At 35.7% G+C, this 128,457-nt stretch overlaps 1 protein-coding gene and 3 long non-coding RNA genes across 4 annotated transcripts; 3 read left to right on the forward strand and 1 right to left on the reverse strand.

The window, feature by feature from the left end:
• Positions 1 to 2,266: 2,266 nt before the first annotated feature.
• On the forward strand, positions 2,267 to 51,155 carry LOC141422602 (uncharacterized). The gene is made up of 3 exons (XR_012447282.1): positions 2,267 to 2,558; positions 45,072 to 45,173; positions 51,032 to 51,155. It is a non-coding gene; the product is annotated as an uncharacterized lncRNA (long non-coding RNA).
• Positions 42,233 to 51,155, reverse strand: LOC141422601 (uncharacterized). The gene is made up of 4 exons (XR_012447281.1): positions 48,347 to 51,155; positions 46,849 to 46,913; positions 45,875 to 45,953; positions 42,233 to 43,283 (listed from the first exon to the last, which is right to left on the reverse strand). It is a non-coding gene; the product is annotated as an uncharacterized lncRNA (long non-coding RNA).
• Positions 51,156 to 51,532: 377 nt separating this feature from the next.
• Itprid2 (ITPR interacting domain containing 2) lies at positions 51,533 to 89,829 on the forward strand. The gene is made up of 18 exons (XM_020183229.2): positions 51,533 to 51,880; positions 52,170 to 52,215; positions 55,556 to 55,605; positions 56,455 to 56,511; positions 58,371 to 58,410; positions 58,496 to 58,591; positions 59,834 to 60,042; positions 60,931 to 61,628; positions 68,070 to 68,142; positions 71,910 to 71,998; positions 73,598 to 74,806; positions 76,564 to 76,641; positions 76,721 to 76,848; positions 77,267 to 77,417; positions 79,956 to 80,021; positions 80,736 to 81,200; positions 88,448 to 88,565; positions 89,652 to 89,829. Exons 1-17 carry the CDS (start codon positions 51,670 to 51,672, stop codon positions 88,550 to 88,552), a joined length of 3,771 nt encoding a protein of 1,256 aa, XP_020038818.2. The 5' UTR covers positions 51,533 to 51,669; the 3' UTR covers positions 88,553 to 88,565; positions 89,652 to 89,829.
• Positions 89,830 to 89,867: 38 nt separating this feature from the next.
• LOC141422603 (uncharacterized) lies at positions 89,868 to 110,318 on the forward strand. The gene is made up of 2 exons (XR_012447283.1): positions 89,868 to 97,018; positions 107,331 to 110,318. It is a non-coding gene; the product is annotated as an uncharacterized lncRNA (long non-coding RNA).
• Positions 110,319 to 128,457: the final 18,139 nt, after the last annotated feature.

Raw genomic sequence — 128,457 nt, forward strand, 5'->3', positions numbered from 1 at the left:
TTACACAGCACTGCTTTCATATTACATCCAACTTTCTGGAAGACACTAGGTTGATGTTTTCCAAAGTATTTGTTACAATTTCCAGAGTTCACACTTGTACACAAATATTATCCTCTTGGATTTTGGAGATTTTACTGGTTAATTTCTCCTGTGCCATAATGTGTTATTTCAAGATAATAGGGCAAATTAAGACTATCAGAATAAAGAGGCACTATACAGTGCCAAGCTAATAAATATCTAGTTGAGTAGCTGAATCTAGTGCCAACTAAAAAGATTGGTTCATTTGGTTTGTTACTAATAATTTTGAATTAATTCCTAGCAGAGAGAGGACATGATATTTTTATGAAGAGAATTAACTGCATCACAGATTAGATTAAAACCTAAGGCTAACCCTGCCTCTAAACTGCAGATGATGAGGTGATGGAGTTTGATTTCCCATTGTGGAAGGACTGGGTTTATAGTGAATACACAAAAGCATGCATTTCCTCTCAAATGTTAGGATTTGCAGCTGCTATTTAAAAATATACCCAAAAGGGTGCCAAAAGCTGAAGTAAATGGTCCACACATTTTAAGAACATGTGACTCTTGTGTTATGTTGTATTGCATATGATAAAATGATTTACAAGCAAAGATATTTGCAGTATTTCTGCCTTTCTATTCCTTTACTTAAATTGCTTGTCAGTGTGTTTAACATGGATGCATTTTTTTTCAGAAAGACAAATTTGTCATTTTAAAAATAGATGCTTTTTCTTTTATTCATGAAAAGACTTACAAAGGTTCTAGAGAGTAGAAGTTATTAGGTGAAAATGAGGATTAATCTATTAAAAAGGGAGAAAAAATAATTTTATATTATGTACCTCAAAGGGCTTCAGTTACATGGCTTTAGATTTTTACACAAGAATTACACAGGTTTTTGGAAATCCTAAATTTGAAAAAGAACAACTTGAAATTTACCAAATTCAGGAATACTAATAACAACATGATAATCACAATGTAACTAAACTCTGAGCACTCACCATCTGCTGGCAATGTTTTAAGAAGCTTTCCATACGGAGTCTTAGTCAATCCGCACAACACCCCTCTGATGTAAATATTATTACCTTCATTTGACAGATAAGGGAACTGAGACACAAAATGTTTAACAAATCTGCCTGAGGTCATAGAGCCAGTGAAGAGTCAGTACTGAGACTAAAGAAACACTTGTAAAATTATCCCAGCCATTTCTACCCTTGGAAAGTGTACACAGCTGTCGAGAGTCTGAGTTGAAGGTGCCAGAAGGTCTACCCAAATACATCACCTTCCACAGTTGACAATACTGCCTTAAGTTCCCACCAACAAAGAAAGTGCTTAGTGCTTTGAAATTGCCTTCAATGGCAATATTTAAAAAATATTACCTAAGAAGAATTGCCCACTAATGACAGCAAGGCAATGTAGATACATTTTTAGGAAATTCAGATGATAAAAGGAGAAAAAGAAGATAAAAGAGCCAACATCAGCATATGCACTTATTCAATCCTGGCAGAGTGAAGGGTAATGAAGACAAAATTCATCCAATTTGGTTTTGTTTGGATGAGGAAATTATCCATCTTAAATTGTCTTTTCATTTGAGATATATAAACCATACTAGATAGTTAATAATTTACCATTGCAAGTGGAAAGATTTTATAATAGCAAAACTATATATAGTTTATATTTTCCTTACACTTACCTTTTTGAACAGATTGTTAAATACAGATCCCATATATGGACCCCTATTGATATATGAAATTTCGAATATGTATGTGAGACTACATGGTACCCTAAGAAGATTGTCCACATTCATCAGATTTTCACAAGTATTATAAATTTCCCCAAACTTTAATGTAGCATAAAATCAACCTAGCATAGCTGCACTTCTTACCTCTCATCTAAACTGGTGCCTGCTGGTTGTAGGTGGTCTTCAACTGCTAAGAGAATATAATATAGAACTGTTTGAACTGTGTATCTTAATGAGAATTTAGGGCTACTTTCAAGCCAATATTTTAGAAAGCAAAATATGGCACTGAAAATGATCAAGACCAGGATAACACTACAAATCCTGGGTTTGCCTTTTCACTATTTGGGTAACATGATATGCAACCAGTGATTAAGGATTAGAACTTTTTACTGAAAAATAAGCAACAAGAATGTGAGATAGTATGTCAATATATGCTCTTTGGAAAGAGGCAACTGGAATGGGAAGACTATTAATTAAAAATGCTTTCCAAAAATGAATAAGCCATCTGACTCTCTTGTTGAGCTATTAGTAGGCTCTTTTCAGTTCTTAAAACATTTTCTTTTACTCTGTGTTGAACAAGAAATGTGGGCCAATTGCGTGAGTTAATTGAAAAGGATTGTTTTCTAGTTGCCAAGAAACGGAGCTTTCTTACATTATGTGGGCCATTATGTGCACGGATCAAGCTTCCTGAATTTTCTTTTAGGGTTTAAGATTATAGGCTGCTAGGATTTATCTGTCCCTTGAGGAAAGGAGCGCAAATCAAGAAGGCTCATAAGGAGGCTGTTCCACTTTGATTTTCCAGGTAGGATTTGGATTTGAAAGTGCTATTTTCTTCCTTGTACTTAGCTTTTCCTAAAGCACTCAAATTCTTTTATGTTGAGTGCATGAGTAGACCCAAAATAACAATTTTACTTGAGAGAGTTTCATGTGAAATCAGGTTGAACTTATTTTCTTCCAGTTGAATATTCTGAGAAAAATGGAAGGTAAAAGGTAGAGATAATACCATTTGACACGGTTACTAGAGTTTGTTTCTTCTTGGTTTTCAGAGTAGTAGACACAAGTAAACCAAGAGGCTGTGAGTGTGTTTTAGAGGTGAAATTATTCCAATGGAAGCAAATGTCATTATTTTTATTTGGAAGAAAGATTTCAAATCTTGTTTGATGGTTTCCACCTGTGAAATGGGGTTCATATTTTATAAACTTTAAAAGATGTCTTGATGTTACATACAAGTATAATTTTATACTTGTCTCTCCCCCCAAATTTTTTTTTCCTTATCTTTTCCTCTCTCTACTAGTTATTTTTTCCTTTCTATCTTTTTGTGACACAGGGGATTGATTCCAGGGTCTGGTGCATGCTAGGCAGGCATTTTACCACTGAGCTATATCCCTTATTTTTTGTGTGTGTCTTTTTGAGACAAGGTTTTGCTATGCATCCCAGGCTGGCTCCCAGGCTCACAAAAACTGTGCTCATTGTAGATGATAATGTATGTGTGTTGGGGTGGGGTAGGGAACAAGGCTTATTAAGGACTGAATTGTCAGGTCAAATCACTCCTGTTAAGGAGTTCAGCTTATGCTGAACTCTGTAATTTTTGTGAATTTAAACTTAACATCACAGAGTTTATGTAGATTGTATGTTTAAAACAAGTGTTGCCAACTTTGCAGGTGAACCTAGTTGAATGCTGTTATCGATCTTTTCTTTCTAAATCATATTTTACTGTCTGTCTTGAGTGCTTCTGGGTTTCCTTTGGAACATATTTCCTTTAAAAGAAGATCATCAAAATGGATGCAAGTCAGGTCAAATATTTGTTGTCTCATTAGGTAAGTTTCCATTTGTTCAGGGTTTGAAGCCACCTGAGTATAAATGCGACTTGCATGTGAATCCTCATTGATGTTGGCAAGAAATTATTGTAGCATGCCTTTACCTGACAATATGATTTGGGGTTTCCACAGATGAACCAAGACTTTGATAAGAAAACTATTACATGGGATAATGTAGATGAACTGATAGTCAAATATGAACATGCAATCAATTCATTCAGTTTTAAAGTCATGAAACTAGAGCCTCCTTTCTTGAATTCCTATACATTTTTGATTAGCTAAAGTAATAACAGTATCAGCAGCTATCACAAATTTATCATACTGTATTTTTTATTTAGGTAGTAGTAAAATCAAAACAGCCCATTTAACTAAATGCATAATTTGTGGTTTTGAATGTTTGCTGTGGACTGTTCCCACTTTTAGTTTTGTTGGAGCTGTGAATTTGTCTCCAGGTTCCATTCTACTTTACATTTCTTTCTTTACCTCGTTAAAAAGTGCTCTTTGCCCTGAAAATATACTTTTGGTTTTATTACTACTACCATGGCACTTAAAATATCTGCTGGTAAATTCTTGCTTAATCTTTTTTTTTTTTTTTTTTTTTTTTTGCAATTGTTAGAGCAAGGTGACATGTGAATATGTGGGACGGGTGGAGTGGAGCAAAAGTTAGAGTAATGCAATACCTTAGAGGCAGAGTTCTCATATCTAGCTAACTGTGATATTAAAAAAAAAAAAAACTACACAGGAAAGATTAATAACACAACAAAAAAAATCTTCATTTCATTTGAGTGGTGTTTTTCTTGTTAAACAAATATTAATTGATACTGATTTGCTTCTCCATGGATTAAGAATTTTGCCAAAAAAGTGAAGTCCATTCAGGTTAGGATGGAAACCAGTCTATAAAAATTTGGTATAACTTTAATTAAGAACAGATTGAATAGCATTTATAGTTTGTAAATCAGTGATTGAAATACTGTAAAATAATAAAGGGTACTTATTGATCTTTGAATCTAATGACTGTGAAATCTTATTATGAGGAACACTAAGGATTCTCAAAAATGTTATGAAAGGGTAGGTGTGTGAAAGTGGGGGGAAAGGTTAAGTTGTGGTTTGAGGAAAATAAATCATATTGTCAAGTAGTCCTTGCTTTTTTGAGTCTGTCACCAAGAACAAAGGTAGCCTAGGAGACTGACAAACCCTTCCTGGAAATCAAGATACATACATTTATAGCATTACTCTAATTTACCATTCAAACTCAGTCAAGTATGAAGTTAATTTGACATATCGCATCTATAGTGAACCCAAGATGATTTTTGATAGTCAATTCTTTTATTGTAGGCACTCAGCTTTTCTTTCATTGTTCTAGAATTATTTCAGGTCCTTACTAACTAGCATATCATTCTTTCTAACACCAACTGATTTTTCTAGTTTTTTGAAAATGGGGATATTTGCTTTATGATATATCTTTTAAATGATTTCAAAATTTTATGAAAATATTCTTATGACTTTTATTGGTAATTTTCCCATAGCATTTGACATGAAATTTATCTAACCTTAGAAATCCAGAATAAAGCACATAGGTTATTGCCTAAATAGAGAAGATATATGCAACTTTTTTCAGTAATTTTAATTGTTTTATTATTTATACCCAATCAGTGCCTATCTTTGTCTATCTCTGATAAGCCATGAGGGGGCATTCCCTTCTTTGCCCCTTAATTTTCTTGTTAAACTTAGATTTTAAACTCTTCTTAACTGCAATGATATGATTTTGAACTACTCTTATATGTTGCTTTTCAGTGTTTCAGTATAAGTATTTCTAAAACCCAAGAGTATGTACTCTTCTCACCTATCTTCTTTTCTTTTGAGTCTGGGCGTATTTTTAAATTGTCACAACAAAGGGGGCAGGGGTAATCCTGGCATTTAGTGAGCAGAAGCTAGAGAAGCTGTATGTTGCACAGACCACTCCCTCACGATGAAGAAGTACCTAACTTCAAATGTCAATAATACGAAATCCTACAGTGTAGATCTCACATATCAAGGCTAAATGGGTGACCACAGGTCAGGACTTTGTTTTGAGAACATCTTGAAATTTAATGTGACTTCATCCTTTTATTTATAACATTGGGCCATGGAATCACACCTATTTTCTAACTGGACTTTCTGGAACCTGCCTATATAGAGAATCATGGTCTGACTGGATTGTCCAGTTCCCTTCACTTGTTTATTACCAGTGCCAAATGACAATGATCACATTATCTTGAAGCTCAGGTCCTGTCCATAATACTAAATAGTGCTTTGTCTGGATGACTTGTAGATCATTTCCCTCTCTGCTTCTACTTGTGAATAAAGAAGGAATCATTAAGGCAAAACAATAATCATCTGCTTAATAACTGTGCTCCCGGATTTCCGTGTCCCAAGTCACTCTTCAAAAATCATTCATTCATTCTACAGATATTTATTGAGAATCTATCATGTACAAATAGGGCATGTTTCCTATGACCATTTTTGGTCCTGTTCTATTATGTGTTGAAAACTAAACATCAACAACAAAAACCAGTGCATTGTACTTGATAGCAGTAGCTTGTTCAGACTTTCTGTGAATATTCATATGAACCCTTTGTTCCTTGGGAACTATCAAAACCCTTGCCTTAATTTCTGAACTTCACTTTTTTCAGATGCTACTCCATTTTCAGTTACAATTTACCAGGTTTCACTTTAGAGAAGACTGACTTTCAAGTAAATTTTGAATTAAGGGGAACCAAATATTTCATGAGTTGTAATAGTGTTAGTAAGAATAGTCAATTTGACTCATATAGAGAAAAATAATCATAAAAGTAAAGATGGAAAATTGTGAGGGAACAGAGGTCAATGATGCTTGAAATTTATTCAATTTGTTATGCCTCAGGGGGGTGGTAATAAAAGAAATGACACAAAACAAAATGGCAAGAAAAACAAAAGATAACAGCAGTAACTTGTCTTTCTAAGCGCAAGCATAACTGAAGAGTTCATTCTTCCCTCTGGTGGATATCTGTGTTTCTGGTGAACTCTCTAGAATTCCTTACTTCTTTTATAGAAGTAAGAATGGATGAGGTTTTGAGTTCTTCCTTGGAGACTGAGAAGCATAAGTGAAGCAAAATATTAAAATTTTAATATTTTAATCTCAGTTTTTCTTTCGATTTTGTTTTGTACTTTCTTCTCTTCCCTGATACTTGTTTTCTTAGTATATGCAGGAATATATGCATTCTCCTCTTAAATGTTCTACTAATGGGTTACAATGTGCAAACATTTTTTGATGTTCTAAAACAAGCTCTCATTTTACTCATTTAGCTCATTCAGATTCATTTATTAGAAACTGATTCTCATAGGGGAGGCTAAAGGAGAATGATGGAGTAGGTGAATTCACCTCTGATATATTGTAAGAAGTTTGATAAATGTCACAATGTACCCCCAGTACAATAATAATAATAAAAAGAAGCTATCTCTTACCATCTCTTCTATTTAGAAACACTGACCTTGCCCAACTAGTTTATTTGTATGAAAAATTCCAAGTAAACAATGTAAATATGGCTATATGAAATTAAGATACTATGTGTTTCCTACAATTTATTGAAAATGAAATAAATTCCTAATTTACAAGAACTTACAACTAGTTTTCTGGTGATGATGTTGAAAAATAAAACAGTTTTATCTTAAAAGTCTTAATGGTACTGACAGAGTGCACTGAAACTGCCTTTGTTATCCAGGCCAAACATGGAACAATCATTTCTCCAAGTTCCAAGTCCAGGCTTTGCCACCTATTAGTGCTCTGAATGTGGGCAGATATTTAGTCTCTTAGAACTTAGACTTTCTCCACTGTGAACTCAGTAAAAGTGGTTATCTCATAATGACATCATGGAAAACCAAATATCATAATAAAGTTTACTGCTTGTCACAGAAATTATTTAATAAAATGATAGTTTTGTTTTGTTTGGGGGTGATGGTGCTACTGGGGTTTGAACTCAGGGCCTTCTGCTTGCTAGCCAAGCAGCTCTACCACTTGAACTATGTCCCAAGCTTTTTTTGCTTCAGTTATTTTTCGGATAGGGTCTCATGGTTTTGCCTGGGGCTAGCCTTATACCTGATCCTCCTACCTATCTGCCCCCCTCCATGTAGCTGGGATGATAGGTGTGTTGTACCAGCCTGGCTTATTTGTTGGGATGGGGCCTGGCTAACTTTTTGTTCAGTCCAGCCTTGAACTATGACCCTCCCAATCTTTGCCTCCTAAGTAGCTGGAATTATAGGCATTTCCCACTATATCAGGCTTCTTCTTTTTTCATAACTTCAGGCCTAATCTGCCATAATTCATTTAATAGAAAAAAATTCAAAAAGAAACTTAAAGATCACTTAATGTTCCACACATTTGATACTTGAATGGTTTATATAATGTTATCTAATCACTAGCTCTAATAAAATAAAAAATGTTATCTCCTAGGGGCAACGGCTATTTGTAAAAATTATGTTAAAGCACATGAAATTGGAGTAGGTTAAAACTGCCCAATATTGGCAAATTTCTTAAGTATTCCTAATATATATAATATAAAAAGTAAATCCTATTCCCAAGACAATTACATATGAGACTGACATGATTTGATAATGCTAAAGTAGAGAGGTACTTAGACTAGCTAGTAAACATTTTAAAAAAGGGACTGGGGATGTAGCTCAGTGGCACAGCACTTGCCCAGCATGTGGGAGGACCTAAGTTCCATCCCATGTTGGAAATAAAAAAAAAGATACTTCTAGAGAGATGGTATAGCCATTAAGAACCTAGAGCAGGGGTCAGCCAACTATAGTCTATGAGTCAAATACAGCCCACTACCTGTATAGCCCATAGGGTAACAATTATATTTGTATTTTTTATATAGCTGGAAAAAGTCAAAATACTTTATGGCACATGGAAGTTACATGAAATTTAAATTTCAGTGCCCATAAATAAAGATTTATTGGAGCATAACCAGACTCTTGCATTATATTGATTAAGTCTGTTTTTATGCAGCAGAGAAACATTGGGTAGCTCAGGCAGTGACTTTATGTCTCATAAGGCCTAAATATTATCTGGTCCTCTGTGGAAAAGGTTCACTGCCCCTTGTCCTAGGGTCAGACTTCTTCCATTCAAATGTCAATGCCACTATTTCTTGGCTGTGTGGTTTGGGCAAGTAGCTTATTTATTCTGAGCCTTAGTTTCCACATTATGAAATGGGCATAATAATGGCATCTATCTCAAAGATAACTAAACCCTCGTAGAAAATCACAAGTTTTCTATAAATGTCACTGTAACTATTAAAAACTATTATATTCTTCTGAGGTGCCATTGCAAATAATATTTAAAAAAGACTATGAGCCCCTCAAAGCTCAAATTGGCTGCAACTGTTGCATCACCATCTCAGGATACAAATTCAAACAGCAGTCATTAGCATTCTTTCTTTGTACTTAATAGTAAAATGTAACCACTTGCTCCTATAAATGATTTTGATATTTACATCTCACTCATACCACATGGTTCATTTCAAGTTAAAAATATTTAAGCTTCTAAATTTACAAATGCTAAGCTGCAAGCAGGGGCTGTTTTCTCCCTGGGACAATGAACATCTGCTGAAACAATTTGTCCAACAGAGCATTTGCCTCTGCTGAATTTTTTTTTCTTTTAAAGAAATGGAAAAAGGATCATTGTTTAACTTCAACTCTTCTCATCTTCTAAACCAAGAAACAGTTTCTCTTGGGACAAGATGTTTCTAGGATTTGGAACAGTAAAGGCCTCAGCTTCTATTTATTCTTTCCTATTTTTGAGTAAGGGTAAGTGGGATTTTACTTACAGTGCCATTTTTTTTTTCTTATTTGAATATTGTTTGAAAGACTACAGGCTTTTCCCCAGAATTTCAAGATTCTTTTTTTTGACTTGTGCTCTGTAGTACTTTGTAAATCTGAGAGAGACTGAGGGCAGTTGGTAGTTACCACACAGCAGCAGTCAGGTTTTAAATCAGAAAAGCTTTTGAGAAGAAGCTCAGATGAATTACTCGTTGTATGCAAAGTCAGACAGGTCTGGAGGGGAGAGGATCCAAAATCTTGAAAATAAAATAAAATCCTTCCAAAGCTAAAATTCAATAGCATCCTAGAGATAATGAGTGGTTAAGTAGAACTACTGATAAACTTCATGTCTCAGACCTATCAGTTAGGGTACTTTTCAGTACTGGTTTCCCCAGGGAAAGTGAAGAGACACTTAAAAGCATTCAACTTTATAATGCATACTTAAGAAGGCAGTGAATAATAACTACTAGAGTTCTCTGGGTAAACTAGTTTGAATTAAAGATGCTTCTTTTGTTTCCTTGCTTTAAACTAGAGCTTCTGGTCCTTGGGGATTTCAAGAGCAATGAGTCATATCTGCAAAGGGGAAGGGAAAGTGTTGTCAAATTTCATGTTGATTCATAAGCATGAAGAGTTCATGATATTTCAATGGGGACAAGAGGGGAAAAGAGGAGAGCTGAGAATCAAATATTTAAGCATTGAAGAGTTTCTATTTGCCATAAAAGACTGAAGAACTTTATTGTTTTTAAACGGAATGGATTCTACCATGTTTAATTTGTCCCTGATTCTTTTCTACTTACTTTTGTGTGTAAAGTGGCTGAATATGTAAAATAAATAAATAAATAAATAAATAAAGCCTAGTTACCAAAGTAAAAAAATATTTTGCTATTTGCTATGTATTTTGCCACTCAGTTAAAAATCCTAAGCATTCTTTGGTACAGTCTCAAGACTTGTGAGATGGAGGGAAATTCCCTCTGTTAACTGTTAAAATCTTCTGGATGACAGTCAAACACTGTAAATCCCTTCACCACTTTTAGCTTCTTTTGGCATCACTTATTTCAAGTATGCCTTTGGAATGTCAGGAAGATGCCAGGTGTTATTTTGAATAGTATATTTTAATATAATATCAAGCTAAATTTGTTTCTAGTGAATTCAGGGGGTGGGGGTAAGGGAAGGTAGAGGCCTTTTTCCTTATAGTTTAGCAAAATGCAAAATTTTAATTAAGTACTAAATGGATCTTTTGGTCTGTCTCTTACCTGTGAAAGTAGATCAGAGAGGAATTTTTATCCTCTGGCTACAGGGAGTAACAGATTTATGTATACAGGGGAGAAATTGAGTAGAAGGGAAATCAGAAACTAGACTTACCTCTTAAATTATCAAATGGCCCAAGGTCAATAAAGTTGTTTTGTCTGGATACTGGCATCTGAGTCCCCTTCATTTAAACATTTTAGAGTAATGACTTTGGTAATACTTTGAAGTAATCTTTCTCTGGTTATTTCCCAAGTTGAATAAATCTATTATTTAAAGTTGTATCTTGACTAGCTACTCTCATTCCCCTAAACAGGCATGTGAAGTTTGTTGTGCTAGCATCAACTGACATAGGGGAAACAAGAACAAGGATAGACATCATGAGATCATCTAATCCATACTAAAATCACTTAAAGTGGATGGCTCCTTAGTTTAAGGTTCCCAAGGGATTTATTATAACTGAAATTGTAGTATGGTTAGGTCCATAACAATAAGAGAGATTTGCTTGCCTTTCTGATCAAGAATCATTGCAGTATCAAACAATGGATGAATTCTTTCCTAAGAAGCTTATGACTAATTCAGGTCTCTACAAACATTCCAGGAACAAGATTCTTTTTGGTTACCAAGATCATAAGTGTGATTTTGGCCAAAGGCTTAAAAACTAAAGCACATATGCTATGTTTCACTTGTTCTGTGGGCCATTTTTCTTTTCATTCCTACTTTTTTTCTATCCTTGTTATATTGAGAAACAACAGGTATGAGTATTTTTAGCTGACTTGCCTGAATTAATCTCTTCCCAGGCTAACATATTTGAACTAATAACAAATGTTTAACAGGAAAAATTCTCCCTGCTGTATATTTTCTAGTTCTTGTCCTATTACTTTTAGATTTGTGACCTTGGGCAAACTCTGGATCTCAGTTTTCTATTCTGTATAAAATAAGAGAATGATTCTAAATGATTACCAGAGCCCCTTTGACCCTGAGAGTCCATAACACAATCTATCACAAAGCAAAACTGAAACAATTCTGTGACCTTTATCATGAACAAAGGGCAGTAGGAGGAAGACATGTCAGGAATTTTTTTCTCATTTCTCCCACTCCTACAACTGCAGCAAATGGATAAAGTCCATGATCCCAACTTTTATTAATTATGTTAATTATCTGGTTAAAATTTCATGCAAAACTTTTGTATTTGAAGGTGAAAGAGAGAAATATTCTGACTTATAATCCTTTATTTTACTTACTTTTGATCAGTTTCAGGCTTGAAATTTGTGTTTTAGAAAACTGAATAACGTGTTAGTTTCTGAAAAAATAAGTTAACTGACATTATTAGTTAACATTACTATTGACCTCTCCCTTCTAATTAATACAATGTAAATTTTTATCTTTTTCTCTCCAATTTTTGGTGATAAATATGCTTACTACTGTAAATGCCTTGGAGTTTTTTGTTGTTTTTGTTTCTAGCACTCCTTTGTGGAAACCCTCCAAAAAAGTTCAAAGTACTCACATTCCAGTGATAAAATATTGATAAAGATTTCCTTTTAGTGAGCCCTTCCATGCACACAGATGAATGTGACTTTGTATTGATTGTTTTTGTCAGTGAAGGGAAGAGAATTTTATTTATAAGCTACCATGGCTATTCTTGAGATTTTTCTCAAATGGCACACATATGCAAAGACTATAGCTATAAGAAAATCATTGAAGAGTTCTTATTATTGCAAAATATCCAATGCTGGTCAGATGTGTTAGCAGACTGAGAATATAAAAAGGAGCTGGTATGTTTCATTTCCTGAATTTTTATGTCTAAAGGCACAAATACTTTGTCTACTTCCCATTTTGTGGAGCTATTATAAAATTTTCTTTCCATCACAAAGTTAGAGATAATGAGTTTTACTTAAAAGTGTATGTGACCCATACAACTTGGGAGACTGAGGCAGGAATCTTACCAGTGTGTGAAAAGCCTTTACATGTATGCAAAGTGCCACTGTATATTTGATTTAATGTAAAAGATCTACATCACCCCTTTTCTATTAGATGATTTTAGGAACCATCCTTTTTGATCATTTAAATAATATTTCAAAGATGAAAAAGCTCTTCATTTTTAACTGTCATCTGTTTAGAACAAGAGGCAGATGATGATCAGTTTGGCTCAACGACACCATTGAGCATTGTTATCCATTACAAATAACTGTGCCTAGCGGATAAAAAAACACAGTAAGAGCCAGTGACCAGTTATAATGCTTATATTCAGACTTTTCTGTCACTACAGAAAAGAATTAAATTAAAAAGTTTCCACAGAATCTATAAGACTCGATTTATGTAATGTTAAAAATGTATATGTATTATAGAACCAAAATCATGTAAATAGTTTTTAAAATAACTTTTGCTGGTAGAAAGTACAACTAGAGGAGACTCCAAACCAGATACCTATGGCTTTCGACTTTTAAAAACCCTTCACTTTCCAGTTTGTTTTCAAGATATATTCTATTAAATATTATTTGAAAATTAAGAGTTTACTGCAAATTTAATTGGTCTCAACAGAGGAAGAAAGCAATCCAGGTTTTCCTTTGCATTCCTTTGGTAACCACAGAGAGAGATAGTCATTTGGTAAATGCAGTAATGTCTCCATGAGCCTGTGAAAATGAGAATGAAGCATGTAACTGTATGAACGATTAACCCATGAGGCTAACTTCCAAGTACATTATTTAGTGTCTAATACTTCAAACAATAAGGAAACAAACTAAAAAAAATTAGATAAGGCATTCTAGTATATTTTTTCTTTAAAAATGTATTTCCCAGACCTTGTACTTATCTCAAATAGAAAAGTACTAGTTTTATATTGGAACGTAGACATTTTCATTAATTCCAAATTCTTAATGAAAAAACCCATAGCTTGCTGAAGCACTAAGAAATTCACAAATGAAAGAATTGCCCAATATTATTTTCTACTCCAAACAACTTCTTGTGTTCTAACACTTAGTTCTTCCACCTCGCTGGTACATTTCACACATGATATGATAATAGCTCTCTTAATAGTTTGAATCATTAGATGTTTGTCCAAGATGAACTACAACCACAAGTAGAAGAGTACTTTCACTTTTGCACAGAAATAAGGAGTGAGGAAACTCAGAAGTTAGGTTTCTAAAAAGAACATTAAAAAGTCTCTCATGTAGCCATGCATTAGCTGTCTGAGTGGTCTTAATTATTTAGCTTACTCAATTTCCCTGAATAAAAATGGTTCTGTTTTTGTCCCTACCCGAGACCTTCCATATTGTCCCATTCCACTCTCCAGAGACTTGAATCTCATAGGGTTGTTCTCCCCACTTCTCTCTTTGTTCTCAGTCCCAACTGCTATTGAATTCTCTCACATCCCTTCTTCTTGAAGCTATCTCCCATTCATTCTGCATGGACCAAATAAGACGCACGTGTGTTTTCATTTATTTCCCTAAAACACAGGCAGTTGGGTTGAAGATTTGGTGTGTATCCTTAGATGTGTGGGCATTATATCAAAGCACAGCAGGACACAGCATCAAACAGAACAGCAGCTGTCCTGGCCACTAGCCATCACTTTTGTTCAGGATCTAGCTTCTGATGACTCGCTGGGCCATCTTCCTTACCTTCTGCTATCACCCACTGCTTTCTTTGGCCTTGGAACATTTGTCTCATCCATCTCTTGTTAAAGCAAAATGCTTTGGCTGTTTTTCAGTACATTTAAACTCACCTCCAAAAAACCAGAACCAACAATGGCCCACCACAACGTTTTTACTGCAAAAGGCAGTTTTTCTATGAGGGATTCTGTAACTTGCTTTTAAGTCATGTGTTCCACTCACATCCCCACACAAGGTTCTGTAGCACAGTCTATATTTGGAAAGCCATTTAGCCAGTAGAGCATTGACTTTTAAAGGGCTCTTGAAAGAAACTTGGGGTTTATGCCCATTTCTCTCTATTGTATTTTATGTCAAAACTCCAAGCCCAGCTGATTCTGCTTGAAACCTCTCTCTTTCCTCTGCACTACAGGTATCCAACTACCATTGTCTTTCTAATAGAAGTATTGCAAACACCTCCTACTCCATTGTTGGGAGATTAAAAACCTTTACCAGCTTCATTTCCAATGGCTGGGAAGTGAAAGGAGGCTGCAAATTAACTGACAATAGACTAATAAGAATTTACTCCCATATGCATGGGGGAGCCGCCCATAAAAAGTGACCTCCTGAACAACTAGAGGTAAGTTTATTAGCTTAATAAGGAGGGAATTTGAAGGTTCAGATGGTAGAAGGTTCTAATGAGGCTTGGTTACACAATTTTTTGGGATGTCCCAGTGCCCAAGACCAGCTGCTTCCCTGATTGGAGACTTTCTAGCAATTTGTGGCAGCTGATGCTCATAAAGCTTTATCTTAGTCAGAAGGGAAGTTTAGATATGCCTTTGTGCCTGTTGGAGCTCATATGTTTTCACTCTGAAGAAATCTGTACACTATTTTGGTGGGCTGGTGATCCCTAGATCATCTTACTACATGGAGTCCTTTTCTCACAAGCTTTAAATCACAGTGTAGTCAGAAACACATGATCATGGAGCCCCCCTTCCTGAAAACACTTCAGTAGCTTTTCGCTGCTAAGGATTAAGATTTATAATCCTAGATTTAGCATTTGCCTACTAAAGCTTAAAGAACAAAAGAGTGAAATTGTATATATGTAGCCTGGATGGCTAGAGTCGATTTACATGGCAGGAGAAGTAAAGCAAAGTGGGTAAATTATAATACACAGAATTGTTAATCTATCATATTTGAGCCTGTTCATTAGGTTTTATTTCTAAAAAAAAAATCAGTGCTTTGGGTAGTGTGCCAAGTAGCAAATCTTTTTCTCTTCCCTTAAATTTTAATTAATATTTCATTCCTTTAAGTCCTAATGAAATGCCTGGCTAAGTTCATTAGTTTATTCTTATGCATGTTAATAAGTTAATATACTATGCATTTGCACATACAGTGTTCAATTTGACTGAGGTCCTTCCTGACTTAGTCCACAGGATGACTATAAAAAGGATTTTCAGACTCTAAAGCAACAAGCTGAGAAGAAAATTTGAGCAATGGGCTTTTCTACTGCTTGTGAGCAGAACTGGCCTTTGTGTAATCTGACCCTCAGAAGACATCATGTTCCCCTGTGTAACCCTAGAGTGTAGCTCAACAGTGAGATTTCCGTATCCGGTTGCAATTCACACTTGAATTGCCCATAAGTTTTTAAAAGCATGATGTTGTTTAAATGTAATTCACATGCTATAAAATCTATGCATGTAAAGCATTCATTTCAGTAGTTTTTCATACATTCACAGAGTTGTGCAAACTATTACCAACATCTAATTTTCATTACTCCCCAAATCCTTATCTCTATCAGATGTCATTCCCTATTTCTGCTTCCACTACCCCAACACCACGTTAGATGACATAGCTTATTTTCTGGATACACAGATTTTCTTATTCTGTGTTTTTCATGTAATATGTGAACTTTTCCACCTCACATAATGCTTTCAAGGTTTGTTCATATTGTGGTATGTATCAAGACTCCACTCATTTTTTATTGCCAAATAATATTCCACATACTTACATTCTACAGGTGCTTACCCATTCATTAAGTGATGGACATTTGAATCATTTTTACCTTTTGGCTAAAATGAATAATTCTTCTGTGGATGTCTGTGTGTAAGTTTTTTGTGTGGATATATGTTTTCAATTCCTTTCAGCAAATACCCAGTTTTAAGGTTGCATGGTAATTCTGTTTAATATTTTGAGGAACTGACAAACTGCTTCAAGTTGTGTTCCAGTTTACATTCCTAAGGCAACACTGGATGGTTCTAGTTCTCTACATCCTCACAAACCTGTGTTTGCCTGGCTGGTGGGCGTGAAGTAATATTTCGATACAGTTTCTATTTGCACTTTCATAACAAACAACGGTGTTAATCGTGTTAATGAGATTATTGGCGGTTTTTATATCTTCTTTGGAGAAATAGCTATTTAAATCCCTTTGCCCATTTTTACTGGGTTGGGTTTTTAAAAATGTCAAGTTATGGAAACAGCCAAGATGCCCCACCACTGACGAATGGATTAAGAAAATGTGGTATCTATACACAATGGAATTTTATGCAGCCATGAAGAAGAACGAAATGTTATCATTTGCTGGTAAATGGATGGAATTGGAGAACATCATTCTGATTGAGGTTAGCCTGGCCCAAAAGACCAAAAATCGTATGTTCTCCCTCATATGTGGACATTAGATCAAGGGCAAACACAACAATGGGATTGGACTTTGAGCACATGATAAAGCGAGAGCACACAAGGGAGGGGTGAGGATAGGTAAGACACCTAAAAAATTAGCTAGCATTTGTTGCCCTTAACGCAGAGAAACTAAAGCAGATACCTTAAAAGCAACTGAGGCCAATAGGAAAAGGGGACCAGGAACTAGAGAAAAGGTTAGATCAAAAAGAATTAACCTAGAAGGTAACACACATGCACAGGAAATCAATGTGAGTCAATGCCCTGTATAGCTATCCTTATCTCAACCAGCAAAAACCCTTGTTCCTTCCTATTATTGCTTATACTCTCTCTACAACAAAATTAGAAATAAGGGCAAAATAGTTTCTGCTGGGTATTGAGGGGGTGGGGGGGAAAGGGAGGGGGTTGAGTGGGTGGTAAGGGAGGGGGTGGGGGCAGGGGGGAGAAATGAACCAAGCCTTGTATGCACATATGAATAATAAAAGAAAAAAAAATGTCTGTAAGAGCTCTTTATGTATTTTGGATACAAGTACCTGGTATTCTAGATACATGACATGCAAATATTTCTCCCAGTCTATAAGCCAGCTTCACTTTTTGGTTGGTGTCATTTAAAAAATTTTTTTTTTATTTTAAAGTCTAATTTATCTGTTTTTGTTGTTGTTGCTCATTCTTTGGAGTCATATCCAAGAAACGATTGCCTTACTCATGATCATGAAGATTTGTTCGTGTTTTCTTCTATAAGTCTTTTATTAGCTTTTAGCTTTAGGTTTGTGGTCCATTTTAAATCAGTTTTTGCATACGTTATGAGATCAGGGGTTAATTTAATTCTTTTACATATAGATATCCAGTTTGTTCCAGTGCATTTATTAAAATTGCATGTGGTTTTAAACCACACACAGGGAGGCTACTAAGTTAGTGCTTATTTTAGCTGTCACTCAGTATCCAAGTTAGCAAATTTAATTCCGAGGGGCTTCAGTTGCTAATATTTGGTTGTACAAATTTGTATACAGTGAACTTCTGTTTTGCTGAATATTTTATAAGTATTATTCTCAATATTGGGCGCATTTTTTATTTCCAAGGAGAGTCCTTTACCATATTTAATGTAAAAGTGGTGAGAACTTCCAAGAGGAATGAATCTTGATCTACAAAGAGCTTAGCAATTCATCCAATTGTGCCTCCACAAATACTTATTGCAAATCTCCTGTGCTCCAGGGATTACTGCTAAGCACACAGTAATGACCAAAATATAGTTCCTGTCCCCGAGGCACATGTTCTGCAGAGAAAAGACAAAGAAGATATACAAGCAAATATATAATAGGTCAAGTATTTATATGTGTTATGAAAAAAAAATAAAAGAAGAGTAAGATGGTCCAGTGTGATGCAGAAAGGGGTCACTATATAGACTATTACAAGGGCTCTTTGATGAAGGTAACACTTAGGCAGAAATGTAAAGGCTGTGGGGAACTATTTATGTAGCTATAGTAAAGCGTATCTCTCTGTGGAGTAGGAAGAGCAAGTGAAGAGACCTAAGATGGAGTGTGGTTGGTTCAGCTCCTTTTCATAATTTATGTTCTCATCTCAATTTTTTCACAGTTTCTTTTCAAAAATGATTTTTTCCATAATGGATTTTACATTGTATCACACCTAAAAAAATACAGTTTAGGTAACATTTCAAAACTCAATAAATTTATAAACAAAAACAGGAAGATGAACATTTTTCTATATTATATTTTGCATCCTTGCAGAAGCAATGTTTCTGCTACTGCAACGTCAATCCAATTCAACAAAAGCGACTGAATGTCTATGATGATATTTCTCATCTGCAGACCACATTTGTGGTTCAGACCTTTTACTAAGGATTCAACAGTGGTTAAGTAATTAAGAATAGTTAGTCAGGCCTCCATGGTTTATGATACCTAGGTTTATAGTCTGACAGTAGAGAGAGTAGTGAACATCGTCACTAGGATGATTTAATTCCAAAGAGTGTCTACTGAGGAATCTGAATGGCTCAGCATCATCAGTTATGACACACTGGGTGTGTGCCCTGTGGTCAGTTTGTCACTTATGCCACATATGGCTCTGGTAGTTTAATGACTCAGTAGAGTTAATGTAAGAAAATCAGATGTTATTGCCATGTACTGCTTTCCTATTTGCTATGAAGTTTCAGTGCATTTGATAGCCATTATTCCTTAAACTGTCATGATTCTACAGGAGGAATACCTGGAAACCATTGCCAAACCTTTCTCTGTTCATCCTTGCCCATGTTTACAATCTCTAATTCAGATTAACTTAGGTAGCTGGCAAATATTTAGTAGCGTGGATATGTGAAGACAAGGTGATACAATATCATTCATATTTAGACATGGTATTTTTCAGAATGCCCCAAACCATCACATTTACCAGGTGTGCAGATACTTGAGCTCTGTACTTTGGCAAATAAAGCAAGCATCCCTTAATTTAATCATTCCAAATAGGACTCATGGCAAGTTAGTCTGTGACTGAGGCATGTACACAGTAAATGAAATAAATGAAAAATTAATAATCACACCTACAATACTAGCATTTAGGAGGATGAGGCAAGAAGATTCTGATTTTGTGGCTGGCCTGGGCTACACAGCAAGACCCTGTATCTAAAATAAAACAAAAAGTAAAGTAAAATAAAATAAAGTGCTAGGAAGCTAAGGCAGAAGGATCATGAATTCCAGGCCACCCTGGGCTACACAGTGAAACCTTGTCTCCAAAAAAATTGAGTTGCAATTATGAAATTCTCTCTTGCCTTTTCACCAAATACATTCAATTCCTATGCACTGATAAATGTAAGATAATCTTTCCTGCCCCTGAACTCACATTAAAACTGTTTTCTCAACTGGGTGTGGTGTTACACACCTATAATCTCAGCTACTTGGAGTCTGGGGCAAAAGGATTGAAAGTTTGAGGTCAGCCTGGGCAATTTAGCAAGACCTTGTCTCAAAATAAAATTAAAAAGTTCTGATGAATATATACTAATAAAAACATTTTTTTAAAAAAGTGCCGATGTGACACCTCAGTGATAGAGTGATCATCTAGTATGTGTGAGACCCTGGGTTTAATCTCCAGTACTGCACAAAACAAAACAAACAAATTATTATGTCTTGTTTAGCATTTCTCATATCTATTTTCCACATTGAATTATGCATTTGTCCCTTGATTGCCTGTAGATGATTCTCTATAAACACTCCCTATGGCTTAGAAGCATTTGGGAGAAAAATATCACTGTGATCCCATGAGGGGTTCAACTTAGTTTCTGTTTAATGACACTTTTGTCATTAAATTAATAAGGCTTTAATTGAAAAAAGATAGAGCATGAGTGGAAGAATAATTTAAAGTGAGCTATTTTTTCCTCCAGTTTTACCTGACCTATGGTCAGAAACAGAATTCATCTTTTAAAACAATCATTGTATTAAGTCCTAGTGGCTATTTCCTTTAAATGCGGCTGAAATGCTGGTCTTTAAAGAGTGTTACCAGCTTAAAGCCATGCCAAGTAAGGAAGGTGGAGTTGTACGGGAACGAGGTTTTGTTTAATCAGGTTGTAAAGTATTTTGCTGAGACATGTTGGGAAAAGCAATCCAAAGTAAAGTGGACTCCATATGAAATCACAGGGTGAAGCATCCTCTTTAATATTTAGAAATTTTTTTCCCTCTTGGAAATTTATATAGCAACAATGCCAGGGAAAACCAGCTGTCTACATAAGTTGTACATACAGGCCTTTCCATAACACAGGATTAGAGAAAAATTACAAATAGAGGTCTACATACAGTACATGTAGTTATAAATCACAGTAAATATCCTTAAATGAAATGTGTTCTATTCTGTATTCACCTACCTTAAAATATATACCTCAGGAAAGTTTCAAATTTAGAATCCTTTGATTGCTTGGAGCCCATTTAAAAGTAGAGATGCTGGGAGAGCCTGTTCCAAAAGCCACAGCCCAGGCATCTTCCTGCCTCTAGCTCCTTCCTGCAAAGGGAAAGGTCTCACGCGTATGCATGTGGCCACTCCTGCCCACATATCCAAGTTCTGTCAAGACCTCCTGCAAACATGGGCATCACTCAGCCCCAGATGGAACAACCCATGCCTGGGGCAGATCCGTGGGAGAAGCTGAATCAGACTCATGGTATTTGAGCAGGGGATTTTGGAGCTCCAGGAAACCACATAAGGCAAAAAAGAGGGCGTGGTACAGGCTCTGGGTGGGCATAGCCCTTTAGTTACAGAATTCTTTGTCCTGTTCAAACGGTTGAAGCCAGAAAAAGGGCAAAAAGATTTCCTCAAGCATGAGGCCCAGAATATATGCCCTTTGTCCTGAGTTGAGAGTTGTACTCTGAGTGTATACACAAGCTTATATGTCAACTATGCTAAGTCAACTGCCTATATATCATTTAAAGATATAAAAAGTTTAATTTATAATCATGTATTGATTATCTTATCTAATGTTATGAATGATCCCCAAATACATACTACAACACATTTGTGCTTGTGTGACTTACAATTAATAGTTTATTGTGACACCTAAATGCTTCACAAAAAATAATGTTGCACTCTAAAATAAAGAGACTGATGCTTTCTCTGAAAGGCCTAGAAAGTTAAGCTTTCCTAATCAACATGCTGAAAGATCAATTTCACTTCACTACTTACTGTACTATGGGGGTGAGGAGCACTATGTTTGCTCAGGATAGCCCAGCAAAGGGCTGACTTGGGGTTGCCCAATTCCAGCTGCTTCACACAGCCTCTGCTTCTGAATGTTCTTACTCTTCCTGTGTGCACTTTGGGAGGGGTTTTCTTAGTGCTTGTTAACACCTTAACCCTGTAAAGCTCCAGATATCTTAGGCAATGGAAAGAGTTGAAACCTAATCTTTATTCTTGAACAAGAGCCACTGAAACTCTAATATATTTACTTTTGTGATAGGGACATTGAGAGAAGGTAATCAGAAAAATGGAGCATATAAAGAAGAAATAATTAATTGTTATGTTTTAGCTAGAGTCTGTACTTTGGAAGTAAAAAAGCCAAAGACTGAAGTACAGGTAATAGGTAAAACCATTAACATAAATATGATTCAGCAAAGTAATTCTTAGTAAAATGAATCATCAAGTGTTTCAGCAGACAAATATGTCAACTACTTAGGTTTAATACTGTATTTAATAGTTTTGGATAAGCTTAAGTAGTGAACTTGTTCTATTGTGATCTGATTGGCCAGAATTTGTAATGAGACAAAATAATTTACATTTTAAGTTTTCTAGTCATTGATTATGTTCCTTATGTTGTTTGTGGCTTTCTTTATTATCTAAGCATCTTTTCAGATATTTTGCTACTCTGTGAAGAAGAAAGTGGGTAATCAGGATGCATCCTATGCAATTAGACAAATGGAGGGAGTGAGCAAGAATGCAAGATCACAGGGGACAAGGATATCTTGCTTGCTTACCATCCATTTTTCAGAACCTAGATCACAGAAAGGCTATAGTAGGGTTTTAGTAACTATTTCCTAGTTAACAAAAGAACACCGTGAATTAATGGAAATAATGGTGTTTTAGTTTGATTAGTGTTCAGTTTGATTGGTGTTTTACACATTGTATGGCATTAAATCTTCTGATTTAGATGAAGAAATAGAGGTTCTGCGAGGTTATATCATTAGCGTACAATAACATAATTTATGAAGTGATGGACATACCTATTCACAGCTATCATGTTATTATTTCCATTCCCTCATAATATTTATATATCTCATTTAAATCTTCTTAGCTCTAGTTGGAGAGTTAAGAGTAAAACAGGTATATGCAGTCAGTAACTTCCTTTCAAAGCCAGCCGCACAGCTCGACATGGAAAAGTCAGTAATCTGTAATCTAAAGTGGCAGTGCCCTGTGCCTTCAGTGGTTCTGATTCCTCTGCTTCAACAACAGGCAGAACTCCCTGTCAGCCTTCTGACCTCCTTCTGGTAGAAGTGTGTGATCAAGGGCCTGTGACAGCCACACAGAGCATGAGGAACACAGTAGGGCAGAAATGAAATGGCTTCACCTGTTCTCCTGAATCTTTCTTTCCAACTCACTGCCTCCTGGACTCTGGGCCTTGGTTTCCCAGAACAGTGGTCCTTGCCAGCTAGCACTTGGTCCTACCTGACTTCCTTGAACTCTGGCCTGAAGAATAATAAGTCTGTGCCCCTCGCAGCCTGTTTCTACCTCCCATAGCCTTCCTGAGGAGCTCTAACTTGGTATCTGCCAGAACCTACCTGGCTAGTTAAGACTCCTATGCAAGTGGTCTTTGCCTAGGTAAACTCATAGCCATTTAAATATTGCAAAATAACTTAGAGATCCCTTGAAAAATGTAGAAAATAAGTTACCTCTTATTCTCAATTATATTCTCTGTTGCTATACTGTAGTATTTATGTGGGTCTGCCCTGTGTTCCCATTGACCTGATAGACGAAATTTCAAAAACATAATGATTACCTAGGCATTGTTTCTTTTTATCTGCAGATATCCACTGTTAGAAAAGGACTGGTGTGTATGTGTGTGTGTGTGTGTGTGTGTGTGTGTGTGTGTGTACGTGTATTGGATCACTGGGGTGTTTTGCTAAGGTGCTGATAAATGTTAGTCTGTGCTGCAATTTCTGAAATGGTCTTATAAAAATGATATTTTAACTATAAATACTGATCAAACCAAACAAACCCACATTAGATACCATTTCTACCATTAGCAGAAAGCATCATTTCATAGAATGATGTAGTGACTATGGTGGTTTAGAGAGTACACTTTAAGAAATTGTCACCCATCTTTAAAAACTAGGGAATTATTTTACTTGTCAAGGACAGAGACAGAGAAGGAGGGAGAGACAGGGCCTATCTAACCAGATATTGAGCTAATATTACCTATATAGTTGTGTGGTAAAATGATGTTCTTAAATGTGAATTTTATTAATCATAAACACCATTTCAAAATTCCTGTGGGAAATGTAATTGAGGTATTTTCTACTCTCTAACCTGAGAAACTGAACAACAGGCAGATAAAATCTGGGAAGTTGGTCAACTGAACCAATTTGCTTAACAACTGATATTAAGCATTTGATTAAAATTTGCTTACCAAACTCAGTTTGGAATAGGAAAAATGTTAATTTGAGAATGTTTCAGATAATAAAGGTAAATTCATGCTGTCACTAGATTGGTTGATATAGAAAAAGGTATATATTTTGTGAATATGCCAGTGCTAAAACTTTTGGCATCTGGGAGTTTTCTGAACTCACTTGGAGGCAGTATGGCGCAGAGTGAGTGGGAGTTAAGTACTCTACTATCTCTGGTTTTACCTTTACCAATAACTAGTTTGGTAAGCTTGGGCAGGTCATTTGGCCTCCTTTGGTCTTACATTTTTTTCTTTTGTAAATAATGGATTGGGCTTTTATTTCTAAGGTCAATTAAAACTATGAAACCATGTGACTTTTCTAGGAGTTTCTTACAAAATACACATTTCATATTTATTTATGTCTGGACCTATCTTAAAGGCATTACTGGACCAGATCCAATCATAGCTTCAGCAAACAATGCAGCCACAGAAAGGCCACTTGCGTCATTTGATTTTATTTTTTCACACTCAACAATACCTGGCAAATAAAGAAAAGTTTCTGGATTGTGATTGGCACAATGATTCTGCATTGAGAATTTAAGTTAACTATATTCATTTCAAGGTGCAAAAAAATGGTGAAGGCTGATCTACATTTACTGTGTTTGTGAGGCAAACCAATGTTATATATTGTGGTTAGGGGACAAATGCCCCAAACTCAATCATTTCAGTCCTTTCCTACTCATTCAGCTTTCCCAGGGAATGCACAACTTGCTAGGCACTGCCTGTCTCTGTCTTTCTCTTAGGTCTGTTACTTTTCCTACCTCAGTCTTTGTGCTCCCTTGCGTCTGTGACATGACCCAGGTTTTGATCTTAGCTCTTGGCTCTCTTCTCCATACCTTAAATTTAGTTACAGTTGAAGACATATGCCTAGATCTTTTGCTCTTCTGTATTGGATGTCACTTCCTTAGAGTTTTCTTAATTATAATAAGTATGTGGACAGTTCCAAAACTTAGTATCTTTATCTTTGATCATTTTTGTGTACTTTAAAACTGTCCATTGACTAAATTCTTATTCATTCAACTTGCTAGACAGAGTACATACTATGAAAGAGCTGCTTTAGGCACAATTTTCAGAGATGGTTTTTTAAGTTTAATTTTTAATGAACTTAGGGTTAGGCTAGTTAGGTCTCACAAGCCACCTTATCATTGTATGAAACTTTATTTTATTTTAATTTTTGCAGTGCTGGGGATCTAACCAGGGATAGAGCACATGCTAAAAAAGTTACTCTACCATTGAACTATATCCTCATCCCCCTGAGGGTGATATTAGAGAGAAGTGGGATGTGACATATCTCAATACTTGCTGGATAATTGGAAAGCAGTCTCAGTTTTGTGTGGGATTAAACTGGGGGTTCTATTTTTAAAAAGTTGAAGACTTTTTTTTATAGTTTAGAAGTTATTTAGGGAAAATAGAATTTAATAGTAAGATTTGGGTTTTTAAAAGAATTTCTTTTTTTGGGGCAATACTGGGGTTTAAACTCAGGGTCTTGTGCTTGCTAGGCAGGTGCTCTACCACCTGAGCCACACTCCCTTCCCTTTTATGCTTTAGTTATTTTTCAGATAGGGTCATGCTTTTCCCTGGGCTGGATTTAGACTAGAATCTTCCTACTTAGTACCTCTCTCTTAGCTGGCTGGCTTGTTTGTTGAAATGGGGTCAAAATAACTCTTTGTCTGGGCTGACCTCAAACCATTTTCCTCTAATTTCTGTCTCCTGAGTAATTAGGATTACAGGTGTGAACCACTCTACCTGGCCTTAGATTATATTTTCAATTCAAAGAAATCTTGCTCTTTTATATAAAGTCTAAGATGCCAATGACTGTCTTTAACAAAATATGTCTGTAATTGAATTATTCTCCTCACCTCTACCAGCCTAATCTGCTTTCCACACTGCCACCCATGCCACCTTTCTCTAAGGTCAGCTAGTCTTAAAAACTCAGCAGAAACCCATGATTCTTCCCTTTTTCTCTTCCCCTGTACTTTCATATCGAGTCAGACAGTGAATCCTATGGATTCACATTATCTTTCAAAAGCATGCCTCTGTCTTCTTTCTGCCCTCAGCAGAGCAAGTGTTTTCACGCGGCATCTGCAGTGTTAACTGCAGCATCAATTCCAGAACTCTCCAAATTCTGACTGAAACTTACTGGCTGAATCTGTAAAGCATCACACACAACAATCTGCATCTGGAAAAAAGAATGGCAGAAGCAAGGGACCTCAGGCTTCTGCCTAAGTGAGTGTGGGGACTCTTAAATGACATTAAGATGCTGTAGAAGTCTATGGAGCTAACATCTTGAATGACAGCATTTAAAATCAAGGTCAGATTAGATTTGAAGAAAGAACCTATGACCCATGAGAAAGGCTAATGGATTAGAGACATTAAAATTGTTTTTGAATCCATACAATTGTACTCTACATTTTCTGAACAGAAAGCAGAGTACTGCCCTGTGAGACTTTCTGAAAGCTAAGACATGAAAACGAAGATTCTCCAATATAAAATCTTTATGTAGAGAACTGGCTTGAACCGTACTGTACTGCACTCGAACTATACAGTAGAGATAATGAGATAAAGTGAAATGCGGTGTGGACTTTATGAGGCATCTGGAGTTACACTGCCTACTGTTCAAATTCTGGCTATGCCCTCATGAGTTGTATATCTTTGCACAAGTTATTTCATCTTTCTGTTTCAGCTTCCTTAATAATAAAATGGATGATAACACTATGTACCTCATAAGATTTTCTGAGATCATGTGTGAAAGGGGCTTAGGAGAGACACCAAGTACATATTTTTAACAACCCTACAAGGTAAACAGTGTTACACCTGTTTTACAGATGGTGAAACCAAGCCAAGAAAGCTTGAGACTCATCCAAAGTAACAAAGCTACTAAGCCATAGCCTTTGCAACTCTCAGATCTTTGCTCTTTCTCTACACCGCCTCATTGCTTTTATATTGCTGCAATATGCTAGTGAACAAAATGCAGGCCCCGCATTCAAGGATAACACTTTACAAGGGGTAGAGGGAGGGAATGAAGAATTCTACACAGGTGCTCCAGGTGCACTACTAGTAAGGCTTTTAGCCCAGCTGTGAAGGCCTGGCTTCCATGGACATTTACGTGGGCTTTGGTAGGGTAGAAAGTGTTCTACACAGAGGAAACAGAAGGCAAAGGACTGAAGGGGATGCTGTGCACACACGGGTGCAAAGGCTGTGAGTGGATGTGGGGCATTGGCATTGCAATAGTCAGCATGGCTCGAATATGGAATTTGAGATGGGGATGAGGCTTGATTTTAAAAGAATAAAGTAGAAGTTCTCTTTGTAGCCATGGAAATACAAACCAAGGAGCAGAAGCAGTACAAATGCATGTACACAATGATGTATATACTGGTGCCAAATAGTGCTATTAGGTGTGCAGGGTGGTGTTCATTGATATTGAGGCACAGGTTAGAAACCTTTTAAATATAATGTATGCCTCAGTCCTGAGGAAGTTAGATGTGTCTATAGGCAGTGTGTTCTTTGCAAGGAAAACAACCTCATTAACAATTGAAAGAAATATCCTCTACTTTCCACTTCCAGGTATTCTTTTCTAAGGAAACTAATTGACATTAGAATTATATGTTCAAATGCCTTTGTTTCTAATGGGAAAGGACCATTCTACCTTCTCATATGTTTTATTACAACTGTTCTCATTGCAGTGGGTCATCTATAAACCAAGTTTCTTAGTGCCCCATAGTAGGGCTGCAGGGAAGTATGTCTTCAGGGTTACTTTATTCCTCAAGAATAGATTGTCTCAACAGAGATTACCAATAGGTTTCAATAGACAGTGTGAATTTCCTATTAAAAACATTTATTAGAAAGCAATTTATATAAAATACAAGCATAGGCATCTCAGCAAACTTTAGGAAAGTAACTTAAAAGACAATTTCGAAATTAGAAATGATACTCCATATGATAACTCCCTATACAGTGTTTGGAAAAGTTATTTGTGTGATGCAGCATGTTGAGTAACCACATACTAATATTAATATTAATATCAGAGTCAGTCCTTGTGATATAGGCTTTAACGCAGTTTAGCCAATGAAATGTGTACGAAGTGCCAGGAAATGTGTTAATCTCTCATACTATATGATATAGCTGTGCAAAACACCCCTCAATTTTATACAGATATAAACATTAAACATCCATGATGAAATATGGTAAGTACTAAAACAGAAATATGCATCTGATCATATCAGGCTTGAGATTCATGAGAAGAATGAATCTTTTCCAGCTAGAAAAGAAAAATGGTTATTAAGTGATTTGGGCTGATTTATTTTCTATAGTAACTAGCAGGGGGAGAGTTGAATCATTTTACATAGGTCAGAACAGCATCTGATTAGCTGTAATTTGTCCAGTATTTGATCCTAATTCAAACAAGTGATAACATTATTGGAACAGTTAATTCCCTTAACTTTTAAAACAATCTTGTCACTTTTATAAGTATTTTAAAAAGCAAATTATGCAACATGCACTTGTTTAGCAATATTTCTTTAGATTGTGTAATATATCATAAAATATTTTAAAAGTGAAGTCACTAGCAAAAGCATGATAGTGTTCCTAAAAACACTTTATATGTTTATCACAATTTATATAAATTAAGATTCTTTCAAAACTCTGAAAGCTACAAAACATATTTCTCTAAAAATGTGAAGTATGTTGATTTAAAGAAGAAAGGTTTGATAGTGAATTTGTGAGCTATTTGTCACTGTGATCTGAATTCTCCTATTTATTATTGATAAATCACAATGTTTAATCTGAGCAATCTGCACACTAAAGTATTTTAAAAGAATGTCTTTTGCCTAGTCAAGGTCAGAGGTCACATTTCCCACTTTACATGGAGAATTTCTTATACTTTTCTGTATAATGTAACTTTAGCTTCAGCTGCTCACAAAGCTATCAGTTTCTCTCAGCTCTTCCAAACAGAGTGCATCCTTTAATTTATTTCTTTTCCCCCAACTTCCTCAATCCCAATAAGCATGTGAAGTGACATGAGTTTTTTTCATAAGTCAGTAGGAAGACAGGACATGAAAATTTATATTTCATTTTAGAAGCTAATACCTCCCTGTTCTTTTGTAGAAGGTGAAAGACTGGTGCTGTCTCCACATTTCAGTATACAATGTGAAAATGTTCCAAATCCATCAATGTTAGCTCCCTTCCTTGCTTGCTTCTTCACTCTCACCTTCAGATGTTTCCTAGCAAAATCATCTTCTCACTGATACCAGACTTTTTTTTTTAAATGTTACTTTCAAATCTGGTTGGTGTTGGTTTTTCTATGGAAAAAAAGGTCAAAACAAAAATGTGACCAGGAGTCTGTCATCACTCTCCAGACAAAAAGGTTCCCCTTGGATTTGTGTCAGATCTCATTTGTTTTTGATGATTTTAAAGTTGGTATGAAAGCACTCGCTCCTGTCAATAAGATGATTATTTACTTAAGCAGTTCGTCAGTATGATCCTCATGAGTCTGCTAGTTTATGGGTATCAGAACAAAAGCTGAGGGCTGGTGGAGTGGCTCAAGAGGTAGAACACGTGTCTAGCAAATGTGAGGCCCTGAGTTCAAACTCCATTGCTGCCAAAAAACAAAATAAAAAAACAAAAACCAAAATCTGAGAATTCAAATACTATGTAAATTTAGTAAATCATCTTGTACAGGGGGCAGGCATGGTGCTGTATGTCTGTAATTCTGGCTACTTGGGAGGTAGAGATAGTGATCTAAGTCCAGTCTAGGCAAAAGTACAAGACCCTACATGAACAAACTAAAAGCCAAAGGACTAGAGGTGTAGCTAAAGTGATAGAGCACTTGCCTAGGAAGTTTGAGGCCCTGAGTTCAATCACCAGGACTGCAAAACAAGCAAAAAAAAAAAAAAAAATCTTGTACAAAAAGTACAACGCAACTATTTACAGAATGAATAAAAATTTACATTGGCTAAATATTCTTAAGTGTTCTCAAATTTTTTATGTAACATTTTAGTAATAAATGAACTGTGGTAAAAATAAATTTTCATTTAGTAAAATAAATTGCATGTATAACTTTTATTTGAAAAGCTATTGCACTAGAAATAACTTTAATAACAAGTATTTCTAAAATTATATATGTGTATACACATATAATACATAAACCTACATACAAATAGGTCAATTGACTCTTCTATTGGAATTTTGATATTATAAACCTATTTTGTAAAATCAGAAATTTTGGTAAAAAGATTAGCATTATCAACAGTGTTTTGATGAAGCTGAATTAACAGCTAAGGAACTTTTTTATTGACAGCTGAGTCAAACTGATCTGATGGGAAAACCAGGAATTCTAAAAAAAATATAGAGGTTGGCAGCTACATTAAAGTACTCTAAGGTTAAGAGCAGAAACAGTTTATTTAACAGGTTGCCTGAGTCAAGAGGAACTTACTGTTTTGATATCGTGCCTGACTTTTTTTTTCCATTTACAAATGAACCAGTGCCCTGTATAAATAGTTTTTAAATATAGCCAAATTCAGATGCCCTAATTTCACCAATGTATTTTATTAACAGGAATGGTAGTACTTTTTAGTGATACTTGCCTGAAACTGGGCTTGTGTATCTCTTCACACATTCTTGAAAGTAAAAACTCGCCAAAACAAATATCTGAATGATATTTATAACAGATTGTTTCTAGTAGGAACACCATGTTACACTGCTTACTTCCTTGAAGTAATACAGATTAGAAGATGTGAATGTTGAATACAAACTTTGCTTCTTTTTTTAAAATGCTACCTCAAAATAGAATTCTCAAAACTGAAATTTACTGTAAAATATAATCCAGAACTCACAATCTAAATAAACCACAATCATTGTTCAAATTGTTAATCCTAGACTTACTTATAAATACAATTTTTCTAAGAAAGTGTCCAAAAATATTGACCCAATATAACAACAGACTATCAGAATAGTCTAGGCATGAATTTTCATCATGAATTTTGAGTGCTCCTTGCATTATGAGGCTCTGAAGTTTATGCATACGGCCTCTAATGAGCAAGTTCATTATTGTGAAGACCGAGGAAAGAGTCGGTCAAGCTTGTAGAGAGAGAGGGTGTCAAGCAAGGCCAGGGTTTCTGCTGTTGCTACAGAGGCCTTAGAATTCTCCAGAGGAGTTGTGGAGAATTCTCCAGAGGAGTTGTGTGGGGCATTCTTCACCCCTCCCTCACCTTACTCACTTTATTCTGTTTAACAAGAGTTTCTCCACTTGCATCTGTTGTTGAAATCTGGTCAAGAATGAATTTGTTATAAAAAAAAAAAATTCACTTTCTAAGTAGCAAAATTTAAAAACCATAGCATTGGGCTGGAGAGATGGCTCAAGGGGTAGGGCACCATCCTAGACCCCAGTGCCCCCAAAAATCACAGTATTAAGATAGGGAATAATCATGGGACTATGCACCATTGTGTCATAGTCCTAATGAAATCTGAAATGATGTTACTATTAGTAGCTAAAATGAGAAAATCCTAGAAATTGCATTCCAAAGTAATGGCATGTTTGTTTTTTTATTACCTTCTTTTATCTTTCTCTCTGTCTCTCTTTTTTTCTTGTACTTTGTCAACTTTAGTGTCTTGAAATTTGAATTGTTCAGGATGAACAATAAATAAACAAAGTGCAGTAGAGAAACTTCTAATGCATTTCAGAATGCAAGGACAGATGGAAGCTATAGAAAAGCCTAAGAATAAATCAGTTAACAAAGTCAGAACAATGGAATGCTAGACTATTCCACTGACAATATAGACAGTAAGAACATCATGTGGACAAACAACTCAGAACATTCTCAAAGAGTAAATCTTGAGGTACTCAAGTAAGAGCAGATAAGAAAGGAGATGGCATTATTAGTGGAGAGAATTAACAGGGATGTTGGGGTAGGAAGAACCTATTTACTGCAGAAAAGGCTTTGTGTCAGTGGGATATAGGCTTGAATTGCTAAAGTGGATTTGTATTGAAGAAAGATTTGGGAGACAAATAGAAGACACTGAATGAAAGCATGCAAAAGCGTCATAGGGCACCCCTGTTGGTACTCAAAGTGCTTTTGGACCAGCAGGCTGGCAGCATGCTCTGAATACTCAAGGGAAATTTCTTTTATTATTGTATTAAATTTCTAGCAGTGGACAGAAAATTAATAGTACACGAAAAGATGGTATATTGCTTTTATAGATTTAAAATTACAAATGCAATAGCAGATACATAGACATTTGATATTGTTTTCATAATTGTGCTGGGAAAAAAAGCTTAGGAAGAACACCAATAACTGAATCCATCTCTTATGACAGATTTATATAATACATATTTAATTATATAATTTATATTATATATGTTAATTATATATAATTTATCTCAATCATATTCACCCCCATCACCCTCATGTCTCCCACATACTCACACTGGTTCCCTTACTCTTTCCAAATAGACCCTTTCTACTTTCATGTGCTTTTTTGTTTCAAACTCTAGATTCTGCATGTAAGTGAAACCATGCATATTTGTCTTTTGGAGTCTGGCTTATTTTGTTTAACATGACGATCTCCAGTTCCATCCATTTTCCTGCAAATGACAGAATTTCATTCTTCTTTATGGCTGAATAAATGTTTGCTGTTTATCACCCTTTTTATGGCAGAATTTTGGAAATATACTAAGAAATTTTGCATATGGTAAATTTAATTGAGAAATGGTATTTGAAATAAAATAGCTTTAGGGTAGCATAGAAATATTATTTGCATATATTAGAAAAATGTATTACTAAAGAATTAGAATTGAGAAAAGAATTTTCCTTAAGAAAATTTGAGTTAAATAAATCCAGGGAAGCATTCTTCTCCATTTATGACTTTTATTTCTGTTTATTGTGTAAGACATGCAGACAAAATTCTACCAGGTATGAATAACTAAGGAATATAAGTAAGTATCAGTGGACTAATTTATTCAAGATTAATTCAAGTTTCTTAATTAATTTAAGATTAATTCAATGAATGGTTCTTAGGGAGAACTTATTCTATGACTATTAATGTTTAAGGTGAAACAAATAAACCAGCAGTTTTTAAAAGTAACAGATGCTGATATAAAGTCTAAAATGGATCTCAAATAAAAATCTATAAAATTCTAAATTTATTTCTTCAGGGTTCAATGACTTAGGCCACCTAGTTATAATGTTAACAACTTCTTCTTCTTCTTCTTCCTTTTACTTCTGTTTATTGTTCTTACTTGTATGTATGTGTGTGGGAGGAATGAGTTTGCGTGCATGTGCCATCATTCTCCTTTCTCAAGTAAGGAAAATTTACCCAACATTAAAGTGTTTTGAGATAAGGTGGTCCCTGAGTTGACTAATTCAGCAGCATAATCACTTCATTGATGTAAGATCTTTGCAAATTTCAACTTGAGCATTCTCAGCATCTAGGGTTGCAATATTAAACACAGAAGACCCACTAAAATGAGTTGTAGATAAACAATGCAAAATTTTTAAAGAACATGCCATGTTGTCTTTTTTTTATCTGAAACTGTAGTGTAACTGGGTTCCTTGCGCTTGTTTCCTAAATCTGAGAACTTTATCTGAAACTCTTCTTAGGCTAGCTTCTCTTGTGATTACATGTGGCTGCCTTGGCTCTTAGTGTCATGGTAGATACCAGTACCCAATGGAATAAAAATGTTTCTGTTAATAAGGTGGAACATTAGTGGTTTGGTAGGTAACCTACAACATAGGTCACGAAGGAAAATCTGACTTTGTTGAAAAACAGTTTCCTCTAATAGTAAGTACTTAGATATATAATAATGTCATTTACCTTGCCTTCTGACTCAGGAACAGAAAGTTGGTCGCCCGTATTTATTCAGAAGCCTCTTTTTTATCTTTAAAAATTCATATTTTGCTTTTAAGACCCTTAACTCTGTTAGCGCTGGGAAAACCTTCCCTATATGACTGCTTCTGAAATAATTTAGAATTTAAAAAATTATTTTTTGGGGGGGCAGTACTGGGGTTTGATCTCAAAGTCATCCACTTGCTAGGCAGGTGCTCTATTTAAGTCATACCCCTAGGCTAAAATATTTTTATTGAATATTCTGAACCCAGAGAGACAATAACTCATTTGCAATTTCTTCTTTTTCCACGTGAATCCCAGGTACATATCAGGTAGTTCTCCATGTTTATGGTAAGTGGTTCTTCCCTCCTCCCCTAAGTTAGTTCACAGAAGTTAGTCATAGTTTAATTTCCTGTGTTCCCTTCCTCCATGCACTTGCCCCACTTTCAAAACGTATCCACATCTTAAGGGCCGTATTTGTGCATTAGTGATAATGGTTTTAAACAGGCTAGATAGGCTAATCTCTGTTAATATTTACTTTGCTAATGTGCTGGCCCTCTGAGGTAATTTAAGGATTAATCATTTCAAAAGTTCAATCTTTAAAAAGCTCCTCAGGAACACTGCCAGTGTAGGTACCTTATTGACAAGGAGCTTTGATTTCCCCATCACACCATGTGGTGTGGCTACAAGAAAGGCTGGCCTATTATGATACTGTCTCGAGGCTGTTTACAATGTCAGTTTGGTCTCATAACTTCTTCCATCTTTCACTTCTTGGTGACCTCATATTGCAATCTACTGGTCTTTGCAGCCATTTTCTCCACCCCATTTCCTGTCTCATCTTGAGTGATTCATACATGACCTCAATCTTTATGAAGATGCCCCACCCAGCACCCTAGACTCATAATTTCTTGACTTTCTCTGCTGCATAGGGCTTTTCCTTTGGACTTCAGTGTTAACTACCAGTGCCACACCCCAGTATCACCTAGTCAACTACAGAAACTCCTTACCTCACATTATTATACTTCAAAATCATATAGTCTGTGTTCCTGCTTCTTTTAACCAAAGCTCTTCCTTGTGTCCATCAGACTAGCTCACTGACTTCACAAGGAATCTAAAATCTTAGGAAAACAGCAAAGGATCACGTCTATGAGCCCCTTCATAAGCCTACTTCCCCCCTTCCCTGCCACTTCCATCTAGTTTGCACTCTATCTCAACAACCAAGCCCTCAACTTCCTTCACTTCTCCAATTTTCATTACACTCATTCTCTGAACTCGTACTCTATGAACCTAAAAATTAGTCTTGAAATTCAACACCTGTATACCTAGACCTGCTAAATAAAGTCATGTAATATCCAAGTGGGTCCTTTGTGTACTTAACAATAAGGAGGCATCATTGTGATGTGGTCAGGAGTATGGAGTGTAGAACTCAGTTGCTGGGTCCTCCATCTACTAGCTGAGTACCCTTGAGAAAACACCATGCCTACTTTTTACCTAATTTTCTTTATCTGCAAAAGGGGATAATAATTGAATGTACCTCTTAGATATGGTATCAGGAATAAGCGAGGTAATATTTGTAAGGTGCTTAGGGAGGAATATAACTTGAATAAATAATTGTTTTACTTCTTTTAGCTTTCTGTTCATATCTGTTAACAGCAATCCCAAATCTTCATTCTTTTTTATTCTTCAAGCAGCTTAGGATCCATCATTTCAGCAGAATGTCTAGTTTAATTCTTAGAGTATATAGGATATTAAGTGTGAACTTCTTTAAATTACGTCACCCTGAAAAGCTCCAGGACATTGGTCTGGCCAATAAATTTTTAGATAAAAAAGCACAGGCAACAAAAGCAAAAATAAACAAATGAGATTACATCAAACTATAAAAGGTTCTTTGCAGCAAAAGAAAATATCAACACAGTAAAAAGACCTCTAGAATGGGAGAATATATTTGCAAACTATGTGTCTGGCTGATAAGAAGTTAATATCCAAAATACATAAGGAGCCCAAACAACTCAACAGCAAGAAAACAAACTGATTTTTAAAATGGGAAAAGGACCTGAACAAACTTTTCTCAAAAGAAAATATACAAATGGCTATCAGGTATATGAAAACTGTTCAGTATCAGTAATCATCAGGGAAATGAAAATTAAAACCACAATGAAATAGCAATTCACACCTGTCAGAATTGCTTTTATTAAAAAGATAAAAGTCAAGAAGAGTTGGGAAGGATGTGGAGAATAGGGAACACTTGTGCATTGTTGGTGGGAATATAAATTACTAAGTCATTACGGAAAATGGGATAGAGGTTTTTCAAAAATTGAAAATAGAACTATTAAATGACCCAGCAAACTCAATCCTGGGTATATATCCAAATGAAATAAAATCAGCATGCTGAAGACATACCTGTACTCCCATGCTCATTGAAGCATTAGTCACAGTACACAAGATATACAGTCAACTTAAGTGTCCATCAGTGGATGAACGGATAAACAAAATGTGATATACACATATACATACAACACAGAGTAGAATACTACTCCATTATAAGAAAGAAATCCTATCATTTGTAACAACTCGGATGAACATGGAGGACATTATGTTGAGTGAAATAAGCAAGGCATAGAAAGACAAATACCACATGATCTCACCATATATGGAATCTAAACAAATTTTAAGAAGTAGAAAGTAGAATGATGGTTACCAGAAGTTGGAGTGATTGGAAGCTAGAGGGTTGAAAGAGATGATAATTAAAGAATAGGAAACTTCAGTGAGATAGGAGGAAAAACTTAAAAGATATATGGTAGAATATGGTGACATTAGCTTATATGTTTCTGAAAAATGCTGGAAGAGTGGATGTAAGGTGTCTCACCAAAAACATGATAACCATGTGAGGTAATGTATATGTTAATTGGCTAGATTTGTTTATGGGATGGTGTTTCCAGAAGACCTTGGTTCTTGCATTCTGCCTTGGAAGAATCCAAGCAAAATGCATGGGAGTAAATGGGGTTTATTAAATGTTAGGAACAGGGAAATACAAAGGGGAGCATGCTGGGGTGCAATTGGAATCTGCTGGCAGAGAGAGCATGCTTTTCTTTTTTAGTTGCTTTTAAAACCTACACTAACCCATGGGGAGCTCCAAACTTTCCCTATTCCTAGTCTGTCTCAGATTTAATCATTCCACAAAAATTTCTATACTTTAAGAAAACATGTTGTACACAGTAAATACAATTTTTATGTTAATTTAAAAACAATTAAAAGTGATGAAAAACCCCTGCTTTTAAAAAAGAAAAGATCTACCCTAAAAAATTAGCAACATTGGGACATGTGTATCTCCTTCTCATCTGTAAGAATGAAATGACCTTTTAAAATTAATTTTCCTCCTCTTTTCAAAGTCCCTTTAAACAACTAACCCTTTCTGTGTATATTTTACCTTTCTCTTTCTCCTGTCTTTGGAAGTACTAGAGTTTGAACTCAGAGCCTTGCCTTTGCTAGGCATGCACTCTACACTTGAGCCATACCACCAGCCCTTTTTGTTTTAGCTGTTTTTCAGATAGGGTCTGATGTTTTTGCCCAGGGCAGGCCTCAGACCAATATCCTGCTACCTCTGCCTCTCATACTAGTTCCTGAGGATAACCAATAAGAATGTTTTATTTATGCATCATCACTCTAAATTTAAAAATCGTTCAACCTTTTATTTCTTTTTTAGTTATTTTTTATCTTCATCATCTTCATCATTTGTATGTTGTCTACGTTTACTGTTTCTACCTCACCTCTATCGCTACTCAATTATTGAGAAATTATAGTAATTATAAAAAGGCATAGTACTACAACTAATTGAGAATAAATTCAGAAGGGTCAAAACCTTAAAACTTGGAATTTTCTTCAGCTTTAGCCAGGCATAGACTTTTGTGATTTTTATGGCCTTATATTTGTAGAATGGGTTTTCCTGTTCTTTTGTTCTGTGTTAGCAAATTAATTCTTTTAGTTTGAATACCGCTGCTGTTTCCTGTTTCCCTCTTCTAAAAGGAACCAGCCCACAGATTCCCATTCTAATCAAGTCCCCATTCTTCACCATTCCACCACAATTATTGTCAAGGTCAGAAATGATATCTATACTGCCAAATATAGAGGCCAGTTCTCAGTCTTCATCTTAGTCAATTTCTCAGGAAGTTGGTAAAGTTGATTATTTCTTCCTCCTTAAAACCTTTTTTTCATTTGCCTCCTGGACACCACTTTCCCTTGGTTCTCTTCCTATCTCACCAGTTTATTTTTCTTAGCCTGTTTTGCTGAATTCTTTTCATTTGCTGTTAAAATGTGGAGTACCACAAGACACTGTCCTTTGATATTTCTTATTGTTCTTCACAATTCCCTCCTAGTGGCCCCAACTAATTTTTAAGCTTTAGATACTATGTATTTGTTTATGTATCCTTATATTATATTCCAATCCAAGTTTTCTGTTGAGCTCAATAGCCATATTCAAGTGCCTATTCAACCTCTCCAATTGAATGTCAATAGTTTCTTTAAACTTAACACATTCCACCAACTTTTATTTTTCCCAAAACTGTTCCACTAGAAGTCTTCTCCATCTCAGCCTTCTTACTCTAATCTTGTAGTTTCTCAAGTCAAAAAATGGAATCATTGTTATGTGCTACTTCCAATCTATAAGCAAATACTAGTGACTATATCTTCAAAATATATCCATAATCCCCTAATTTCTAACCATTTCCAAAGCTCCCATACAAGTAATAAGGCTATGCTATTTAATAAGTACCATGGTTTTTCCCCCTAAGTCTTTCTCTAACCCACTCGTCAATTTACAGACAGCAGCCAGAGTTGCTTTTTAAAACATGAGTCAGATCATGGCATCCCTGTTATTCTGCTCCCACAGAATAAAACCTACATTACTCCAGTGACCTAGATCCAATGTGATACGGTTCTCTCCTCTCCTCACCCAGGAAGAGTATGTGAACTTGAGAGGAACTCTCAAGGATACAGAGTAAGAAAGGAAGGAGACTGAGACATAGGAGAATCCAAAAATGTAGAATGAAAAAAATGACAGGAGAAGTAAATCCTGCCAGACACTCTAAGGATAGCTATAAAGCAAGGGTTAGAAAATATCTACTGAATTTAGCATTTTAGATTATTGCTTCAGTAGGTTTTCAACAGCTTACTTGGGAAAGAGGAAGAGCACTAACCAGGATGACAACCAAAGATGACTATCTAATATTAATGACTTAACACCCCCCCCCCCACACACACACGGTTTTTATTTTTTCATTTTATTTTTTCCTTTTTCTTTTATTATTCATATGTGCATACAAGGCTTGGGTCATTTCTCCCCCCTGCCCCCACCTCCTCCCTTACCACCCACTCCGCCCCCTCCCGCTCCCCCCACCCCCTCAATACCCAGCAGAAACTATTTTGCCCTTATCTCTAATTTTGTTGTAGAGAGAGTATAAGCAATAATAGGAAGGAACAAGGGGTTTTGCTGGTTGAGATAAGGATAGCTATACAGGGCATTGACTCACATTGATTTCCTGTGCACACATGGTTTTTAAGCCAAACTTTTATTCTTTCTTTTCTTTTTCCCTCCAGTATTGAGGATTGAACTCAGGACAAGCATTCTACCACTTGAATCATACTGCCAGTCCTTTTACTTTTAGCTTCTCAGATAGGGTCTCCCACTTTTGCCAAGAATGGACTTGAAATCTGATCCTTCTACCTCTGCCTCTGGAGTAGCTGGTATTATAGGAATTATTATAGGACTGACCAGCCTCTGAACTAAATTTCTAAGCATGTAGAATGGGGATACATCCTTATCAGTATGACTTATAAGCACTTCACATTTAATAAACCCAGTCATGTATGCATTTCTTTTCTTTTGTCTTGTTCTCCTTCCTCCCAAATAAATTAGCCTCAATTATCCAATCCTTATAAGTTCTCTATCATGTCAAATGACTCCAATATCCATTCATCTAAAGTAGAAAACAAACCTTGGGAGCTTATTATGTTTCTTTCACTCTGTGCATTTCTAGTCTGTCAAATCTGAATGTAACCCCTCTCTCTACTACTCCAACTCAGTTCTTTATCAACTGCCCCTTTCCTCAATAATCATCACTTCCCTAACTGGTTTCTTTGCCTGAGGTCTTCCCAACTCTTTTCAACTATACAGCTACGAGTTAACTTTTAATAGAACATTCTAGTTAAACACTTAAAACTACTTCTAACTTCCTACCAGCAATAACACGATCCCTCAGAATAGTGCACCAAAACTTTAAAATTGGCTCTCACCTACCATTCCAACCTCAATTATGTCAGTTCTCTACTTGTCTTAATAAAACCAAACTAAAACATATCATGTGGGGTGACGCACATACTTTCTCACACTCCTACTTCTGGACTAACTAGCTAGAGATTTCAAAATTCAAGTTAACTCGCCCTACCAAAAAATTGTAAATACAATCTCAAAAAGTTTGGAAAAGAAGTAGCCATAATATTGCCGCCTTAAAAGAATATCCTTGTTCATTTTCCTCCTAATATTCTTCTACAAATGTACATATTTTCATAATAAATATAATTTTGCATAATTTCCCTTCATATTTATGTAGTTATTCCTTTCATGGTGCAGAAAAGAATCATCAAAAATAAAAAATATTATTTTGACACAAAGAAAAATGGAAGAAGAAAGAAAAAAACAGGGTGGACACAAAATAGATCTGTGAAAAAGTTTTAAGATGCATACCATGATGACCTACTCATTTGCCATGGATGAGCCACACATTTGGCTCTCACTTTTCTAGAAGCCAGAGTGAAAACAGAAACTTTGTCAGTTACCCAGTACCCAATGCCCAAGAGATTATTTTAAAATATCCTGATAATTTCAACTATTCTTAGAACAAATATTGTAAGAAGATATTTCTCCTAAAGTTGTTTTAAAGAAAATACAGGATGACATTCCTGACATTGCTTGGGACAATTCCTTATTAGAGATAGTGCATTCTCATCCATATCATTACTCATGATGAAAATTGATATAGGCAAGTGCCACTGCACAAATCACAGAAAAAAATTATCTTTCTGGAAATCATTGGATATTATCAAGACACTAAGCTCTTTCCTTCTCTGCTGTAAATCTTGGGTAAAAATTACTATATTGAAATAGTTTCATAAAATGATAACTATTAAACAGTCACAATAGTAGCTGGACTTTTAACCTTTAGAAAAACTTCCTGAATATTGTGTCTCCTCATGTTAAGGGTTTTTTTTCCTTTTATTTATTATTTTAATTGTACAAATTTATGGGGTACAGTGTGAGAATCTGATATATATGTATATATATCAATAATGTGTAATGATCAAATCAGGTAGCTAACATTTCCATCTTCTTCAAACTTTAGGTTAGAGTTTTAAATACTTCTTAGGTATTTAAAACTTCATGTTCAGTCTGGCAGTTGAGGTTTGCTTCCAAAGCCAGTTTGAGAAGGCTAACTCCTCACTTTGTTATTGTGAACCTTATTTCCCTTGGGCAAGTCCTCTGAGTAAAAGAATGTGGCTGGACCAGCGATGTTACAGTCTTTAGCCATTGTCTCTACTGGAGTTATGCTATCCAGGAAGGAATCAAACACAAGTTGAGTAACATGTTCAGGTTTGCAGAGATTCTGTCCCCAATCTTGAGTGTTCTTGAGAAATATAGCTGGATGGAGCTACAAATTTGGAGCCTAAAGTATCACATTTACTGAGGAATTTTAATATTCTATGCTAGTTAAGAGACTCAGTTACTAAGATCTTTTTTCCATTTTCTGAGTGTTTGAAAAGATTTGATAAGATAAAAGCAGTTTTTCCATATTTGCCTTTATCAGTGTATGTAAGGCTAGTGAGATACCTGGAAAGGAACATTCTTCCAACTACAACTTAGAGATATGATTCATCTTATATATGCATTTCTTTGGCTAAAATGCACATAACTTGTTTAGATACATGGTTACATTTTAAAGACATTATAAACAACATTGTGCACATCTTAAGGCAGAACTTATCATTTGACAGGAACAGTAGGTCTAATAAAATTCTTCCAGAGATGGAGAGGAATAGGATGATTGGTTGGCTGTTCAATGGATATATTTCCACGTCAATAGGAAGTAGAAGATTTCTCAAAAACCCCACTTATGAGTAGAGGCTTGTGGTATTGCATAGCAATGTGTGGAAACGCGGAGGTAAACTTTTCCCCCTTTTCTACTATGGGCACCAGCACAAAAGACTACATCAGAATTACCACACTCCTTTCTCAACTGTCACCACGTCATGCCACTCCTCACCTTTATAAGTCTTGAGATGGCTATCCAAGGTGTTTCCCCTCTGGTTCTAACTCTGTGCGTAGCTTCAAAGTCCATCAGCTTTAAGTGATTAAATTTGTGTAGTAAAGAGCCCATACAATAGAACTGAAGTTTTCAAACAATATTAAAACCTTAACATTTCACGTCATATTGCTAGATTGTCTTCAACGTTTATTTTTTTCTAAAGGCTATGATGTTTTATGGAGAGCCAGGTGCAATAGCTCAGCTCTATAATCCTAGCTATTCTGCAGGTAGAGATCAGGAGGATTGCAGTTTGAGGCGAAAAGATCTTGAGGCCCCCATATAAACCAATGGCTGGGCATGATAGCATGTGCTTGTCACCCCACCTATGTGGAGAAGCACAAATAGGGGAATTATAGTTCAGACTGGCATGGTCATAAAACTAGACCCTACCTCAAAAATAACCAGAGCAAAAGGGATTGGTATAGGTACATGAGTCAAGTGGTAGAGAGCCTGCCTTGCAAGCTCAAGGCCTTGACTTCAAGCCCCTGTGCCACATGTATATGGGAAGCTTCTCTTTTTATTTATGGTTTTGGTTTTTCTGTACAAATGAGACTAGGATGAACATTTTTACCCAAAAGTTTTATTTGTTTTGTTTTACTATATGAGGCACACAGTAAAGGTTGTAACATAATTTATGGTAATACAAAAAGAAATAATCCCAGTACTCAGGAGACAGAGGCAGGAAGATCATGAATCATGAGTTCAAGGTGAGCCAGCCTGGGCTACATAATGAGACCACGTCTCACAAAAAAAAAAAAAAAAAACCAAACAAACAACAACAACAAAAAACTAGTATTATGTTAGAAGAAGGAAAACAAAAGAATGATTTTTTTTCTGGAGAAAATGGAGACGTGTCCTGCATTTAATCAGATCTCTCCTGATCACAGGCCAACAAATATTCTGGAGGATCCTGAAAAACACTTTTGAGTGAGAGTTGGAAATACTTTGAGAGTATATGCTTGGCATACGTATTTTGGTCCATAACACCATTTGGGTAATGCTTTGAAATGTATTTACTTTGTCTGCAAATGTCTTCACTCATATCAGGTTTCTCTAAAAAAAGATACAGAAATGCATATGATTTCCAAATATATTCAATTGTTAAAATATTTACAACTACTGCCTAAAGCTTCCTGATTAAAATACTGTGTGGTAGGTAGGGGAAAAACACTGAACTGTTGATATGGACTCTTGTCCCTAATTCTGTCACTAAGGAGTTACTGACATTAGGCAGGCTACTCAAAGTTTCTGAGCTCATTCTCCTCCCTTGTAGAATGAGGGAGTTGGAGTAGATAAACCCCTCCCCAGGAGTCCATCAACTGTATGGATGCTACTGGTCCTCTGGCCACCATCCATAAGTGAAGAATCCCCTCTGCATGCTGAGACTGATTGACAGCTGAGGTCTCTCTATCAGTGGCCCTGCAGTTCTGAGATCGTAGGGTACAGGCTTTGCAGGGAAAAGTTTTGGTTCTGCTATATTACTTACTAGGATGTGGCCTATGGCAAATGTTAAACTCTCAGAAACTCAGTTTTCCTACCTATAAAGTGAGAATAATATAAGCATTTATAGAACTTTTTTATTAAATGAGACAGTTTATGTCCACTTCTAAATATAGTAATATCTGGTACAAGCAAATACTCAATTAAAAGCATTAATTTTAACATTTTTTGTTGTTGCTGTTCTTATTGGGTTTTGAATTCAGTGACTACGGCTTGAGCTACTTCACCAGTCCTATTTTTGTGAAGGGTTTTTTTTCCAGATAGGGTCTTTCGAACTATTTGCCCAGGCTAGCTTTGAACCGCATTCCTCCTGATCTCTGCCTCCTGAGTAGCTAGGATTTACAGGCATCATTTAACATTGTTACTACCTTGGCTCCATAGAAACAACTGCTTCTAGTAGCACTTCTCTAAACTAATGATCAGCGTTGTTGTAATTAAAGTAGTTAAAGGATTTAAAGGTACCAACATAGGCTGATTTGTTTGAAAAAAAAAAAGGGAAAGACATGGGCTCAGGGGATCTTTAAAAATTAAGCAAAAACAATCTTTATCCTGTGATCTTTTCATTTAATAACTATTAATAAACACAACTTTAAGCTGTTTGATCAGAACTAATGTAATCCATACAAAATAGGCTACCTAATACCTGTAATAAACTTTCCTGTCCCAATGAAATGTTAATGCAAATTTGCTTAACATTTCAATTTATCTTGACACAAGACTTTGGAGAGGGTCTTACTTTTGTTCGTGGATCAAGAGATTTTTAAGTCCCCTTAACTTTTATCATATGTAGATGACATTTAAATACAAATAAATGATATAAAAATCATTCCAAGATGGAAGAGATAACATTTTAAAGGCTGTATAAGTTCCTATTTTATAATTTAAAAGCAATTACTTAACTCCAAAAGTAAAGTGAAGGGAAAATAAATTTCTCCAAATGTGGGAAACAGTGCTTTGCTTTGCTTTTAACTACAGCAGGAAATAGCTGTTTGTTTATTTTGACCCTAGTACTTCCATATCCATATTAAATTTCAGAGTTTTTATTTCTTTTATCAACAATTGTCACCCTGTTTTGTGGAAACTGACAATTTGCAGGGAGGTCAAGGAGAATACTTATATAATAAATTCAGTATTCCTTGGCTTATTCCCACAACTTGAAGATGGACCTTTTGAGAACAGGAACACTTTGAACCACAATCCCTAATATAGCATGTATTAATTGGCTCACATTAATATGCTGGGTCAAGCCAACATATTTTATAAAAAGAATTTATAACAATTTTATAACAAGAACTTTGAGTTAGCATTATGTGTTTAAGAATGTCTCCTTGTTGACTCTAGGTTTCTTCTCATTCATGAGATGTGAACTTCAACAGCTCTGTAGCAGATTGTGGGAAAGTAATCACTTGTGTTTCTGCTAGAAAGTTTTCTGCACAATACAGGGTGAGTAACATATTCTATAAATAGAAAAATAAGAATCCACACTGATTTATTAATCTTGAATACTTGTATATTGAATATCTAAAGCTCATCAAGTTTATAGACTTATCTAATATAATAATTCCACTAAAGTTTCTTAGGAACTAGCTTATTATTTTCTGTCTCCATAGGCCTAGTTCCTTTAATATTTTATTGTTGAGTTAACTCTCATGTGACCTCACTTATTTTAAAAGCAATTTTAAAGGACTGCATATTGAATTTGTATACAACTTTATAATTACCGTAATTATTATTGGTAAAAAGTTAATCAGAAGAAAGGGATTATTAAATGTATATACCTTACAGCTTCTGAAGAAAATTCCCTTCTCCCAAAAATGGGCATTTGAAACTTTTGCTAAGCTATTGTGGATCTAGTAGCTGTACTCTTGCCACAGTGCCAGGTGAAAAGGAGTGTCATTATTTTGATGTTTTACCTGCTTAACCTCATACTTTTTAGTTGGTGATGGTAAAGGGAATTGGAGTTGAAGGTTAAGAAATAGCAAAAAATATTTTACCAGAATCTTGTCTGAGGCTGGCAAAAGTCCTACTCTCTCCCCATTTTGTCCACCCTCAAACTTGCCAAGCCTTGTTCACTTTGGCTTTATTTAAAAAATGCATTTCTGGTGAGTGAGAAAAGGTTTTGTACTGTGTTTTCAATGACTCACCCAAAATAACTCCATTCAACTTGTTAAGGGTCCTGTTCTGAATGCAGATTGTGTTTGTTCTGAAATGGGCATGAAGGAGCTGCAGAAGGGAGATTAGAGAAGGGAAATTGGTGGGAGAGGCCTTTGCAGCTTATATTTATTCAGGTTCAGGTACACACAAGAAGAATTAATTTTGTTTTTAAAAATGTAGGTGTACGTGCATGTGTGTGACACAACCATTATGAGGTCTGCACTATTTTCAGCTTTTCAAGATCCATCAGTATTAGGTAGATACATGAGCATCAAGTCACCAATCTTTCTTTATCTGGTCTTCATAAAATGCAGAAGGGGAGAGTTATATACAAATACATTATTCCAAATATATGTACAGTGAATAAACAAAATTTGTGAAAAGTTCTAAATGGCACCAAAGAAAAAAGTAATCATTTACATAATACAAGAGTTAAAATGCATTTCTAAATTAGGGGGAAAAAAGTATATCAAGAAAGTGATCACATTATCACTGGGAAACTCAATGATGTCATCATCCTGTTTTGTTGTATATTGCAGAGAAATCCTAATATTAACTGGCCTTGGTATAGACTGAGCATTTGATATGGGTAGATATACCTCTATAAAAGTTTTTGTTATTCAAAATGTCAGTGATCTTCAAAAGTAACATTTTAGGGCAGAATTGAGAAGAAAAAGAAAAGGGATTGATCCAAACTTGTGCATGTATGTTTCACAGACAAATTACAAATATTTTGGCCCATTTAACTAGGTCTACTAAAAATGATTCCAAGAAGGGGGGAGAAATGACCCAAACATTGTATGCACATATGAATAAAAGAAACAAAAAAAAGCTTACAAAAAATGATTCCAAAACCTCCTCTGAGATGTTTTACGAGTTCATTAAACAAAACAAAAAAAGCTTATTCTGTTACATAATCTTGTTTCACTACACTGCGGAAGAAGAATAGATGAGCCATTCTTACCTGTTGCTCAGAAACAGAAGAGAACTGAGCCACTGGAAAGAAGACAAGCTGGCTACAAAGTTTCACTGTTGGGAGAGTAAATTTAGCATTATTTGGTAAATAAGAAGTTGTGATCTGAGAATAAGTGATGAATCTGACAAGCCTCTAACATGGCACAAGATCAGAAATTATATAAACTAGTAGCTTACTCAGATTTTGTAAATAATTTGCAAAGCAAAGTTCCAGTACTATTAGCATCTTCTCCCTCTACACTTAAGAAAATAAGGACAATCAGAATAGATTACTGTACTTCCTATGAGAAAAAGCAACTAATCAAATAATCCTTAAATTTTTGTTAATATGGAGAAATCTTGAGTCACAGGTTTGAGTTATAGACCTTAACTATACAATTGTAGTTCCTTAAAATATATACAATAGTATATGAAAATATTAAAACCAGAACTACTTTAAAGATTAATGATAGCTTATAGGAATGTATTAAAGAACCAATTAAAATCAGATTAATAACCTTCATCATAGTTCAATTACTTGACTTATAAACAAATCTTTGAAAATTTTTGGAGTCTGTTCTCATTGATGAACATGTTTCTTTCACTCTCTTTTATTCTACCACAAATTATTCCACTGTATCCCTATAAATGTTAGTAGGAATTGGAGAACTCAAAAGAATTGTTTTGAAATGAAATTTAGAATTACTGATCTAAACAAGTTAAATCTTAAATCACCTTGTTTTTTTTTTCCCCCCCTGATACTGCAGTTTGAATTCAGGCCTACACCTTGAGCCACTCCTTCAGCCCTTTTTTGTGATGGGTTTTTCCAGATAGGGTCTTGAAAACTATTTGCCCAGGTTGGCTTGGAACTGTGATCCTTCTGATCTCTGCCTCCTGAGTAGATAGGACTACAGACATGAGTCATGTTTTAGAAAAATAAATTTTGAGGGCTTCTGAAGTCATTTACATTGGGATTCAGCTGGAAGAAGAGGAGGAAGATATAATATGCAGTGTTTTCCAAATAAGGGGTGAAAATCTGATACAACCTCAACTATACCACTCTCTGATCAGATTCTGGATTATTAAGTTTTTGAGACATATAATAAAATATCAATTCAATTGCATAGATATGAATGAAAGAACTAGAACCCAAAGGCCTTAACTTAATCAGAACCAAATACCTTAGTCTAGTCTTTAGTAAATTTTGTTTTGTAATTTTGAGGCATATGTTAAGGTTTGAGAATGTAAAATGTAACTAAAGTAATCAAACCAAGCATAATGTTTCCATTATGATATAATGTTTTCCATTTAAAATTGTGTCATTTAAGACATTTTCTGTCCTAGCCTAAATTTAATTTTAAAATACAGCTGCATAAGCATGAAGATAGATGCCATTATGTTGGCATAAGAATAATTCCCTCATATGAAATTGATTTATTTTTGCCTTTTGCAATATAATAATTCTAACAGCCACACTGAGAATGTATTTTATTTCATATAATACTCACATTAACTTGGAAAGATAGTGATGTTTGTTATTTCACAGATGAGGAAAGTGATTGCCAGAGAAATTAGCTGTCTTGCCATAGGCCCTACAGCTAGAAAAAGAGGGAAAGCTTTCAAACTTCGGTCTGACACCAAAGACCCTACAATATCCATGGAGTTGTCCACATCTAATATAAATTTGTTTCTCTCTCCACTTTGTAAGCATCAATGACTTAGACAACATTCTTTACGTACAGCACTTGCAATGTGGGGCTGCAGTTGTTCTACAATATGGTACTTATTTGGAAAATAATTATTAAATAAGCAAACATCTAGACTCTCCTCATGTTTAGCATTCATTATTGAATAAGTGAAATACCTTGAGAATAAAAAAACCCTCAACGTTGACAATAAAATTCAAATCCCTTAGTTATCAAGGCAGTAGCATGCTGTTTGATGTATTTCCTTCTCAATCTGTACCTTCAGTATTTTTTGCAATTAAATATGCAAAAGTGGGATTACAGACTCAAAGGGTTTAAAGATTTGTGGCATTATCTTTTCTGTGACATTTGATATTACCATAAAATAGTAAGTATTATTACTCCTATTATGTGAGCAGCAAACACTGAAATCTTACTACAGGCCAAATGCTGTTTGAAGCACTTTATATACACTATCTCACTCAATCCCCCCAAGGGTCTATGTGATAGGTATTATTACACTCATTTCACAGGTAGGGAACAAAAGTAGAGCTATGTTAAGTAAACAAAGTTACACAGTTATGTACCCTTAACTTTTTGCATTAAAAATTGTAATGTAGAGGAAAACATACATTTGTGCTTTTGAAGATTTAATAATTACTCTGTTCTAATGGCACCTGCCAGATTTTTTCTTTTTATCTTTGATTCTGGTGGAATGATTTTTAAATATAAAGTATGATTCATTATTACCTTTCTTAAAAATTCTTTGTTGTTGTCTAAAAATGTATTTCAATAATAGCAAAACTAATTAAGACCTAATAGGCTTTGGAAAAATAAAATGAAGCAAATAGTTTATCAGTCTAATTGTCTATTCCAAAGAACAGAAAAAACAGAAAACTTCCCCCAAAGAGGACTCAGTACTTCCACTGTATAAAGAGTGTAAGAAGAATATTGAGAAATGTTCTGTAACCTCTCAAGTTTACAATCTGGCTGGTAAGCCAAACATACGGTCTAGGGCCAATCATTATTTACTGCATAATTCAGTCCTCAAATAAATGATATGGACATTTTCTGCTGTACATCAAGGAACTGTGGGAGGGATGTGATCAGGAGTGGTGGAACAATGAAATTCTGTATCTGCGGTGTTTTGAAAGTTATGAAGGTATTGGACAGAAAGAATAGGAATGAAGTAAGAGGCAAGGACAAAGAGCCAGTAACAACACATGGGTATGACAGAATTAAACCTGGGAGCATAAGACAGACAGGATGGAGTCCATAAAGGCCCTGGATAAAAACAGAAAGCAGCATAATTTGTGGCATTTAACCAACCCCTTTCAATGCCTCCTCTATAGGCATCTACCTTACTCCCTGTCTTTCTCACTTTCCACAGGTAGCTAAACTTTACCCTATCTTTGGGAGGGCCATTAAATAGTACCTGCAGTTTCCTATAGGACCCCTGAAGGCTAAATCTTAAGTATTCGAAGAGAAAATTAGTGAAATTTCAAGCCATTGAGATGCTGGTATCACTATTCTGACTGTCCCTATATTTTGCAATAAATGTATGAGGCCCAGAGTTTATCATGATGGCTCTGGAAAGCTAGCCTGGGTTTTGGATTGGATCGTGGGGATATTGATAAACCATTAGGAATTACTGATTGTATTTTTTTAAAGGATATATTGGGAATTATAAATTGGGAGGAATGTGCTAAAAAGAAGATACATAAGAATGGAGGCAGAGAAATCAGCATGCTACTTTGGTAGTCTATGTCTTATGTATAAGTGCCTGAACAAAAACTAGGCACTAGTTTACTTCAATAGCAGTCCACACTCTATCAATTTTCCGAAAATTGTTTCCTTTACCATTGAGGACAACACATTTAATTAACCTGTAATATAAATGTTTTCATTAGAAATGTTACTATACTCTTGACATTAATTTCAAATGAAAAACTCTTCCTTAAAATATTACATTTATAAAAATACTCCTTTCAATCAAGTTCAGATCAAAAAATGTTCTAATTTGTTTTTCAGAATAAAGCCAAACACAATAAAACATCGGAAGCCTTATTTATACAGTCTGTGTAGGTAGTTTAGATGTAATATTAAGGGAAACACTGTTTAATATGTCACACTGTCTCTGATTTTGGATACAATTTGAGTCTTTGTGAGTGAGATTAAAAAAAAAATAAGGGCAATGCAGAGACATTTTAAAAATCGTCCAGAACCTTAACATCATTTGTTTCTTGTAGCATCTCCTACCACCAAAATCCAAGAAATTATCTCTACTTTCCCCGTCGTTTCTTGCTCCTTTTCCCTTCACCTCTCTACTTGTAACTTCAATGTAACATTTCCAGATTATTCTTATTTTATTTTCACACCTCACATACTACAATGAGGTAACTTCATTAAGTGTGAAAGGAGCAGGAGCAGGAAGCTTGCTCTTTTCTAGTTTTGACATTTTGACACTAGCAATCCTGTGCCTCTTTCATCCTCAACCCCAATCCGCAGGACATTAAATATCCCACACTCTGGCAACTCTTGAAAGACTGAGTCTTAGGAGCCGAGTTAGACACTTGTTTTCACGCGTGGGCGTTTTGTGAGACTTGGCCTTCCCACTCCATCACTATCCGCGGACGAGGCAGGACTAGCGAGAACAAAAGAGTATTAGCAAACACACAAACATCTCGCCCACTTTGCGGGAAGCTACTGGGCCCGTCCCCTGCGCGCCGGCCGGGCCCGCCCTCCGCGCCGCGCCCCGCGCGTCCCGGGCCGGAAGGGGGCGTGGACGCCGGGGAGGGCGGGGCGCGCAGACGCGGAGGGCGGCCCGGCGCGCCAAGCGGGGGCGGGGGGCGGGTTCGGGCCGGCGCTCGGCTGCTGCAGCGCTCGCTGGAGCCACTCGCGCTGGCTCGGGCCACTCGCGCTCCCGCGCCGCGCCCGGCCGGCTTCATGTGAAGCGCCGGCCCTCCGCCCCCTCCCTCCCCTTCCTTCCCTCCCTCCCTCCCTGTCCCCTCCTCCTCCGGCGCCCGCTCCCGCTCCCTGGGGCCCCCAGCCCGGCCGGGCGCTGACAGCAGGGGCGGGGGGTCCCCGCCGCCGCTGCAGTGTCTCGCGCAGGCTCCGGCTGGGGCAGCGGAGCCCCCGGTGCGGCCATGAACCGGCCCCTGGCGGCGTCGGCGGAGGCGGAGGAGGAACTGGAGTGGCAAGTGGCGAGTCGCAGAAGGAAGGCCTGGGCCAAGTGCCGTAGCTCCTGGCAGGCGTCGGAGACTGAGGATCTGTCCACTGAAGCGACGACGCAGGACGAGGACGAGGACGACGAAGAGGACCTCCCCGACGCGAAGCTCCCGGCGGCCGCGGGCCGAGGTCAGTGTGCGGGGCCGGGCGGGAGTCGGGGAGGCGTCCCCGCGCCCCGGGAGCCTTGCAGAAGCCGGGGGCGCTTCCGACCTTCGAACGCGCGCGCGTGACCGGCGTGTCCGCGTCCACCTGCTCACCCGGGCCGTCCGACTTCCCCTCGCTGGGCTCTCGGACGTGCGGCTCAGCCCGCGCGTCGCCCCTAGTGGACTTTCCCGCAGGGAGGGGAGTGTCCAGGGTGACTCGGCCGCCACGATCCGCCTGGTGTCGGTAACAGCTGTCCCCTTGCTCTGCTCTGCAGGAAACGTGCCGAACGAGAAGATCGCGATATGGCTCAAGGACTGCCGGTGAGTCCTCGCTCGCTGGCGGCAGTCCCCCGCCGAGGGGCAGCCTGGGTGACTCGCCGTCCCCGCGGGTCCCCGGGCGGGCGGGCGGGCGGCGTGAGCTGGGAACCGGAAAGCCAGCCGCCCGACAGCTTCCTCCTCGAGGATCCGAACGCGAGCCCCGGGCCGCTGGGCTGTGCCGCGAGCACCCGGACTGCGGTGTCCGTTTAGCATCGGCGATGAGCAGCCTGAGCTCATTATCCTGATGCTTGTTTGCCCTATAGTGTTTGAAAGAATGCTCACGGTTCACGGGGTGTTTTGTTTTGGCACCTGTACAGCTGGGATGGAATCATTTTCCTTTCAAGTGTGTTTTAAAACGAGTTTAACTTACTTAACTACCCTAACTGGGCTTTAATTTTATTCTGGGCCTTAATTCTGTTTGAGGAGCTATTAAAAGTAGCTAACTTTTTACTTGTGCTTTACTTCTTGGGCACAGATTTGTCAGATGGCGCTGGTATTCACAGGGAATAGACCTTTGAAGGCATTCGGGCTGTATATATCCGTTCAGTTACATGCTTTGGCAAATGGTACAAAAATGTTTGATAAAATACAGACGAGATGAATCATACAGCAAGTGTATCTGACTAGAGTCAAATGGACTTGTTTCAGTTTATTTTTCCTATTTGTTTGCAAGTTGTAAAATCCTGCGTGCAGAATATAGCGTTAAACTTTTTTTTTTAATTGGTGTTTGTTTTTGAGCATATTTTTACTTTTTCTCAATTTAGGCTTATTTTAGTGCTTTGGTCAAGTACTAGAATTAGGGAAGTTTTTGTTTTTGGAAAATGATTCGTATATAGGCCAGTTTATTTTTCTCCCCTAAAGACAGATAAAACATGGTCACCATTTGTATTAGTGCTTTGTTTTGATTAGTTGGTACCTTATGAACCTCTACTACAGAAAATTCTTAACTTTTACTGGGGGTATCATAGATCCTTCTGAAATGGTAAAATATATGGACTTCTTTAAAGATGCACAGAGGAAAATAAACTGCTTTAATTCATCCCCAAACAACAATCTAGCTGTAATTTAACCCGCTGATTTTCAAATTAGGAGACTATGGCCTTAGATATTAGCTGGCTCCATTCAGCAGGGGTCAAGAAATCATAATAGTGTGCCACTGGTTCATTTAGCTGTTAAATACCAGGATGGTGTAAAGTGTAAAACTTGATATTTTAGGTAAGCATCTTCAGGAGTTTTTTTAGGAGAAAACTTGCAAAACCAGCATCTTTCAGGTTTCCTCTTAAAAGAAGTATCTGAAGAGAATGTTTTGTTGCTTTTACTCAGCAACAAAAGCTTTTACTTTAAAACCTTCAATCTCAGTCTTGATTTAAATGCAGTCCTAAATACAGTATTGGCTTGCTTTTAGTATGTTTGAAATAGATTTAGCATTCAAAATAAATTTGTAGTGTTTTACCTTTCAAATTAAAGTATACATTCAAAGGCATTTTTTTTTAATTGAGAATAAGACAAATCACATTATTTTATGCTGTTTAGGAATTAAGATTGTGGAAGAGATCCTTTCAAGTTGGTAGTAAACAAGTACATCTTTTCAGAAAAATGTAATAGGAAAATGCTGACATTTACCAGGACACAATTATCATTGAAAATTCCAGAAGTTTTATTGCTAAGCTTGATTTACGTATGCAGATTCTGTAGCCCTCTGCTCCTTTTCTCATAAGTTTCTTTCATGTTCCTACAATTGCATGTATTCAATACAAAAGCAGCATTCATTTGTACACAGGAAGCTAGAACAAGTACTCTCTTAATGTTGCCTCTATTATCATAGATTTGACTTATAGGGTATGTGCAAATGTATTTTTGAAAATAGAAATTTAGGGTCCTTCCCAGAGTTGGGCATTCATGTATTTTGTACATTATGTACAAATGACTTGAAAGACAGCATTTCCCACCCCCTTGATGAAGTTCTCAAATATTCTTTTTCTCATTGCTGTCCATATCTCGAATAAAGATACCACATTTTCTTTATTTAAAGGAAGTCTTTATTTTGCTAACCATTTCTTTTGTAACTAAACAGATTGTTTGAGTTAGTATCTAAGAAGAGAAAGAGATTTTGTTAGAATTTGTTGGGGAGCAACTAAAGTGGAGACTTATTTTTGATGGAGAATGCCAGTTATATTCTGCTTATTTGCCATTTTCTCTTAGTGCTCTGAACAGTAGAGATTTCTGTGGACAGAGTAATGCAGTGTTTTGGCCTAAGAAAGGAGCCATTAGGAAAAAGTCTCCTTAAAGGCATCAGTTGGAGCTTTATTATATTAAGTGCAAAAACTTTAGCTTAAAGGTTTTATTAACTTTATGGTAATTGGGTAATGGCTTATGGTTCTCTTACATTTCAAAACCACTAATTTTCAAAGAACTGTCATTGCTTATTTTTTTTGCTTGCAGCAGGTTTTAACTTAATTAGCATTTCAATAACACTTCTCTCCAACTGATATTTTCATAATTGATCCCATGTCTGATGTGAATTTGTAGCAGGTATAAATTGTTACTGACAAACATCTTGTGTCAAAAAATAGAACCTTCAGAATAAAACAGTGTTTCTTACTATGACTTAGTTTTAAGAAAAATAAAGGTATTCTTGTATTTGAAAAAAAAATCCTGTCATTTCTTACAAAAATGTGAAGAAATTTTAGCACTAGCTGATTCTTAATGTTGATTCCAAAGCCAACTTCTAGTAATTTTCAGAGTTAAGTGAAGAAAATACGTATTTTTAAGTTTAAAAGCAGGAAGTGAATTTCAGGCCTCTATTTATATGGGAATAAGTAGTTGTAGGGGGAGTAGATATACTAGGGTTGTGCTCTTACACTCTAGTGATTGACAGATAAGGCTTAAGAAGACTGATGAGCCTCTGCTAACTTTGTGGTTTTACTGAAGATAAGTTACCTGCTACTGAAAACTGAGATTTGTTTTCCTCTAATCCTGTTTTCTGTTTCTGTGGAAGAGATTGAGAAGAATAGTTTTTAAATGACTTTTTTTCATCCTGTTTTTATGTTTTTGCAAAGAAAATGCCAGTTCATATCACTTGTAATTGTCATCCTTGCTCTTAATTGCTGGCAGATCAGGCATGTGATTAAGTCATTCCTGGTGAACTGACTTGACAATAGGTATTTGCTTAGTTAGTAGGATATTACTTATGTAACCCACTCACATTCCTGTGTGTTTGGGGAGGAGAGTTAAATTGATTGAGAGGCTTGTTTAAGCTGTAACTCTGAAGTAAGATTATGGTGGTGACAATTCTCCAGATGGATTTTTCCTCACACTGAGTCTTCTGTTTCTGTGGTTTCAGTACACCTTTGGGAGCCTCACTGGATGAGCAAAGCAGTAGTGCACTGAAGGGTAAGAGAAAGTTGCCTTCTACATCTGTTTTTTTTTTTTTTTTTTTTTAGTGGGGGAGGGTCTTCCTTCATTTGTCCTCTATTGTATATATGAATTTAAAAAGTGAGGTTCTTGTTTATAAAATAAGCCCTTCTGAACTAGAAGCTGAAAGAAAAAAACATTGTCATAAACCATAAAACAGTAATGAATATAAGCAGATTACCAAACCTTTCCACAGTGTAGAACTTATATTCTTATTGCCTAGTTAGCTATTATAAAGACTAATTAAATATAGGCTATGATATGTAAATATAAGGGAAATATGTATTGGGTGAACTGGGTCAACTTTAGTACTGCATTTCTTTGCTTACATTAACTGAAATTGCCACACCTGAAATCTTACCACCTGTGCAAGAACGAATTCTCAAGTTCAAAGTACAACAAGAATGTGCAGGTAGTGGCAAGGCTTAGAAAATGCATTTATAGTGTTGAGAAAATCTAACTTGAGCTCTAGGCTTAATATGAAGGAAGAGAGGAATGATTCCTCCAGGATCTGGTTTTCCATGAAACTCTTGGGTAATATATGTTATGTCATCGAGTATCTTCGATGTTAGTAAGTGTAAAGCCTGTAGACTGGCTTCTGAGACCTTCCCAGACTACAAACATGGTTCCTTTGTAATAAAGTATCAGTTTATACTTGCTTCTTGAAGTTAGATAATCTTAGTAATTTCTGAGGAAATTCAGGTTTGAAACATTTTCCTGTGTCTTTTAAAATATTTTGTTTGATCAATTTGTTATAACTAAAACAATGAATTTTATGGGAGTGGGGTAGAATAGAATACCAGGATGAATTTCACATGTTTATTTCAGGTGTGCTTGTGAGAAATGGAGGAAGTTTTGAAGATGATTTGTCATTGGGAGCTGAAGGTATGTTTAGAAAAACTGTACTTTCACATAGTTTTAAATTTAAAAAAATGAAAAAAATCGAGTATTTTTATATTTATGATCCTTGGAGCTTGAAAATGTTTCACACACATTCCACAGTACCTTCCTTCTGTATGTTAGTAGTCTAGTCATAGGCTATAGGGTAACTGTAGAGATGGCTCTGAAATACCACTGTGAAATGTTTATATCTTTATCTGCCTGGGACTTAAATGCTTAAAGAAACTTTGTGACAAACTGTGGTGATATAACAGAATAGTCTTGAAAAAGGAAAGAAGCTTAAATATTTATACATGAGAAAACTAAATTGAAGCTTATTTTTGGTGTGAAATGAACTCATGTCATACTTACAGCTGCAGCGTGTCTTTCTCTTTGCATTTAAATACCTCCTGTCTTTTTCCCCCTTCCTCTTTTTCTAACAAAATAGCAGTTAGTAAAACTTAATTAGAAATCATTGTGCTGGTGTCTATTCCCTACTACATTAACATTTTTAAAATGTGTTATACTCTTTCTAAATTTCCAATTTCTATGATGATTTTCTGTGGTTTCACAGTAAAGCTTCCCACAATTTAATATTAAGTATTTTTAAAATTTTGCTGATATTTGAGATATTTTATAGCTCATTAATTGTGTTTTATTTCATTGGGTTAAATAGCTGTATAGCATGGTTATTAGTGTGTTTTTTTAAAAATAAGGATTTTGTCGAATACTTAAATTGTAAGTTGATAAAGAATGAATTTATTCACCGAACTTGCTATCATGATCTTTTATTGTTTTAAATCCATCTGTAAAATAGAGTACTTATTTAGAACCTTCTCATATCATAAAGTCTGGAAGACATTTTATTATCTCTTAAGTATATTTTCAAATAACAAACTCTGCTAAGAGCTTCAACTTCCTGCTTCCAAATCAGTACACTTAACATGTTGTCAGTGTCTTAGAATGCATTTTAACATTGCTGTAAATAGCACTTTTGATATCTGCCTTGGCCGTTTCATAATGTTGAATGATTTTATTGAGAACCAGAACCTAATAAGGAATCCCTTAAAGAGTGAAGCTATTATGTTGTTTTACTGAAAATTATTTCAAGGCTGTTTTCATTCCTTGAATAAATATTTACTCTGTACTATGTATTAGGTACTGTTCTGCTGAATGTACAAAGAAACAAAAAAATTACCACAATCTTGCAGATAAGAAATGAAAAAAAAAAACAAGTGTGCTGAAATAGATATGTTTGTAATTAGTCTCATTCTTTCTATTTGCCCATGAAAGTTCACTGCAGTAAATTTAAGTCTAAACATTGACATTTATTTGCTTATACCTTGTTAATATAGGATAAACTTGAGAGGTAGTTTTTAAAAGAAAAATTATGTTGAAATGAATAGAAATTTTCAAGTTACATAAAAAATTGGCTGTAAGCTTAAAAACCTATTAGAAATAGATGGACACTACAGCCAAACCAAATAATGCTTCATCATGAACAGCTTTTAAATTTAATAACTAGTACTATATATGCCACATATATCCTGTATATCTTTTTCATTACTTTTTTTTAACCTGTTAAAGAAATTTAAATGGTTATCGATAGGTCTTTTTATTTTAAGCATTCATGTAATAGTAGTTTTATGTTGCCGGAAAGCAAAAACAATTTCTAAAAGCTGTTGATCCCATTCTTACCACTCTGCATGTTACTGTTAATGATGCAGATTTAATGAGCCAAGACAAGACTTTGACACATTAGATCAAAGCTATATTATTGTAGGTAACTTACTTTCTTGATAATGGTGCCATTGTAGTTACAGTCCTAACAACTGTGTTCTGTTACTTGTTCTTTTTACTTGTAGCCAATCATCTCCATGAAAGTGATGCTCAAATTGAAAATTGGTATGTAGCAGTTTTGTTCTGTTCCTTTTTAACTAATGAACATTAGTAGAAAAATGAAGCTTTATATGACCTTACTGTATTTTAGCAATATCTTGGCCAAAGAGAGAAGACTCCAGTTTCATCAGAAAGGGAGAAGTATGAATTCCACTGGATCTGGAAAAAGCAGTGGCACTGTCTCAAGGTAACTTGTTCTGAAATTACGTGTTATTACATTGCATTTTGGTGACATGCCTATTACATGACTTTTTCACTCTGTGATGTGATACGTAGGTAGTATACCTAGGTAGTATGAAAAGGAACCCAAAGTGTTTCCTAGACCATCAAAACTTGACAGGAAGCTGCTTTAAAATTAAATAAAAGAAACTAAATAAAAATCATCAGATATGTTTATAATGCTGTTGGAGTTCTTTAGTGAGTATTTTAAGTCCTATGAACATTCTGAAAGAGAAATTCCATAGTGGAATAACTTCTTGTAGAGAACCAAAATTTCCTATTCTCTTAGGGATTTGGCATAAAAAATTAGAGTAAACCTTTCTCATTTAAAGCTTAATATTAAAGGATAATTTCTTTTCAATATCCTAAACCAAAGATTTAAAAAATATGTATAAATTAGCCAATGTGTGGAACCAGTTTAAACTATTACCCAAATTATTATATCACAATCTGAGCATTTTTTTCTGAAACAGATTGAAGTGCCCTGTTCAAGTTCCATTTCTAACTTTCCTATTTTTTTCAGTGAGCCTTAGAAAGTTTGGATTATCACTGATGTGAAAGAGAAGGACAATAAATATTTAATTCCCAAGAGAATCAGGCAGACTTTACCTTTGTGTAACCTATACCCTACCTTACCTTACTCCTTCTCTTTCCTGAGTGGAAGTACTGAGAGAATAGCTGAAAGTAAGCTCCTCCTCTCTATCTGACATGGGCTTGTTACCTTTATTACCTCCCCTAGGACAGTTGCCTCTCCTAAGACAGACAGTAAGAAAGCCCAAGTTTCAAGTTTTGCAGCATGTTCTTTCAGTACCAAAGTTGTACCAACTTCCTAGTATATTTCCCCTTTCATATCTTGTTTAATCCATTTGGTCCTTATTCTACTTTATGTGTCCTTTGATGATTTTAATTGCTTTGCTGAGAATCCCTCAAAATGACCAAAAAAATAAGGTGAAGATTCTCGTGGAGTGTCTGATTGAGTTCTTAAGCATTAGCTTTTCTCCAGCACTAGCAGCCTGATAGAATGCATCCCATGTAAGGGTATAGATGCTGTTACTACACAATGTATGAAGACACTGAAATAAATAATGGCTAAAGAACAAAAGCTTAGAAAAAGATCTTATCACAGGACTATAGATTCATAGTGTAATATGAACTATAAATTTACTTTATATCTTAATGTTTCTTTTCTTTTCTTACCTTTTTCTTGCAGTGTTTCAGAATTATTGGAACTTTATGAGGAAGATCCTGAAGAAATTCTTTATAATCTAGGATTTGGAAGAGATGAACCAGATATTGCTTCTAAAATTCCTTCAAGATTTTTTAATTCATCATCATTTGCCAGAGGGATAGATATTAAAGTATTTCTGAGTGCTCAGATGCAACGGATGGAATTAGAGAACCCAAATTACGCATTAACAAGTAAGGTTTTTAAATGTTAACACATTATTTTTAAAATTGTAATATCTGTAGTGAGATGGTCTTATATTTAAAGCCTTACTGATTTCTAAGAATAGCACTGAAAAGTTAATTAATGAGGCTAATTATAATTAACACAATAGCTATTTTACTTATTCTGAATTTTTATTATACTACTCACATAGGTTAACATACCTACTCTTCCCCTCCTCTCCCATCCTTCACTCATTTAAATATTACCATAACTTACTTTTATGACCTTGAACTTACCTCCACATTATATTTGTTGAAGAAGGAAACAAATAGGGGATGGGGCCTATTAAAATTAAATGAAGTCAGTTGATTTCAGGTGCTTGAATTTGATCATTTTTACTCATATCTTTGCTTGCTTTTTCTCTTGACTAGTTCAAAACAGGATTCCTTTACAGTTCATGAATCAGTTTTAAGTGCTCAGTAATTCCCTACCTCCCCCATAGGTGTCAAATATATACTTATATGTGTTTTCTTAGGAAAACATATGGAAGAGTCTTAATGGAGTCCAAGACCTAAAAGTAAATGACAGCTATAGATAAAGTAGTACTATTTTATTCAGTATTATCAACATGTTTTGTGCTTATTTCTGTCTCTTTTAAAAATGTAAATTCTAGTGTTTAAGGTAAAAATCTTTCTCCTCATCCCTACCTAGTAAATGTAGAGAAGGTTTAAATGTTAAATGAGGAAAAATATTATTTCATAGTATTTGTGATCTCAGTTCGGTTAATAGAATTCTAAACAATAGTATAGTTTCAATATATGTGTATATCTAAACATAAATAATACTATAGTTTTAATATATGTGCGTATCTAAACATAAACATATATAATTGATTTGTTTTGTTGGTCTTTTTGTAGGCCGTTTCCGTCAAATTGAAGTGCTTACTACTGTGGCCAATGCATTTTCTTCTTTATATTCCCAAGTCTCTGGTACTCCTCTGCAGAGAATTGGAAGTATGTCCTCAGTGACCTCTAACAAGGAGACAGAGTCGCCTCCACCTTTAACTCGAAGTAACACTGCAAATCGTTTAATTAAAACACTATCAAAACTAAATTTATGTGTTGATAAAACGGAGAAAGAAGGTAGTAGTCCTTCCCTTGCAGCTGAAAAAGGAAAAATTCTGAATGTTTCAGTGACTGAAGAAGGTGGCAGTAAAAATGATACAAAGTCTCAAAAAATTGTAAAGAAGAAAGACTCATCTTCTGTGTTGGCTACAGTTAAAGAAGAAGTCTCAGGTAGCTCAGCAACAGTCATGGAGAACGCTAATACTGACCAACTTTCTGATGAAGCAAATACTAATTTGAACAAGGAAATGGAAAGTGAACACAGTAAAGAAACTCAAAGGCATGAAAGTATGCCACATCAGAAATCTGGTATTATAGAATCTGACTTAGGGAGTGATTTCAACATGTCCAGCCACACTGAGCTAGAAGACAGCAGTGAGCTGAAAAACATCCATATGTCCGCATCTGAAAAAGAGCCTTATGCACCACTGACAATCCCATGCATAAGAAATATAATGGCACAGCAGAAAGACTCCTTTGAAATGGAAGAGGTAGGCAAAAATATTTACTGAGACCAGTTTTTACATAGTGAGTTAGAGGTAAAAGTGCCAAAAATGTTTATAAAATGAGAGATAGCTAACAGATTCATACTAGAATGTATCTTCATGTTGTCTTTCCTGGTTTGCTTTACAAACCAAGAGTTGGTCACAGAACTCTGTGATGTCAAACCCTCTGTAGGTCTTCTGTCATCCGCTGGCTAATACCTGACCTGTAGTGCCTTTTTTCTCTCACATATAAGATAATGATGCCTGAGAGAGTGTGCTCAAATTCAGACCTGTATTGCATAGTACAGGTTTGGAAATCAAGCAGGGGTTTGCAGTTCTGTCTTCACTGATTTGCCTGAATTGATTTTGGTGGAGCTTGTCTTAAGGTATCTTACTGGTAAGGGAAAGGATGGAGAAGGCTTGAGGGCAGACAGATGTTGGTGAAGATGTTACGTACCTGAAGGGGAGGATAGGGCACCTCCAGGAAGGGGCTTTGAAGACCACTGAATAGAGTATTTGTAAGTGCAGAAGTCTGACACTTGGTGACTTCTTACTTTCACCCAGTGATATTTCACACAAAATTAGAATTGGACAAGATAAAGATACTCACTTGGATGATGTTTGAAACTCCTTTTGGATAATAGGAACTGATACTTAAGAGTTGTATAGCTTAGGACAAGAAGCTAAAGTTGGTCAACCACCTACCTGTGGGAGGTACTGTGCATTGCTCTTGGAGTACTGTATCTCTCAGGCTGGGAAACAGACAAACACAGTGTTGTCACAGTTTATGTGCTGGTGAAATGTGATTATAAATTATATAATGTGCAGTTTTTCTTTTTGAAACACATGACATAAAAATTTGCTGTAGTAATTGTTAAAAGTAGTTTTAGAAACACATGCCATTATTTTGGAGTTGGACAAAAGGATAATTCTGCCCATAAAGGTCTTCTTAGTTGAGTGTGCCTTTTGCATTAATGGAGACTTTTTGTTTATTGCAAAATTTAAGTTGCTATTGTAGCTATTTACTTCTCTTGTGATCTTTGAATATGTTTTTTGATACTTTAATTATAGTTAAAAAGTGAATTAAAAATGAAAAGCATACCTTTGGAATATTTTATATTTTTTTATAAGCTTCTTTTCCCTTTATTTCTTTCTTCCAGTATTTTATATGGACATTTCTTTCATTCCTCAAGTAATTTATTTCTCATTACAATCACAGTCATAGAAGACTATGATACTGCTTTAAAACCTCTTCTTGGTCCATTTCACTAATTGATGATGGACATTGTTTTGGCTTAAACTTGGTTTAGAACTTAGAAGTATAAGTTCTTGCCTCCCCTTCCCTTAGGTCTTCTCTTCTATGATGACTAGCTATGTCTATTAGCTTACTCACTTTAGGACACTAGCAGAATATTAAAATTATACAGATTATGTTAGGGAGTTGGATATTTGATATTGGTGACTCAGACTGAACAACACCTCCTACATGTGTGTTCTCAAATAAGTCAAAGACGTTCTATTTTAATTTCTAGAATTCCTGAATCCTAAACTATAGTGTGTGTGTGTGTGTGTGTGTGTGTGTGTGTGTGTGTGTGTGTGATTTCTCTAAAATTTTTAAGATAACATACACAAAATATTTATAAAGTAGTGGATACAACTTGGGGCAAGTTAACTTTTAATTATAGAATCTTTTTTTTTTTTGCTCCCTCTGCTGGCAAAAACAGTTAATGAAAAATAATATGGGCTTTTGTTGAAGTACACAGTTACATTCATTGGTGGTTGAAGATTAATCAAAGATTGTTTTTTAGAAAAATATTTTATCACCAGGCATGGTAGTACTTGCCTGTAATCCCAGCACTTGGGAGGCTGAGGCAGGAGGATCACAAGTTTGAGACCAGCCTGGGCTACATAGAGAGCTGGACTACACAGGGAGACCCTGTCTCCAAAATACAACAAAAATTTGTCAACCATAGCTACATTGTAAAGGGGAATTTTTAAGGATAATGAATCCTTGTTCTTCAGTGTATTTTTATTTTATTTTTAAAATCTGTATAAAAATCTCCTAGACTTGTGTTTTTATCCCTTTGGGAGCTTTAAAAAAAGTTCATAGAACAATGGATAAAGAAGGGAAATAATATGTTATTTTAATTTCCTTTAAAGCATGATTTGAATCATATTGACAGATGAAAAGAACAATCTTATTGAAGCAGATTTTTAGATCCCAGAGTAGCTTGTTACTATTTTTCTTTTGGACTCTTTGGTTGAGGTTTGATTCTGTTGTGAACTTTCTTCCTGTATAAACAGTGAGTAAAAATAAGTTAGAGCTCTCTTTCTCTTAGCAAGCTATTTCTCAAAGAGATTGTCTGAACACGAGCTGCTTTGGGACATTAGATGGGAGAAAGTATTGCAGATGTGGCTTTGTGGATGAAGCTGCCTAATCCATGGAGATAGGAGGTAAGACCTGACAGTCGCCAACCAGGACGAGAGAGGAAATATTTAAATGTGAAGAAAGAGAAATAGATGGCAAGACTGATCCAGGCCTAGGAGAGTGAAAGTAGCTCTTTCTTACATTTAAAAAAGAAAGAAAAAAAATGTCCAGAGACTATTTTCAATTAAATGTTAACTTGCCATATAAAAACTGTTTCAGAATGTTTGAAAAATTCAAAACCCTACTCTTGAGATTTCTGATTGTGTGTATATGTGTGGTGCTAGGGACAGGTTTTTTAATTCTTAATGACTTGCTGGTAATTTTGTTTCTGGCATTGGCTTATTTTGAATATATCGTAATAACTCCAGAGCCGTAGATTACTCTTGTGAATGATTTGGTTAAACCAAAGCCATTCTGCCTAATTAGTAATTGTTCACCCTTTAGATGTGAAACGAAAACTTACATATATTAATGGAAGGAGAACTTTGTGTATTTTTGTAAATAGGGTATTGCGTGGTCTTCTTACTCTGCAAATGAATTTTTATTAAAATATAACAATTACTAGATACTAAAGCTACTAAAAATTTATTAACTGTCTAATCCTGTCTCCATGCTAATTGCTGATTTAGCTAATACACCTCATTACTTTTAGTTGCTGAGTTTCAGGATTCTTTTATATTTATCGATCTGAGTTAAAACAATCACAAATCAATCTAATGTTTGACCAACAGTTAAGCTGTTCTCTTGGCCTTCCAAGTTTAACCTTGTTTCTTGAGGATAAGAGTATGAATTTAACATGTAACACCTGTACTGATATATGTTACCTCAGCCCAAAGAGCCACTGAGTTTTGATACTTGTTTATCTAAAGTACCTTGTTAATTCTTTTTTTCCTTTTTATTTGTGGTACTGGGGCTTGAACTCAGGGCCTACACCTTGAGCTACTTCACCAGCCCTTTTTTGTGTTGGGTGTTTTAGAGATAGTGTCTCATGAACTATTTGCCAGGGCTGGCTTCAAACCACGATCCTCCTAATCTCTGCATCATGAGTAGCTAGGATTACAGGCGTGAGCCACCAGTGCCCAGTTTGTTAATTCTTTCTAAAGTATTTACATGACAGTAAAAACAAACTCTGTGTGTGTGTAAAACTTGGAAGTTTTCTTTAAGATAATTTATAAGTTATTACAGAGACCAGTACAGAGAGGGATCTCTGAATTAATTTTCCAGTGTTTTTCCAGATGAGCGGCATCTCCCTCCTCCCAAGCATTTGATGTTACTTTGCAGAAGTGGTTCTCTACCATCTTTCTGAGGGATGTCATACTTCATCAGTGCCTCAAAGAAAGGGGGATGGCAAGGGGTATCAGCAGAGTATGTCGGTGTGCAAAAACATGCTTTCCTTTGAATCTTTTCTGCTTTCTTTTATAAAACAATTATAATTTCTAAAACTAATTATTTTATACACTTTCCACACAGTGTCAAGAGCTATAAATGTCTTTTTAAAGCTTAGAGGAGGTTGGGCAGCATGGTGGCTCATGCCTGTACCCCCATCTTCTCAGAGGCAGAAATTGGGAGGCTTAAGATTAGCCTGGACAAATGTTACTGAGACCCCAGTTCAACCAATAAGCTAGACATGGTGGTACATGCCTGTGATCCCAGCTACACAGAAGGCTGTAGATAGGAGGATTGTGGTCTAAAACCAGGCTTGGGCAAAAATGCAAGTCCTTACCTGAAAAATAACTAAAGCAAAAAGGGCTGGGGGCATGGCTCAAATCTAGCAAGGATGAGGCCCTAAGTTTAATCCACCAGTAACACCAAGTCAGACAAACCTTAGAGAAAGGGTTGAGTTAGAACATCCATGTGTTGTTGTAGAAAACACAGTACCATAGTATTGTACCTTGAAGATGCATTAGAGTCAAGATAAATATAACAGATTTTAAGAAACCAAAGTCGATGTCATGTTAACAGGACATCGATTAAGAGGCTGTTGTCTCTGTGAGTTATTCTGCTCCTTTAAATACCAAAATAGTGAATGAATTAATTTTGTTATTTTGCATTTTTAGTATGAAAACTTTCAAACTTATCCAGAGACTAGAGATAAAAGTGTAATGAACAGCCATTTCTCATCACTCAATTCAGTTATATTTGATTATTCTTAACAAATTTAATGAAAGACCAGCTGTAGCAAAATGACCAGAGTTCTACTGAGCATTTGAAATCATTAAGTAGAGAAAAATCCTGTTACATAAATCTGAGTTCTATATTTGATTCATAATTCACTGTGGTGTATGTACCTATCTTGAATTTGACTTTGTTTTGCAGTTAATAATACAAGCTAAGAAATATACTCACTATCACTAGCATGTCATTCTGTCTTCAATAATTATTTATTATGATTTTGCTGAGAGAAGAATAATCCTGACATTAGTAGTTTTATTAGTAAAATATGACCTTATTTTACTTGATAGTGATGCAGGACTTTGTACTGAAGGGAGTAACATATTGAAGGACAATACACTGGGGAAACAAGTTCATTAAATACACTCATTATAAGTCTAAGGAAATGGAAAATATAATTCTACATTTAAAAGTAAGAGGTTGTGATTTGGTATGCCATAATCTGTCTAACCTGAGATTCCTATAAATAGAGTCATATCATATTTTCATATTTTCTTGATCTGATTTATCATATTTTCTTGATCTAGTTGATCTTTATTTTATAGAAAACTCTTTGAAGTAGGCTGGACCTCAATAGCAGCTAATAATAGGCCTTTTGTTAAATATAAAAAGAAAATTCAGTTTGTTCCTTTGCACACAAAACAATGGTTTTCCTGTTGAACTTGTGTTTGCTGCTTGGAATAATATAATTTCATGATGTAACTTATTTATATATCTGATTTATAGGTGATGGCTTTAAATGATCACTGTGCTTTTGATTTGTAAAAAGTTCATAAACTTGGGTTCATGGAACTATATGGAATAAAGATATCAGATATTTTTTAAATTGGGTAATAATATTAACTTGGAGGCTTTTTTCATGTTGGCTTTTCTACTCTTATTCGTGTGGAATATTCCTTATTCTTACATGGATTTATAGCTCAAACATACCAAAGTTCCACTTGAAACCTATTTGCTTTCTGATTTTTCTAGGTTGAAAAGCCATGTGTGACAGCCAGTTTACTTACTTTTCTAGGATGTTATTTACTATTTGTACTGGTCCTTGTGGTAAAGTGATGGGAATTAGTATAGCCCTCCTCCAGATGTTTAATCTTGATATAGAGGTAGTTTGTTAGAGTATTTGCAGAGTGGAGGTGGTGATTAGAAATCTGAAAATTCCTAGATGATGTAGTAATGCAGGTGGAAAAAGGCAGAGAAAAATAACTTTTATGGACTTAATACCTACATTGAATAGAATTTTTAGGGAGAATAAGACCTGTTAAGACCTTTCAGCCTTATAATACTGTGATAAAACTTGCCTTTTCACTTAACAACCTCTTAAAAAGAATAAGATATATCTTAAAAGAACATTTATATCAGGACAAAGCAGTCTTGCACATGAGTGACATTTGATATTTGGAAATTTGTGGAATTTTGGAAAATTTTGCAAAGGAGCATGCTGTTCCATTTTCATGGTTATGAGACTCATAATTAATTTGCCTCAATTCTATGTATCCTCCCTAGTCTGCTTTGGTGCTTGTATTGACATTTTTCTTCAGGTCGAGCCTACTTTGAAGTTCTGGTTTAGAAACATACTGCATATGGGCCTGTTTTTCATCTGTAGCAACTTTTTAGAAGTGAAGCAGTTTATACACAAAGTTATTCTTCTTTTCTAGCTACTAAATTGAATGTTATTGCTTATTGGAAATTGGATCATATAAGTTGTGGAGCATTCTAACAATTTTAAGATAAAATGTCTTTATACTTTGGTGTAGTTTAGTTAGCTTTCTTTGTTTAATTAGTTAGGAAGATACAGTCTTTTTTGCCATAGTTTCTTTTAGTTTTAACTACTTAAAATTCTTCTCTAGGTTCAGAGCACAGAGGGAGAAGTTCCTCATGTTCCTGCCACTTACCAGCTAGGACTCACCAAGTCCAAAAGAGGTAAGTAGACTGATACCCACTAGTTCCTGAGCATGTTTCCCAAGTGGTATCAGTTGATTTGGAAAAGGGGTTTATCACTATCTTGCTTATCATTGTTTGGTTATATATATTGTTTTTGTATTTTTTGAAGACTTGTGCTAATCAACTAATACTAGTTTACTTATCCTGTAATGACCTCGTCACACAGTTTTGTGTGCTCTAACTAGTTCTGTATAAGAGCTGGATAGGAAGTGATGACAAGAGCAGTAGATTAAGGCTACTTTTTACATTGTTTTTACTGAAAAATGCAGTGTTATCCATCTTGGGATTTTCATTATTCAAACACAACATATATATGTGTGTGAGTATATATATATATATATATATATATATACTCACACACATATATATATACACACACACACATTTATGTGTATACACACACACTCATAAATATATACATGCATATATATGTGTGTATATATGTATATATATATATGTAAAAGAATACATATGGATATACACACATACATATATTGCATGGGATATACCTCTAGCAAAAAACACCAATCTCACAGCAATAGTTAAACCTAGTTAAATAAATTCAAGCTATGGATCAAAGGTGAGTGGCTGTAGATACCATTCCTCTTGAATTATTAATTATTGACTAAGGACCTTTGAGTCCATTCCTTTCACTTTTAACTTGAAACCAGGAAAAGATGTCTGGTTTTAAATTTACCAAGCTTTTGAGCTTTAGAGGGAGAGAAACAGAAAGAAGTTAAATGACCACTGAAGGTAGGACGGTTTATTTTTAAAACCTTGCACATGATGAATTACCCTTTAAAAAAAAACTCAAGCAAAGATTTATATATGTGTTCCTAAAACAGGAAATTACATGCTTGTCACCTCTTGATCTCTGAAAATTGCTTCCCAAGAGACAGTTTGCATGTGATTTTTCTTTCGTTGCAGTGTGGCACTAAGGAATAAAAGCTCCACTCTTACTGGTTACTACAGTTCTAGCCCAATACAAAATGAAGTTTCATATTTAAGTTCCATCCCTTTATGAGTCCATAAATGTATGTATGTATGTGCTTCTGAGTGTAAGGAAGAGTTAATGGTAATCGAGGGGATCTTTGCTTTAGATGGCTAGACAAAGGGACACGTTGGGAAAACAGCTTGCCTTATGTCAAAAGGAACTTTGAAAAAACCAGTAAAATTGCTTTAAGTTGTTTCATGAGCAAGCAAGCTCTGCGTACTGGGAAAGATGATGGGGTATGATTAGATACCTTTATACCTATTCTGAGTCTCATTTCTGGTGGTATAACAAAAGTGCTAACATTTTTGTGAATTTGACTTTTGTAAATTAACAGTAAAATGGGTTTGTGTGTGTCTCCATGAGAGCGGGGGACAGAGAATAATAATAATATTTCAGTCATTTTGGAAGGTAATGTATCAAATTTTGATACGATATGTAATATCTTAAGTAGTCAGAATTTCAAAATTAGAGTTACTGGTAATGTATTCATTTCATAAGTTTAATAAAATGTATATAATGCTTTAGTAGTAGGACTTTTAAAGTTCTCTTAATCTCAGTTGCAGTCTGGGATTTATTTAATGACACCTAGAGAGATTTAGTGATGCAACTAATGTCCAAATTATACATTTGGTAGATAAGTCAAGAGAAGTTCAATATTTTTCTTATTACAGAAGACATAAAATATTTTCTTTAGTATAGAAGGGAATGTTGTTTCTTTATGGTACTGAATAGATAGTTGCCAGATTTAGGTTTTTTCTTTTATGCTTCCTCTAACATCCTACTTTTAAATTAGAAATAATATTTTGTATCTTTAGGATACAGGTCTAAACCTGTAATTTAATTACATCTTTTTCTAGAAAGAACTATTTTTTTGGTTTTTTTTTTTTTCCGTGAAACAGAAATTTCTGACTAAAGAATCTAGATGGTAGTTTATGGGCTTTTTAATTACTTTAGAGGCAGGAGTGCACTATGTAGCTCAGGCTATTCGTGAACTTGAGATCCTTGTGCCTCCCAAGTTCTGGAGTTACAGTGTGTACCATCACTCCTGGTGTGATTTATAGTTTACAAAAACAGTTTCATCTATATTCTGCTTAGCTTTTGAAGTAACCCTGTGAGATGGAAGAATTATAATCTCATTTTGCAGAGGTGTTACCACTTGCAACAGTGAAACAAAGCAGAAACTCACACCCACGTCCCTGTGGAAAGAATTCTATATCTGCTCTAAAATCTTAGTCTGCAATACCACCCAACCTATGTGAAGTTAGATGGGGGCTCATCTGCAAGGGTAACTGGCACAAACTTCATCTTGCTACAGATTCAGTAGATTTTAGAGGGAATCTGAGTCCAGCCTGGTCAGCCCAGCTTCCGTGGACTGTCTGGCAAGTGTGCTTTGCCCGAGCAGATAGGCACTTTCACTTCTAAATCATTTATATGACTGTTGTATTCTGTTGTTGCTTTAAGGAAATAGTTATTGATTTCACTCAGTAAACATTATTCATTATCAGCTTGCTCTTGGTACTGGAATATGAAGAATAAAATTCCTGCCTTAAAAAGCTCATAATCTAGTTCTTTAAAAAAAAACAAAAAACATGGGAAACATAATTACAGGGACAACTGGTATGACATAAGGTGTCAATCATCTTCTAGTTAATAATAGTTCCTAATCAGTGCTGATAGTAACAACTTATTACTACTTAGTTTCATAATTATTCCAGTTCATCTAGGTTTGTCACAGACATGGAATAATACCTTACATTTAATCATGTAGTTTTATTATCACAATAATATTACAGAATTATTCTAAAATTTTAATGGAAAAAAAGTCAGACCTGAGGCTACCATGAGCTCTTTTTCCAAATCAAGCAAACTTTGGGGATTTTATTCAGTCATATCATCTAGTTCTTTCTCTGTATGTTTCAGATCTTAAGTGAAATGTGGAATTGGTAAACACACTTTATTTAGCCTGTTGCTTTGGAAGTTCTGCAGAATCCTGCTGTCTTATAACTCATTCCCTTATTAAATAACTGTAAAGTGTCCCATGTGGTACTAGTAGTGTGGATGGAATGTGATCATTCTTGGTGTACTTAGTTTGCCTTTTTACTTATTTAAAGCATTTTTTTGGTTAACCAAAAATTGGAGTACTATGGCAGAAAAATTAACAGAAGGATTTTTATAAGATTAACAATGTTATGTATTAATTGAGTCTAATTGACTTTCATGGAATTATTAAATAATTGTTTTATAACAAGATATTTACAAGTTTTGAGCATACAGATGTTTAAGTAGTCTTGCATTTCAATTAATTTATTGGCCTTAATTTTTTTCTTAATAGGAAGGTATAGAAATTTTTATATATTCTGCACTTAAACTTCTAGTTTCACTTCCTGAATATCTTATTTACCTATTGTAAATGGTTTACTTTGGTACCTCTATGTTTATTAGAGCCATCTTTTATTTCAGACACTTGTCCTTTAAGAATAAGACATTTTTTACCAAATTTCTAATTATAGAACTTAATTAGCAACTGAGTACTCAAAAATTTCTGATAGAAAACTATAATTCATTCAGTTTTTGTTTGAACTTCAGTTACCTCCTATGCTTTGAAGCCCCAGTTTTGCCTAAGTAATGCATACTTTTGTGAGAAGGAATCAGTGCTGTATCTTCTGTCTGTTGGACATCATAGCTGTAATAACATTGTTCTCATTGAAGCCTTCTGTAGTGGTTTTACATAACTACACGTTTTTACTGATAGATCATCTGTTACGTACTGCGAGTCAGCATTCAGATAGCAGTGGGTTTGGTGAAGATTCTGCAGACTGCCTCTCCCTGAATCATCTGCAGGTAAATTTTCTACTCTCATGGGCACTGTCCTTAACTTCTTCATCTTAAAGTAATTTTTAATATTATGTATTTCAAGGCTGAATTTGTCTATGCTTTATTTTTCAAATAACAAGAATAATTCTTTTAGGTTTCTCTAATTCTTCATCTCTCTTAATTATTAAATAAGCTTCTCCTTAATTTTGAACCATCAGTAAAGATTATTTTGATAACCTTCTTGATCTGTTATTTTTCTGCCATCATTATTTTTCAGTATTTTACAATAATTATTTTGCTTTTTTTTTTTTAGTACTGAGCAACACAGGGCCTTGTGCTTGCCAGGAAGGCACTCTACCACTTGAGCCATGCTCCCAGCCCTTTTTACTATAGTTTTTTTTTTTTCTCAATAGGATCTCAAGTTTTTGCCCTGGGGCTCACCTTGGACCAAAATCTTTTTTCCTATGCCTCCCATGTAGCTGGGATTATAGGTGTGAACTACCACACCTGGCTTATTGATCTAAATGGGGGTCTCACTAACTTTTTGCTGGGGCTGGCTTCAAACTAATCCTTATCTGTGCCTCCTAATTAGCTAGGATTACATTGCTTATTTAATAACTGACATTAAGTGTGCATCCATAGCTTGCTGAATGTTATATTGACATTTATGCTAGATAACCTAGAAAACAGGTATATCTTTATTCTTGAGGAGCTTATAGTCTATATGTGGAGTCACAGAATGAACAAGAAAAGCACTTAAACTGTCTTTACGCAAGTTTCAAAATTGGAATGAGAAGCAGAGAACCCCAAAAGCACTTACTAGTAACATAGCACCTAAAGGAAGAACAGCCAAAGAGATAGGTGTAAGGAGATGCAGTAGTAATAATCAAGTAGACAGATAAATTTGGAGATGGAGAGACCTCAAGAAAAATATTTACAGCCATCGAGTAAGCAGCTGAGATTGAGGCTTTTAGGAGACTGACTCAGGAGAGAGCATTGGTGATGGAATAAATGAAGCAAAGCACAACTGGAGAGTAAATTGATTGAGGAAGAGAGGTAGACGTGGTGACTGTGTTCTCAAATGAAAATGGCAGCATACCAGCAAGAGGTTTTAGCATGGGAATGACTTAGGGAAGTTGTACAGCTAAGGGAAGAGAGTTTGATGCAGAAAAAAATGGGATGAAACTAGAGAAACATCCTGGTCCTGGGGAAGGTATGGTCAGGAGCACAGGTTGGTGGAATTAACTTTGAAAATAGGATATGATTTTCTTTCCAAATGAAGAGGAGGTAGTGATGGGTAATGACAGAGAAGTTTGTAGGTGCTGGAGAAGAATATGATGAACTTTTGGTCCATTTTCTCTTCAAGTCAGTGATATATGTCATGTGTCAGAGGAAAAAGGTGTTGGAAAGGGAATTTGAGGAAAATAAAAGATTTGTGATAATCTTTGTGAGAAAGTGGGAAGAAGGAGGTCATGGTTGCTAGTAAAGGGCAGTTAACCATTTTGAGTGACACCAAGGTCACACCCAGGGTCAGAGACCGTAAAAGCATCATACTTATTTGGTATTTCTTAATAATAACTCTTTTATTCTTTGTCTTCCCACTTGTTCTGTTTCCTTTTTTTGCAGGTTCATGAGTCCCTGCAAGCCATGGGGAGTAGTGCTGATAGTTGTGATAGTGAAACAACAGTCACATCATTTGGTGAAGACCTTGTTACACCAACTGCTCAAGACCAGCCTTATTTTAATGAGTCAGAAGAGGAGTCTCTCACCCCTCCTCAGAAAGGAAGAACAAAGGCAGCAACAAATGCTGACAAAAGAAAGTCAGATAGCCAGGATTTCCCTGAATGCGAGACTGTGGAAAATACAGAAAACCAACGTCCCACCCATAGTTCAGTGGATCACATTACTAAAATTACTGAAGTGGATGAGGATTTGTCCCTGGCACAGACAGTAGAGCTTCCAAAGGAAGCAAGTGGGGAAAGTGATATGGATAAAAGCAGCGAATGTGAGTTTGCCCAGTATACCACACACCATATTCTGAAATCATTGGCTTCTATTGAAGCCAAATGTAATGTCATGAGCTCTGAAAATACACCCGGGTCTCCCTCTTCTGTGGACAGAGTTAATATAGCTTTGCAAAGAGCTCAAATGAAAGTCTGCAGTCTGTCTAATCAAAGAGTAGGGCGTAGCTTGATAAAATCAAAAGATCTCTTAAAACCAAGGTACTTACTTGCAAAAGCTGGCTATCCTCTAAGAAGATCTCAGTCTTTGCCAACCACCTTATTGAGCCCAGTAAGGGTAGTATCCTCGGTCAATGTCCGGTTATCTCCAGGAAAAGAGACCAGATGCAGCCCACCTTCCTTCACCTATAAGTACACACCTGAAGAACAGGAATTGGAAAAGGGGGTGACTGAGCATGATGGTCAGTCTTTAGTTAAATCCACCATTTTCATCTCTCCATTGTCTTTGAAGAAAGAAGAAGCCCCCCAGACTGAAGTGACACATTTGGAAGAATGCCATCATGGAAGGACTGCTGCCTGTCCACAGTGTGCTCCGGCACCAATGTCTCAGTCCACCTGCTCCCTGCACTCTGTCCACTCTGAGTGGCAGGAAAGGCCCTTGTGTGAGCACACGAGAACTCTGAGCACTCACAGCGTTCCCAATATGTCAGGTGCTACCTGTAGTGCCTTCACTACCCCATTTGGATGTCCTTACTCACATAGACATGCTGCCTCCCCTTACCGAGCATGCTCTGTGAATCCTCCTTCTGCCATAGAAATGCAGTTGCGAAGAGTCTTGCATGATATTAGAAACTCACTGCAGAACCTTTCACAGGTATGAGAAAAAGGTGACTTTTTAAAACTTTTATTGTATTGCTTTGAGCATTTTTTAATTAACTAAAATCCATCAGGCATGAGTTACCTCAACTTTATTTTCTTCATGCCCTTCTCTTATATTTTTCCCTCTTTTATGGGGAAAAGCTATAACTAATACTGAACAGAATTAACTTCTGTGCTCAGAATTCCCTTCCTAGATCAGGGATTTTGATCAATAGGTATTCTCCCTTTTTTAACCTGTCCTCATTTTCTTTGTCTTAGTCTATAAACTTTAATTTGTCCCTATTATTAAAAACATCTTCCCTCTCAAAGTCCTTTCTTTTCTCTACCATTTGGACATGCTGACCACCTCTTCCTTTCCTAAGTTTTCTTCCCATTGTCTTCAGTGGCACCATATTTTCCTGGTTTTGCTTGTAGCTCTGTGACTAAGCTTTCCTCTTCACCCACTGACCTCTGATGCTGGCTTCCTGGTACAGAATTAGTCTACTTCCATGGGTTCAAAGACTGGAACTACTCCAAAAGAGAGAAAGAATCAGGTAAAGTGTGAATTTAGAATGTTTGTGATCTCTTATCATCATGAAATAGTAGGCAGTGAGCCATTTTGAAAGTAAAAATCAAAGTTGTGACTTCAAGTCATACTAAGGTATACATTCTTTTAAACATTGGTTTTATCTTCTGACAGTTGTCTCCTAATGGTTTACAGTCTAACCAGAATGTGCATGCTTCTTCCTCCTTCTCATGAAACAGAATTCTAGCTATGACTGTGATAGTTAACTTTTCGCTATAATTATGTGAAGCTGGGGATTTCCAGAGCCTTGTCTACCTGCACCTATTGTGGTGCACCTTTCTATACTGACTTGTACTGCTTGAGCTTGGTGTCTTCATCTTCTGTGTCCCTCTAGTAACTGTTGGTAAATCTTCCGACCCCATTGTACCTCATTAGACAGATGCTCTTCCCAGTCTCCATGCTTAGTGTGTGATCCAGTAAAATTGGATTGCAGGACTGCATGCATGGTTCTCAAAAGTTGTGCTTTTTGGGAGATATGCGCATGTCAGTTGTGTGGGTTGAGGTGGTGTTGTTTTGTTTCATTTGTTTTTTGCAAGTCTTTAAGTAAATAGTTGTGTGTTCCTGGTAATCTGTACATACCACTTTGTAGCCCTGACCTTTCTTTGCATGACTAAGTTCTACTTTGGTTACTGTTGAGGTTCAGCTCAGGTGTCAACACTTTTGGGCACACTTATCTAATCTGAATGTTTTTGTTTATTTCCATCATAGCACTCCCTCTATTGTATTTGTTTAGCATTTCCTGTTTTCTTCCTTATACATTTGAAGGTGATGATGCCTTTTCACTGCCTAAAGTTGTGGCATATAGCAGATGCTCAAATGTTAAAGGCTGTTACTTGCTACTCTTTGTAGCCACATCAGTAGTTACTGTAATCTCATGATGATATTTGCAATTGCTTCTACATTTCTGAGATTCATTTTTGCTTTTTACTTTCTCAAGGCAAGAAGAAGATCCTGTCAAACATAGATATGAACTCTGTATACTCCTTCACCTTTTCCTCTTCCCAAACAGATTGACTTGTACCTGGAATAGCTAAGATAATAGGTAGCATTGGGACTGATTTCCTTTGTTTATGCATACAGTACAGAGTTTGGCTTGGTTTTACCTGAAATTCTGCCTTTACATCTCAGAGAACATGGAGGTAGTCACCTTGACGTTGTTTTTTAATGCTGCTTTCATTCATTTGAAGTACCCTATGATGAGAGGACCTGATCTTGCTGCTGCTGCATATAGTACTCCAAAATCATCTGTTCTACCTCTTTATGAAGTAAGTTCCCTCTTAAATCTTTGTGCTACAAAATAATTTGTATGTTTTAGAAATATAATTTTGTGATACTGCATTTTAGAATACTTTTCAGGAGCTTCAAGTAATGAGGAGGAGCCTAAATTTGTTTAGAACACAAATGATGGATTTAGAGCTGGCAATGCTGCGTCAACAAACCATGGTTTATCATCATATGACTGAGGAGGAAAGGTAAAAGCACTTTTTGTATTGATATAACTTGGAGTTACATCAACTCCACAAAGAAGCATTTTTCAACTTATATTTTTAAAAACTAGGTTTTATTTCTTCTACTATGTACCTTGTGTGTGTTTTGTGAACCAGTTAGATAAGAAGTAGGCATACAGAGTGTTTTATGAAGTTACCTTCTCTGCTTCAGTGTATTGAAGAAGATGGTGGTTGTGGTTTGCTTTTCACTGGATGGTATAGAGAAGATAGAGGATCAGAGACCATTGTCCTAGTGGTTACACCTCTTGTAATTCCTACTGTGAGAATTTAGGAAATTTGCAATTCAGTACTTTGTGTTAGCTTAGAATAGTTGTCAGAATTGTTGAGATGGTAACTCTCAAATTACTTTTTTCAAACTTTGTGCCTGTCATCATACTGATAGGTATGAAGCTGATCAGCTACAGAGTCTGAGAAATTCTGTCCGAATGGAGCTGCAGGATTTGGAGATACAGCTGGAGGAGCGTCTCCTGGGCCTGGACGAGCAGCTTCGGGCTGTGCGGGCTCCTTCACCCTTCCATTCTGCAGCACTTGTGGTACACAAGCTTGGGACATTGGGCATTTTTACTAGGTTTATTTGTAATGTTCCATGTAATTTAAGACAGGTACCTTCATTTTAAACCATTTGTTTTAATGACATTAGAAACATGAATAATGTTTAAGGAGCTTTTCCAGATATTAGTTTTATGTACAGTGATAATATTTAAGTATTTAATATATTTAGAAATATGTTGAAAAATTTTAATGATTTTGCTGTCACTGGGGTTTGAACTCAGGGCTTTGAGCTTGCTAGGCAGATGCTTTACTGCTTGAGCCACACCTCCAGCCCTATTGATAATTTTTGATAATAAGAAGAAATAAAGGTCAATACAAAAGTTAGATTTTTAAAAGAAAATTATAGAGAATTAAAGTATGACTAATTAAAATTTGAATCACTGAATATAGCTCCAAAGAACGGAGATCATACTACTCCTTCTCCCCATTTTTGTATATTTAAATACTGTTCCCTTTAAACTTTTCCTTTATTTTTAATTCTTTTCCATTCTTTTTTTTCTGCAGTGCTGGGATTTGATCTCAGGGCCTATACCTTGAGCCACTCCATCAACCCTTTTTTGTGATTTTTTTTTTTCAGGATTGGGTCTCGAACTATTTGCCTGGACTGTCTTCAAACTGCTGTCCTCCTGATCTCTGCCTCCTGAATAGCTAGGATCATAGGCCTCCAGCACGCAGTTCTTTTTTTTTTTTTCATTTTTCTTTTATTATTCATATGTGCATACAAGGCTTGGTTCATTTCTCCTCCCTGCCCCCACCCCCTCCCTTACCACCCACTCCGCCCCCTCCCTTCCCCCCCCAATACCCAGCAGAAACTATTTTGCCCTTATTTCTAATTTTGTTGTAGAGAGAGTATAAGCAATAATAGGAAGGAACAAGGGTTTTTGCTGGTTGAGATAAGGATAGCTATACAGGGCATTGACTCACATTGATTTCCTGTGCGTGGGCGTTACCTTCTAGGTTAATTCTTTTTGATCTAACCTTTTCTCTAGTACCTGTTCCCCTTTTCCTATTGGCCTCAGTTGCTTTAAAGTATCTGCTTTAGTTTCTCTGCGTTAAGGGCAACAAATGCTAGCTAGTTTTTTAGGTGTCTTACCTATCCTCACCCCTCCCTTGTGTGCTCTCGCTTTTATCATGTGCTCATAGTCCAATCCCCTTGTTGTGTTTGCCCTTGATCTAATGTCCACATATGAGGGAGAACATACGATTTTTGGTTTTTTGAGCCAGGCTAACCTCACTCAGAATGATGTTCTCCAATTCCATCCATTTACCAGCAAATGATAACATTTCGTTCTTCTTCATGGCTGCATAGAATTCCATTGTGTATAGATACCACATTTTCTTAATCCATTCATCAGTGGTGGGGCATCTTGGCTGTTTCCATAACTTGGCTATTGTGAATAGTGCCGCAATAAACATGGGTGTGCAGGTGCCTCTGGAGTAACCTGTGTCACAGTCTTTTGGGTATATCCCCAAGAGTGATATTGCTGGATCAAATGGTAGATCGATGTCCAGCTTTTTAAGGAGCCTCCAAATTTTTTTCCAGAGTGGTTGTACTAGTCTACATTCCCACCAACAGTGTAAGAGGGTTCCTTTTTCCCGGCATCCTTGCCAACACCTGTTGTTGGTGGTGTCAGCACGCAGTTCTTTTTCCATTCTTTATGCCTTTTTTCTTTTCTTTTTTTTTTTAATGCCAGAACTTGAACCCAGGGCCTCACACATGCTAAGTGTAGATCCCACCACTGTACTACACTCCAAATCCCTTATTCTTTGGCTTTTTTTTTTTTTAAAGGATTGGAGATGTCTTAATAGAAAACATGTGTATAACCAAGAAAATAAAATGATATACTGTTAGCATGGTGGTGCATACCTGCAATCCCAGCTCTTAAAGAGACAGGCAGGAGGATTGAAAGTTTGTTACGGCCACCCTGGGCTACATAGTGAGATCCTAGCTCAGAAAACTTAGAAAAGAAACACTTCTTGTCTTTATTTTGTATGTTTCATTATTTCTAATGTTCCTTTCTATGAAATTTGAACTTCAACATCATATTCTTATTTTTGTCAGTATTTTTCAGGTTGTAGAATATATTGTATTGAGCTTTTGAATTTTTGTGTATTTTCACATTGTGTTTGATATTATTAAAAATGGATAGGTGTATACAGCACATACATGTGAACATACATGGAGTAGAAAAAGGTTTGTGTGAACACACATACGTATAACAGAATAAGAGTATTCTATGTCATTAATGAATATGTTCTTCTATATTTTGATCAGTCATTCTTAGGAATGTGTGGTGTTGTGAGCAGAGAATCATTATATCTCCTGTGCGCATTCTGTGGTCTCAGATTTCAGTCACAATGACCCATTTTTCTAGAATTCCCTGACAATTGAACATGAGCTTTATGACATTCAGCAGTGTTTCAGGGCAGTACATAGCCAATTCATTTTATTATAAAACACTTCAATATGAGAAAATGTATACTACATATATATAACTACTTTGTCCTTACCTTTTCAGGGAATGTGTGGTAGCAGAAGCGCTGATAACTTGTCATGCCCTTCTCCACTGAATGTAATGGAACCAGTAAGCCTCTCTTTTTTTAAGTCACTGGGGAAAGAAATGATGTAACATCTCATAAATATGCAATTTTCCTACTTTGGATGAAGTGTATGTTTGTTTTAAATGTAGAATTTGGTAGGGTAATTAATTTCATTAGAGGTGAGATTGCCACTTCTGAAGTCCATTGCCATCTTAGACCACTAGAAAGCCAGCTTAATTGCAGAGTAGTTTATCTTTATGACCTAAAGGAGATAATCCACTAAAAAATAAATTATACTCCAGGGAGAGTGTCCTTTCATTACCCTATCCCAGATCCTTTAGATCTGGAAAATGACTACATTTTGAACAAAAGCCTGATTTTATTATATTTTAGACAAATTGGTTAATTTGAGGGCAAAACATTATGAATAACTATTTTGTTTTTCATTAGTTATTCTTCCTTGAAGATAATTTGAACACCTGTGTGGTAACAAGTAAAATTTCATCCCATTATGTGCTCTAGTTACCTATTTTTTTGCTTCAGCTTACTCTGAATTTAAGTTGGCTGCTTTTGTGACTGATACAAAGTAGTTACTAAATTAATGAAGTATGAATTTATACTTTATAAATTATGAATTAATGAATTATGTCTTTGCAAGTTTTATGATTTTTGGCAATAATCACAGCTAGGAACTTAATCTTCTTTCTTAACCAACCTTAATTTCGAAAGAAAAGAATAACAGTATTTCCGACCTCCAGGTCACTGAACTGATGCGAGAACAGTCATACCTGAAATCTGAATTGGGCCTGGGACTTGGAGAAATGGGATTTGGAATTCCTCCTGGAGAGAGCTCAGAATCTGTTTTCTCCCATGCAACCTCAGAGTCATCTTCTGTATGTTCTGGTCCCTCTCATGCCCACAGAAGAACTGGAGTGCCTTCTGGTGACTCAGGGGGCAAACCCAGAGTCCCATTAGTGGCAAGAAAGAAAGTATTCCGAGCATCTGTGGCCCTGACGCCAACTGCTCCTTCTAGAATAGGATCTGTGCAGACACCTCCAGATGTGGAAAGCTCTGAGGAAGTTGGAGCAGCTGAAGAAACCTCACAGGTTATGGTCCCTAAATCGGAAGTAGAAGAGGGGCGAGGAAATCTCTCACTGATGCCTGCTGCTGAAGAAATACATAGAAATGTGGAGCAGGATGAATTGCAGCAAGTCATACGGGAGGTGAGTAAAACCTGCTAACTTTGTTTATTTGCAGATGTGTGTTACAGGAGATTTTATTTGAACATCAGTTATTTATAAGATAATCTTTTTGAGTCACTGTATTAATTTTCAAAGAGCTTTTAAGTGAACTTTCCCATTGGTCTACTTCCTATCTATTAAAATATTTTTATAATGACATTTCTGCAGATTTCATACTTCAATGTAAAATAATTGCAACTTTTTACATTTGCTCTGGAGAAAAAAGTATTGTAGAGTTTGAAGTAGGTAAACATGTAACAGACTTTTTGGTCTCATTTCCACATGTGTAAAAGAAGGAATTACAATTTAAATCTCTTCCAAGATTAAAAGCTACCATTTTGTAATTTCAGTTGACAAGAGAAAATGGTGTTGTGTTATTAATAAATATAGAGAGCTTGATCTATTTGCTTTGGTAGGTGGAATGTGGAAATTCTATGAATAGATTGAAATGCAGTATGAAAAGATCTGGATGGTAACAGCATGAGGACCTGAAGCATTACTACAGTTAGGTTACCAAAAGGACTACAAAAATGTTACTACAAAGGCTAGTAGTCAAAGGGTAATTGAGAAAATTTGTATAATAAGTGTTTGTGTTAGTTTTACATCACTAACAAAATATTTGAGAAAAACAACTTGAAGAAAGATTTATGTTGGTTCATGGTTTCATAGGTTTCAGTCCTCATCACTTGGCTCCATTGTTTCTGGGCCTATGGTGAGGCAGAGCATCATGCCAGTGACAGAGAGGACATGGTAGAACAGAGCTGCTGTCTCAGGGAAGCTGAAGGAAGGTGCAGAACAAAATACAGCCCCTAAGGACATCCCTTCAAGGATCCACCCCTTTCAACTAGGTCTTACCTCCTAAGTTTCTGTCACCTCCCAATAGCCAATGAAATCTTGAACCCATCATTGGGTTAATCAGTTGCTGAGATCAGAGCCCTCATGATTCAGTCACTTTCCAAAAGGCCCACCTCTGAACATTGCTGTATTCAATGTTCAGAATACATAAGCCTTGAACACACAAGACTTTGGGGACCATTTCAGATCTAAACCACAACACTGTTTTTAGCATTTGAATTAAGTTAGTAAGAAGAAATAGTATTTATCATTTTAAAGGGTAGAGCTCCATAGATCTACTTTTGTGATAGCTTTTTTCTCCTCAAGTCACACTGTTCGTTTGCTTGCAAAACGTAATAGAGTGCACAGATTAAAAATACTTGTTGAATATTTTTCCCATCTGTTTTCTTATCTAATGTTATGATGAGGCTCCATTTTTTTTAAAGAAAAAAGGAAAAAAGAATTCTTAAGAATAACAATAAGGAAGAACTATACTATCCATAGTTTTTCTAGCCAAGATCCTAAAACCCCAGATAAGAAAGATCTCTCCTTCTTTCCATTAGTTAAAAAGAGTATCTGTACACTAAAATAAAATCATTATAGGGGCTTGGGCTATAGCTCAGCAACAAAGGGTCACACTTATCATGTGTGAGGCCCGGGGTTTGAACCCCAGCAGTGCTAAAAGCAAGAACAAAAGAAAAACTTTGTACGTGTTTAAGAATCTTCCATATGAAGGGTAAAAGACACAAAATCCTTATGTTTAAAGTTTGATAGGAAGGAAAACAAGACTAACTCAAGAGGCATTGAAAATTAGCACAGAAAAGTATTTAGCAGATCTCTCAAAAAGTTTCTGGTATCAGGGGCTAGGGTCACTGGGTGGTAGAGCACTTGTCTAGCTAGCATGTACAGGCTCTTATTTGAACCCCAGCACCACAGAGGTTAAAAACAAATTTTGGCTGAGTGTCACAGCTTGCACCTATAATCCTGAGACATGCTTATAATCTCAGAACTCACGAGACTGAGATAGTCAGATCCAAGTTCAAGGTTAACCTGCAATACAGAATGAGACCCTGTCTTAAAAAAAAAATCAGGTTTCAGACCATTTCAAATTTTGGATTAGGGATGCTCAGCCTTTTAAGTATATACAATTGTTTCAAAATCCAGAAATCTTGAAATTTGAATTATTTCTCATCTCAAGCATTCAGATTCCCAGTCTGTATTCAGGAACTAAGAGTTTAAAAATAGGAAAGGTCAAAATTAACCAGAGAAATCAGAGTCAGTGGCTGCTGTTTTTAAACTGTGTGTTTCCAATATAGTTAGTAATATGAACTTAATGTGTTTTGAGAATTAATTTGTAACATAGATTTCTAGTGGTTAGAGGTCAGAAATGGTGACAGCAGACCAGAATTTCCCTTAAGTGGGTAGTTGATCCTCTGGGTCCAGAAGTATGTTCATCTACATTCAAGATGCCATCATTTACAACTGCATGACAGTAGCTTGGAAGTACTTTAAAAGTAAGTGGTCAGTTCTGCTGTACACTTGCAGATGGTATGTGTGCTTCTGTGCTATACAAACTTGTGCACCAGAGGCTTGTAGGGAAAGTAAAGTTAGAGGCATAACACTCAAGACTCCATCCATGACATTTAGAAAAGACAAAAGATGGAAACCTAGCCAAACCTTTAGCAAACTTTTATTTTAAATACTTAAGAAATGTACATAAGTACTACAATAAGATACTATTTTACTTTAAAAAAAACTTGAAGTTTGCATGTGGAATTGGGCTTTGGAAGGATCATAGTTGATGAGTTTCTGTGTGAAGGACTAGAGGTATGATGATCGGAAATCTGCAGAAAGTTTTAATGCCAGATGTGGGTAGGTGTGGCTCATACACAGTTTGCTGATAGACGTTTAAGTTGTGTGCATTTGAGGTACTGGGTTTCTAGGTTCAGCTGAGTGCAATTATCTGTGTTCACCTAGTTGTTTCCTAGTATTTCAGCCTTGTTGAAACAAATTCACATTTTAAAGACAAGTGTTTTTTCATTTATTTCCATGACCTGACTCTTCCAACTAAAAATATGAAAGGTCTTAATTCTATAAACTTGTTTGTTCTACAAATGTAATTATTTTTATAAATAAGTTAATTGCAGCTGGCTAAGGTTTAGCAACTGTACACCCAACTTACTAAATTAGTTGTACCTGTGATTCCTATTACATTTTACATCTGAGATCAGTTTTTGAGTGAAATTAAGTCATTTTTCTCCTTCGCACTGCATTTGGTTATAGTAGGTTTTAAGTTAACTTTTTTTTTTAAAAGAGAAATATGATATTCTCGTTCCCTTTAACTTGCTTTGGTTTGAAAGCTTTTTTGAAAAGTTTATGTTGATCATTTGGCACAAGTACTCCCTTACTGCACACTCAGGTCCTCATTTTTATGATCACAATGATCAGATATGTGTTGACAGTAATTTCCTAAGAATAAAGCATTCCCTTTAGGCCAGAACATTGATTCTTTGGCCCACAGCACATATCATAGAAAGTCATTTGTTCCAGTTATGCTGCTTTGGTCCTAGAGAGATAATCATTTATAAGAACCTCCCATTAAATATGAAATATTTTATACCTTGCAGATATTTAAAATGGCATGCAAGGCAAATATTTTAAGTATTTTTCAAAATTTGCTACTAAACCCATTAACTATAGAAACTCCTTAGTTCTGATTTGGCATAGTTTGGAGGAAGTTAGGCTTAACATTTACTCTTATCTACAGAGAAGGGCTTGCCAAGCAAAATCTGCAGATCAAGCAAGGCAGAAGAGAAATACTGATGTACTTAAGAAAACACACTCCTTTGAAGTGCTTTAAAAGCATATACTAATAGATAAATTAGTCTAATAATGGTTATAATGAAAAATAATTGCGTTACTATCATTTTAGCTGTTACAATGGTCTTTTACAAAGTTTGTTGATAAAATGTTTAAAATTCAGATTACTCATAATTCTACTTACTTCTAATTGGTAATCTCTTTACATAAATGTACTTATTACTAAATTCCAAATTATAAGCTTATTGTATCAGCTATGAAGCAAATTAAATTTGTCCAAATTCTGAGTTCTTTAGTCCCATTGACAAAGCCACCATTCAGAAAGCAAGATTTACTCTTGGGTTGAACAGTTTTGTAGGTGAGGCTTAAGCATGTTTGGCAGGCAATTTCAGGGAAGTTTTCTTACTGCACTCCTGGGTGCATGAAAACAATGATGCCTGTCAGGCCTTTGTTTACATCATTGCACCATATGTGAAGTTTTTTTAAAAGAATGTTTTTGTTTATAATGTGTTAATACAGTAGAATTACTCTTTGGAAGGGGAGCATAGAAACAAAGTCCTTTCTGGCAAATATTTAACACATGTTTTCAGTGAATAAACTAAACAGATTAAAAATACCCCTTTTCTGCCCAAATTGTGTACACGTGTGTAGTCGGAAATAAGTCCTGTGTTATAATTTGCCTGAGTCATCTGTGATATATATGATCAGTGGCCTTGAAACTTTATAGTTATTTTTAAAAAGTATATATGTTTATAAATAAAAAGATGACATAATAGGATGAAGGAACATATGTTCAGAGAAACAAATTCAATAGAATTAAATGTCAGAGAACAAACATGAATTGCCATATGTTTAGAAAGTTCCATGTTTATTGAAGTTCCTAGGCTTGATTTACATCTGCCGTCATGTATTTTGGTAAAAACAGAACTTGCCATGTATTCCTATTGAAACTTCTTTTAGAGATCACTTGAAATAATGATTGCTGTGCAGTAGACAGTAGATACATATTAAATGGATGTGTTGCCCCATTCTTCAAACTTGTAGTCAGGATTGCCAGGAAACATTCCTGAGAATGAGATTAAGATCATCTCAAGAAGTCTGTCTTTAGCCTATACTGTGTTTTGGAAGTTATGCTCAGAAAGGTAATCTTGCCTTTCATCCTATTAGTTTCTCACTCTGTTCCTTCCAATCTCTCTGTAGCATGGGAGACTTTAGAAAAGAGGGGATAATTACATGCAGTCTTTAGCTTATTTATCCATACGTTTTTTTGTAAGATAAATTATTAAAGACATTGTCTTTAGTGCTAGGTTATTTATCTTTCTGCTTTCTCTTTGTTTCTGATTTTGTCTTTTTCACTCTTAGGTTCTTTTGCTCATTCAGACATTTATTGAGTGCTTACTTTGTGCTCACATACATTGATAAGTGTTCACAGCACACTTTCCACTTGGCCTCCTTCTCTCTACTTATTTCCTTGTCAGTCAGTCTGCATTCTATACTTTTCTCATCCAAGATGGTCTTGTTGCAGTTTTTTATATTCACTATCATGTAACATTGTTCTTAGATTGCATGTCCTGTTATTTGAAGGTCTGCCGTTTTCTGAGAATTTTAATTTTTCCTGTTCTAACCCATGCTAGTTTCTTGTTTTCAAAATTAAAAATTTATTCTGTTAGGTCATTATTAAAGTAATAAAATTATTTTTCTGTGAATATTTTCATATTTGACAACAGAGATTCTTTTTTTGTATGTCTTGCTTTGTTTTTGAGACAGGGTCTTGCCGTGTTGCCCAGGATGACCTGAAATCCTGGACTCAAGTGATCCTCTTGTCTCAGCCTCCTGAGTAGCTGGGACTGTAGGTGTGTACCACCATGCCTGGCTCTTAGAGACTCTATTATGTTTTGTTAAACAAAAAGGCATAGATTTTTGGCTAGTTTGTTTTTTAGATGATGATGATAAAGAGATATAATGAAATTGCATATTGTATTGACAACCAAACTGGAAAGACTATACTATTCATTTTCTGATAAACATAAATTTGCAGTGGTTCTGGTTCCACACATTGTATTTGTGCTTATATACTGTGGCTAAGATATTTTGATTTTCATATTTATGTCTAATACATAAATTCATTTTAAAAATGAATCTGAAGTAGTATGATCTTCAGAAACTTTTGATGTTGTTTAAAGATTAGGAATATCAGTAGAAGTTAAACTGAAAAGCTTATACTTGTTTAAATATATGCCAGTACAGATGGTTGGTTGATAGCAAAGGAACGTTCTTTTTATGAATAACTATGAGTCTATGTATTATGTACCAGTTTTACATGACAGATTAATACAGAATCATTTTTGGAAAGACTTCAATTGAGATGTGTTCAGGATGTACTTAGGAACATTGTAGGAAATAGATTAGGCTGACAGGAAACTGTGGAAATGGAGAATTTTTAATAGCTAGTTTGAGAGTGTCTCAAGTGCTAATTTTGGAAGGCATTATCAGTTTACTTCAGGAAATGCACATTTAAAGTCTTCAGAAAGGGTTATTTGGAGGCAGTGCTGTATCATTAGAAAGAAAAGGAGAGGCTAGGCTTATGTAGTATTGAGACATCTGGAGAAGAAAATCCTAATTGAAATTGTCATTGCCCCAGGTCCGTTTGCCCTTTTCAACAATAAAGTTAGATGTATTTCCCTATCTGAAGCAGGACAGGAGAGGTTTATACTATAACACTAAAGAAAAATTCATTCCTTTAGAGTTTAAGGTTGTTCTGATGATTTTTGTGTGTGTGTGTGTGTTTTAACATACATTTTATTAAATAATAATTTTCCTTTTCCATTTAAAATTTGCATTTTAGGTTAGACTAATGTAAACTTCTCTAGGTATTTTGCCCCTTCTGTTGATAATAGTTAATATCTGTAAGTCATTTGCCACTAACTGATTTTATTTAGCAGTGAGAGCACTTACTCTGTTGACTACCTTACAGAGGCAGACGTCAATAAAAAACATGAACGCAAATCTCATATATAACTAGTCCTTCCAGGAAACTTTTTGTCATGAATTAAGTTACTTACTAATAGTTTTGCAATCTATGAAATAACACTTTATGAAATTCTCAACCTAGGAATTACTATTTTTTTTTTTTATTGAGGTACTGGTGCTTGAACTCAGCCTACACCTTGAGCCACTCCACCAGCTCTTTTCCATGATAGGTTTTTTCCAAGATAGGATCTCACAAACTATTTGACCAGGCTAGCTTTGAACTGTGATTCTTCTGATCTCTGCCTTCTGAGTAGCTAGAATTACAGGCATGGTCACCAGCACCTAGCAGAAATTGTGACGTTTTATGATGCAGTTAGCTGAGTTATGTTAGACCAGACCTCACAGTCTGTTCTTGGTTTGAGGATAGATGGGTGGATTTGATTTTCCACTACCATTTTGTGTCATATGGAGGGTCACATGAAGGTTGTAGTTTTCTCTGGCTTAGCTGATTGCAGGAGCTAAATGCAATGTATGGTTTTCTGAAAACAACAAAAAAATGAATTACTGTCATTGTTAAATGTTATTTTTCTTTTCCTGTATTACAGATTAAAGAGTCTATTGTTGGGGAAATTAGACGGGAAATTGTAAGTGGACTTTTGGCAGCAGTGTCCTCAAGTAAAGTATCAAATCCTAAGCAAGACAGTCATTAAATGGAATTTGTAGGTAAATTTTTCTGAATTTCTTTGTTTAGCTAAATGTAAATTAAAAAGCACTTTTTTTGTTGTTGTTGGGACTGGGGTTTTAACTCAGGGCTTCACACTTGCAAAGCATGCACTCCACCACTTGAGCCACATCTCCAGTCCATTTCACTCTGGTTATTTTGGAGATGGAATCTTGTGAACTATTTGCCCAGGCTGGCCTCAAACCTCGATTCTCAATATCTCAGCTTCCCAAGAAGCAAGAATTACAGACATGGAGCCTGGTACCCAGCAGCTCTTGATTTTTAATTCTTTGTTTTCTTAGTACATAATTCTGTTACTCTAGCTAAATTTTTATTTTTATAATGTATGTAATGTTATCCTAGAGTGCGAAACACTCATACAACTCCATTTAAAGTGAAAACAAGTTAAATATTAACTTCCATAGAATTATCTATATTGTTTTCTCATTGAAATCTTGACGTAGTAAGTAAATTCTGGAATTGGGCCTTAAGGCCTTCATCTTTTTTTGGTAACACTTGGCTATAACAGTTCCATATGAAAAATTTGTGGAACAAAGTTTTGAGAATCATAAACACTTATTATCTTTCTTAATTACTTTTGTGTTTTAAAGAAATATATTCTATAGGTCCTTCTAGTCCTAACTTAATAAAAAACTGTTTTATGTAATTTATTTATTAAAATGAATTTTACTTTATCTCTTAGTTCTAATTATAGTTCTTAAATTATATATTAATAACAATACTTAGTGAATACAAAAGAAATAATACTCTTCAACAGAATGAACTTTTAGTAGAGCTAAAAATAACCCATTTGATATAATATGAAAAACAAAAATTTAAAGTTTTCAGCCGTGAAAAATGGGAAAATATTTTAATGAACTAATAGGATTTCTTTTTAAAAGTCAGGGATAAAAGAATTAACTTTCAAAAAGATACATAGATACCATAGCAGGATCATGTGTACACACATATATACCACACATATACATACATATATATATATGAATAAAATTCTCATTCTGCTTTTAAAGACTTTCAGGAATAATATTTGAAAGGAGTTTAATACTGCTTTCTCTTTCCTTTTCAAGATTGGCGTGGATCCTTTTAGCTGTGTAATGTTGGGAGTTATGGATGATAGACACTGGTGGAGGTGTTATCTATACTTTGGAAGACACTTCTGCTGAGCTGGGCTACTGTATACAGTGTACAGTGTTCATTTCTTCAATGCATATCTTTAAAAAATACATAAAACTTAGGCACTTTGCTAAGTCTTTTCTAACTATCAAAACTGTAGCAGTTTGAAAAGCCTAATATTTATTTGTCTGTCAATACTTTCCAGTTGATTTCTTATGTAGACTTAATTATAAAACTTGAAGACTTCCAGGCATAACCAATTTAAATAACATTTTTCTTCAGACTAGATTCTTACATCACTGACCTCTATGAGGTATTTACTGTGCAATAACTGATTCATTTTTGAGAGCTTGAAGCAACCAATGATTTTCCCTCCACTGCTGTTACTTAGTGTCACTTCCAAGAAGACAAACTGTTGTGGTGTAAAAATTGCTTTTAATTCTTGAGAAGGCTATTAACGGCAGTAGTATAGAATTATATGAGGTTACCTAGAACTACTTACTGTTCTTACACTGTAAGCCTTGCTGCTTTACCCCAAACAAATGCAATTTTATTATAGCTTACCTAGTATTTTTCTTTGGGAAATGTGCCTTATGTTAAACACTATGTATTTTTTTCATTGTCCAGACTTCTTACTACAAGAAGATGTTTCTTCTTCTGTCTTTTAGACTAAATAGTAGACTATTGTCAAAGTAATGGGGTCTGTGACTTGAATGGATAGAAATGAATAAGCTGGGTTTTGTATTTCCAAAATGGAAGTAATTTAGATTTGTTTTCCTCATACATAAGTGATTTTAATTCAGTTTTAACCAGTGAAAACTGTTTTATGAAAGAAAAAGGAAAATGGTTTCCTATTTGGTTTTATATGTGTCAAATAAATGTATAAAGTAGCAACCAAATATTATTATTCTTCTAGCATTTATAATTTTCAACTCTTACTGTCTGTGTGTGAAATTTTAATCAAAAGTGGTTGAGACGTTGACAATGTTCTTCGAAAGAATAAAATGTTTATAAATGGTTGAAATATCACGCAAAGGCTAATTTCTAAAAAAAAACCATTAAAACAATAAAATATTTATTTTGCCTAAAATGTTGTCAGTTTTTTTTCTTTAACTGCAACATGAACAGTCTAGATTAAATTTGATGCATAACAAATAAAGTCTGAAAGAATTGCAACATAAAACCTGATGAGTTTGATACTCTTTCCCTGTAATGCCTCATATGATACTTTCAAAAAGTGCAAGTTAAGTCTAAACCACCTTACGAGGCACAGAGTGATGCTTCTTGGGCTGCTGTAGTTCTGTGGTTATGAATATTCCTATCTGAGACCAAATAAAACTCCTTAAAATGTTCTGTTAAACTGTAAAGACAAATATTGAAATGTTATTTTAATCTTTGTTTAATGCAGCAAGTTAACCAATTGAATTTAACAGTAATAAATATGTAAACCCAACACTCTGTATCAATAGTAATACAGGCATAAATGATTTTAACTATTCAGGTTTTTAACTACTTTTCTAACAGTTAAATAGTCCTAGAATTTAGTAATCAAAATTTGATATATAACAGTTGAAATAATCGACTGAACTAACAGGCCTATATCTTACATAGTATGTAAGTAAAATGAGCCTCAGCACTGCTACAGTTGCATTTTCCCTCTCTTCATTTTAAACTTTTGTATATTTAAAAGTACTTGAAAGCCATTACAGTTAAGCAACCATGTTTTGTAGAATGAAGAATGAAAAGGGTCTTAAAAATGAGATGTAAAATCAAGGTGTCTTAAGTATAAGTAAGTTTAGAAGTGTCAAGTTTATAAATGGATTTGAGATAGTGTAGCCTGGTGTAGTCAGAGAACACCTTACCAAGAAACTTTGGCTTGAGTAACGTTTTCTGAAGACTGGAAAGTGTGAGGTTCAAATAGTCAAGAGCACTAGCAAAAGTTATCCAGAATGTGTAAGTTGAGTTTGAATTACTACGTAAATGATGACAGCGTATTTTTAAAGATGCAAGTTGACTATAGCTTGAACATACTGTGCTAAGGGCATAGAAGAAAATCTCAAAATGGTGATTTTGAAAGTTAGTCACTATGAATGATAAACCATTGACAATGGGCAGTTTCTCAGACTTGAAGGACATGTGGTACCATTCCTTCTGGGAAGGGATTAGTGATTAAAAACAAGTACACCTGTGTCAAACAGTAATTTATTATTCCTGTTCTTGAGTTAATTGTTTAGTAAACCACGTACAGATGACTCATGGTTATATTTTGGCACATGTTAAATAATTCCTTTATTTCTACAGTCTTAATATAAAGAAAAAAAAAACCTTTAAGTATTGTATATCAGATACTGTCTGAGGAGTTGATTCACAAACATCTCTCGCAACCCTGTGCCTGTGCAGAAACTGCTCTTGATAGAATAACTAGGGACAGCAGTTAAAATCTCAGTTGTAAATGTCATGATTTTTGTGATTTATATTTGATCAGAAACTAAATTGTTAGAAACCATCAAAATATACAAATTATAGGTATTCAAATAAATGTAATATGTTTACTCAGTCCTCATTGCATGATGATAAGAGACCTATTGTCAGGGGCTGGCACATCCCCCTGTCCTAAATCACATCCACTAATATTGAGGGTCTCCAAAGAGTTACTCATTTCTTCTCACAACAATCCTTACAGATGATTCTAAGTGATTTCTTCTCTTGTTCCCCTGCTCTTCTTCTAGGGTTCTCAATTGGCTGAAGTTATACAACATAGTCTATGGAAAAGGAGAGTCCTTTTTGCTGTATCACCACTTAAAACCTCAGCAACAAAACAGCATTTTTCATAGCTTAGCTTTATCTCATGAGCCCCTTGTGAAATGTTGATCATTTCTGCTTTTAGTCCCATCTCAGGGATTGGCCATGGATGGAGAGCACACATTAGACTTTTCTTCCCTTCAATTGTGGACAGCTCTCTTGTTCTTGTTCAGATCAACTAATTCAAATCCACCTTGGCTGAATCTTAGTATGGATACTTTGCAGTATCCGTACAAATTAATCCTCCCTCTCATGTTTAGGAACAGACAGCATTTTAGTGACAAATATTAAGCATTCATACTTTTATCATTTTCTATTCTGAGATCTCATTATGAGATTAAACCAACATTCCATGAGAAACTTGAGTAAAAGGAACAAATAGCAAAGTCAATTTTAAGATTTTTAGTTTACCACTTGACAAATTACTAATTTTGTTAGCATTTGAGTCAAGTCTTTCAAAATTCTTTAGGTATAATTTGTTATTTTTCCATTATGTAAACAACTGAAAGCAGAACACAATATTACAATTTTATCAGACATAACTCTAATAAATCATTTTTAGAGTAGGTATTAATTCCCTAGAAGAGTCTTTGGTACATTCTGCTTACATGATTTGCCCATAGCTAAAAAAAAGAAATGAGTGAAACAGCTATAATTCCCTAGGTTTTGGATTTTGAAAGGAATTATGTGGAGAGGGGCATAACAGCATTGAAGGAAGCTTAATTTATGTGGTTAATATTATATCATTGTGACTATTACTCATGATTTGGGGGACATTTTTTCCAACAACGCTTAACCTCTCACATGGATTTAAGTCTAACAGCTCATTTTCATTATTTCTCAGTTAACTGATAGATTAGCTGCATTAAAGTAAAGCTGGCTCAAAACATGTTTCTTTAAATTACTTACACTTTCAGTTGATAGCATGAGTAAAGGGAGCAAAGGAGAGGCCAGGGCTGTGTGTGTGGATTTGTGGATTTACACTCACTTGCATGGGTATGCCATTATTCAGTTTCATAATTTTATGTTTTGGAAAAATAGTCTTTGAAGTACAACCCATAGAAGACATAGCCTTTCACAATCTTCTGAGCTGTTAAGATACGTATTTTAAAGTCAAGTTGAGAGGGATGCAGAATGTCTCAAGTGGCAGAGTACCTGCCTAGCTAGCATGAGGCCCTGCGTTCAAACCCCAGTACCACCAAAACAAATAAATAAAAATAAAAACAAGTTGAGAAAAACTGCTCAAAATACCAATTTATACTTTTTACTGTAAATTCCAAATTAAATGGTTTCATTTATTATAAAAAATATTACAAACAAAATTGATTCTATCAAGAATACATTGTAATTATTTTCTTTTGAGAGGTCCTGCTATTCATGTTAGAACTCTAGTTGATGCTTGATACCCAAGTGATTTTCGACTTGATATAATTCTGAAAGATATACAGCCTACAGCTGAATAAATATTCAACTGCTAGGTATTACAAATGATTCAGACCAAGCAGGAAGTGTAGGCATTCCGTATTTCATGACCTTGACGTCTTGTGAAAGGCAGGTAAGAGAAGAGGCACTTTTGAGAAGTGGTGGCCACTCCCAACTTCCTGGTTTCTTATTCAAACAAGGAACGTTTAGGCATCTCCAAAATACTCTGGTACAATGCTAGAAAAACTTCCACATGCAACAAGTGCTTCTTACCAGCCCATATTCTTTTGAGGTTGCTTGATATGAAACTTAATAGTTATTTCTCTAAAAATTAAGGGGTTTCTAATTGATTATGCTAGTCAATGAAAATAACTGCATGATAACACTTACAGGTGATAATAGGAAAAAAACAAAAGCTTCTGGTCTTTGGCCCTAGCCAACCTCCATCCAGCAGACAGCACCAAATTGGGAACTACAGGGGTTATCTTGAGTGTGGATTCTCCAGCGGCTAATCAAACCACCCTGGTGACACTGCATAGATTTGAGACAAACCCCAAATTGCAGATTCATGAACAGATTTCTAAGTTTTAGGCATAGTTTATGGGTCCACAGACATCTACTAGGAATTTTGGTACCTGGAAGTGGGATGCTGCCCTAACAAAACCATACACGTGGCATTGGCTGTGGGAATGCCTGGCTGGGGAGAAGAAGCTGGAATGACCCTGAAGAGACTTAGTAAAAGCCAAAAGAGCATTAGTGGAAATTTGAAAAGCTTTGAGGAGGCTGACAGTGAAGGCTTAAAGGAAAGTGAAGATGTTTTGAAACTTGGAAGAAAGGGATCCCTTGTTGGGTGATAGCATGGAGTCTGCCAACATAAACACCTGTGGAAATGAAGCAAAGAGGAAGTGTACCTGTTTAATGCAGTGGTGTAGTTAAGATTCCCAGACAGAATATTGCAAGTGCACCTCATTTTTTTTCTCATTGTGTAGGATTAAATGTGAGGCAAGAGAGGACCTAAAAATAAACCTTAGTTTTATTTTTTATGGTGGCACTGGGGTTTGGATTCAGGCTCTCATGTTTGCTATACAAGCACTTGAAACAGGCTCCCAGCCCTTTTTTTTTTTTGCTTTAGTTATTTTTCCAGTAGGGTCTCATGTTTTTGCCTGCTTCAGACCAAAATCCTCTTACTTATGGCCTCCCACATAGCTGGGACCACAGGCATGTGCCACCATGCCTGGCTTATTTGGTGAGATAGTGTCTCACTGACTGTTTGCCCGCTCTGGCTTCAAACTGATCCTCCCAAGTATCTGGAATTATAGGTATGCTCCACTATGCCCTGCCCCCAAATAAACCTTAAATATAAAAGATCTAGAGGACACAAGGTTTGAAATAAAACTGTTTCTTATATCCAGATTCTCTTAAAAATTACTAAATTAAAAATGGCTCTGGAAAAGATAAAATCCAGATTGAGTGTTCAAAGTCCTTTGTTAATACCTCAGAAGGATATAAGAGAGTGGCTCATAAAACATTTCAAACAGAGTAGAGTTTCTTTGAGGACTGTTGAGTCCTGCCCAGCCATATCATTCCTATTAAGGAATGAGACTTGTAAGAGAATTCTACCATAGCAAACTCAAGAGAAGCAAATAGAAAAGGGCTTGTCTTGAAGAGGTTTGGGATGTGGCGTCTGTTGGATGGATTTGATTATCTGTTACATAAGAAACCCATGAAGATTTTTAGAGAATTAAGTTGAAATGAAGACAAGAGAAACAACATAAAGTGAAGAGGTCTTTGGATCCCCAAATATTTTAGGGTTAAGCCAACCATTTTTAACTCACTATTTTTGCACTGAGTCAGATTATTTGTCAACGATCAGGACAATGTTGTAGCTTTTTTTTTTTTCCATTTAATCACAGTACTCTTCTTAATGCTCATGGGGATTAGATTGTTTTACTAAATATGGTGTGATTGAAATAGTACTTAAAGAACTTCAGCCATAAGTCTCAGAAAAAAGAAGTGACAGTGTTAACTGCATATATAAAAAACAGTTCATGGATTATGGGAAATAAACTAGAAAGCAAACATCTTATCAAATGTGGTTAGTAGAAAGAGTAAATATTGGCAAAACCCTGTTTGAACGTAATGATGGATGACTATTCTGTATTTTCTATTCACTTCAAATAGTGTCAAGTTTGAGGAGGAGAACTGGAGTCTAAATATATCTAAAATACTTTCCTTTGCATTTGGCATTTGGGAACTAGAAGCTGATACTGAAGCAGGTACATATTTGGGATTGTCTCAAACCCTGGGTGAAGTATGTCTTCCCCTGTGCAGGGGGCATTTGCAGTGTCAGAAGTAAGTCACTGAGTACCAGCTGAGCTGCGGTCCTTATAATAAAAACAGTCTTATTATGGCAAGCCCAAAGACCTTAGCCTGGGTGATAATTTCCAGAGTGAAATGCTCACAGGATGAAATGGAAAAACAGCAGCAGCTCATCTTTTTCTCTGTCATCCTTGTTTATGAAAGCCTAAAAATGTGAATGAGCCTTACCTACTTGTGTTCACCAGGCCTCATAAGGACACATGTAGAATTTGTCACTGTGATTCAGTAACTCTATGCAAGTTATGTACATGTGGCTTTTTGCTGTTTGAACAACCAGCCATAAAACAACCTAACTCAATCATTCTGTCAGGATCTGAGATTGAGTGATAGTGGAACATTATTATTTTATTTTATTGTCATTTGCCCAGTCCACTTTTGTACAGTTTAACTGAAAGAATGTTAGTCTGACATTTATTCCTGGTTTACTATAGCAGGATAATTTTTTATGTTATTTTGTTTATTTCAGTAATATTTTTCTCACTCCAACAGGAGACAAGAGCCAAGCCTTGTAACCTGTAACCTTAGGGTTGTGATATAACAGATTCTCCACCACCAGAGAGTCCTCTGGACTCTGTGCTCCACAGGACTCCTTTCTGGCCCTCAACTTTTGAGAGTTACGCAAGAAAATCATCACCACCACATGAAACAACTACAACAATCCTTGTATGGCAGGCTTCCTGGAGAGGTTGATATGGTTCAGGCTGGGTGTCCTCAGATGGTACTTTCTTTTTATTTTTCTTTATTCATTTATTCATATGTGCATACATTGTTTGGGGCATTTTCCCCTCCTGCCCCCCGCCCCCTCCCTCTCTCCCTCACCCTCCTCACTTCCAGGCAGAACCTCTTCTGTCCTCTTCTCCAATTTTGTTGAAGAGAAGACATAAGCAATAACAAGAAAGACATAGTGTTTTTGCTGGTTGAGATAAGAATAGCTATACAGAGAGATTCCTAGCAGATGGTACTTTCACTGTTCAACTTAAACCACTGTTTCAGAACATGGGGCTAAAAAGGACTTCCAGTAGAAAGAAGACCATACCCTTTATCTAAGATAATTCTCTGGGAAATGGATGTAATCATCAAAGTTCAGGTAAAAGTAGATGATTTAAGCCTGGAGTGGTGACACAGCCCTGAAAACCAGCACTCCAGAGGCTGAGGCAGGAGGTTTGTGAGTTCCAGACCAGTCTGGGTTACTTAGCAAGACCATCAAGGAAAAAAACCAAACAAATAAATTAATAAAAAACTGAATGATTTGATAGAACTTCCTGTCATTGGGTCATAAGGAAGTTAAAAGTCTTGATAAAGAATTTATGGGATTACTCAAGTTGGTAGTTTTCCTGTATTTGTTTTTCATATCTGTTTTCCTAAAATGAACATCAGTAACATGTATAAATTGAAAAAAGATCTGTGTGTTTGACTTGAGGTGGGGTGATAAGACAATGGTCTGATTTGACATTCTTGAGTGAGAAGGGTGAGAAGCCCCTGGGATAATATGGTGGAAAAAAGATCAATTTCTTAAAGAATGAGGTTTCTTGACACAAATGAGGTTGGTTTTTAATTCATTTGCTGTGAATTAAATATGCAGAAACAAAAACTAATCACCATCACCATTTACATTTGATGTTTTCAAAGTATACTTTTAAAAAATGACTGACTCCTCACAAATATAAATTAACAAATGTCAAAGATTGAATTAATTAACTGAGGAAAGTAGAGGGATAGGAAAGCTTATTGAAAAATGTACAGGACAGGCAGAAATATTATAGTAATTGAAAAAAGAATGAAATTAAATTGTAATGAAAATTTAAAATCTTAGGTTTTAATCTTTTCAGTCAGAAAGGAACTAGTTATGTCTCTAGGGCAAAATTCATTTGAAATGCCATTGGATAAAAATAACTTGAGTTGTTATCAATTTTGTACAAATTAACATTTTCTTTTTAAAAGTTGTAATATACTCTAACAGAAAATAGCAAGTTGAAACAAAGCTCTATTTCCTTAGAGAATCACCTATTTGCCTATATTCACATTGGGGATGTTTCCTTTGAATGTAATTAATTATATTTTCTCTCTAAATTGAAAATATAGGGTAAATTCCTTCTGAATTATAATCCCAATAAGACAGTGAAATATATGGCAGTATTTAGGATTTTTTTTCATATAAAACTGTGAATGAATATTGATTATTTTTTGTTTTAAAAGTGTGCTTATATAAGTCTTAAAAGTTAATGAAACTAATGCCTAATGGATTTTAAATATAAAATTTATGAAAAACATATATCTAAAACAACATATAAAATATAAATGTCAAAACTTTATCATTCTATTGCATACTAACAAATAAAATATTAGAAATGTAAAATACTGACTCAAAGACAAAGTATTGAAAGTTTAATTATAAGAAATGCCTGATTTTAATTTATAGTTAAAGAAAATAAAATATGTGAATGCTTACATGCCCTAATGGCAAAGTTACTTTTGTGTAAGTTGTTCTTGAAGCCTAAAAAGATTTTTTTGATTTTAAATTAGCCAGGGTAGACTGTAACACCAATTGAGGGTGGGGGAGCTATGAAAGATAGACTTTCAAAGTGATTGTATAAAGCAAATTTTTTAAGTGGCTAATGACTCTGGGAGTCTCTCAAAATGTAATGGTAACAAGATGTAAGTGGTACCAATTCCATTCCCTACTACTCAGTTCTGGTGATGTTTAAGATTTTCTTCTTAACATTGGTTTTCATCAATTTGATCATGCTTTTCCTCAGTATGATTTGAATTTCTTTGATCTCTGGGTCTATACTTTCATCAAATTTGGAAATGTTTCAGCCATTTTTTTCAGATAGTTTTTCGGTCTTTGCACCCTTGCCTTCTGGACTCCAACTACATGTATATTTGTTCATTTGTTTGTTTTTGTGGTGCTGGGGATCAAATTCAGTGCTGTATAGCTGCTGAGCTACATCCCAGTATGTTAATTTTTGGATGTTGTTCCCAAGGTTTCTAAGATTCTCTCCATTCCTCTCTTTCATTTTGGATATTACTCTGTATATGTCTTCAAATTCATAGATTTTTTTTTCTTCTGTAGTAACTAACCTGATGTTAATACCAATCAGTAAAATTTTCAGCATTGTATTTTTCACCTCTTTAAGTTCCTTGTTATTGTTTTTATATTTTCCATTTCCCTCTCCATTTTGGTCATGTTTTTCTTTCAAACCAAATACCTTTAAAATGGCTATTTTAAGGTAATTGTCTAGTAATTCCATCATGCCTGTCATCTGGGGGCCCGTTTCCATTAACCGATTCATTTCCTGGTGTTCGGTACATTTTTCTGCTTCTTCATATGACTAGTAATTTTTTATTAGATGCTGGATATTATGAAATTTTGTCACATGGTAGATTTTGTGATATTCTTTTAAAGAGTGTTGGACATTGTTATGGCAGGGAATTAAGCTACTCATAGAGAAACTCGATCTTTTTGTTTCTTTAAACATATGTTTATGGTAACTTTTATTCTAGAGATGCTTTTACCTCACTACTAACCCCTGGCCCTTCTTTTTTCTTTATGAAATGCCCTGTATATTTAACATTTCTCCACTCCCATTAGTGGGAATTTAAATGATTCCATATGCATGAGTTCTGGGAATGTTGGGTTTACAACTTCCTAGAAACTATACTTCCTGTGATCATTGTTCTTGGTCTGACCTTGATTTTCACATTGCCCACAGCAGATTGATAGTCTGCCACAGTCTCAATGCTATCTCCACATAGACTTCTAGACTTGTTCTCTGCACAGCTCCAGCTTGTTCTTGCTTTTCTAGTTCCTTGAGATACAGCCATAGGTTGCTTGTTTGAGCTCTTTGATTTTTAGATGTAGGTGTTGATTGCTATAAACTTTCCTCTTAGTATTGCATTTGCTATATCCCACAGGTTTTTGTATCTTGTGCTTCCATTTTTGTTTGTTTCAAGAATTCTAAAACATTCTTTCTTAATTTCTTTCTTGATCCATTGGTTGTTCAATAGTATGCTTATCCCTCTGTATTTCTATAGTTTTCTAAATTTTCCTTGTTATTGATTACTGATTTTTATTGCATTGCGGTTGGAAAAAAATATTCAATATGGTTTCAATTTTTGGAAATTTGTTGACTTATTTTGTGACCTAACATATGTTCTACCCTGGAGAATAATCCAGGTGCTATTGAGAAGAATGTGTCTTCTGTAGTTGTTGGGTGAAATGTTCTATAAATATCTATTAGGTCCACTTGGTCTAAGATGAAATGTAACTCTTCTGTTTCCTTATTGACTTTCTGTCTAGATGATCATTGCTAAAAGTGGGGTGTTAAAGCACCCTGTTATTGTATTGGAGTTTCTCCCTTTGGGTCTACTAATGTCTGCTTTATGTATCTGGGTGCTCTGATATGGGGTATATGTACATTTGGATTTGTTATTTTCTCTTGCTGAATTAGCCCCTTTATCATTATATAATGACTATCCTTGTCTTTTACTTTTTTTAACTGATTTCTGTTTTAAATCTTGTTTTTTATCTGATATAAGCAGGGCTACCTCTGTTTTTTTTGGATTTCATTTGCATGGTACTCTTTGAGGCTTGTTCTAGTTAGAACTCCCAAAGTAAGGGAAAGTTTCTTTTGCCAATGTATCAGAGACCCCTGGGAATTTTTTGACATCCAACTTAGTGACCAACCTACCTTCTTCTCCCCAATTATGAAGGTAGGGCAGGGGCCTCTCCAGAACTCATGGTACCACCCACTTACTTCTCTACTCACGTTCAGGGTTGTTTGTGGTTTTTTGTTTTGTTTTGTTTTTGTTTCCTTCCTTTGGGCTGGAGGACTGTTCTAATGTCCTCCCTTGTATCCTTTATATTAAGAGTTTTATTAAAACCGTCTTCCCAGTCTTCCAGGCTTTGTTTCTTAATTTTTAAAGGAAAAATTATGGAATTTAAAACCAAGAGAACAAGACAAAAACATCTTTTCTATCTTTATCCTTTGCTTCACTCTTGAAATTGAAAACTGAATTCAACACTGGCCTAACTTTGAAACTGAATTCAACACTGGCCTAACTTTGAAACTGAATTCAACACTGGCCTAACTTTGAAACTGATTTCAACAGTCTATTTTTGGAAGCCAAAACCAAACTCCTAAAAATCTTTCTTTTTCTAGTCAAACTATTATAAATCTTAACTTTCTCAGAGGTAATAAATAAGGTAATGAATATCTAGTTGAATAAGGGGAAAGGTTTATTTTAAAATACAAGAAGTTGCCAAGATAAAAACACAGTAATGTATTTTAAAATACTATTTCACAACACAAATAGATTTTTCACCATACATAGAAAAATAATCAATAAGAACTAGCTAACAGACAATGGTTTCAAAAAGTAGTATTCCCTTCTAAGCTACCTCCCTCTTCCCGATCTCACAATACTACCAGAACTGGATACGAATGTCCTTTATTTCCTTGGCATGTTTCCTGGCATAGATTCCTCATGGATAGTGTATTTGTCTCCCACCCCCACACTCTGGTCTCAGGTTCACTGCCTGTGGCCATCTTCTATGTCTCACCTTGAAGTGCTGGGTTTTCTGAGGTCTCCATCTCTTCTCAGTCCTCGTGGGCAGTGTCTCTAACACAGGGGGAAGAAAGCTTACTCCTGAGAAGTATTATTGTCTTATGTGGTTTCTATGCACTCTATTTTCCTAGTTCCTATTAGTACCCTCAATAGTTATAAGCCTTCCCTGTTGTCTTTAATCTCTTGAGAGATTAAAACAATATTCCTGATGGGCAGACAGAAGACAACATATATGGCATTTGATTGGGTCTTCTCAAAATATCTCCTCTTGCTACAAAATCAGCCAGTTTCCTATGATTCAATTAAAATTTCTTAATTCATTTTCTTGAGTTTTCTATGTATATGGTATATTCCCTAGGAGGTTTTGATAAGTGTCTTAATATTTATTTTTTTTGGAGTTCTAATTCTTGATTTTTTTCTCTTGTTTTCTTTTTTAGAGCCCATTTATAAACTCCCCTCAAGAATAATCAGAGTCTTTTGCAAATATACTCACTGACGTTTTGTTTGACATGTCAGAACTTGTTTGAATATTCCACATGTGGTATTTTAGAATCCAACCCAAGTTGGTTAAAATGATAGAGGGGGTTTATGGACTCATATAACTGGAAGATGACATGTTAGTTAGCTTCAGGAGTAGAGTCAGCTGGTCAACAGTTGTCTTTCATCTTTCCCCTGCCTCTTGTGAGGTTGGATTCTTTTTAGGCTGGGTTCTATTTTGTGTCACGTACAGTTATATAAGCTCCTGTAGAGAAGTGCTTCTCCATGCACATCTATACGAGAAAGGAGATCATTCCTAACAGTATTCTCAAAAGCAGGAATTTTTTTCTCTCAGAAAACCTCTGCTTTGATCTCATTGGACTGGTATAAATAACTGTGGCCAGATGGAAGCATTATGCTCATTAGTTGGAACTTCAGCCATTTGCCCCACTATAAGTATGAAATAAACGCCCGTGGGAGTAAAGACATCTGAGTAAAAATTAAGGTAGTGGCTATGTTGGGAAATATTGGATGATTAACCACAAAGTCTAGTATAGTATATCTAACTATTTAGAAAAGAATAAACGTTTTAGGGTACGTACTTATGCTAGCCTTTATGACAAGCACTAGCATTCCTATGGTTCTGTATGTGTGTTTCGCACACTCTTGGGGTGTCTGTCTAGCATACAACCTCCTTTCATTAAGATCAGCCTGCCCAGAAGAATACCTTTATAGTGTCTTTGTTGGATGAAGTTGATTGGTTCAGGGATGATTATCTGGTCCACATTAGGCTGATTTTCTTCCTTCTGTAGGCATTTTCAATTAAGATTTGACCTAGTCAGTTTCTACTTTTTTGTGGGAAACATAACATTAGAACCTGTGGGGTGGCAATTTTTTGTGTGTGCACGTAGAAAACCAAATCCAGTTTGGAGAGACAAAAGATAATAAAATAGGTTGAAAGCATAGAGAAGAAGAGTTAAGGTAGTGGTTGGCCTCAGAGAGGAAAAAACAGAGAAAAGCTTACTTGGTACCTACTATCTTTCATATTCATGGTTTTGCTTTTTCTTGGGCCCATTATCTGTTTAGTGGTTTTAAAAATGAAACCCAAAGACAAAGAACAATTTAATAGATAGCAAGGAAAAATTGCCTCCCTGTACCCAATGCCTCAGAACCTACGTGAAGTGCTAGACCATTTGTGCATGATTTGCTAAGGAATAAGAAGATAATTCTACCAATACAGTTATGTGCCTGCCTCAGCTCAGGTAAGAGGGTAAGTTGGAGAACAGAGAGACTTCTTTGAGTGAGTTTTGAATTGTCTTCTCTGCTTTCTTACCTTTCTTTAACCTCAGCTCAAGCCAATACGTGAGGCTTATGAAGAGATTTTGATGTCTATGTCCTGGAGGTTGAGGGACATAAATAGTATGTTTAAGTATGAGAAGTATGAAGTCAAGGGGTATAAAGAAAATCCGTTTTCTTGGGTGAGCTTCACTTTCACTAAAATTGGCTCCTCATGGCACAATGTGACCCTCTTCATCCTGACTCCTGTAAAAGTGAGTTGATATTGAATCATTTTAAAGGGAATTTCTTCCAAATGCAGGTTCTGGGAGGATAAAAGAGAATGATGAAAGGGGATAAAAAAAATTGCAGGCTATGATATATGAAGAAATAGTGGATCTCTGGATGCTCAGAATGCAGCTAACCAGACAAGGACATTGCTAAAGGCAGGTGAACTGTCTTGCAGATCTTTAGAGAGATGCGACAAAGAACCAACTAAAGTGTCCAACTGAGGAAGAGTCAGATGTGCTTCTGCAGTTCCAACTGCATCAGTGCTACATTATGCCAGCTACATAAGACACTAGGGAGGCTGGGGAAGCTACAGCTATGTGCGTACACAGTACAGGAGGAGGCAGGGTTAGGAACTGCTTAGGAAACCAGCCATGACTCCTCACCCTGCCCTGGGCCTCAGTGCTAGGAGTGGGGAACACTCAACACTAAGTACGTGATTAAACATTTTGTTTCTCTATGAGACTGTCCTCCAGTTTTGCAATTATTAGACCAGATTGGAGTGCTTGTTGTTAAAGAGTAAATACTAAAGTTAGGGACCTTCTAAAATTTTTTTTTAAATAGTGATAAATAATACATCATTTTCTCTTTGGTTTTTTTTTATCATGGAGGTATCATATAATCACTTTAATAACTTTGTAAGGTACATATTATTGCAGCAGGAATTCTTTTCCCAGTGTGTAATTGAGGAAACTGAGGCTCACAGAAGTTAAATTTTCCAAGGTCGTATATTAATAGTCTGAGCAAGACTGTGAAACTTGTATATCTGTCTTCCTAGCATACCCGTCCTACACGCTGCCTTCTACTTCAGGGACCAAAAAAGAACCGAAGAATTTAAAGTGGTCATGATTTTATATAATATGGAGGAAATAATGAATTTTCATGCAAAGGGAGTGACTCCTGAAATGGAGTTTTAAGATGAGTAAGTTTTCAGAAAGCAGTGAAGAGAGAAAGGGAATTCTAGCAGAGAAGTGCCTAAGAAGCTGTGACTCAGAGAGTGTAGTCCAGGACTACAGTAGACTTCCCTCCTCCTATAATACTCTAATTTGGTACAAAATAGGGTCTGGGAAAGGTAATTCTGAAGTCAATTTCATCTTCATCCCTCTTCTATGACTAATTCCTTTATATTCTCTGAGGGAAAATCAAGGTTTCATTTCCATAAATTTGGAAAGAAGGGATTATGTGCTAGAATCTCACATGGTATAAGGAGAAATTTTCAAGAGCTTTTGAGAAGCTAGGTAGATATAGTTTCAAATCTATTGCTGTTGTAAGAACAATGTCCTTGTCTCAATTTCCTTGTCTACACAGTATAAATATTACTCCACAGTACGACAGTGAAGGGTAAGTAAAATAAGAGGAATATGTGACATAAATACATTTATATATAAGAAATATAAAATTATTATAACAGTTGCTTAGAAACTTGGTTTGCTAAAAAGCACTGACTCTTCACATAGATCTGCAGATGTCCAATCAGTAACTAAAAGCAGGATAAAGACTAGTATCTCTGCCTTCATCTTGCATCTGTGATTCTTTCCTCTAAAACTTTGAGTCAGAGTCCTACACAACTCTTCATGTAGGCATGTTGATCATTCCAGGTATGTCTGCCAAAAACTGGTGGCACCTAACCTACCTCTTATACCCCTTCAAGGCTGAAAGGACAAAGATAAGAGTAACTGACAGTACTTTTACTGTCAGCTTTCACAATGTCTAAAAGCTTCCTGAACATCTCCAGTCATTGTTCTAAACCTACAGTCAACTTGGACTCCAGGAACAGTAAAAACTTACAGATCATCTCATGATGAAATCACCCTCTCAATGGGAGCAATAATCCCACAGGAAGCTGAGCCTGTCCCCTCAGCAGGAGCAATCATCCCATGGAAACTGGATTGTTCCCTCAAGTGACAGACTTCTCCAGAGTCACCTTGCAGAACCAGGGCTGGGACAATGATCAACCAGATCAAACAGGACTAATAACTGTTTAACTATCCATTTTTCTCTCACCTTACCTCAGTTCTTCCTGTATTTAAATGTAAAGCTCATACCAGTGCCCAGAAGATGGGCAGAAATGTTTGATCTCCTCCATCTTCCCAATATGGCCATATAGATTAAATTCCTGTCCTGCCTTTCCATCATTATTCTTCCAATTGATTTGAGTTATGAAGCAAGTTGACCAGACTGGACCTAATTTATTGAGGACCACCTCCACCACCTACCCACCAAGCAGGTCTCTGGTTGTATTGTGACCTTAGCAAATCAAAAATGTTACAAATCTATCCTCAATTTCTGTCCCACCGCATTGTTTTGTCAATGACATTTTGCTTTAATGTTTGAAGTGCTTCACAATGAATTGTTTTTAGGCAAAGCAAGGTATAGTTTTTTTTATAAATGCTCAGTAAATGTCAAGCTTAACTTTTTATGTGTCCAAAATTAGACCTTTCATTTTAATTATGTAAGAAAGATCATTTTGGAGGATAAGAGGACATTTAAACTGAAAATTTTATGTAATAGATATACATATATAACATATACACACATGAATATATACATATTAATATACATATTATATATACTGAAATAGATACATATATTTTTAATGGCTTTAAAATTTTTAATGGCTTTATGTAAAATGAATAACAGGTACTTAAGGGAAGTAAAAGTTGTAGGCTTTCTTTTTTTTAGGAAATCAATACTCATAAAATTCAAGGTTGGAATTGAGAATTAAAAACCGCAGTGAGTTTATTTTAAAACATAGTCTATCATCTCTACTTACCTTCTGGATAACATAGCGTTTTGTACTCAGAAGTCTATTTATGTTGCTACAACTCTTTCTCTGACTTTGAAGTAAATGTTGGGTTGGATGATACTGAAATCAGAACATTAGGGTTTGGAGAGCTGTAGTCTAATCCCTATTTAAAAAGAGTAAATTGAGGTCAGAAAGGAAAGTGAATTACCTCCACATCTCCTCTGCTTCCTGAGTTGTAAAAGTCTCCTGCTGTTCTAAACCTCCAGGCCCAGCTCCACAAGGGCAAGTCATCTGCTCCTTTTTCATCTCCTACCGTGGCTCTTGACCTTCCGCTAAACTCAGACCATGACTGGTACTTAGCAGGCACTCCATCCATCTATAGATTTTGGAAAAAGAAATTGTGTTTGTGCTGAGTATTTCACTCTCACTGAAGCCAAACATTAAGCCCAGATCTCATGCTGACTCCCTATTTATGCTCATCTGACCCCTGTGGTCCATAATGATCAGGAGAAATATGTTTTTATTCATTAGCCTGAGCTTGTTGGCAGAAATCTTTGGGGCAGCTACCCCCCTCTAGCTTGTCCATTGTATAATACATCAGGAACTACATGTCAGTAAACTCATCAGTGAGAGAATAGCCAGAGGGAATAATAATCCTTGTTCTTGATATTTGCAGAACAGAAAATCACCTCCTGACTAGGCTATGAAGATTGATTAGAATCAGACGTGCGTCATTTGGCCATAAACATCCACCTGTGAGAAGGAGCCCACCTGTCTGTGACCACCCACTTTGTATAAATCACCTGTGAGTCAGCCTCCCAGGCCAGTGACCTTTCAGATGACAGCCCTGCTGGCTTCCAATCCGCCGGCTCATTGTAATGAAGTTCTTTTTCTACCTGGGCCTTGCCTCTGCATTAATTGGCCTCCAAAGTCAAGCAAGGATGTCCAATCTGTGTGTGGTACTGTTACCAAAGCCTAATTAGAAACTCTGGAATTCTTGGTCTGTCTCAGAAGAGTCACTGATTATTGATTGATTACTGATAATAAATGAATGAAGGAATAGATAAATCCTTACTGTTCTCCTGAATACATGCTACTTGGAAATACATGCTAGTTGCCTATGTGAGAAACAGCTCCACAGTGAATTGATGCCTACATTTAAAGCATTCTATACTTGTAACTTCTCTGCAGATTAATTTAAAAACCACTATGTCCTCTATCCAGGGTAACTTAATAAATTGGCAGGCACACAGACTTGTTATTGAAGTTCAGTGTCAATTGGTTATAGGATAGCTATTTCTTCTAGGTATCCCTTTCAGGGTTCCAGAAGAATTTCATTTATGAAATTCTTATATGTATCTGATGGTCCCATACAGTTACAGTATTTACCAAAATCTATTTCCTTTGGTGTGATTCACATATAAACACAAATTTACTTTATTTATATTGTTATTTTTAAGGCAATGTGGTTTGGAGAATGATTCATAGGCAACAAAAAAGGAAAAAAATAGAACAAACCAACTTAGAGGTTTTCTAAATTTTGGAGCTTTCTGTCAGAAAAGGAGATGCTAACCCTTGATAAAGGCTTCCTGTATACAAGGGAGAGACCAGCTGTTCACCCTCTTTGCTGGGGTGAGTATAATAGTAATGGAACTTAAAAGGACAGCAGTAGAGCTGGTCATGGTGTTATACACCTGCAGTCTCAGCATTTGAAAGACTAAGGTAGGAGGAGTTCAAGGCCAGCCTGGACTGCAAAGTGGGAAAATTAAAAAAAAAAAGGACTGCAATAGGCATTTTTAGTAGAACCAGGTTGCTGAGTGTCTGTAGAGAGGAAAAGACACTTTCATGGAAACCTTTTTTCTCTTGGTTTCAAATTTCATCTTCCATGGCCAATTCTGTGCCTTGCTCCATCTGGTTCAAGTGTAATCTAGAGCTGAAATCCCCTAACAGGGCCCAGGTACCAGTTGCACATTCCCCCAAACCCTGGGCAGTACAGCCAGCAGCACAGAGGAATAAATTTCAAGGAAAAGCAAAGCGCCACCTGTTGGACATCACACCACATCAACCACCATTACTAAGTTGGGACATAACTACTTAATACATGGAACTGTTAGGCACCTCATTTGGTCTAGGGACTCCAAGAAAAATTTTACTGAGAAATTAGGGACTCACAAACCAAGAAAGTTAGAAGCCTCTGACCTCTGATCAAAAGTTAAGATGCATCACAAACATCACAATCGACAAAATAATTGTTAAAAATCCAAACACTACGTTTCTAATTTTTGCTTACAGACTCGCCCATTATGTTCTCTGTCACTGTAAACGGACATTCATGTCAGGATCTAGGCTCCAAATGTCTCTGCCATTTATCAGTTTATGGCCACTTTGCTAGTTAAGAAGTTTTTCTATGGTGTCTTTAAATCTGTATCTATAGATAAATAATATTTGTCTGTATATATGTATATGTAGAAAATTTTTCCCCTAGAACTATCTCTATAGTAAATTATTTTAAAAGACTTAAACACATGGATTTCAATGTGGTAGGTGGAAGCTGTGGAGTTCTCAAATCCTAATCCAAGTTACTTGATACCATCCTGGGAAGAGGTGCTGATATGAAAATAATCTCAGCCTAGGTGACCTCTGTCAACTTTACAAGCTGTATGATGATTTAGTAGTCCATTTATACAACAGAGAAAATAATGCAGATGTTATTGAAGTTTTATGTTTATAAAATACAGTATGATTCTTAGATGAAAAGTGTGACTCACAGGAAATATCAAATATGAGATACACCATCCCACAGAGTCACAGCTGATACCTTTCATTGTGATGGAAACTTGGTATTTGAAAACTTCCTTGATTAAAGCTTGCTTTTATTGGCTGTGCCTTTTCTCTGAAATTTGCTCCATATTCCATATTTTTCCCTTTCTATAGCTACTGATTGTTTGACATTTTATAACCAGGAAAGGGGTCATTAAGAAATTAAAAGAGACCTGCACACCACGTAAAGGTTATGAATGTGTGTGTTGAAATGTGCTTATCCTTTCCTTCTCATTATTTGCCAATCAAGTAAGTTGATGTTAGGAAAATGTCTGATTGTTTAACCCCACCACTACCAACAAAAACAGTTCTATTTTTATCTTTGAGATTCCTGTTTTAGAATGTTTTGTAGGCAATATGTGGTAATTCAGAAAGATCAAAGCCCATCTAAATCCACACACACCTTTATGATAATGAATTTTCAACACACGCTCATTGCTCAAGTGACATTTACCCACCAAACTCTTATTTGAGGGAAATTTGAGTTAGAAGGAAAATCTTATTCATGAAACTTTTCATAGACAAGTTTCCTGATTATGAAGTAGAAAATAAAATCTTCAATTCTAGCACATATAGATTAGCACCACTGATATGTGATGAGTTTCAGTCTAGGCTTCTCTATAAATATTTTTACACTTACGTATTTTTTTGTTTCAGTCATCTTACTTTGTGTTACAGTTTCTTTTGCAAGTTTTGACTACCATTCACTCCAATTAAGTCAATCATGTGATATTTAACATCATTTAGCATGTATTAAAAAAAGCTAATTTAAGAACATCTTAGATTCTACAAGTAAATTTGAAATTGTTTAAAATATATTGTTTTTGAAACTTCCATGTGAAATGTTACACAATTCTATGTTTATTGACTCACTCTGTAATTATTTCTAAAGCTCACACTACCAGATGTTCATATTGCTAAACCTTAAAATAGATTGGAGGCAAAAATAATCATCAGCTGTTTGAATTAAAACAAGTCGCATTAACAGGCTTTTCCACTGGATGACTATGTTAACACTTATCAAGCAAGCTCTCAATTCATGAAGCCATCTGGGTTTCATCTGGATAGAAGAAATTTCCCTGTCCTGAACCACTTAAAATTAGTGGCAGTCCCTTCGACTTACTGAATCATAGCACATCCATTTCATTGTTTATCCACAGAATTAATATTTTTGAGTGAAAGCAAAGTTTTTTATTTGACATAATCAGATTAATAAATACTGATCACTACAGGGTTATTACTAAATAAAATTCATGATGTTAGATTGTCTTCTGCTCTGAACTGTTCAATTTTGATTGTTTTGGTTCTTCCTGTGCCAGGTGATTAAAACCTGATAATTATACCAGAGGAATCTGTCTCATGCCTCACTCATCTCCCCGTTCCAGGCAAAACCTGTACTTTGGATCTTTTCTGAACACTATCCCTTGCTGCCACACTCACCAGCCTGCACTGGGTTTTCTGGTGACTGCGGGTCTTGTGAAATGACTCATTCATTTACCATTGCATTTTGCTAATTGCAAATAATTGATAAATGTGTCATGAGTCATGCCTCACAGATTGTGCACCCATTTTATTAATGGAAGAATTTGAAGGACTAACCCTTAAGAGAGATCAGGTGATAAGGTTAAGTATTTAGAAGGCAAGCAGGGGAAAAAAAGCTTCATTCATGTGATGATAGGATTTTTAATATGGTTGTTTTAGATCTGATTCTCAGAGACTTGCTTTGAGAAACTGTGAGCCAGAGATTTGCTAAGGAAGTGATCTCAGGAAAAGCTAGTGGGGCTGAGAGGAAGCAGGACAGGGAAGAGAAACAGAAGCTAAGCAAAGGAGCCACTTCAGGTCACGTCATAGCCTCAGCTGGGTCCTACAGTGAGCAGCACAGAGGACATCACGTTCGACAGTTTTCCTGTCCTGAAGAAAAGGAACTAGGCTTCATTCTTTCATCCTGTCAGTCCTTGGTCACATGTAGTCCTATACAAGACATAGCTCTGGCATTTCCAACTCTGAGAAGTATGGCCAAAAGGGCTGCAGTAAGCCAAGGACAGTCCTTTGAATATTATAGCTGAGAGGTGTTAGAAGCACCACATGCAGAAGTTGGAGGACAGGCTTAGGAATTATATGGAGAACCCAAAGGCATATGCAGGAAGCACCACCTGTATACACTGCAGTGTGAGAATTTGGGAGGGAGCACAGTAAATGAATGATGTCTGTGTGGCCAGCATGTTGTCAGCAGGTGCTTCTTCCTAGATTTAAGTGCAGAACCACATCAAGATGTAGAATAATATGAGCCCTCCAGAAGTCTTTTTTGAGCCTTCTTCCAACTAATAGACTCTTTGTTAGGGTAACCAATATTATTATTATTAGTTGCTTGCTTTTTGGTCTTATTTGAATGATTCATATAGTATGTATTCTTCTATTTCTGGCTTTTTCATTCAACACACTGGGAATATTGTAGCATCTGGCAGTAATTCATTCTTTTTCACTGCTCTGAAGTATTCCATTATAACTATTTTACAATCAAACTCATTACTGATAAACATTTGCACTGTTTCCAGTTTGGGACAGTTATGAATAATGTTGTTATAAATTTCTTTTAAGTGTCTTGGATATGTTGACTAAATACCTCAGAGTAGAGATGGTTGCATAGAATGTGATAGATATTGTCATGAATCCAGGCATGGTGGTTCACACCTGTAATTCCAGCATTCAGGAGGCTGAGACAGGAAGATTGTGAATTCAAGGCCAGTCTGAGACCCCATCTCAAAAAAAAATTGCCATATTGTTTCTCAAAGTGACTACAGCATTCTAACTTCCACTAGCAGTGTAGGAGAATTTCCTTTGCTCTATATCCTAACAGTACTTGGTAACATAACTTTTAGCCATTTGGGGTTTTTCTTTTTAATTATCAGTGAACTGAAAACTCACAATCAGAAATTTTGTAGAAACTTCCCTCTGATCTAGCAACCTCATTTTGAGAAATGCTAATATTGGTGACTAACTACTTTCTCCACACATAAAAAGAGTGCTTAGTATTATTATTTATTCAACTGGTAAACTTGCTTTTTATTTTTTAAGTCATTTGGATCTGAATCAGCAAGATCTTTCTTGTGTTGTGTAACAAAGAGTTGTATCTGAATATTCTCTACACGGAGCAAAGCTTAATGCTAGATAATCTATCAAAACTCACTGACTTTTATTAAAAATATTTTAGGTTGGCTAGTCTGTAGCCTAGAATTTTCTAGCTCCAATTTAAGATTGAGGCAACCTGACAAAAGTATGTAGCCATATTTTGACATCTGTGTGAATGTAAAGAATAAGAAACTAATCATATTAGTGTTAACTGAGAAAAAAGACCACATTTTATGAAGAAATATAAGACTTTAAAAATAGTTGTAATTTTCTATAGACCTGTTAGTGAGCAGGAGAGTGGTGGCCATCTGATCATGGACTATAATTTAAAAATGTTTTGAGCAGTATGCCTGTCCTTTTGTATTGATGTCATTCTACAGTATAGGATTTTACTAGTATAACTTTATCTTTTTTTGAGTGTTTTAAGACTCTATAGTAGTCAATTAGTAGTTTTTAACTTACATAGTCATGCTGCAGAATCAGCAGAGACTATTGTTGGAGGATCTAATAAGCTAAAAATTTAGTTTTTTGCTGGCAGATTTGTTTGACTAAATGATTTTTTATGTTTTTTTTCTCTTTATAAAGGAAAAAAGTCTTAAATATAAAAGATGAATATTACCCCCCAAAATTGATGTACATACCTATTTAAAGCATTTGCCCCTCAGATCTTATCTGCTAACACCTTTCTTATCAGTCAATGTCAAACCAGAGATTTGTAGAAATAGCAACAAGTTAAATCACTGGGGAATAGTAGTTGAAAGAGAACTAAGGGTTATAGTGGAAACTTAGCTAAAAGAAACAGAAAGTTGCTCATAAATCTCAGAAAAGGATAAAGAATAAATTCTGATTAATTTTACCAGAGCATTGTCTTGCTCCTTTTAGGAGGAGCACAAACTATATATGGCTCTGTTGGGGACACTGTGAGATCAATGATCCGGTAAGGTCTATTAATTCTCAGTATTTAATTCTTAGAGTCATACAATGATCAAAAGGAAAAGAATCTTGTAGGCCACACTCTCTTATTCAAGTAGAAAAACTGGAGCTCAACATGGGGTTAAGAACAACCTTAATGCCACACAAAAAGTCTCCCATCATCCGTTTCCATCATTTGCTCCAAACCGATGTCTCTCTGTCTCAGTCCGTTTCTCTCTCTTTCTCTCACCCTTCTCCTTCATAGTTTTCTCAAGTGTTTTCCACTAGCAGAAAAATCAGATTTCTCTCTTCCATGAGGCTCTATGATTTTTGTGCTCCTTTACAGTCTCTCCATTTACAGATGCACTGGATGGAGAGTGCCAGGCAGTGGGGATCTATGTAATCAGAATAATTACTCCACTGTACAATGTCATAAATTCATGAAAATTATGAAGTTATGAAGGGAAGTATTGCTTGGCTCCCCCTTTGTGCCTGTTAGAATTATATAAATCCTATTGAAATAATAGAAAATATTTTAGTAGATAATATATCTATAGTATCTCCTAAGTTAAAAATAAAGGAGCTTATCAGGTCAGAAATTTTGAGGGATTCTTGGAAGGCAAAGAGCAGATCGAATCATCTTTCTGAAGAAATTAGATGACAGAGAATTGCAATGTAAAAGCTGCTACAGATGGTGTTATAGCGTCATACCAGCATTTCCTAAAGAAGCTATCAAGAAATATCAAGATTGAATGAGGCAGAGTGGGAGGGGTCCCTGGGTAGCTAACTGGGCAGTTAATTATAGACCTTATTTGAGTAATCTAGACCCCATCCCTTTCTCTAGTATGCAGCAGCAGTTGGCAGCAGTAAGGTTTGCTTCAGGATGAAGCCTGAAGAACTGTTGAATGTACAACATTAAATTACCTCTCTCTTGGAGAGTCCCTTGCATGAAGACGTGGATGGGAAATAAAGGAAGCAGAGCCTGAGCTCTTTTAGACCCTTCTCATCCAAAGCAAGGAGAGGAGGGGAGGGAGAACCATTGCTTCCCTTTTGCTGCAGGACAAGTTTGGGAGGGAGCACTTGGAAGTGTAGGTTCAGACATAGGATAGTCCCAGAGTAGGCAGCATATCAAGTGACATACAAAAACAAGCAAAGCTGGGGAGCCCCAAGCCCTAAATAAAAGTTATTATGTACTCTGCAAGTTTTCCCAGCTTCTAAATACAGAATTTATATCCACTGACAGTAAAAGAGGTTCATATATTCTAATGACATATATCCTAATAATCCTGTTTGACAAAGATTCTCAATTGTAAATATAAATAGTAACCTTGAACCACAAACTTGCTAAACAATTTAAGGCCAAAGTGAGTCATTCAAATTATTGGAAAAAATCAGAAGTTTTTGAGTAATATGAATAGAAAACTACTACCCACATTTAGACATATACAAATGCAATTACAGAATGCTAAGGATAAAGAAAAAATCCTGAAAGTTTCTCAAGAGAAAATGTTAGACTGCTGATGATAGAATTCTCTCGAATTAAAGTCAGTAACGCTGGATACATTCTTTGGTTTTTGGGTGGGGCTGAGGTTTGAAATTAGGTCTTCACACTTGCAAAGCAAGGACTCTACTACTTGAGCCATGCCCCCAGTCCATTTTGCTCTGGTTATTTTGGAGATGATATCTTACAAACTATCTGCCCAGGCTGGCTTCACACTGTGATTCTCCCAATCTCCCAAGCAGCTAGGATTCCAGGTGTGAGGCCTGAGTGCCAGGCATCACTGGATACAATGTTTTTTTTTAATTTGAATATAATTTGATAGTGAAGAAACAGTAAAGTTCTGGAAGAAAAAAATTAAATTGTAGTTCTTTACCCATTCATATGAGAGGGAGAAAAAACATTTTTAAACATGCAAACACTTAGAAAGTTTAATACCTATAAATGACTTCTAAAAAGCTGACTGAAAGATACATTTCAGTAGAGAGAGAATGAGTCCAAAGACAAAGAAGTGTAACATAGAAACAATAGTGGACACATAAAAGGTAATTTCACTATGGCAGGTGACTGAAGACCCAGGACAGGGATATACTGTGCATCTTGTATGTTTGGAGGTAGGTGGATACAGACATCAATGTATGTTCATCTGTAACATTAATTATTAGGATAATTAATTTTAATGTGGCAAAACCAATATATAAACAAAGTCCTGTGGAAGGTTAAAGGATAGTGCAACAAACCACCCTGAGAATTCTGGGAAGACAGTCAGAGGAGGGGCACTTGAACTTGGACCCTAAAGAAGAGGTATTTGTTGAGTTGCAAGTGTGTGTGTGTGTGTGTGTGCGCGTGTGTGTGTGTGTGCGCGTGTGTGTGTGTGTGTGTGTGTGTGTGTGTGTGTGTGCGCGTGTGTATTCTTGTAAGGATGCTCCAAGTAAATAACCATGTGTACAAAAGGTACAGTATTGTAAAGAGCTTGAGTTATTCAAGGTAGAGGAAGTTCAGTGGGGGCTGAGGAGTACATGGGCTGATATGTGCCTCGAAAATAAAGCTTTTAATTCACATTTTCTGTGAAGTGCAAGGTGATGATCTAAGGTGATTTCCTTGTCATACTTTTTTCATTGCCTATTCTTATCATTGATTTTGCTCCATGACTCATTATTTGTACTGGAAAATCAGGCTCATCACATTATAGCCTGTTACGAGTTTCATGTTCTTGTCAAATTAAGAATGCTGTCTTTGCTTCCAAAATCATTATGCATACATTACACAAGTAGTATAATGAGTCATATGTTAATTACACTTTTAAAAACTAGGTGGTTAAAAAAATCATAAAAAGGTTATGATATTTCAAAATCCTATGAAGCAAAGGCTATGGGATGACAGTGCTGATCCTCATAATAGGTTTCTGTGAAGTAAGTATCAATAAGCAACTTTGACCAGTCTGGAGTCACTCCAGACCAATATGACCAAGAGATAGTGCAAACGCCTTCGGACATTCAATACAGGTTTCATGTTCTTATTAAGGCATTTGCTTTTGCTGGAAGTGACTCATCCTAATCAGTAAAGTACTCTACTTTTTAATGTTCCATTACTTAAGATTATTTGTGGATATGTATAAGCCTACCTTGTGCATGGAAACATAGGCAAACATTCAAGAATAGTTCTTTTTCAGTCGACTTAGCCAAGAGACTGCTAAGTTGCAACAACATAAAGCCAAAAGCTGCAATCATTTTTTTAAAGCTCATTATTGTTTAAAAGGGAGAACTGAGAGAACATACACTGTATAGATATTAAATGTGTATATACCATTTACATAGCAGATATAGAGATGAGCAAACTGAGTAAGACAGAAGAGAGCTCTATAATGATAATAAGACAGGCAAAATAATGTATGTTCAAGTGTCAACTGAAAGTTAATCATTTGTTAAGGTATAAAGTCAGAGACAGAGGATTTGGGAACAAAATGGGTCTTTCTCTGACTGTGAAGGTACAGACAGCAATTGGTTGCCTTCAGCAGAGATGTTCTAATCAAATGTATTTCTTGTAAAAAGAAACACATACTCAGTATGGATATAGCATTTCTATAATGCATATGTTGCTGACATCTATGTTATATGAAACTTTCAAATCATACACATATTTAACTTTATATCCTGTTTTCTCAAAAATGAGTTTGGAAAGGTTGTTTACTTAATTTTTGTTGGCACGAACTTTCTGTTCCTGGGGATTGATTAATTTGTAGGATATACAGTCATGTGACTCCTTGTTTTTGTTTTATTTTTCAGTGCTGGAGTTTGAACTCAGCACCTCAGCACCTTGAGCTTGCCTACCACTTAAGCCACATCTCCAGCCCTTGTATGGTGCTTCTTAAACATTCTCCTAAGCATTAAAGTTAGCATGTTATCGAAAGCAAGATTTAAGGATAAGAGATGAAAACTCAATCAATCAATTATGCCACATTGGAGAGTTTCTATTACAAGGCTTCTATATTTATGTGTAGTTTTAGGTTAAAAAAATCATTAAGGAAAGAAAATTGAAATCAACCTGGAGTTGATTTAAATCACCTATGTGCTCCTTGTCACTCCTGCAGAAATCTAAGAGACAATCATGAATAGTAATTAAAATAACATAAAATCATGCTCTTAGAATATTTCTTACTTAATATTTTCTGTTATGTAAATTTCAAATTGGATTCCATAGAGTATAAGTACAAGTTCAGCAGAAGATTCTACTAAAACAACTTACAGAACACCAAAAATTCAATTAAAAAGCCCTATCTGGTTTTTTTTTTACATTATTATGGAGCCCAATTTTATTATTGGCAAAAATTTTAATTGTAAAACACTGTGGCTGTACCATTTGTGTAAAGATTTAATATTTGTTTAAGATTGGATCCTTCTAGAATTAAAGTAAATCCAAACCTTATAAAATATCAACTGTACATACACAGTGGGACTCTCTTGGTATTCCTCTTGGGATTTCAGATTTTCTAGTTGTGCCCTTGGGTTTTAAAAACTATTTGAAAACATCAAAGATTGAAGAGGTGAACTGGGAGATGAACCAAAACACCAGCAGAAGGTCACTTTGGGATTGGAAGAAGTCCTTCAGCTGAATACTACAAATCAGAAATCTAACTGGCCTCCAGAGAAGGTCAGGGGAGGCCAACAGCAGGAGCTGCCTTGGATCTACCTGATCTTCGACCAGCTATAGCCAGCTACATTTCAAAAATTTTGCATATGTTTTAAAGTGCCTCACCATATTAGCAGTGCAGTCTTTTCCTGTCTTCTTCAATCATTTCAAACAATCTCCCTGTAAAGGTATTGTATAGGAAATGCTTTTCCTGAGATCTGCAAAGTAAATGAAACTGTTTAAGAGTTTCCCCAAATTTTGATGACTGTCAAGATTTTGTTAGACATCCTTCATACAAAGTAATAAGACACTGACTCTGAGTGACTCACAAAACTCTGCTTTGAAAAAAATTATTAATATAGAATGTTTTATCTATTCAAGTCTCCATGGAAAAATATCTAAAAAATGGTAAGATTGAAAGGACTTTGAAAGACTTATTCTTTCAGGTCTTTTTCCTGATTGATAAGTATTACTAGAACATATCTCACAATTTGCCTAAATCACTAATGGTATGTGATCTCTTCTAAGCATCTCTTTTGAGTAAAAGACTTGAAGTTCCTTAAAGTTGAAAGAACTCCATCTTCTACCCCATTCATTTCCTCTGTCTCTCTCTCTTTTTTTCTCTCTTTTGTTCATTCTTCTGTTTTATTGGCATAAGTAATAAAAGTAAGAATATGTTTCATTTGCCATACACAACTTAGAAAAAGAGTCAACAAAGTTAAATGACTAAAACAATCAAAAAGGAAGCTAAGAACAATGAGATTCTCCACTCGTGAGCATAATTGAGAAGCCCTCTGTGTACCTATAACTTTGTTTTTATGGACAATTGTATAATGTTAGGAACATCGTTCTGTTCTTTTGTACTGAGATGAACTGAATGTGTTTTTGGAGATAATGATCTCATCAAAGCAAGTTGTTAATTAGAAGACAAAGTATGTTCTCTGAAAAATTGCTCTATTTTAATTTCTCTGGCTTAAGGAAGTGTATGAAAAAGCTTTTTGGCATGAAAATTAAGACCTTTTATAGGAAATACTATTTAAAAATTATCTTTGTAATTCTGGAAGCTAATTTTTATTTGAAAATTCATATATCTTGAGTGTATAAAGTAGAAAGCATAAACCTATAATACAACCATCCAGATGACCTCTAATAATTTCTCAGAATATGTTTTTAACACATTTTCACATTGTACACAAAAAATGTAATTACAGCTATGGATGTCAGTATGTGCTTAATTTGTGAGCATTAAACATGCATCAACATGTGTACTATAGCCATATAAATATATAATGGGATCATACTAGTCATGCTATTTAATAACATGCTTTTTTTCACTTAACTGTACTTAATAATAAACTGTGTAAATATTTTGGAACTTATTTGAAAACCACACCAATAACCAGGAGTGAGATTTTTAGAAGCTTTTCTGAATCCAAACTAAGGAAAATTCCATTATAGCATCATTTTATTACATAATATCCAAAGATATTAAAATTTGAAGAATCTTACATATGGATGTTATATTTGTTTGCTTGTTTATAATGTTAAGAATAAACAAAGCATACCTATGGTCTCCTAGGAAGAATACTGGCCTATTAGTCAGGAATCCTGAATAGTAATTTGAGCACAGAAAATTGAAGTATAATTTGAAATAAGTTGCCTATATTTTATTTTCCTTAACTTAAAAAAGTATTTGCATTGTATGTTTATATTTACATATTTTTATAAAATTTTTACAATTCCCTCCTTTGTTCTCTGTGTATTTTTAACCTTTCCCTCCACTGGCTCCTTGGTTATAGCCCAGGATATATAGAAGTCTCCTCTCCACTCTTTGCCCTTGCTCTCCTCTCTGAGATCTTATGTTTTAGGTCACTTTTTTTTTTTTTAAGAACTGCTCTGAGTTTTCCTTCTCTTACCCATTTTTTGCTCTCTTGCTGGACCTAATTCCTAAAATTCATTCACAGATACCTTTTGAGTTTTGTTAATTAAAATCTGTGCAGTTTTAGTAGGGCTAGTTGCAACCTACCTAAAGAAGGTTACTCCTTGACTTTGATTTCCATTTCACTGTTCTTCCTTGGTCTTCCTGGTCTTCCTGCTGCTTTGATTAATCTGTTTTAGTTTGTTTGCTTTCCATTTTGCCCTCTCTTTTCCCCCTGACATTTGGCTTCCTCAGAATTCCATGTTGCCTTCTCTTTGTTCTCTATATGCTATTGGATGAATTTACTTATTCCGATGTCTCCATCTGCTTATTTGACAGTAACTCACAGATTTATGCTCACATCTTGGAGCAGAGCTCACTTTGAGTTATAAACCTATATATAAAATAGCCAACTGTAAAATAAGGCTAATGATTTTTAAAGTATTCAGTAATTACTGTTGACTATAAATTAACGTTCCAATCTTGGTGATATAGCAGCAGACACTTTTCACGCTCACAGTTTCTGTGGGTCAAGAACTCAAGGTAAAGTGCCGGTGACTTGTCTCTGCTCCACCATGTAGAGTCAGAGGGAATACTCAGGCAGCTGGAGGTGGTTCAGCTGCTGGGGTGGGAACTGCTGAAGGCTCCTCCACGCACGTGTCTCATGGGATGACTGTGATGACTCAACGTCTGGGCTTAACTGGTGCTGTTTACTAGAGTCAATGAGGATAAGAATATACAACCATAAATAAGGAACAATTTTAAAAACTAGAGCAGGCACTAAGTAAATGTTGAATGAGTGAATCAGCCATGTCAGTCTTTATGCATGAAAGAGTTGGCAAGCATTTTTATACTTAAATGCTGCAGAATTTCATATTCCATGTAAGACTGTAGTATAATAAACTTTCTAGACAAGCCCTCTTTCACTTGAGCCACACCTCAGCCCTTTTACCTGTAGTTATTTTTCAAGTAGTGTGTCACATTTTTTCCTGGGGCTAGTCTCAGAGCACAATCCTTCTCCCTATACCTTCTGTGTAGGTGGGATTACAGGCATCTACCACCATATTGTGTTTGTTTGTTAAGACTGGGGGTGGGGTCTCACTGATTTTTTGCCTATGCTGGTCTTAAACTCTAATCCCTCTGATCTCCACCTCACCAGTAGCTGGACTTACAGGTGTGAGCTAACATACCTAGCCCCTCTTTTGTTCATTATAGCATTTTGTTCATATAGCATTTAACATAAGCATGTTTAGTAAGTATTTGCTTTTATTTTTGTGGTATTCAGTCAGCCAATTGTATTAATCAGACTTTTGCATCACTGTGATAAATACCTGAGAGTAAGCTGCTTAAGGGAGGAAGGATTCATTTTGGATCATGGTTTCAGAGGTTTCAGTTCATGGTTGCCTTCCTCCATTGCTGTGGGCCTGCGGTAAGACAGAGCATCATGGCAGCAGGAGTATGTGGTAGAGCAAACTTGCTCACCTCATGGATGTCATGGATGCAAGGGAGCAGAGAGACAAGAAGGGGCTGGGAGAAGGTAGAGCTCCCAAGGACACAACCCCACAGTGACCTACTTCCTCCAGCTAGGCCTTGCACCTATTGGGGACCAGGCCTTCAACATATGTCTTTGGGGGACATTTCATACTTAATCCATAACACTAACCAATCATGGAACAAAGTATATCTCGTGTATCTGAATTTCTTCAAGATTTATGAATTCAAGATGTTTGGAATAAATCTTTGAATAGGAAATGCATGAAAAAAAAACCTCCATGGTTTTCAAAGAAAAGCTTTTCCCCTTCCCTTCTTTTCTCTATTTCCTTCTTTTCCCAAATAAAGCACTTATTATATCAAGTAACAATTAAAAGGTAACTATTGACCATCATCAGATAAAGAAAAAGAAGACTTAGTCATAATAAGTATGCTATCATTGCAGGAAGAAATAATAATATCTTCAGAGAGCATCTTTGTACATGACAGTACCATAAACTGGTGTTTACATATAAGCTAGAAAGTAGTAAAAAGACAAATTGTATTTGATACTTTCCCTATTAAAAGGCATAAAAATATTGAGTATACTTTAAGTGTCCATTAAAATTTAAAAGTAAAAATTTATGGTGATTAAAAGGATGAGCTATAATCTATGGGAAAATTCAGGTTATTGAAATACTTTGTTTCCTAACAATATAAGAAAAATGAAGCCTACTAGGAATTTTATAGTGACTATTAGATAACTAAAATCTTGCTTCTGTTTATGTTTATTATTTTTAATATTAGGAGTTTTGGGTGGATTCTTTGGTATTTTTAAGTATAGAATCATATAGGATAATTTGACTTCTTCCTTCCCTGTTCAAACCCCCTTTACTTCTTTTTATTGTCTTATTGCTTTGGCTAAGAATGCTCGAATTATATTAAATGAGAATGGGAAAGTGAATACCCTTGTCTCATTCCTGACTTTAAAGGAAATAGTTTCAATTTTTCACCATTTAGTATGATGTTGGCTAAAGGTTTGCCCTAAATAGTCTTTGATATGTTGAAGTACATTCCTTCTATTCCTAGTTTCTTCAGAGCTTTTTATAATGAAAGGATGTTGAATTTCATCAAAAGCTTTTCTGCATCAATTGAGATGATGATGTGGTTTTTGTCCTTGATTTTGTTTATGTGCTGTATTACATTTTTCAATTTACATGTGTTGAACCATCCTTGCATCCCTGGAATGAAATCAACTTGATTATGGTGTATGAACTTTTTAATGTGTTGTAAAATTCATTTTGCAAGTATTTGATTGAGAATGTTCACATCTATGTTCATTAAAGACATTGGTTTATAATTTTCTTTTTTTGTATGTATGTCCCTGTCCAATTTGGGGATTAGTGTGATACTTGCTTCATGAAATGAGTTTGGTACTGTTCCTTTCATTTCTATTTTCTGGAAAAGTTTGAGGAGTATTGGTATTGCTTCCTCTTTAAGGGTCTGGTAAAATTTGGTTGTGAACTCATTAGGTCCTGGGCTTTTCTTTGTTGGGAAAGTCTTTATTACTGCTTCAAACTCATTGACCTGTTACAGTTCTATGTAAGTGGTTTATATTCTCTTAATTAAATTTTGGTAAGTCAATGCATCTGGAAACTTATCTATTTCTTCTATTTTTTTTCACTTTAATATAGGTTTTCAAAGTATTCCTTCATGATCCTCTAGATTTCATTCAATATTTGTTATAATATCCCCTACTTTGTCTTTAATTTTATTAATTTGGGTCTTTTTCCTCCTCCTTTTAGTCAGATTGGCAAAGGGCTTAATCAATCTTATTTAGCATTGCGTAGAACCAACTTCTTTGTTTCATTGATTCTTTGAGTAGTTTTTCTGGTCTCTATTTTATTCTTCCCTAATCTTTATTATTTCTTTCTGTTAATTTTGGTTTGTCTTATTTTTGTATTTCTAGGACCCTGAGTTACATCATTTGGCTAATTATTTGAGATTTCTATGTTGATCATTAGGCTGTTTATTTGAGATTTTTCTGTTGATGTAGGTACTCATAGCTATAAACTTTACTCCCAGCACTACCTTTGCTCCATCCCAAAGATTCTGGTAGGTTGAGTTTTCATTTTTGTTAGATTCTAGGAACTTTTAGAGTTCCTTCCTTATTTCTTCAATGATCCACTGGTGTTCAACAATGTGTTGTTCAGTCTCTGTGTGTTTGAATATCTTCCATAGTTTCTCTGGCTGTTAAGTTCTAGTTTTACTCCATTATAGTCTGATAGGACATAGGGAGTTATTTCAGTTTTTTTTTTAATATTTGCTTTTACTTGTGTCATGTCCTAAGTTATGATCTATTTTAGAGAAGAATGTTCATTGTGCAGGTGCTGGATAAAATATTCTGCAGATGTCTATTAAGTCAATTTAGTCTATAGTGTCATTTAATTATGAGGTTTCTTTGATGAATTTTTGGTCCTGATGATGTGTCTATTTATTAGAGTGGGGTATTGAAGTCTCCTACTCTTATTGTCTTGGAGCCTGTGTTTTTAAGTCCAGTAGTGTTTGTTTAATGAAGTTGGGCCCACTAACATTTGGTACATGTATGTTAACAATTGTTATTTACTCTAGATTAATTGTTCCCTTTATTAACATGAAGTGATCTTCATTGTCTCTTCTGATTAATTTTGGCTTGATATCTACTTTATCAAATGAGCATAGTTATTTCTGTCTACTTTTGGCATCCATTTGTCTGAAAGATTGCTTTCCACCCTTTCTCCCTAAGCCAATATTTATTTTTTGTCATTGAGATGCATCTCTTGTATCAATGGAGCTGCTGTTGCTGAGTGGCTGACCTCTGGGCTATTTGCTGCTTCCTGGTTCCTGTCAGAACCCTTAGTTTACCCCAGTCAAAACCTCTCCCTCTTTATATCTGTCTCTGTTGGCAGTCTCCTACATGGACACTGTGGCTCCAAGTCCTGGAATTCCTGGAACTGTGACCCTTTTCAGTCTCCAGAGTTGCTCAGTCTCAAAGTTTGCCTGTCTGACTCATCTTGTGTAACCTGAACTCTCTACTAGTGAAGGCTAAGTGTTGTTTTTGAAATTTTCCACAGGCAGTGGAGCTGCTCTCATCAGCTAAGGCATGGCCACCAAATACTGTGTCTCTTCCTTCCTGAGCTCCCTTTAACTTCTTAGCTGTCCCCAAGTCAAAGCCTCTCCTCCTTCACAAACCTCTCATTGCCATTCCCTCTCATACGCTGCAGCCAGATGTTTGAAGAAGCTCTGAGCTGTGACTGCTCCTTGTTTTCAAGACCCACTGAGTACCTCAGTATGGATCAGGAGGCCCTCTCACTAGATGGTGCCTTGTCAACCTGTCAAATCCCTATTCTAGGATTAAGGTTTGTGGGAGGTATGGTTTTTGTACCACAGGTAGATCTGCTGGTCGGTTGCAGAGGCTGCCTGGTTTACTTTGAGGTGGAGGCTTTGGTTTCCCCTCCCCATGGGGAAACTAGGACTAGAACTGAAAACTTTTTTTTTTTTAATTTACTCTGTCACCTTTCTGTTTCACCACATTTTACAGCTGTTCTTTCCCTATTGTTGTTCTCAGTGCTCTTCCTTTCTTTGCTCTTCTGTATGTAGTCTATTCTTTGTTATCCAGACTTATTCATGGAATCTGATAGAGAAGACTTCTGTCCTTCTGCCACACCACCCTTCCTCTTCTGTTTATGTTTAAAAGTAGGATTTGTGGTATAGCAGAAAGGCAAAAGAAACACACACAAAATTATTATAGAATAACATAAAACAAATTCTTCTTATCTGGAGAATATGAAAGTACCTTCCTTAGTAGATAGAATTAGAAGATGAATTTAATGTGGATGAAAGGAAGGAACATTTCGTGGGAAGGTAAGGGAGGCTACAAAAGGGCAGGTGGTGAATGAAGTATGGAGAGTCTTAAGGAACAACTGATAGGATAAATAAGATAGAGTAAAATTGATAAGGCCTCATGTCTTATATTCCTAACATTTACCTCCTTTACTCACAGTATTACTTACCTTAAAGACAGAAGAGAGACTGTATTGTTTATTCTAGAGATATTTTTAATCCTTGTTTATATATATATATATGTATATATATATATAGAGAGAGAGAGAGAGAGAGAAGAAAAACTGCCACTAAGTCAGCTTGGGGGCATGATATCCAACTCTAGACTCTCATTGTATATTTATATCTTATTGGACACATAAGATCTTTATGATTAGCAAGATCTTATAATCATTTTACTTTCTTTTCTTTTATTCACATTCCATGTCATCTTATTATCTTTTACCATGAGCACATGTGCCAGAATATCTAATAGCTATAGAGATTCTGTTGGCTTCTGCTGACTCTCCATAGCCTTTATATTACAATAGCTATCATGGTGGCCTTGTGATTAAAAACCTAGACTATGGCAAAAGTGGCTGAATTTGAAACTCCCTGGGAACTGCCACGTTTTAGTTGCATGACCTTGGGCAAATTACGTAGACTCTCTGATTCACAATTTCCTCATTTTAAATTATGGGCAGAGGTGGCAAAAGTATCTACATCAAAGGGCAGTTATGATTATTAAATTAATAAGGCCAAAGAACTTATAATAGTGCCTGGCACATAATAAGAACCATATAAAGTTATATTGTTGTTATCTCTAGTAGGGAGAAAAATGTATACTTAATATTTAATATAACTATATACTGTGGTTTTTGTGTGTATGTGTGTGTGTGTGTGGATAAGTGTTAAACTATGTATTTCACTGCCAGGTAAACTCTATACTAAAATTTTTTTAGAGTATTTTTAATTTAAATTGCATTTTAAGTTATTCTTAGGTTAACAATTTAACTTTAAAGGGACTTTAAATTGAACGTAGTAGTATATGCCTGTAGTCCCAGCACTCAGGAGGCTGAGGCAGGAACATTGAGAGTTCAAAATCAGCCTGGGCTACAAAGTGAGACTTAGTATTGAAAAAGTAAAGAAAGGACTTTAAACACAAAAATCTTTTAACACAATCTTTCTTCTAGTGCCACAGCAAAGGCCTGGCAAAGAGTAGGTTGTAATATTTAATTTGCTAGGTGAATAAGTAGGGTTTCAAAATATTAAACAATTAAAGACAGCTAACTATTGTGCTAAGTAGAGATATGCTGGCTTAAACACAGTGTGGGTAGAAGCAAATTTGTAAAAGTTTCCTACAAGCAATGGTATTCAGTTAAATTCTGAAGGCTGAACAGGAGTTGGCCTCATGAAAAGCAAGAAGCTTAATGTTTCTAGAATGTCTCTGTGTGATATTATCTCAAGCCAAATTATTCAAATGAAAGCAATTAGCTAATGAGAATCACATTATTGGTGTTTATAACACATATTTAGAATTTCATTTTATCTTGTATTGTTCTAACTGATATCAAATTATTACAAATAGGTAGAGATTCTTAATATTTCAGGCTAAAATATACATGATTAAGCTTTGTGAAAATTTTGGTTAGAAGAAATGAGAGCTCTCCTTTATTAAGAAGTTCTGTACCAACCTTGTAATGAGCTCTTTTTAGGAATTCACTTATCTTAATCTAACAGGAAGAAAGTTCTCTTATTTCCCAACCTGATAAACTTAGTAAGTAGCAGAGCCAGAAGTTGAAAGAAAGGGTGTCAAGTACATGCTCTTAATTACTACACTTAGTAAAGTTTTGGAATAACTCCTCACTAAAACTATTGCCTTATTTTTATTTTATATAATCTGAAGAAATATTCAGTGAAATAACTTCATTAATGGTATTAATTCAGATTTGCTTTCTGAGGGGTTTTATAAACAGTTACACAAAACTTTATAATTTATAAGCTTATTTTCAAGTCTTCAGGGATGAACCTATCACAAGATTTCCTGCTGGTCAGCACTATTCCCCACGTAGAAGTGCTTTCACATCCAGTCTTCCCTTGCTTTTTCCTCCAGTGGGTATAGAAAACTATTTGAATAATGCATATTACTTTCCATATTCTTTCAATAGAACATTGCATACTTAAATCGTTAAGATGGATTCCTGGTATAGAATCAGAACTTTAAGAAGAAAGGAAACTTTTTGTAAAACCTACAATAGTAGCCAATGTCTAACTGTATTTAGTGTATTCAAAACTATATTTAAAATTTTAGTAATCATCAAACAATACCTTCCAAAGAACTGCAGTTCTTGTTTTTTGTTAAGACGGCTTCATTTTCAGGCTTCCTTCACCAAAGTGGTCAAGTACATGAAGGACATCTAGATATTAATTGAATGTGGTGATCAAGTCAGTGTCCCTCTCTTCCTTAACCACAAGCTGTATGACCTCACCCTCTGTCCTTCTGAAGACTCTCCTTTCTATGCTTTTTCTAATATCTTTCTCTTTACGTTCATCCCAACTGACAACAAGCCACAGTGTTGGATAGATACCATTAGGTTTCCACTAAGGTTTTCCAGTCATTTCTGTATTCCTCCAGTCAAGAAGCTATAACTGGCTCCACCAGAAACTAAAATAGAGGTCATAGCAGTAGCAATGACTTCCCCTGCTGTTTGCTAAATTTAGCTGTTCAATATTTTCCACTCTAACAAAAACTGTGAACTACAATTACAGAATGTTAGAACAGAATGAGAGTTTAAAGGTCATCGAATTTAACTGCCTCATTTTCCTGTTGAGGGTGTGGGGGGCCTAGACATAATCCGAGATTTGCTTGAAGCCAGAGAACTTGTTAATGGTGGAGATGGAACTCCAACTAAGATCTGTTTAACCCTGGTTTGAGGCTGACCTCACGATACCACAGATACTCTGCTTCCTGTGGTCACTCGAACCTAACCAGATCTTGAAGCATAAATATAAGCTGATATTATTGGTTGTGGCTTACTCTCCAGGGCTATTCATCTATTTGGTGGC

Source organism: Castor canadensis, chromosome 4, assembly GCF_047511655.1.
Source record: "Castor canadensis chromosome 4, mCasCan1.hap1v2, whole genome shotgun sequence".
Lineage (NCBI taxonomy): Eukaryota > Metazoa > Chordata > Mammalia > Rodentia > Castoridae > Castor > Castor canadensis.

Coding starts and splice junctions, on each gene's coding strand:
- Itprid2 (XM_020183229.2), top strand. CDS start 51,670: ATGAACCGGCCCCTGGCGGCGTCGGCGGAGGCGGAGGAGGAACTGGAG. Junction 58,592..59,833: donor AGCAGTGGCACTGTCTCAAG/GTAACTTGTTCT, acceptor TTTTTCTTGCAG/TGTTTCAGAATTATTGGAAC. Junction 68,143..71,909: donor ACTCACCAAGTCCAAAAGAG/GTAAGTAGACTG, acceptor TTTTACTGATAG/ATCATCTGTTACGTACTGCG.